Genomic DNA, 111,583 nt, shown 5'->3' on the forward strand with positions numbered 1-111,583 from the left:
ACCAATAGCTGCTTTTTTGAACCTCCACGTGTTTTCTAGAATCGCAGCCTGCATAGCTACAGCTCATTTCCAACATGGGAGGGTCACATCCAGGAGCTCAAACTGTGAAATGATGAGTAGAACCCTCAGGTGGTCCAGCTTTCTCCTTGTAGATGAAGATCAGCACAATGAAGCTGGCTAGTGTCTCCAGTTAAGCTAAGGAAAAGGTTTTAGCAGGTCAATAAGTAGCTGTCTGTTAGACAAACCTGGGGTGGAGATCTTTGTGGTGAAGAATGAATCATGAACTTGTGGACTGCCCGGTGTTCTTGTTTAAGAAAACAAACAATTTGTTGCCAACCTGGACAAACAGTGACTTTTTGATCAGGACTTGTTCTAAGCCAGTGATGACAGCATGTGTCATCTGGGGTCGTTATAAGAAGTTCTATATTCAGTTGATCTTTGTTCATACTCTGCCTACTCATCTGCTAGGCACAGACATGACAGTAAATGCTTTGTACCACTTCCCCCAGTATTGCACACAGCAGTGCCTGCACTGGCACTGGTGGCTTGCATGGTGTGTCCCAAGTCCAAACCATAGAAGCAATATTCTGCTGTTGACAGAGATGCCAGCAGGATTGCAAGGCTGGCTGCTGCTCTCCTGGCAAGCTCTTCTGGGTTCCTTGGTCTCTGTACAGCCCCGTCCTGACAGGCCAGTGGTGCCTCTCAGACACAAAGTGCTGTACAGGACAGGGGGACCCAAGGGGGACCAGAACTGTGGCCTCTGCTACTCTCCTTGGCCACACCCAGCCTGTGCCCTGAGCCACGCAGGGCAGAGCAAAGCCAGCCTCAGTAGCATTGGGGGCCACTCTTGTTCTCAGGCAGTGATTTCATGTGGACCAAAATACCCATGTTGTGCAATGCCAATGCCTACAGACAGCACAAGGAAAATGAGTTTACACACACTTTTTCTGTAGACTGATCACTGTGCCTTTGGGATGGATAAAGCTGCATTATAGGTCTGACCCAGCCTTGTAGCTGCTCCTAGCAGAGGGCAATGGAGCCATCAGTACCTGTTTTGTTTCCACTGACTTCTGAAGTTACTTGTGCCCTATGGAGAAGGAGCCCTTTGTGCAACTCCAGAGCTGATCATGGTAGGATGAGGCATTAATTTTGCTCTTTATCCCCAGGCAAAGTTTCTGCATGTGGGCAGAGAGCAGGCAGATTTGAGGAGTGCTCATCCCTCCTCAGGCCTGTGTGCTGGGATGCTCCTGCAGCCCTGTCACAGGGTGGTGTCACACACAGCTCTCCATCTCTGCCTGTCTATCCTAAGAAGATTCCCTGTCTTAGTACTGACTGTAAAAACTAGGAAACATTGGGGTTTTACAGCTTGGCAGACATGGAAACTGGAGCTTGACTGCTGTGCCATGAGGGGACAGCATGTCCTCCCTTTCACTGTTTAAAATAGGTGGATTTGAACACTATAATAGATTAGGCACTGTGGGTGTTTAAACTTTCAGGATGATTGATCACCTCTCAGAGAGAGGCAGATGGTATGGTGATGAGTTCCAGATCCTTTCAACTGAGCATCTCTGAGGAAAGTGCTGTGGACCAGGCTGGGGGGAGGCTGTTCTCAATTTAATTAAAGAAAAAACCAAACAAACCCAATAATGCAGGATTTAAAATTAAATCCTCTTAGCTCATAAACAATAACTCTAAAAATTTACTAGGTTTACATTTAACTGCCTGAGCCCCTCTAGTATGTGAGCCAGGTGAAAGGACCTTGGTTCCCAGCCCCAGGAAGGCTTTGGGAAGAAGGGGTTAGAGTGGGCTGGACATCACCCAAGTGCTGCTGCACGGCCCCTGAGGGGAGCCCAGGTCTCCTCCCAGCCACAGGGCCTGGCTCCTGGGCTCTGTCAAAAGCACTTGCATTAAATGCCACTGTTTGGATTGCCCTACTTAGAGACTTTTGATCCCTGGAGTAGAAATGTGCTTTCCAACCCACTTAAAATATTCCAGTGGCTATACTGGAACCATTAGTAACCCCATAACAGGGCTGATGCTCAGTGAGCTACCACTGATCTTCATCAGTGAAAAGCAATGAGCAACTAAGGAACAAAGCTCAGCAGCTTCCCCAGCATGCCCCAGTTCTCTGCTAACCTCAGTTCTCAGGGGAGGGGGAGGACTGATTAGAAAGAGTCATTTGCCTTCTTGCTTCCTGGCATAATTTTACCACTTCTCAGCATGTGTGCTGAGGACCAGAGGAGCCCCTTCCTCTGCAACAGGTTCCCCCAAGCATTCCCCAGGGCTCAGTGCAGAAACATTTGCCTCTATGTCAGGGGCTGCATCTCCATGTTCCTCTTGGTCCCCACCATTTGTTGGGGAGGCTGGGAAATCGCACATTGGCTTCAGTTCCCAAACCATTAACTGTATGGGCATTTGAGGAGCCAGTTAGTTTTTCGAAGGCAGTTTCTGGGCTTTAGGGTGATGTAAAGTTTCTTTGTAAGCCAGTTGGCAGCAGTGCCTGGGTAAAAGCCCATGCTGTGTCACTCTTCCTTGAAGTGCTCTCCCAGCTCTGTGCCTGTTTGGGCTGTCTGGCTTGACTTCTGCAATTAGTGAAAGGTTATTGTAGGTTTAAAATGTTGTCTGCTTTGGCAGTATCTGCAGTCCCTTAAGGCAAGAATGCCTGTTTATTGTTATAACACTGCCTAAGCACAACACAGAGAAGTCCCTGTAGAAAAGAGTATTTCAGTGAAGTAGATTTTCTTGTTGTTAAAAAAATGAAGCCTTGGCTGGCCTCTCAAACTTAAATGCCATTGGAAACTAATACTAAGTTTATTTTTTTCTCCATAAATCACGTCTCAGGGCTTTTGTTATTCTGCTCTCATCCTGCCCGCTGATAAGGAGCACTTAGCTGCTGTCTCAGATGCCCAGGGGTGAGCAGAGCTCCTGGAGCTGCTGGCAGGATTCCCAGGGCCTGAGTGATCTCCTGCTGCCGGGTGATCCATGGCCACCCCTGCCATGCCAGCAGCTCAGGGTGTGTGGCTGCCTTGCCAGGGCTGGTGGCTCCACCTCTGCCAGCACCTTGCATAGCTGTGCTGCCCGGGCCTGCTTGCAAAACAGAGTGTGCCAGCACCGTGTGAGGCTGGGAAAGGGGCTGGGAAATCACCAAATGGCTTTGCAGTGCTCCTGTGGCCTGCCACCCAGCCTGCTCACGGCACCTGGAGTGCCTGTCTCTGCTGGGTGGTCTGCTGGGAGCACTGCATCCCAGACCCTGGGGAGCAGCTCCTCTGGGACTCGGTCCTTTTAAGACTAAACACCCAGCCTCCAGATAAGCATCTCCAAAAGGAAGAATTTCTATTGTGGGATGGGCTTGCATATGAATTAAAATAAGCAAATGCCTTGAAATCTATTTTGGGCTGTTGTTCAGAGGAACTGGAGTATCCACTTCAGTATGACAATCCCTGCAGCCCTCAGCACAAGGCTAGGGATGGCTGGGAAGCGAGAGCCTGTCTGTCAAGCTGTTTCAAGGGTTTGAATACTTATGCATTTTTATAAGTCAGAGCAACATCATATATATGTATAAAATATATGGGTTGTTTGTGTTTTTCCCTCCAGCACTCATCTTTGAAGCTTTCCTGACACTCCACTATGGCTGTGCAGAGGAGGAGCCAGCCCAGCCTTCCTGTGTGCCTTTTCTTCACACACTTTGATGTGAAGATGCCGAATGACAGGAGAATTCAGTCCTCCTCCCACTGGTGCCCAGCTGGGTGCAGGCAGCAATCCTGCTGCTCAGAGTCCTGCTCAGACTCCTGCTCTGCTGGGCCCCAAAGCATTTGCTCAACCCTGGTTAAGCCAGGCAACTCTGGATCACTGTCATAATGTGGGATTAATACAGAGGACTTTCTCCAGCTCACTACAGGAGACACTGATGCATCATTCTGACCCATCCCTATTGTTAGCCAGCGGGGCAATGGCAGGTGAAAGGGAAATATCTGTAGGGGAATGCCTGCCAGCACAGCCTGTGCACTGCCTGCTGCCAGCAGCAGCTACTGAAGCTTTTCCAGTGATCTGGCACACCATGAACAGGAATGATTTCTGATTTCACTCCTGACCCACCCTGAACCCCTCCCTCCCCAATCCAGCATGCATAATTTAGCAAGAATAATGAGCCAGCTCATCATATCTGCTGTGATACACCAGCTGATGAAGTGGCAGCTAACAGCACATCCTGCATGAGCTGCAGGTTCAAGGTCTTGGCTTTTACTGACAGCTCCGAGGGTATTTATTTCAGTTTTCTCCTTGCATTTGATGTGAATTTCATGCTAATGAATTTCAACTCTCTTGATGTTCCTGTCAATATTCCAATTTTCACATTTTTGTCACTAAGGAGCAAATCAGGTCCCTAAAACTTCACAGGAGTTATGGTTTCAAAGCAATTGTTTGTTAGTACATTACTCAAGACTATTAAGAGAATAGTCATGGTATAGGTTTATCTTGCAGAAGGAAAAAAATCAGGCTTAAATATCTCTGTGTCCTTTATCTGCTATAGTTTCCCTTTTGGGCTCTGTAACCACTATGTGAGATTCTAATATCCTATAAAATTCATCTTTTTTGGTGGAAGAGATGAAATAACTGCATAAATTCTGAACTGTATTGGGGTTTTTTTTCCTGCCTTGTAAAATGGCAGCTGTGGGAATGATCTTTTTTGAGGATGAGGCTTTAATAGGAGTGTTTATTACACCAATATTTTTCCAAATGCATGAAGTGGAACTTACATTTAAATTATCATTTGATTAAAAGTGGGATTATGTGAGCTCACAGTAATGATCTTTCTATGAGGATAGTTTCTCTCTCAGGTCTCTGAACGAAAGCTGGGAGGAACCTTCCTGCCATTAGCAGGGTCACAGTGTTGTTGTATAGCTCCTATCATTTTGAAAGGGTCTTGGGACAATAGTTATTGGAAATACAGTGCTGATTCATGCCTGTAAAGCTGCAGTGTGCCCATTGCTCCTCCTTATGCTGGGCTGCAAAAATCCTTTTAGATTTTATTTTTTTCTTTGTAAAGGTGAGTCTGAATATTGTGATTTTTAAATACATGTTATTGAAGTTGAAATAATTTTAAACCTCTCCACCAGCACTCTGCTGGGCAGGAGGTCCCTGTATCCCTCTCCTTGACAAAGCCCCACCACTCCACTGCTTCCCCTGGGCTGTTTTAGGAACCTGCCTGCATTGTGCTGTTTTAGGAATCTGCCCACCTTTTCCCCCTTTTAGGCATGTGGTTTACCAGTACTGTGAAGCCTGTTGAGCCACTTGAACAAGGAGCAGCTGCTCTCCCTTCTTTGGCCTCTCTGGTCTCAGAGGTGTTGTTTGTGTCCAGGCTGTGTATAGATGCCATCTTCAGATCTTCTTCTCTGCCTGGGAAGACCCCATAGAAATATCCAGGTCTCTGGAACCTGCCCACTCAGCAATACAGGTGCCCTGTGTGCCCTAGGTTACTGAGCAGAGTTTCCCTGCTTTGTGCTGGGAATTGTGGGGTCCACTGGGCCTGAAACCCCATCAGGTACCTGTGTCCTGCACGTGTTTAATCATCCACAGGACCAGCTGGCATCTCCCAGGCAGCTGGGAGGGTGCACCCTTGCAGCTTGTCATCCACAGCTCACTGGCTTGTGCTAGGGATGGAGCTCGTGGCAAGCAGAGAAAGCTCCCTGGAAAGTTTTTGGCAGGTTATATCCTTTGGCAATTATGATTGTTCCATGGGCTTTGAAATAAGTCCATTTTGATACAAATATTAAGTTTGATTGGAGAACTAAACAAAATATTTTTGGAGTAGTTATGTCAGTGTTAAGCTGCTTTCCCATGCTAATACCTCCTAACTCCCCCAGCTACATATCCTTTGTCCAGAACCATACACAGGCTGTTGCACAACATCCTTGCTTAGTGCAGATGAGCTGTATTTTCTATGAGTTTTTACTGTCCCTGGCTGAAGCATGAGCATGCATGAGCTGGGGCTGAGCAGAAACCAACCTGGCAGGAGGCTGGGACAGCAGCAGGGTGGCTGTGGTGGCCCAGGAGGGGTGTGCTGGCCCTGCCTGTGGTCACTGCTCTGGGCACAGGGAGGGAGCTGTGCCTGGCAAAAGGAGCCAGTCTGGGCAAAGGTGCTCCTGCACACCCACAGCAGCTGATGGTGCAGTGGGAATCACTGGCAATGGTTTCCAATGTCAAAGTGACAGCTGGTGGCTTAGGCTGGGCATCAAGGAGAGCTCAGCAGGGAGGGGATGTCTCTGTGCCCTTGCCAGCTGACCACCAGCTCTTTGCAATGTCCCTTGGTGTGCCCTGGGGCTCTCAGGGTTAGCTGGCAGCAGCTGCAGTTCTCTCCCTGCTGCAGTAGCTGTTCTGGGGAGTCTGCTGTGCCATGCCTTCCCCTTCCTCCTCCCTGTGGGACACAGCCCAGCACCACAGCCTCCCTCCAGTCCTGAGCAGCAGCAGTCAGGAAATCAGAGGCTGGCAAGCTGCCATCCATTGGGGTTGTGATGCTGATGTGAACCTAATTGTCCTGATGCTTCTGGGCCAGTGATTTCCAGATTTAGCCTGGGGTATTCCCTGAATTCAGTCCTGTTCAGGGAGGTGCTTTTGCAGGCAGGCAGCAGGTTGTGCTCACAATAAGTCTGTGTGGAGCTGTCTGTTACTGAAATTATTTCCTCACTCAGCATAAAAGCTGTGAGCACATCAGAGGCAGCCCTAGGACCCCATGCAGACTGTGACCTTGGATGCCATTGGTAGTTTTGTTCTCCTGTAAATGCCATAAAGACTGAGGGGCACGGACAAAGTGCAGGATGATACCAAAATGCCCTGCCATCACCTCCATGGTGAAGCCTGGCACAGGCAGCAGGGCCTTGCTGTGCTTGCAGGAGAGCACAGCCTTGACACAGGGCTGGCCCCTTTCTCTGCTCGCTGCTGGGCTGCTTTCCTGCGGATTTTGAACATCCTTCAAGTTGGACAGAGCTGCCCTCTCTGCTCCAAAGCCCCCAGTTTGTCTCTGCCGGCTGCAGCCCCTGGTGATGCCAAGCACGGGCAGAGCTCCGGCAGCACAGATGGAAAATGCAGGAGGGAGTGAGCACGTGCTCTGTGCTCCCCTTCCCATCCCCAACACTGCAGTGCAGCTGCCAGCGCCGGACAGCAGCCAGACAGAGCCTGTGCCTCGGGACAGGCCCAGCCGAGTTTCCACGGGAGGCTCCAGCAGGCTCTCCTCCAGCTCCAGGCTCCACAGAGGCTCCTCAGCTCTCACTTCCCTTCCCAGGGTGTTGCTCAGGCACAGCCTCAACCCCGCAGTCAGAAATACAGTTCATATGCTCTGTGTATCTTGTTTCTTCCCACCGTCCTTCCCAGGGCTGGGATCACCAGCAGCAGGAGGCTCCCAGTGTTTCTCCTGGAGGGAGCGGGGTGTGTTCCTCCCCAGGTGCCATGGGCAGCTGCCAGACACTTCCAAAACTGTCTCTGTCTTTGGGGAGATTTGCAGTGGTGATGGCTCCTCTCAACCCCCTCATCCCAGCTGTTGTCCCTGTGATATGCTGTTTTCCTTTTCATCTCTGTATCCCTAACTTCCCCTCCTCAACCCCATGTCTCCCCATGTCTCACAGGGTGTCTCTCTGCAGTGGCACAGATCATGCTCCAACTGCAGCAGATACAGACATTGGAGGCTGCTGAGATCACCCTTCCATCATGTCAAAGCATTGCTCCACATCTGGATAAATTTCTGCCAGGTTTTCACTGTGTTAAAATAAAGATTTTTCCTTTTCCTTCCTTTTCATTAAAAACATTTCCATTAAATTCTTCCTGAAAAACTCAGCCTCAGGGAAACATCTAGCCTGGGGATGAACAAAATCTCAAGGTGATTGATTTCAGTTGTGCAGCTTCTACAGGCACCTGGAAAGGGGAAGTTTGGAGGCAGAAAGCAGGAGGCAGCTCTGGCTGAAGCTACCTGGGAGGCCTGAGAGCAGGGAGGGAGCAGCTGGCCAGGCACAGGGCCACCAGGCAGAGAATGCTGCCTGCATGCCAGCTTGGCTGCAACTTCATCAGGAACTAAAGCAGAATGCTTTATAAAGGGCAGGCCTTGTAACATGGCCCTGGTACTTAGCTAAGCAGAAGGGAACTGTGGGAGAGTGGCTCAGCTGGAATAGGGGTAGAGAGATACACATGAGACATGGTGTGACTGCTGCATGTCCCCGTCATGTCCCCATCATGTCCTCATCATGTCCACATCCTGGTGTATGCTGGTTGGTTGACTTGGGCTTGTTGTGCCTTAAAACTATGTAAACTGATAACTGACTAACAGCTTTAAAAGGCCGGTTTTTTGGCAGTAAAGAGCACTCCTCTGTACCTGCCTGGAGTCCCTGCATCGCTCATTATCACAACATTTAGCATATAGCACGGAGCTTGTAGTACCTTCTGAACGATTTCTTTAATACCAGGCCTGACTTGAAGTAGGTCAACTGAAAAATTAGTAAATTACACTTGCAAAAATTGCATTAGGAGCTGCGGTGGGCATAAATCTAACTGCCATTTAGCAGAGGTCATAACAAATTAGAAATTAAAGTTCCAGGTAGAAAAGTTTTCCAGGCTGTGGTTGGTGAAGCAGCCTCGGCCTCTGGGCTCTTTGCCTGCCCCAGTGTTGCTCTCCCACCTCACTTGGACAGCTCCAAGAGCAGCTCACAACAAAGCTTTGTGTATCAGACCTCCCTTCCTTTCTGCTTTTAAGATGAGATTATTCCATAAAACCTTATTGCTTTGTGCACACCTTATGAGAAAGATTAATGTAGGTACCTCTAGCAAAGGGACAAGGAGTGCAGACTCTTCTGAAAGCCAGAACCTGTAGCTTATGTCAATATGGTATTTGGGCACCACTGTGGTTTTGAAGTTGGAAGCCTTTGAAATCCTTCCAGCCTTGGTCACTGAAAAGCCAAACTCTCAAACTTTGAAATCCTGCTCTTTATAATGGAGGTGGGAAGGTATTCAGAGGAAATACAGTTTCAGCAATGAAACTGTAAGCTATTTTTTACTTTCTTTTTAGAGGAAAAAAGACAAAACACCCCAAGACCCCAACCTTTCAAAGCTATAATCTGAACATACCAAGCCAGAAATGCCAGCAAATCTGTTTCCTTAAGGGTATTCTTTAGTCACTAATTAACATTTTAAAGACCAAGTCTCCAAGAAAAGAAAAGCAGTTTAATATAAATATGTTGGGTGAGTTGAAATGACAAATACTTTGAAATACGCATTTTAAAAAAGTAATTAGTGTTTTCTTGTTCTCAGGCTTGTAGTTTCTGGGTCAAGCACCTTCAGACTGCAGAAAATCAATCTTTTTCCTCCTCTCCCTCTCCTCCCACCTAATTTGAACATTATTCTCTTTCCCCAGTGTGGTTCTTGTTCTGCTGTCTGCCAGGCATGCCTCCTCCTCCAAACAGAGACAAAACCTGCAATGTATTTAAAAATAAATGCTTGATATGCCCTGGCACCCAGGCACATCCCGCTCTTGGGTTCCTCCGGAGGGCAAGAAGCACTTGATTTTCTTTAAAACATAGTCAAGAAAATGCCTTTAAAAAGTGCCTGCCTCTGAACTCCTTTCCAGGTGCTTTTCCTGACAATATGCACTCTGAGATGCCCAGGCAGGGATGGTCCTGCAGCATGTGCTGCTGACACCAGTGAGATAAGCAAGTTTAAAGCACAGCCTGTCAGGGCTTGTCTGTGTTGTGCATATGCCACTAAGCACAGTCACTGGGAGGTCCTGACTATGGCCAAGGGCAGCTGGGAGGAAGGTTTTTAATTGCTGCCCAAGTCCATCTTATCTTACTTTCAGCAGAGGTAACAATGTCTAAGCCTGGAAAACTTCTGTTTAGCACCGTTGCTGCTGGAGCTTCTTCACACTTGCATGGTGACAAAATTCACCCTGGTACCCCAGCAGGGAATGTGAAACCCCCACCTTGCTTCATTACATCCTCTGGTACAGCACAACCACGCTTTAAAATGGTGAGAAGCTTCTTAGCTCTGCATCTCCCCCTCCCTTTCCCCAGCTGCTCTGTGGTGAGTTTGCCATCCTCCTTCTTGCTGCATCAATTTCTGACACAGGGGTGGGTGATGTGGAGTGATGCCTCCACTAAATTTCTGTTTCTAGTTGAGGAGGCATCCTGCACAATTGCATGGCACTGACCTATATCTTTAATTCTCCACAAAATCATGAAAATGAAAGATATAATAATTCTGCTTTAGGTTAAATTTTAAATGCAGGGAGGGAATTCGAGTTGTAGAAAGCCAGCAGTTTAATTTAAGATTTTTTATTAAATAGTATTTTGATATCTGCTCTTGTTCTTACGCCAAAACATGTATTTTGGGGCATAATTGTATAAACTACTGAGGGAAAGAAGGAAAAGGTAAGGCTGTGTCATGAGTCAGAAGTACCTCTGCATCCTCAGCAGCTCAAGTAGAAGCCAAGGCCTGACTGGCACTCCATTTCTGAGCAAACTCCACAAATTTGCAGTGGGACTGGAACAGAGGCACAGAGAGATGGGCATGAGCCTAGGGCTGCATTCCAAATCATGTACTGCTGCTGGGTTTTTATCCTTGCTTGCTTTTGGGGTTTTCAACCTCGTTAATGGAAAGAGCACTGAGGGTTATGGGTATGTAGGATCCTGGGAAGAAATAACCCCTCTGCCCAGGAGCTCTGCTGAGGCCAGAGCTGCAGGAGATGGCTTTGGCCAATTTATGGAGAGAGGAAAATGAATGGGAATATTCTCTGACATGCCAAGGCTTTCCACAGGAATCCTTTGTGGGTGTGGAGCTCTTTGGCAGAGCACAGAGAGCCTTCAATGCATACACATATCACAGCAGATGGCTGTGTCTGTGCATCCAAGGCACCTCTCACAGTCACTGCTGTGATGTGACTTTAAACTGATGCTTTTCGTGCTCCTGTGTTCTGGCATGGTGGGTCCTGCCTGTGTAACAGGAGAGGGTTGTCCTGGGAAAGAGCAAGAGAATGGGGAATGGAAAAGCATCTCTGTTTGAATACAGCAGAATACCTGTCTGGAAAGATAAGAGATTCTGCTGCAATCAGCATGGTCAGGCCTGTGTACCACTAACTGTCAAGCACAGGACCACAGTCTTCTGGTTTAATTTTGATTTTAGCATTTCAGACCCTGTCCCCTGCCTTTGGGCAGCATGGGCTGGCCTGGATAGCTCCCTTGGGAAAACACTGAACCTTTCCTTTAAACAGGGAGAAGGCAGGGTGGTGCAATGCTGATCAGTTTGGATAAGTACTAGTCTCTGTTTGCCTATTTTTCTTAGCAACCACCACTTGCAACTCATTCACCACTTCAAAGAGAGAGCAGAGACAGGCATGAAACCCTTGGGAGCACCTTTCCTTTTTGCTATGTGCAAGTTGCTAATTGTTATTATATATTTAGTCACTGGGATTGTACATAACCAGAAATCAGAGCCATGCAAAATCAGATTGATAGATACATTATCAGTAGCAAAATACATCCAGTATTTGGGTATGTGTTCTTTTTTTTGCACAGGTATTTCAACAGCAATTTATCCTCTTCAGTTACTCAGTATAACTGTAGTAGCAGAGGATAAAGTAATGGTTGTTAATGATGGGTAAATTACTGTCCAAGCTGGTGAATCCCATGTGGTTTTGTTACCTATTAAAGTTTATCTGTTGAATATTCCTCCACAGGGGACTGTGAGAGAACTGGCCCTTCTGATCCAGGTTACCAACAATCTTGTGCCTGAGCAGAGTCAGCTCTGCTTAAAATGTAACTTCTTCCATATGTCCCTTCCAGATGATCCAAAGGGAAGTGCTTACAGATGCCTGAGCTGAGGAGAACAGCAAGGGAAAGGGCATTACATGCGTCCCTCTCGTCAGGAAGCTCTGTCACACTGCCAAACCCCCAGAACGCTGGAGTTTCCAAACCCAGTGTCTCTGGCCCTCTAAATCAGCTCAGTGTGCCGTGCAGAAAAGCAGTCTGAGGGGCAGTGTCCTTGACACAGTGAGTACAGCTCGCTGGTTTCTAATTGAAAATAACAAACCAAATGTTCTGCATATGAGAGGAAACTCAAAACTCCACCAGACCTGCCACTGGTGGATGGGACCCCGTGTTGCTTTGGGCACTGTTCTCCCCTGGAGCTCCTTGCTGTCCCCCTCCCTTCCTGCATGTTGTCCTTGGGCTGCAGTAGGGCTGGGCATTTGTGTTCCAAGCCTTTCCCGACCCCATCCTGCACTGTTTTACTGCTGACCCTAATCCCCAGCACCAGGTGACTCAGCCCTTCTGTGGGGCTGCTCCTTCTGCCCCCTTCCCTCTCCCTGCCTGACCTCCCACACACTCAGATGTGCCTCACTGGTGCATTTTGATTTATGTGCCTCTCTGGAGTCAGAAGAAGAGTAAGCAGAAAAATAGCTGCTGTAAGAAGTTACCTGACTTGTCCTTTTCTGTGTGGCTTGGCTGCTGTCCCAGCTCACCAGAGCAGGCTCAGCAGTGCCCAAGCCTCCCAGGCTCTGGCATCTGGCTGGAGAGAGGTTTGCCTGTGGTAATGTGCTCAATGGCTCTCAGTCTAAGGACTGAAAAATGCAAAACACCCTGGAAAAACTGCAGGCCTTGGGTACTTAACTCTTTGGTGATCATGGAACAAGCAGCTAATAACTGTGAAAACTTGAATGTTTCCTTTTTTAATGCTGACTTAAGAGAGAAGTCAAATCTGACTTCCCCGCCTCATTTAGAAAAATCTGTGTAGACAACTTTCCTTATCTGGATAAGATGCAGCCATTTACTCCCCTCTTTTTGCTCTATTTCAGGTTAAATATCCTAGAATTTATAGATTTACAATTTGCTGGACTATAGAGTCAATTTTCAGGTCCTAGCAAGGATTAATCTGTGAAGACACTGTCCCATGGACATACTTTGAGGGAGAATTGCTGTGTTAGCTCGCAGAATCACGTGTTCTAGGTAAGCATCATTTGCAGTGAGATTTATTTCAGGTGACAGCATCTCCTGCCTGCAATATGAAAGACATCCACAGGCTTGTGGCACCAAGTAAAGGTGACAGAAAAGCTAAAAGATGGCCTAACCTCTCTACTGCTAATGTCTAACAACAAACTAGGGGATGGCTGGGGGGAATTGAGGCAGCATTTCTCCCCTGTGCATCCCTGGGCAGAGGTAGTGAGGACACCTGGAGCATGGGGGTTGTGTCAGAACTACAAACCTTGTGAGGATTTCCAGGTCCAATCAGCAACATGAATTCTGGTACATAATTTTTATGCCCCAAAAGATATAATAACATGTGCTAGAAAAGCACATTAGAAGTTACCAACCTATGTACAGGGTGTGCATTCTATGAACTGTAGTCTGTGTGAAAAGGCACAAGCTCCTCTGTGAACTTCAGCTGATCTTTGGTCCTTCCTCTAGCAATCAAATATATTGTTTAATTTTTTTGGACAGTACCCACATCACTGACGGGCACTTCATAAATACAACTAAATCCATCCTGGCAGGCTTCATCTCTAATTTTCCAATGTGGTTTTCTGTGTCAGATGAATACACTTTATCCTAACTGCTTTAGCAGCAGCACCCAGCATGATTCAGGTTTATTGTCCTATCAATCATACCTGCCATGCATTCAAACTAACCACCTCTGCTCTCTGGAGGGCTGTTCAGTGCTCCTGAGGCAGCAGGTGAGGTGCTTTAATCCCAGATTCCCATTATGAAGATGGTGCAATCAATCCATTTGACTTCTTAATGCCTCTATGTGGGTTTTTTTCCCCTCTGTGACTAGAAGTGACTCATTGCAACTTCCCTAAATTGCCCTGAGAAGCAGCCTGCTTATCTGGGATGCTTGTCCTCCTTCTGTTCATCTCAGAGGGTGAGTGATGGGTCAGTACCTGCCTAGCTTATCCTAAGTCTGGTTGTAGGGACAGGCAGTGCTGTGGAGCTGCTGTGCCCTCCCAGGAGATTGTCCTGGGCCAGCCTTGGCTCTGAGGAGCTGTTGGAAGAGATGCTGCAGTTGTGGTTGGTCTCTTGGTGCTCAGAGAGCCAAAGGAGAGAGCCAAATGTTTTACTGGTTTTGTGTTACTGTGTTCTCCTTTGCTCCCTGTGAATGCTCTCCTTTGGCAAGCAGGAATGTTCAGAAAAAAACATCTGGAGCTGCTGGGTGAGAAGAAAGCCATATCAGCAATTGATTTGAATGGGAATAACAGTTGTTGACGGGAGGTCAAGGCTATGGTACGTCATGTCTAAGAGTTGTTTATCTTCTATAGTTTTTTCAGAATGTTTCCTCACTGTTTTTTAAATGGAAAATCTGGGGGTGGTTCTTTCCTTTCTGCTTGTAATCTCTCAGTTTAGTTAAACCCACAAAAATGCTGAGAAAAATTGCTTAATCCCACAGAAGTCTGTCATCATCTCTCAGCTTGATATAAATTTTTGTTTGATTTTTGAGGAAACTGTTGTTTAAAGTGTTTTTTAGACCATGACAGATGATAGTATCTGTATGTGTTACGGAAAGTTATTTAATAAGTACAACTAACATATTGCAAAACTGATGTTCTGCATGTTCATCTTTTAGGCACAGGTCAAGGAAATGTCCAAGAGAGTCTGGCTCAGCAGGCTCTGTCCTGTGCTTGGCTAGCACAGGTTTCACCACACATCTCTCCTAGGACTACGTGTCTGTGAGGCTCTTGCTGTCTGTTACACCTTTATAAATCAAAGCTCCTGCTCTCAGTGCAAAGATCAGCTTCCAGGCCTCATGGCATTGATGCAGCCTGTTCCAGAGATGCTTACTCTGTTCTCCCTAGTTACTTCTCCTTTTACTCAAAGTGCATATTGTGTTCTGAGTGGTTGCAGGTGTGGCAATTACCTGTCTATGCACTTGGCAGGACAACATCCATAGCAGAACAAAACAGGTTTATAGATGTATAAAGGCCCTGGCTTCCAAGAAGAGTTGTTGGTAAGGACACATTTTTTGGCTAAAATGTCCATGATTCAGCATCCATCACTGATCTCTGGAATTCATCATCATACCTGCCAAACAGTCAAGGTTTTTCCAACCCACAAGTAAAAGTTTTTTCCCCAAGGTTTTTTTTTTCCATTCAAGTTTTTTTCATAAACTGCTGTTGTGTACAGAGTCTTTTAATTAGATCTTTCTTACAAGTCCATTAATTTATTAAAAAGACAGTCTGTACTAACTAAGCACCATATCCCTTTGCTTTAGCCTTCCATTCTTCCAAAACATCTGCTTTTAACCATGGCAGGGATTTGAGTTCAAGTCATCACCTAATCTAGAAATATGAGGTGACCTTGTCCATAGCACTTACATCCCTATGCCTGTACTTCAGACTCACAGCTGACACTGAACTGAACTTGCTATTGAGTTCCCTATCTAGCAGCCTGAAAACATCTGGTCTCTTGTGACCAAACTGAGTAAGAAGCAAAACTCAGGGTTTGTATTTTTGTTTTTTGGGTTTTTTTTGGTTGGTTGACTTGTTGGGTTTCTTTGTTTTGGTTGTTTTGTTTCGTTTTTTGTTTTGTTTACAAATTTTCATACAAATTCTGAGAAACTTCTGTACCTTTCATGTTCTGAATGTGGTCATGGACCTTCCTTTGTATAGCAAAATACCCATGTGCTTGTGTAATAGGTTTCCTGTGCTTTTCCCCAGTTGAAGCTCTGATGACAGTAAGGCAGTGTGGTGTGGTGTACCAGGCTGGAAAGACACTTCCTGACTGGAAAACCTGTGTCTCTTGGTGGCAGAGGCTGTACAGAACATTGAGCTGACTGGGAGGTTGCCCTCACTATCCCTCACTATTTCCTGAGACAAATATGTGGTTTTAGTAAAACATAATGTCTCCTTTTTTTTTTTTTTTTTTTTTTTTTTTTTTTTTTTTTTTTTGAGAAAGAAAAATCCAACACTTGATTTGGAGGAGCAGGGTAATTCAATTCAATTCTCTATCAAGGAAATCAGGAGGAGACATTTCCTCTGGGAAATGTTGATGAAATGCTGATACTTGTCTGGTTTTACAGCAGTGGCTGTGGGCCAGGCTGTGGCTCAGCCCCGGTAGCTGAGCAGTGCCCTGTGAGTGATTCACTGCCCCGGGGCAGGGGCTCTGCCAGGAGCTCCTCACTCTGCACTGGGGAGCAGATGAACCAATTTACAGCTGCTCATCTCAGCAGGTACATGTGCCTGATTCCCCACAAGGAAAGTGAGGAAGAACAACTTCTTAAGCCAAGAATGTTCTGAGCTCCCACGCTTCAAGGGAGGTTGCAAAACCATGACCTTTTATGTTCTGCTTTAGGGCAAAGCTAAATGGAGTTTTCACAAATGGGAAAACCCAGGGATTCTTGAACCATCACCCGTGGCCCACCTTAAGGTGTTATAAGTCAAGCTTAATGACACAGATACACAGTGGCCCTAGAGACAGCCAAAATATTTTCCAAGGGTTGCAACAGAAATGGCCAGGGCAGATTGTTCTTCTGTCATCAGCTCTGCCTCCAAGGAAGCACTGTGATTTTAAATGCAGAGAAAACACATGGGTTTGGAAGAGAGAACAGCTCAATATGTTGGCTAAGGACAGCAGCGCTCACAGCTCTGAATTCTCCTCTGCAGAGTATTCCCACCTTGCAGAGCATTATAGCACTGAGCTGTATTTAATCACCACCTCTGCCCCATGAACGTGGCCTTGGCTGGGGCTCCCAGATGGCTGCAGTCCCTGACTGTTCCCCTGCACTGTGGGGCTGCAGGGCTGGGCAATGGGGGCGTGGGGAAAGTGAGAAACAAGTGCTAACCTTGGGTTGGAAGAGTGTAGGAACCAGGATATCACTGACTTGCTTGGAAGGGTGTGGGATCCAGCAATGACATCCCACCTTGTTCTCTGTGTGACAGGGCTGCTGCTGGGCATTAGGTACAGACTGAGCTTTTCTGCCCAGTGCTGAAAGCAGGAAATGACTCTTCATTGTTTCCCTGTAGTTCTTCTGGGCTGCTGTTGTGTTGGCTGTGAGTGTTGAGAGGTTTCCTTGTGAGCTTTGCAGCACTGATGTATTCCAAAACAACCTCAAAGCTGTTTGCTACAGCTCCAGGGAGCTGGGTTACAGGATACATTTGAGTTATTTTGCCTTAATAGTAATCCTAGGCCTGGGTTATAAAAGATAACAAACTTGACATAGTGGGTAAAAAGAAGAGCCCAGCACCACCCCACTCATATTTCACTTGGAGGGATGAACAGAAATGAAGTTTTGCACAGCAAATGAAGTAAGTTTCCATACAGAGGGTTAACATCAAGTAGAAGCCCTACTGATTTCTCTTGAAAATTCCTCAGGAAGACCAGTTGCAGATAGCTCTTAAAACTAACTTCACTTACAGCATCTTACAAAATCGTGGGCTAGATGAGGAACATGTCCTTTTTGCCTGTATCATTCTGCCCTACTTCAGCTCCTTTCTCTTGCAAAGTCTGTCTTTTGCAGTATGTCTTACCTTTATCTAAGGGCTCCTCCTCAAATGTACATTGTTTCCACCCTAGTTATGTGTGGACAAAATCTTGTTCAACACAGCCTGAAAAAATGAGAATAAGAAAAGACTCATCTGAATAATTTCTGACCATTTGGGTTTTGGTTTTGCTTTGAGTTTCTTGAATTGAGTTAAAATAGTCCCAGCTTGTGCAAACTCTTGTGAAAAAAAATGCAGGCAGCATTAAATTTCACAGCTAGCCAATATCCACTACAAGGCTGATGGTGGTGATGATAAAATCCTGGCAGAAGCCAACACCAGCTGATTATTGGTGTTTGTTCAGTGGGTGCTGCTCCCTGCCCTGTGCAGTAAGAAATAACTCCCATGTGTCTTCCCAGTGGTGTCTGTCTCATCCAGGTGTAAAGCCAGGAAGCTGTGGGGCAAAAGCTGGGGCAAAAGGTTCTTCTGGGAGCTCTAGTGTCAGGGTCTGAGAGGCTGAGAATGAAACAAAAGATGAATCCACTGAGTCATCTGCCCTGGGAACTGCCTGTACATTCACTGGCTTCTGGAAATTGTTACAGCTGTTAATTTCCCAGGACTATCCCTCAGAGCAGTTCCTGTGCCATGACAGGAAAAGTTTGCTGTTGGTTTAGGCAGGAGATTAATTGCCTATATTTCTAATCAGCAGGGCCAGAGGTGTGACCAGGATGACCAGCCCATGGGCACCAGGGTCTGGGCACGTGGGCAGCACAGCAGGGATGGAGGTCATTCCCGATGGACACTGGTCTTTGTGGCACCTTCTTGGCAACCTGCATTTACCTGGTGTTGAGAAGGGAGAAATTCTACCCCCCACACCCTTCCTGACACTACATAAAGAACTGAAACTTCTGTCCTAATCAGTTTTTCGTGGGTTCCAGCTGCACCTCTGAGGGTGAGTGTTTGTCTTCAGGGCTGGAGCGATGGACTTCAGCCTGGGCTCACCCAAAGCTGTGCTCCTGGTAAGAGAACATGGATAAACTCCAAGGCTTTGTGCAACAAGGAGATCATTAGCAAGAAGGAAATGAAGGGAAAATTAAAACTCATGTTTTTAGGACAGATGAAAACTCTCTCTGTGATCCCAGACCCAGGGTTGGCTGTACCCTCACACTGAATAGGAGGAAGAAGGAATAATTTCCTCAGGTCTCTTTTTGTGCTTGTTAAATAATTAATATCTCTTTAGCTAAGTTTAAGCACTGGAAAATCCTGAGTTGCATTTAGGCCAAAGAAAACACATTTTTGCTATTAAAAGCACACTCTCATATTATCTCATCAGCCTATGAATTTCTTGCAGGCCACACTAAGGTTTGCAAAAGGGAGTTTCTCTCTTTTCCATGCATGCAACTATTTACTTGGCCAAAGATAAGGGGAAATTTCTGGACAACACCTGGAGAGTAATGTCCCATTGTGGGTATGGAGTGTAAAAAACCTCTCCTAGCTTATTGCAGCTTGTGACACCCTTGGGAGCAGCAGTACCCCCCAGACAGTACCAAGGGACCACCTGGGGGTCTGCAGATTCCTCCACCACTGGCCAGGGGTCATCTGGACCTGGTGCTGGGCATCCCCACAAAGTGTTGGAGCTGACAACAGGCAAGACAGATGCCACTGTGGGAAGGAGAGAACCACCCCAGTGTGAGAGGTAGGAAGGAAATCTACAGCTACGACCAATAACACAAGAGCAGCAATAAGGAAATAACTTGGCCAATAACTGACGTGTTCAGAATTAGAAAAATAGTGCAGCAACTTGATTTCCAAATGCTTTGGAATGGGTAGGAGCCTTGGTTCTCATTAGTCTTTCTGTCTGGGACTGGCACTTGGCATCCAAATCTGAAAGCTGTAGCTGGAGACTGGCCAGAGCAGGAGGGTGAGGCAGGTGGAGGCAGCTGAGCAGCCAGGCAGGAGAAGGGGAGGAAGGGCCTTCAGGTACACAAAGGAAACCTGAAGCCTCTCCATGGGGAGCAGCCTGTGCACAGGAATGATGCTGCCTCTCCACAGAAACCTTGGGAGATGGATGTAGTGGTGCAGGAGGGAAGGGGTGGGAGCTAATGCACTATGAAGGAAATTGGGCTGTGAAAACAAACTGTTAGGATTAGATTTTACTTGGTTTGAAGAAAATATTCCCATTCCGTCTACATTTCTGGTAAAAGCTGGATGGTCTGCAGGTTCTTCTGCAGCGGGTTGTGTTTACCAGCATCCTCCTGTCTCCTGTCTACTCTCACCTGTGTTTATGGCAGAAGAATAGAGCAATGCTAAGGAGAAATCCAACATTTAAAAGATGTGTCTCCAGGTCTCCTACTCCCAGGCCTCTGGTGGGAATATTTTCTAGGTTTTTCAGATGTACAGCTATTGCAGATAGCCCTTGATACCCTAGCTGTTAATTCAGCAGTCAAAATAGAGCTGCTCACTCCCCTCAGCCCCAGGAAAGTTGGCACAGAAAGTTCTCAGCATGGTGCTGGGGCTGGGAAGAAGCTATCCTTCTTTTGAGTGTTGTTTTCTCTTGCAGTATTTCAGCTGGGAACAGCCTTGACCTGCTATCCTAAACAAAGAGGTCCTGTGGTTTTGCAGCATCGCTGATGAAAAGCAAAGTCTGCATGGCATCCCTAGAGGGCTGAGGGAGCTGCAGCAGCAGTCAGAGCAGGTAAACCCAGATTTCCCCACTTCCACAGAGCACAGAGCTCATTACAGGAAAGGGCAGGGCAGAGGTGGGACCCTGCTGTGCTGCTGCACCCCACCCAGGCAGGAGCCCGGTGTCCCCTCAGGTCTGCTCCCCACTGGGCCCCCACAGCTCGCTGGTGACTGGCTGGGACAGCTCAGGGCCACTGCTGTGTGCTCCTGCCCCTGCTGCCCCGGGACTGTGGGCACAGCCCCTGTGGCACAGGGTTATTGTGGGGCTGAGGAGAGCTCTCCATAGCCTGTGTTGCCTGCTGAGCCTGCTGCTGTCAAGGAGGAATAAAGGGAGATGGTTCTTGCCCCCAGACACCCAACCTTTATCATTTTAGGGGGTTTTGCTTGACTAATGGAGCTGTTCCTGCCTTTATTCGTACAAGGTCAAACCGTTTGTTTTCATGAGGTATGCTAATGTAATCTATTTTTCCTTCTTCCTCAGCCATCTCTTAAAAAAAAATTCTTAGATGTTTGTTTGGGAAAGTGTTGTTAGATGTATTTTTATGTGACATATTTATGCACACTGTCGCTGATCTGAATTCAGATCAGTGATACTGCACTACAGCAATAACTGATAGGGTGTAATGTTTATAAACGTTGCTTTGAGATTTAAATTTAAGAGACAAGCATAGGAAATAGATCTTACCACGATACACTGTAACCAAATAGAGTCCCAATAAAGAGGAATAAAGAAAACAAATTTTATATCTGGGCATTTGCATTCTCCCAGATGCTGGGTACCATCTGCCAGGATGTTTTAGCTCTAAAGTAAGCTGCAGTTTATAACACCTATAAACCCAGTGATTTTTTCTCCTCTTCTCCTCTGCCCACAGTTTTGCAAGGGGAAGGATACACACAGTAGTAACTTGGGATGAAAATTTTCTGGGAAGGACTTTGGTGGGAGAGGAGGTTTGTATCTTCCAGAGCATTTGTATTTTGGATGCAACAAGGCTGCAAACTGTGGTTATTGTTTGGAAGAGATCCACATATGCGTGACAGGTACTTCTTTGCAGTTCATGTGTACTAATTACTCAATGTTTCATTTCCAACCTCATTGCTCCATGCTTGTTTCATCAAAAGGATGCATAGATTTCCTGGAATTTGAGACTTTACTGGAAAAAGGGGATAGTATTTACTGTAATATGGAGAAGTCTTATCTAGTTTTGGTTTTGTGCTGAATCCCAGGGATTCTGCACAAAGATGAGATTTATTAGAGGCTTGAATGCTCAGTTGTGTGCATTATTTCCATTGGATTGGGAGCAGATTCAAAACTGGAGAACTTGACATTCACATGGTCCAAGAACTGAAAAGTACAACTAGCACTGGGTTATTTTTTTCCCCTCTGAATTATGCTGACAGCAGCCATTACATTAAGGCTGAAAAGTTTATTTACTATATAAAGGCCATATTTTCCCTTCTTTTCCCAGCTTTCCTTGGCTTTCATTGCTTGGCAGTATCCCCTTAACCACTAACACCCAGAGGCGTGGTATTAAACTGGGATGAGAAATGAACATGCAGAAGAATATTGGAGATTTAAGTGAGGATGGTTCTAAGAAAACCAGTGGAAAATATGTTTACTCCAAGCATCTGTAGCACCTAATTGAAGCAGTGATATTTTCTGTAAGAACACAGGGAATATTTTTCTGCTTTTCTCTTTGGCTTTGAATTTCACTTTGAATTGATGTGATATAATCCATGGAATTATTTTCTCACAGCTGCAATGGAAACTCTCTGCCAATAGACAAGGATGTGTTAATCGGGGTGAAAAAGCTTACATTCAGTTAATCTTTGGTGCTTTCTGGAGTCTTTGTTTAGGTACTGTTGCTTCCTCTTAATTTATTGAAACCCAGTACACAGTAAACACTATTATTTTGAACTATTAATGTTGCTATAAATTTGAATGGTAGGAAAGGGTGGCAGATTGTGATCAAAAGGGAGCTGATCTACAGCTGCGTGTGAAATAATTGCTGATACTAAATGTGACAGGGACTGAAACCCATATTAGTGTGCCCATAAAGGATGATGTAGTGCTCCTGAGCCTGCAGTATTGGCATTGCCAAATGAATTCCTGTGGATCTAATTTAGGAGAACATAAAAGAACCCAGATCACCTTTAGGGCATCTGCAGGGGCTGCTGGTTGGTACTTGGTTGTGCATTTGTGTTGCTTTTCTCAGGCAGCTCTAATTGAAAGTCTGAGTCCCCCAGCAGTGGCCTTGCCAGGACTGGTGAGGGAGGGCAGCCTCCAGCTCCAGCAACCAGGATGGGGGACCAGCCACTGGTGCCAGCAGTGGTTCCTGGCTGAGGGAAGGCTCCTGGCACAGTGGCCTGGCCCTGGGAGAGGCTCTGGAGTGTGGGAAGGCTGTCAGAGCACTGACACCACTCCCTGAATACACCTCCCTGGCACTGTGCAGGTACTGGAGTTGTAATTAAATACAGCTACACCCTGTTCAGCGGTTTCAGCTCATTATGGTCCATCAGTGGTCTTGTGGTCCTCCAGTGCCATTCCAGAATAAAGAAAAGGCACTCTGTGTGTTTGATAGGAAGACATGGGCAGCAATGGCCTTTTCTTCTCTGTATCCTGCCTTTTTGAGACAATGGGGTTCTACAGCAACTATCTGTTCTAAAAGCTACAGATTTAAGCAACCAAATCTTTTTGTCTGTATTAATCTGTATTTGTATTGGTCACTAATCTCCCAGGAACAAAAGGCAGGTAAGCATTAGGAACAGTAAGCCCCTCCATGCACTCACTCTTCTCAGGGAGCCACAGCAGTCCCCAACAGGGCAGGGACTGCTCCAGCCTCAGCCCCTGTGGCAGCTGCATGGCCAGGAGGGCTCACCCACTGCTCAGGCATCTGCCAGCATTTCAGCCTTTGCTCCATTCTCTTGCCCCATGAGAAAACTCCTGCCAGAGCTGCCCAGGGCCCTGCTGACAGCCTGGTGCTTCACTTGTGTAACAACTGAGGCATGGACTGAGACTGGCAGGGAATCTGAATCACTTATTCAAAGAAATGAGCTGGTTTTATACACTTCTTCAAGGCACAGTGTTTCCTTACATGGCAATTCTCACTAAGTGACCTATCATACATTGCCACGTCAGCAACACGCGTTCCTAATGTCCTTCTGTGGGGTGATCATGTACTCTTCAGGCATCTGTCAGCTTCCTGCAGGCTCCTCTCCCATAGGGCTCTGTCCCTGACACCTCCTGCCCCCAAGGTCAGGTGGAGACAAGATGCTCAGTGCTGCCATGTGCTTCTGCAGGCAGGTCCCACAGCCTATAACTCAATTCTATCCTATCTCTTCCCACAATTCCCCCTTTTTTGTTTTACACAAACAAGAATCACGAAACAAAACACTCCCAACACTAGAACATGTTTGGTGCACCAACCCAAACCAAACAAGCTCCATTCATCCTGTTCCCTCAACTTCCCCGCGAGCTGATGAAGAAGCCAAGGTAACCAAGGTTTGTCAGACTACTCCTGCAGGTACCCATTATGGACTGGAATCTGTGGAACCACAAGTATGTGTGACCTTACATGGCAATTCTCACTACATGACCTGTCCCATGTTGCCACATCAGCAATATGTGTTCTAAATGTCCTGTGGGGTGATAATGGGCTATTCACCCATCTGTCAGCTTCCTGCAGGCTCCTCTCAGCAGGGCTCTGCCCCTGACACCCCCTGCCCCCAAGGCCAGGTGGAGACAAGCTGTTCTGTGCTGCCATGTGCTCCTCAGTGCTGCCTGTGCTGCTCTGTGCCACTGTGTGCTTCTGTGTGCCTCTCTCTGCTGCCATGGCATTCTGCAGGCATGTTCCACAGCCTGTAACTCAATTCTATCCCAACTCTTCCCACACACTTGGACTTGCCCGTGGTCATCAGGCAGGGCCAGGCCTGGACAGCTGCCCATGAGCCACCAGTGACTGCCCCAGCCACGTGCCAAAGGAGGGAGAATAGGTTTCCACACCTCATTCATCTGTCCAGCCCTCTGTTTCCTTGCCTGTTATCACATATGCTGAAACAGGAGCTGGTTCAAAAATGTACTTTTTAATTTTTTTCCAAAATACAGATTAACATTTCTCAGAGACCTTTGAAGATGTACATTCAACCAGATATATTTTAAAGTTCTTTTTAATCAGCACCAGAGTTCTCATTTGAGCCATATGGAGGAGCAGAGGAACAAACTGGAGCTGAGGAAGTGGGATGGGGTGGGTGACACACCAAACAGCCTCACCAGCAAGTCACACTCCTGCAGGTAAGGCCAAACAGGAGGATTTGCTGGGCACTGTAGTGCACATGGTCATAGCCAGCACAGCAGAGCATGAGAGTGGCTTCAGGGTGGCTGGCAAAAATAAATTTTCTCATTTAATCAACTGTATCATTTTGCAGGCATGTTTTGGAGAATGAACAGAATGAACAGAAGAGGCTACTGATGCAAATGTTCCCGAGACAGGGACTTCATCCTGCAAAAGGGTTATTGACAGCCCTGACTGAAAACAGCAGGGCAGTGTTTGGGCTGCACAAGCAAGGCCAGCAGTGGGCTTGGAGCAGAGGTAGTTTCATGAATGCATCTGTGGGGAAAAGGGCCAGAGTAGAAATGGCCCAGCTGCTGCAGGCACTGCACTGCCAGGCAGTGCCTGGCTTTCACAAGCCTCTGCAGAACAGCAGAAAGGTAGTACCTCCCTCATTAGGGGGACCACTCTCCAAACATTTCCTCTGGGAACAGTTGAAAGGGAAGCTAATGTCCCTTCCTGGACAAAGCTTTGCTCCTCTTGGCCACCTGTCAGCCTGACTGGTGGACATGATCTTGGGTGTGGAGTCCCATGTCCAGGAGGAGGTTGCTCCATCAAAGGCTCACAGCACTTCCCACAGCAGGAAGAGACAAGGGATTCCCTTTGCCATCTTAGAAGCTCCTCTAGCCCTGCCTGACTCCAAGTACAGAAAGAGCCTTGATTTTGCCACTCTTTTCCACCTCTCAGCCCTGTTGGGTTTTTTCTTCAGCAAGGTTATTCTGAGTGCAAACTGATGGGCTGAGAAGGGCAGAACTCTTGCCCAGCTCCCATGTATACCTGTGGGACCTGTGCCTCCTGCTCATGTCACCACGAGGCTGGATGCTGGAAGCTCCTGCTGGGTGACAGCTCTTTTGGGGGACAGGCTGGCCCTTCACAGCTCCACAAATATCAAAAAACTGACAGCGATTTCTCAAAATGTATTTTTACCTTTGCAAATTCTGTCAACCTTTGCTGATACCTTTTGCCTGGGCTGTGAAGGAAGTGCACAGTGTGGGGCACTAAAATAGAAAATATTTATTTAAAGAAGTCAAATGTTCTAATTTCTTCTCTCTTCTGGTGACTGTTAATTAATGGCAGTTCAGCTCCCTGCTGAAATAAGTGGAGTGGGATCGTGGGAGAGCTCTTTTTACACAGAAATATAAATATACATCACTTTAATTGTCACCCACTCATTTGCTTTTTAATGTGAACAAGGCTTCAGCAGGCTCCAAAGAGCATTGATTCCCATTCTCTGCCCTGGAGCAGCCCCAGTTAGGGACTCCAGCTTGTCCACAGGCAGGTTTTTAAGCAACTACAAGATCACTGCTCAAGGACTCAAGCAGCTCCTCCTGTGTCTATGGCTGTAGCCTGGAAAAAGGGTTCCATACTTGCAAAAGTGGCAAATTAGCAAAGGAAATACAGGAGCTTCCTGCTCTGCTCATTTCCTACAAGATATTACTGGATGCTAATAACCTCCCCAGCTCCTGTACAGCAACAACCATCACATGCTGTACTGGAAAGTGGTCAGGCTTTGGGTTCTTTCTTCCCCAAATCCACGGTGGTTTGTTTTTAGAAGGGGAAGAGGGGCTGCCCTGTATTTGAAGGTTTTTCAGGATCCTCTGCAGTGGCCTTATCCCATTGATACTAGTATCTGATGGAGAAGTGTCTGACTGATGCTGATAATTTCTGGAAGTCAGGTCCAAATACCCAAGTGCTACCTTGTATTGGAAAGGGGGTAGGACACGCCATCAGTATTGCTGATGGGCTCTCCAGAGCTATCAGGCCACATAGCTCTGCTTCCTTATGTTACTTCACATTAATACACAGATTTACCTTGAGTTTTTTGCAATTTACTGTCAGGGAAACAGAATAGTACTTCTTTCCTTCACCTTTGTGTTCGAGTGTAATCATCATCCTTAGCCATGTGCAGAGAGCTGCATCCTGGAGCTGTAATTGCACTGAGGACACACCATGATGCAAAATAATAACCCAATGCTAATGAGCTCCATGCATTCAGTCAGGATCAGATCTGCCATCCTCCTTCCCAATGAAATTACTGCTGGCCTGCTCATGCTGCTTTTCCAAGTGTACGCTAAGGTTTGCAATCAATTTGAGCAAGTCTCTGTTTTGATTCAAGTTGTCTTCTGATTTGTCCAACAAAGAAAGGCAAAGCCAGGACAGTAAAGCAGATATGAATCTGCAGGGCTCTCTTTAATTTTCAGTTTATCTGCAATTTAAGGGAGTAAACACAGCTATGCTAAAGATGCATAAATACAGCTTGGAGAGCCATTGAAATCTAGGTCAAGGCTTCAGCTCTGCCTGGGGATTTCATTACGTGACTCGGGGAGACTCTGTGCTGCTCCAGGAGCCAGGTGGAGGACAGTTCTGAGCCAGTAAAATGCAGGTAGCCTTCTGCATAATCAACAGCAGCTCCACTTCAGACTGGTGAACAGGTCACGTAGGCCATTGCTGAGCTGGAATTGCTGAATTATTGCTGAATCTTACTGGTCAGTCCTGGCAAAGGCCTTGGGCTCTCCAGCGGCTTCAGTCTTCAACTGTGCTCCAAGGAGCACTTCCAGCATTTGCCAGCAGTAACCAAATTGCCTTCCAGGTGCTTGGAGGGAGGGATGGAGCTGTCGATCTGATAGTTGTTAACAAAATACATGATTTTGGGGGGGGGGGGGGGGAAGAAAGGACTTGCATTGATACACATTCACTTGCTTTGCAATCCAAGTATATGACTGTTGCAGAACATGAATCTATTCCATATTTGAGACCCAGTCTGTGTTTGTGTTTTAAGTTAGCTTTCCAAGCAAAACATGTGAAAGGAGAACATTTAAACAGGAAGGGCTCACAGATTTTTTTTTTCCCTCATAAATTTCTGTAGGTCTTGTTGCTGCTAATTACTGGAGATCTCAGCACAAGAGCCCTTCTTTCTAGCAAACCAGCTTCTCACGTTTCCTGCCCTTCAGTTAATCAGTTATAATCTTCTCTCTGTTTGTTTATTTAACTACCACAAAGCTAATTGACTGTTTGTGACATGAGTCTGCCTGAGACTGGGAAAGCAGGGTTTGTCTGTGAGCACCCACAGCACAGACAGCGGGTGGGCTCTGGTAGTGCCCACCACTTCCACAGCAGCCTCGGGCTGTTCCAGGAGCTGGGACTGGCCTTGTCCCGCTGTGCCTGCCCGTGTGCCTCCCAGGGGGGCTGTTTTCCCCGGAGGAGGGGGGCTGGGGGGGCTGGCCAGCAGCCCAGCCTGTGCAGGTTGGGCACACACAGCTGCCAGGGCTGGTGAGATGTGGCTGTGCCCAGGCAAGGCAGAATCCCAGCTGGAGAGAGTGGGTTAGCATCAAGTAAGGCAGGGATGTGGATGGGAGCCACTGCAAGCCTGATCCTCTGATTCCTCCGGTGGGGCTAGAAAAGCAGATTAGAAAATAAAACATTGAGGATGTCTATAGAAATCTTTGTGTCTGTGTTAATGGAAGGAAGATGTTTGTGGTGGGAGAGTGGATTTGTATCCCCTCTAACTCCACTGTCCCTGTCCCCTCCCTGGCACAGACACAGCCCTTGGAGAAGCCAGGCACCCACTGGTCACTGTGAACAGGCAGCGCAGGAGAGCAGCTGCACCCACAGCTCCCCGTGCCCTGCAGAGTGCACAAGGTGCAGAGCAGCTCTCCTGGGTGTCAGGATTCTCTGCAGTGAGTGCTGTTCTCCTCACCCAGCCCCTCCTGTGCTCTCCACCCGAGTACCAGGCATGTGCCCCCAGCAGCAGCTGCCTTTGCACAAAGCCAGTCTGGGGGGCTTGGTGTCTCCAGGGCTCTGCTGGATCCTCTGAGCAAGATTAGGAGATGGCTCTTCTCAAAATCTGTGTTTAGTTGATTCTGAGGTTCTTTCGACCATGTGGGTTTTTGCCATCACCATGCAAGAGTAACTAAGCAGCGCTGATTTTAATGAGGTGGGGTTTTTTCATCCTTTAAAATGGGTCCCTAAATCACATCAGACTCTGTCCTCCTCATACATTTCTGTGATGTCACATGGCTACAGGCTCAAAGGATGTGGCCAGTGGAGAAATCTTCCTGCCTAAGGGGAAATCCTGAAAGGATGGGTCTGCTATAAGGTGTCTTAGTCATGCTCACTGTGCACATTATCACTACAAAAGAGACTTGTTTATTTTGGCCCCTGTGCTGCTCGGATTGTTCCAGCATGGGAGGAACAGGCTGTAGGGCAAAGACCCTTCAGAAGGTCCCACATGAGTTCCTTGTATGACAAAACTACCCTTTAAGCTCAAGCCATGAGGTAGGTGGCACTCTGGCTCTAAAATGACTCGAGGCATTATGCACAGTCCTATAAAAATGCAAAATGGAGCTGCTGTATTACCTCCTGTAGCTCAAGAGGTTTGGAGCAATTGGTTCATCATTTGCTATTGCTACCAAAAAAGCACTTCCCTGAAGCTGTGGCTGCCACATCTTTTGCAGCAGGCTCTTTATTTTTGTGCTTATCACATTGCAGTTTATTTCCGTGGCAACGACTATAATGTGATAATTTGCATCCATAATAACTTCTCTGTTACTAGAAAAGGTAAAACTGTGATGATCTTTTTGAAAAATTGATCTGGGCCCAACTGAAATCGCAAATTATAAAAAATAAATACTAAAAATTAAGTTGATTTCTAGGGCATTAAATCATGGCATATTGAGCTGAGCAGACGATTTTTCCTGTCTCACTGCTGTAATGAGGGGTGAGCCTGTGTAAGCCGGCTGGAGAGCTGAGGCTGCAGATGAGGGAACACACAAACACTCTCATTTGTGTTTTACTTCAGCTTTGACGTTGTTCTCTGTTTTCCCTTCCTCGAGGACTGTAATCACTCATGTACTGTTTTTCTTCACTCTGCTAAGTGATGCACAAATTGTTTCTACATTCCAGGTTAGTTTGTGACATCCCTCTCTTGTGTTTGCATGTGGATAATGAAGATGCTGCCCTGCTCATCAGGAAATGAGGAGCCTGCCTGCCTCCAGCCTCAGAGGAGTTGCATTGAGGGTGGTGGAATTGCTACAGGTCAGCACCAGCCCTGAACCAGGGTTTGCCCCCAGCACTGCAAAATCACTGTTCAGTGATTTTGTACATGTTTTATCTTTCACCTCTGTCCAAAATCTCAGTGCTGTCCTCCACTGAGAAGCTCAGGATGAAACATGGACTTTTCTGGGTGAGCACATTGATGAACTAAGGCCAGAATGCATTTCTCCTGGTTCAGATCCAAAACCAGCCACAGGATGTCTTTTCTAGTTCTGTCTCCTGTGGGTTTTGCTTGCTTTAAATTTGTTTAGAACACAGCTTTTTTTTTTTTTTTTTCATTTTCTTGCACGTACACATACACACACTCATGTTTAAATAAAAAAGAATCCTGCTTGTATGATGAGACACACCAACTGTCTTGATTCAAACAATCTTCTGTTTTGATAGGTTAATTAAATCTATTTTAGCTAAACACTTAGCAGAAGTCAGACTACTGGTAATATAAAGTGAGCTAAGTGTACTCTCCATATGCTTTGAGCAACCTGGTCTAATGAAAAGTGTCCCTGCCCAGGGCAGAGGGGTTGCAACTTAGGTGGTCTCTATGTCCCTTCCAACCCAGGCCACTCTGGGCTTTCCTGAGGAGCTTTCCTCCCTAAATTAGAGGTAAGAAAGCTGACACTAATAAAACAGAACAGGCTATCAGAGACCTGTTTGGCTGGTGTAGAAATGCCAGATAATACAGATTTTTTTCTACATATGTGGCTTCTTTACTGCTTTAATGCAGTATTTTCCATTAAGCAGTTCTATGCAGTACAACAAAAACAAACACACTTTGTCCTGATATCTAGCCTGTATTTCCCTTGGCAGATAAAGCTTGTGGCTATGTATAGATGATCTGCAATCTGATAATTAATGCATGGTCTTAATTAGAATAGAGTTCTGATGAATTGTCTCTCTTTTAAATGTTCTGCTTTTCCTGTTTCGTGATATTGCAGTTTCTTATCAACTGTTGGAGTCACCACATGACATGCGCTCCTTGTTGCTGTGTTTATTTTTTTGCTTCACATTCAGACTACTATCAGTATTGATTCTCAAGGTGGTTGTTTTCTTTCTAGAGACACATGCAGATTGAGCCACTTTCCATTTAATATTAACTGAAACTCACTGGAATATTATCACCTGCATGGCACCCAGAAGCCATCTGTGCCTAACACCTATAGTCCAAAGTGAGAGAGCATGCTTTTGACAGGATAAATATACACTGTGCAAATCCTTACAGGTCTGAATGAGAGCTGGGTGGGAAAAGCCACCCTCTCCCTAACACCAGGTGCAGGTCACATCCAATTTCAGCAGTGATTCACTCCCCAGCTAGTCTCATAAAGTCCACTCCTTATGCCCAGAGACAAATGATACTTTTATGGGCAAGGGTTATTGTTGGTAAGCCCTTTCTGGGTCAGTGTAAACCAACACCATAACCCCTCCTGGCTGACTCCCAGCTTCATGCAAGTTGGCAGATTCACTGCAGTGGTGATTTGGAGGGGACATGCTGGACTGGCCACACTGACAGAATTGGGAACTGGCTACAGAGCTGCACCTAAGCCAAATACCAAAATTCAGGAGTGCTGAACTCTACCCTTCGAGGGAAAGAGTGACAAATGCTTGCCAGAAAGGAATAAGCCTGGTCATCTGATGCTCTTCTGCTGAGAGATGACATCAATGCAAGCTCCCTGTTTGGGGTTCTGCTCCCTCTCAATGTAATGATGCTCTTGTGCTTAAAAGAAATCAGCACAGCATTAATTTCACTGTGTCTTAATTGTTCCTTTTCTGTTTTTCTACATTTATGGCTTCTTTACTGCTTTAATGCAGTATTTTCCATTAAGCAGCTCTGTGCAATACAACAAAAATAAACACACAGCAACGTGCGTAAGATTAAACTATTAAACTCACTCAAAGTATACAGTTCATAAATTAAAAGTGCTTATGCTCATACTTTATTATTGATTGCTGAGTTGATACAAGTAGAAGAACTTGCCCTTAGGAAACAAAACTCATGGTTCCTTAAAATTTTCTTTGTCAGGAAGCCAAAAAGACAACATTACATGGAAATGTCACCATTTGTTCTTGTCAAATGTAGTTTATTCAATTAGATATTTTATAACTCTACTGAGTTATACAAAGGAGGTTAATTTTTTTTTGTTTTTCTTCATACTATGCTTCTAATACACACAGAGATAAGTTAGCCTAGTAAAATATACAGTGTAATTTGGTAATGTGTTTATTGGATTCCAGTAAAAGACTATGAAAAATTATTCAAGATTTTTGCTTCTTCAACTGAAATTTTCTTTCTTGTCTCTCTTTTTGTTTGTTTTTCATTGTTTGGGGAGGGGGGGTAATAATCTTGCAAGTTTTTGTTTCCTGAAAATGCTTCAACAAAGAAATTTCTTGAAGCAGATTTGGGTTTTTCCCCTGTGCTAAAAAAGAAAGAAGCAGATTTGGGTTGGGTTTTTTTTCCCCTGAGTTAAGAAAGAAAGACTTCCTGAAGAGCAAGGTCATTAGATACACTCATGTTTTCAAAAATTTCTCTGGTTGTGAAACGTATCTGACATCTTGCAGAATGATCAATATAAGAAAAGCCTCAGTTTGCAGTAACTTACCATTTGAAACTTTCTTATAGAGAGTTCAGATCAGTTCTGGTTTTATGAATATGATTTAAACCAGCAAAAACATATTCCTTTTTCCTTGTGGAGTTAGTTTTCTGCCCAACTGGCAGCTGGAGCTCCACTCAGTTCCAAAGGCCAGATAAATATTACCACTGATGGAAGGAAGAGGGATGGGAGCATGCAGCCAGTGCCAGGGCAAGGAGAGGACCAGAGTGACACTGATTTTAGGTTCACTTACCCAGTGCCAGACTTGCAGCCAAAACAGCTGGGTAAAGCTCACAAGTTCTGCTGAGCTGGGACAGCACTACCATGCCTTGCCACAGATGTAAAGAAAAGGAGAAGCAAGGCTGTTCAGCAGACTTGGGGCTGAGAACCACACATGTGGCCCATGGCTGCTTCTTAAAACTCTTGCAAGCACTTTCACTATTGTCAATCTACAGGAGATTACTGGATTTCTTGAAAGAACCAACACCCTTCCTGGAAAAATTGCAACAGTTCAGAAAAGGTGAAAGTTGAGCACTGCCACCCTCTTCCTCTTGTGTAATTTGATTAGCTCATCCTCTGAGAGCAGGAGCTGCCATCCTCACTGTGCCAGGTTTAGGGCTTTTTCTCTCTTGTGTTGTACTGGGAACTGCTATCATGTTTGGACTCATTTGAGGACATAAAACCAACTGAGATTCAGCAAGCCACACAGACTGCAGCTAATTTTTGTTCTCTGTTAATTTACCTGCCTGTGGCTCTTTGTGCTGCCCAGGATATAATCACAGCTCGCTCTGGAGATGCTGGACATGTTTGTCTGGAGCTGGGCTGATGCTGCCTGATGGGCAGGAGCAGTGCCATCTGGGCTGTTCACTCCTGCCCATAGCAGGCACAGCTGCTGGGCTGGGAGATGGGCAGACCCCAGGGCCAAGGCTTCCCTTGGCTACTGCCTGCCCGAGTCTGAGGAGCTTTGGAGGGCTCTTCACAGCAGGTACAGCTTTGGCTGCCCTGACTGGAAAGGAATTAGTGGGGCTGACGTGCAGAAACCCTTCCATCAGCTTCCAGGCCAAACAAGGGAGCAGAAGTGCTGGAAATGATGGTGTGCTGTGGCACAGTTTGTGGAGTGGCCTCTGGGAGGGACGCTGCAGACAGACTGTGATGATTCAGAGTGGCCTGGAAGGTAAATCCCGTGTAACTAGGGGTGTAGATTCATTGAAAGCTTAATCCCATTGAAATGCAAACTGCTTCTGACAGAGGTGGCCTCCTCACATCCCACAAGTGCATTCCCACCCTCTCCCTCCTCTTGCCTCTGGGTATCCCCGAGCTGTAAGGTTGACTGTGTTGTTCATCCAGTACAAAGCAGATGATGTTCACTGTAAGGCTCAGTTTGTGTCATGCCATGACTATTCACACAAGAATCTTACCTAGTAACCCCCATCTAGTAGGGCTGATGGAGAAATGCTGCTCTGTTTGGTAGCCTTCACTTGGACTGGATTGCATAAAAAGAAACTGGACTGCACAGAAGTGAATAATGTTTAGGGCAGCTGGATCCAGCAGCTCAGGAGACTAAAAATCAGAAAACCATTGAAAGTTCCTCTTAGCTATTTCATGGAGGAAGCACACAAAACCTGTAGCCTTGCACCAAGCTCCTGTAAGCATGACTGCAAAATGAGGAGCCTTCTTTTGGAAATATCATTTGGAAGAAACCAGCCAGCCAAGGGTGGTTTGATGGGGCTTACTGATACATTTATACAGGTGAACAGTCTGGAGGCCAGGAAGGAGCTCTGGTTTCCAGATAAACACCCTCTCTCGCATTCACTTTATTATGGAGCACAGCTCCCTTCCATTTCCTTTACCATTCCTTGCTCCTGTTGCAGGACAGGGATGGGAAGGGTTGGAGAGGGGCTGGGGCTCAGTGCTCGCACAGCACTGCAAAGGAACACAACCTGAAATAAACACTCTTTCATCACTGCCCTTCTTATGCCTTCGATTTAAACACAGCTGCTCCATTCCAGGTGAAAACACTTCCCAGGTTTATCACCTCTGCTTTCTGGAAACAGACATTTGTTTTAGGAAACAAGTGGAAGAGCAGTATTCTGCCAAGGTAATTTCCCAGTTTCCAGCCATCTGTTGCACGGGGCCTCGCTTCCAGAGCACGAGATTGCTTTCTGTGGTGAGAAGCCTGTGGTGATTGCTTCTTCCAGTCTTTTCTGGTGAGTGTGCTTGCAGAGTGGTAACAAGTTATTGCAAAACTTCTGGGAGGAGCAGGAGGTCAGGGAAATTTTGGGAAGACATAGGTGGGAACTGAAAGTGAAAGACAGGAAAAGACTTCTTTAATCTGTGATACAAAAGCCAAACCAACCAACCAACCAACCAAAAAAAAAAAAAAAAAAGCCCAAACTAACCAAAACCAAAAACACCAAAAAAAAAAAAAAAAAAAAAAACCCACAAAACAAACAACAAACAAACAACACACACACACCCCAAAAAACAAACAAACAAACAACCCAAACAAAAACCTCGAAACCTCAGAGAAATCAGGACATAAAAGTGTGGATAAAAGCTGGAAAAATTTGGGAGTTCTTCTTGCTGCTTCTCCTACCCTGTCCTGCCCACTCTGCTCTCCCTGTGCTGGGTGGTGTTGTGCTGCTGCTCTACACTGTCCCTTGCAGTGCTGCTCCCACCGTGCTGCTCCTGGTGTGGCTCAGGGTGGAGCTGCAGGGGATGGTCTCTGGCACACACACAGCCAAAAACTGCCCAGCTGGGTGCCCACCTCAGGCAGGTGGGATGGGAGCCCCTTGCATTTCCAGAAGTGTCCTGCCTCCAGCCCAGCAGCAGGCACCCCAACCAATGCAAACACAGAAATCTGTGTGGTGTTAGAGGGGCTTCCCCATGCCAGGATGTTGTGGGTGAAAGTCAGATGATGAAGAGAGGTTTGGGGCTCTCTCAGTGCCCAGATAACACACCTCCCCAGGAAAGCCTGTGGGCTCTACAAGAGCTGCTCTGTTGCAGCTCAGGATGTGCAGCCTGGCCCTGCCCCTGCCCTCAGTGTCACAGCTCCATCCTGGGCTGCAAATGAGGCAATTCCCAGCCTCCCAGGGGGACAGTGAGGGGAGCAAGTCACTGGCACAGAGCACAAGTCCTGGCAGACCTGGAGAGAGCTGAACAGATACTCAGCAGTGCTGTACTCCAGACTGCACACTTAACAGTAACAGCCATTATCACACCAAGTAAATACATAAAAAATACATTACTTTAGCTGGCTTTACATAGTAATGTCCTGCATGTACCATCACTGAAGTCTTTAGTGAGTTCCTTCACCAGTAAATTCTGATCTTTTTTTATTATTATTTTTAATTCTGTACCATTCCAGAAATATCATCCTATTTCCCGCTGTCATACAAAGTGCCTGAGGCTGCGATTGAAAAATCTTATGAAAAGACTCATATTCTGTTTCTAATCGGATGTGTTTCTGTCTTTACAGTGCCTGCTAGTTTCTTTTCCCCTGCATGACATTTCTATTTTGATCTAACCTCTTCCTTTCCTCCCCCTGTTGCAGTGTCTCTGTCTCCATGGCCCATTTCTCCTTCACAAGTTGTTAATGTGAAAAAATTACACTGCCCCATACCTGGGCAGGTCAGATTCAAGCACTCCTGAATCACAGCTTCAGCCTGTGTTTACAGTGGCTAACAATGAAGAGTGTTTTTACAGTGAGTATAATGGTGTATTTGCACTGTAAGATAAACCTTAGATGTAAAAATCATTATTTATTTAATAGGAACATCAAAGAATACCACTGGAGAAGGGAATTTCAAAGTTTCCCAGAATAATCAGATTTCTGCTATTATGTGAGGGTTTTTTTTTCCTCCTGACTTGATAATAATGAGTAAGAAAAGTGTAGTTCTCAGAAATCATTTAAAGCATTACCAGATTGAGAAGGAAAAAAAAAAAAGATATTGTTTCCTTAGAAGCTAGAAATGTAGTAAGTGACAGGAGTGCACAGCTAATGAGAAAAAGAAGGGTCTGACTTGGAGCAGGCTGCAGCACTTCCGAAACCTGAGAAAGATTTTCCCCTAGGAAGGAGGAGAAGTACCATTGGGAAAGCTCGTTGTTTAATTTCCTACAGTACTCTCCTTAATTAAATGCATATTTAAATAAGCAGGAGCTCAGCAGCGGAAGTATCCTATAGCATCATTGTGCATTGTGCTCCATGGTACAGAAGCACCACTGAGGGCAGCCCTGTCCCCACCATTGCATATTCTAGGTAGACAGTGCCACAGAAAAGACATCCTTTGTGGATCTCCCCTTACAGATTTGTCTGAATCACTTTGTAAAGCCTCTGATGACTGACTGTGAAACAAGGCCCCAGTTGATTAAGAAACCGAATGGCTCGGCAGAAGAATGAGGTCCTCAGTTTAAATTCAGCCTGGTTTCCGTTTTCTTAGTCCCTTCCACGGCTCACAGAGAAATCCCTCACAATTTTTTAACCCTTTGCTCTGCCTAGCTGAGCCCTGGGAAGATGTGGGTCACCATGGCTTGCTGTGCTGGCAGTCCCTCTGTGCTGGGTCCCCATGAGCAGAGAGGAGGAACCAAGGGGAAAAGGCATCAGCAGTGAAGGAAGGCTCACACAAGAGGTACTTTTTCCCATTTTCATCATAGTACTTTCAAGTACTATCAAATACAAAAGTGTATTTTCCTTTGTCCTAAATACTGTATTAAAAGAAAAATCTGTTTCAAGTGGCCCAAAGTATATGACTAAAAGCTTTTCAGAGATAATAATCTGCAGGTGTGTTCCAGCCCTGGACAGTGATGGATCTGCTGCAGAGAGTCCTTCCAACAAAGAAAGGGGCTCCTTGTGGGATGTGAAACACAGCAGGAATGAAAAACTTGAAAGAATATTTATCTATGTACAGGTGACAAAGATTTTGTCAGTTTAATTTTAAAATCAATGCAGTCATTGTAATGATTTCTAATAGCAAGAAGCAAGACACTTACATCCCTTGTCATTGGGGCTGGTGAAGTCAGGACAGGGAATATAAGTGGGAGATTAGTTCAGGACAGGAGAGAAAGGCCAGTTTCAGAGTATAGATCCCACCAGATGGAATTTTAATGTGTCAGGAGGCGTAAAAAGGAGGCTTATCCTCAATGCAGTACAGTGCTTTTGAGAGAATAATACTAACAACAATAGCATACAGAGCTGTCATAAGGAAATTTTTTTTCTGGACCAGCTCCAAGAAACAAGGTCTGGACAAAAAAAAAAAAAAAAAAAAAAAAAAAAAAAAAAAAAAAAAAAGCCCTCCAATAACATGTGTGATAAATACAATACCTTACTAAACCTAGAAAGAGAAGTAGAAAGGCTGGAAAGAGCAGTATTGTGCATGACTTTTGTGGTATTTTTGTGGAAAACTGACTAACAAGCACATGATGTGCAGCTTGGTAGAGTGGGGGGAAAGTGCTGGGACAGAAACCTGAGTTTTCTGAGAAATTATTCTCACTGACATTAAAACAAACTCACTTCACACATTTGTAGGAGAAAAACTCAACTGCCAGATTTCTAATGAAGAGGTAGCCATGATCAAGCCATGAAAAGCCAAGAGGCATGGCAAAGGTTTTAAAAAATGGCAACATACTGAAGGAAGTCTATATGGAATATGTTGTCTCCAACTGCAATATTGAAACAGCTGTTGAATTTCAGGCTGAAAAAGCATAAAATATTGAGAACTGGTAAGCTCCAATTCTGAAATACTTGTGTGACAAGCAGAAAAGAAACTCATTAGGCAGCTGAAAATGTCACAGAACTAATTGTTTCATTTGCTAGCTAACCTCTGTTGCATGCACATCAAAAACCACTCATAAAGATGAGGAATATTTAACTATTTTAGGATCAGTAGTAGATTCTGTGACATCTGAGCATCTCCACGCTCCAAATTCTTGTTGTCTGGCACCACAGTAAAGAAATGTCACCATTCCCATTTTGCAGAAAGAGAGGTAGATGAAAGCAAATGAAGTGATGTCCTAAAGGTTGCACTGAGAGTTTGTTCACAGGTCAGGGGCTGAACCCAAGTCCCCAAAGAACCAGCTAAATCTCTGGCCATTGGAGGGGTTGTTTTTTCTGAGTTGTGAAATGGGTCATTGTTAATAATCCAGAGTTGTTATTCTTTTCTCCTTTGACAGATTTAAGGGTTTTCAGTGCCACCTCCTCATTCTGTTGTATTTTATATGGAGCATGCTCTGCATATTTGGTTGAAAGCCAAGTGTGCCTCAGTTCCCCATCTGCTCTTTTTATGTTGCCACTTATCTCCCATCCCACCTCTGCGTTGTCTCTTATAAATGTATCTCTAATCTCAAGCAGTGATTAGCAAACCCAGATACCAGTGTCACAGGGGGTGACTGCAACAGGAGTGCCCTCATGGTGTCCATAATGCCTCTGTGGAAAACTTGAGCAGCCCTAGGAACAGATCACTGGGTGTTTGAGATTATTTTCAAGAACCTTCACTAAGCATTCACCAGGAATAGGGAGACAGCTGTTAACACTCCAGAAATACCAAGTGAAGGTTTGAATGCCAATCCAGAAAAGGAGTTGAAAATATAGTAAATGATTTATCAAGGGCATATTGGAGAAGTGTGAATAGAAATGGTGCTGTCATTATGTATCTCAAAGTGCCTGATATTCAAATGACTGCTTAGAGATTTCCAGTCAGACACAGCAAAATCCATGATAATTGCCAGCATTAAGGGAGTCTATGCTAAGTGGGCACCAAAAGGCAAAATGTGAAGAGCCTGAGAACAAGGAGATTCGTTGAGGACAATAGAATTTGGCTGATTTGGTTTGTGAATTTTTTTAGTTGGTATTGGTTTTTTTGTTTGGGTTATTTTTAGGTTTGATTTGAATTTTTTTAAACATTCCAACAGAGATTGTTGTAAGAATTAAGAAGAAAATGGCATTTATCACCATCCCACTTGCTAGCAGTGGCAGTTCTCCCACTCTCTAGATCCAGAAAGGATGGAGAGAGGACCAAGGGTCTGGGGATGGAGCAGTGAGTGCAGGGCAGTGAATGTGGTGGGGACTGAAGGAAGAGTACCTGCTGCTTTTGTTTCCCCAAAACATTTCCGTTGGTGTCAGAGGCAGCTGGGAGGCAGCCAGTCATACCAAGGGAATAACAATCCAAATAATAGGAATTGGTAATAAAATATAAGGGATACTTGGCAAGAGGGTTGTACAAGAGAAGAAATGTTTTAGCCTTAGGTGTGAGGTGTGAATTGCTGAATGCAGGGTGTTCAGGAAAGATGGATGCAGCAGGATCAAAAGAGCCACTGGCACTGCTTGAGTGATCTGTAAATTCAGTTTTGTCTTCTTTGCTTGGAATTGTCTTTTAGCTTCTGCTGCTCTAGTACTGCACTGCTTTCACAGCATCTTAATAAAAGTAGGAGTCAGCTGTTCTGAGGGACCTGTGTGTCCCACCTGGGAGTGCAGCCCAAGTCCATCTGGTAGGTAGCTGGCCATGTGTGTGCACAGATGCCACTTCTGTGCACACAGTTACTGTGCCAGTGCCAAGAGATGTGGTGTGTGCAACAGGAAACTCAAAAATTGAGTCTTGAAGGTATGAGGGTCATTACCAGAGATGTAATGTACCTTGGATCTGTTTAATAATAGCATCTTAAAATGAGCCAATCCTAATGATCACAAAAAGAGACCAGCAAGGTTCTGTGCATCTTGAATACAGCATATAGATACTTGGCTCTGACTCTCTGTCTTTGATCTTGGGTAATTATCTCTATGCAAACTGGACTCTAAATGCTGCTGAACTGGAATTCAGTTGACTTGTGTTGCTCTGCAAGTGGGAACAGACCACTCCTGAAAGGTAAGAGACATCTGTGGTATTTGGTGGCTGCCTGGCACTGGTTCTATATGGGTGTGAAAGGCTGGGGTCAGACTTGCTGTATTTGACTGAAACACTCAGGCTTAATAAAAATGTCTTTGTTTTGCCTTTGAAAGGAAATAATATCCAGTAGGCAGTTCTCTGTTCTTGATGACAGTGAACACTATGTATAAATGATGTAATATTAGGTTGCTCAACAGTTAACATAGAGCAAAAGCTTATAAAAATTTGGTATGTGAAGATTTATTGAGAGAAACCATGGCAAGCTACCAGGAACTCTTCCGTGACAGAAATAGCCACCCTAAGAAAGCAAAGTCCAGAGCACCTCTGATGTCAGGGCTGTCCAGCCGTGATGGTGAGAAATAGTTTCTCTAGAAGCACTGGGAATCTGAAGTGCTCTTGGAAGAAATGGATGGATGTGAGACACTGGTGCTCTGAGCTCTCTCAAAGCTACTTTAGGCCCAATACCCAGCCTTTCTCTTACAAGTTACTAAAAGCAATGCTTTGATATGTCCCATTTATTTAACACAAATGGTGGTTCGGCCTGAACAAATACCAGTCACAAGGGACAGGCATAAAGGCACCAGGTAGGAACACTACCTTTGGTCTAGTGTATGAGACAAGTGGGATATTCCTCAGAAAAGCTGAATTTGCTTTGTGCAGTGCATTGCCATCTGGATTACTTTCCTGGACCTTCCTGATGATATGATTGCCAAAAATAGCTTCCTCTGGTGCCACAGGGCATGAGAATGATAACATAAGGCCAGAGCAACATAAGGTGTCTGACTCCTGTTGCTTCACACTCCATGCGCCTCTTACCCCTCCAGGCACAGTTAGAAGGATCCTCTGTGAGGGGACTTATCTGCAGTTATTTGAACCTGGGCAGATGTTTTACATGGCCCTCCGTGACCTCTGAAGCACAGAGTGCACCAAATGAACTGCAGATATTGGCTGTTTCATGGCATTGTTACTCAGGGGAGGCACATCCACGTTCTACTGCAGAAATACAGCTCTCAGTGCCAATGATCCAGGAATCATGAAGGTAGAAATCCATGTAGTTATGGTCTGAGTAAGTGACTCTGGAGATAAGCTGAAACGAGCCATCATTGCTGGGGTGCTCCTTTCTCCTCGAGCACTGACAGCTTTCCTGAGTGCTGTCATCCCAAGAGAGGTCACTGGGGCTACCACATCAATCATTTCTGAAGTGTTGTCAAGCCTGATGGGGCAAGAGCAAGCCTGAGCCAAGGATGCTGCTGCCTGTGTGGGAGCTTTCTTACTGAGCAGCTTATCCACTGGGCCCAAATGGTGCAACTGGAAAACAAAGCAGAAAAATCCTAGCTGACAAAAGTGGATGGAGGCAAGCCAAGATTAGAACAAAACAAAAGCTGCAAATAAAATATAGAACATCTCAGCCCGGTTTAAAAAAATAAATAAAGGATTCTTGCATGGCCAGGGTAGTCCATGCAATGATTGGCACAGAGAAGGCTTGGGAATTTGGTCCTTGATTTATGTCCCCTCTAATGACACTGAAACACAGTGGGGAAGGCAGAGCTATCAATCCAGCACAACAAAAATAGAAAAGTCATGTTTGTTTTCTTTTAGAAGGAGGAGATGTGGAACAGCCTCTGGTTCACTGTGTCCTCTCTTGGTTAAGGGCCTCTCTCTTTAACCTCTGATCTGCTGGGATATGTGTGTTTGGGGTGAAAAGGTGCTGACCCAGGGAAGACCCTGAGAGAGACCTCGGTGAGGTTTTCTGAGACTGGTCCATGAGCCCACCAACTTATATGTGGTTTCAGAGTGCAGACAGCACACAGAGCTTGGAGACTGGAACACACCCCCAGAACTGTTATGATAGCTGTGGAAATGACAGTCAGTGTCTGTGGAGCCACAGCAAGATGGATCACTGTGACAACATCCTCTGTTCAGGAAGGGATACTCTGGGTACTTGGGCACCAGCCAGAGGTTCAGACTTGGGAGGGAAATGTGCTCCACCAGAGCTGTTCAGCCCCACACGATGACTTCAGTGAGCCTAATTACTTCCAGGAGGAACCACTGGCTGGTGCAACCCTCCAGCCTCCCAACTTCTGGCATGGTGAAAGGTGACCAGCCTGGGACAGGCTGAGCATCTTCCCTTGCTTTCCTAGTGGTGCCAGGATGCATGGATGGGTGCATCTGTTGAAGCCACAGAAAGAGAAGGAGTTTGTGCTGGTGCAGCAGGGAAGGGACTGGCAGAGACAATCTTGCGTGTGGCAGGGGCTGGCCTTGGCCATCTGGACAGAGTTTGAGCTGGCACTGCCACCAAAAGGGACAGAAATAAATGAAGTGGGTTGGGAAGTTGTGGAGGATAACCACAGGGCAAGAGCATGGGCTGCATCTGTCCACAACACCCACACACCATGGGAATGGTGCTGCTGAGGCCTGGGAAACACTTCAGCATCCTGTGTGTCCCCCACTTCCTTTGTTTTTCCCTTGTGGCATCATTCCCTGCAAGCACTGACCTGAGCAGATGTAATCTATTTAAGCTTCAGTGTAGCTGTTTGTACTAAAGAAATGTCTTTTGTGATTAAAGGTGCTCGTTCTGTTACTGGGAGTTGTAAAAAAAAAAATTCTGAACCTTACCGTTTCTCTATTTTTCAGAACTGTCTCCCAGAGTGCTGCTGGGTTTTACCTTTTAATTACAAACAAACCAATCCCCAAATATAATTTATGTCATATGTTTTTATATATTCACCATGTATTGTAATATATTAAACCTTTCTTATAGACTGACTGATAGTGGGTAGTTGGTTTTTAGTCCTAAAGCACAGTAGAACCTAAAGCATTAGATTTGACCTCTTTTTTTTTTTTTTTTTTTGTTACATAAATACCACGCCTCTGAAGCAGACTGCTCTTGTACCTCAGAAAACTGAGACATTAATTCACAAATTAGTGTGGCATTATTAAAACAAACTCCACCCTCTTTTGAAAGAATGAGTTTGAATTGTGAACCATTCCGTCTACTTCTGCCCTGAGAAAGTGAAATGTTACCAACTTCAGAAACTTAAGAAATTGTTAGCTTGAACTCCAGCTCTAAGAAGGGGACACGGGAAAGGACCTTTCCCATCATCTCTTAAATTAATTCTTTAAGCTTTCAACCAGTTAATCCTGTCTTTATTGTTGTTGTAGCACAAACTGACTCAATGGGATGTCTGGACTGAACCATGGGCAAGACTCTCTCCTCCCAAGCAGAGAGGATTCCTGGAAGAAGCTCATGCTGGAATGAGGAAGGGAGTGGGCAAACCCAAGACCAATGAGGCATCAAATACACTAGAGGTGGTGAGTGGAGAAATAAATTGGTGAAAACAGAAAAAGAATGTTTATCCATATGATGGTAAGTGTTTTACACATATAAAACTTATATATCTATATCTATCTGTCTATATATATATATATATATATATAAAACCTCACCTTACCCAGAGTTGAGTTTTTAATTGCTAAGCCCTAGAGGCCTGGAAAGGTCACAAAAAAACATGACAGAAGGCACAGAAGATAAAGATCGTTAGCATGATTAGAGTTCAAGTGCAGGCAGGAAAATAAAGACCCCTGAAATATCTTGCTAAGAAATAACAGGGATTTTAACACAAGACTTGAAGTATATTTATTAGTGGAAAGGCAAAAACCCCTTTACTTTTAGCCAAAGACTGCCTGATCTCTGCACATTATTTTAGCAACACTCCCAAGGCAAGATTTCCTGTGTGTCACTTCAGCTTGCAAACTGAGAAGCTGCCTTTGTTTTGGGCAGAGGCAGGCTAATGTGAAATCTGAGATTTGGCTGAGGTGTCAGATCTGGCAGCCCTGTGAGGAGGGAAGACTGTGGCAACAGCAAGCTGAAGTCCCCTGTCTGGGGCGAGCCCTGGTGCAGGAAGTGCAGCCAGGTTGGCTGATGCAGGAGCAAGGGACATTTGCATCGTGCCCTGGCTGCTGCTGGGTTTCCTTCCTGCCTCAGTGGCCAGTGATCCCAGGCTGCAGCTGCTAATTACTTCAGAGGGTGGCTCGAACCTTTGGGGAATCACAGCCACAGCATTTCTCTTCTGGACCCTTCAGGTGTTTACTGCTGGCTGAGCAGCCCGTGGCTTGCTTTCTCCAACGGGCTCAGCAGCAGCCTGTGACACCCAAGCAGTCTGAAATCAAACCCTTGAACCTTGTTTGTCTCTACAGGCCTCTGATGGATAACAGCAATCAAAATTGATTTCATATTCTCGGGCTGCATATCAGAACTTATCCTCAGAGAATACAATGTACTTATTAACTCCAAAAGCCACTTCAATGGGTGGATAAAACAACACTCCAAACCAAAACCCTAAATTCCTAATCTGTAAATCTCTGGAGAGAATATTATCTTTTTATTGTTTCCCTATCAGTAAAATGCAGGAAATAGTCCTAAAAGCCTCGCCTCTACAACTTCCCATTATTTATCAAATCAAAAGTCCTTTCTTCCAGACTTTTTCGTTTACTCCTGCAGAAGGATTATGCAAACATGTTCTACAGTTCAGGATATGGAATAGAACAGATCCAAACTCTGTTCAATCAAATGCAAAGTGCCTTCCTGTGCTGCTGCTTCGGAGTGTGAGCTCTCAGAGAAGGCAATGCACTGAACTGTATTATGAACTGAGAGTATGAAAACATCCAGGTAGTCTTGGAAAAATGGTTAATCAGTAAGTATTCACTGGAGTTGGCAGGCAAGCACATTTTGCAAACGCTTGTTTCATAAATATTTATTTTAAAAATTGAATTTTGGGAGTTTTCAGACAGTGAAGAGAAACTTCAAGACTAAAATTCTTGTGCGTGTGACTTTTTTTTTTTTTCCTTTTTTTATATTCCTTACAACCTCTTTTCTTCTTTTTCATTTAGAAAGAACTAAAGAAACTAAAATCTACAAAAGCCAATCTCAGGCAGAATGCAGAGCCAGCGCCAGGTATCCAGAAGAATGAGTCAGTAATAAAGAAACCTACAGCTTGTAACCAAAATGCCTCGAGCTGTTTGCATTAAGTTATCTTGAATAAACTATGTGTTATGTATTTCCTGAAGAGCATGACGAAAAACTCACTGAGACCATGGATCTCCAAGTAGGTTATGGCTAAAAGCCTGACTAATGTTTTATGTGTCTTTTTGGTTCATATCCAAAAGGATGTTTGTTTGTTTTTACTCATTTCTTACTCATTAAAAAAACCCAAAAAACCAAAAAACCCAACCAACCCAGTGAACTTAAGTTGGGTTTACAATACAGGATTCATTTTTCATTTGTTAGAGGGCATTTCCTCTAGACTGTAGGCAAATTGTTTCCCGGCACAGAAAAATCTGTATTGATGTGGTCAAGATTTAAAATTTAGTAATGTACTTCCTCTACTGGGGTTGTTCTGAATTTCTTCAGTGCAGTGAATCATCCTGGTGGTGGAACCAAACTCAACTTACTTATGTTGAATGGCAAAAGAACAACAAAAACTTTCCCAAATTTGAAAATATCACTGAAAAAGAATAAAAGCACAACTGTCTTCAGCCATTATGGGCTGCCCTAATTTGAATCACATGGGAAAATGCTTTGTTAATGGCTTTCTTCTTTTGCTCTTCATTGGCAATAAACCAAGCCAAACCAAACCCTTTTCTTTGTTCTTTTCCTTTACGCATTGCCTTTCCATCTGGTTTTAGAAGTTAGTCCTGTGAGTTAGCAAAGATTTTGAAGTACTAGATATCTGGGGTAATTTCTACAGATTTCCTAAACAGCTGACCACTTTACCTCCATTAATGTTCTGTAAATGGGAATATTCCACTTCACCTCAGGAGGTTGTTGCTAGAAAATCTATTGATTGCTGTAAGATGCCCAGCTACCACGGGATTATTCAAGGCATATACATAGTTTGTATCTTTCCTTACAAGTGTGTGCTGTGTAGAGTTTAAGCTAATAACTCCCGATGATAATTTATGATGACGAATTCACTCTTAAGAGGAACAAATTTGAATAGATTTAAATACATACATGTAAAAGAAATATGTGCGGTCTGCCAGAACTCTTTGAAATATAAATGTGAGAATTCCTTTAGGTATAGTGCTGGAAGCCTTCACGTCAGAGCACATTGTCAGGTGCCAGGCAGAAGGAGCCAGCCAGACTGACTGATTTATTCAGCTTTCTGCTGGAAGACCCCAAAGACTGCAGCCCTCCATCACTCCCGGCCGTGGGGCAGGAGGTGGGATGAGCTCCATTAATGCCTCATTCAGCTTTTAAACCCAAGCAGAAGGTTTATTCCCGTGTGTTCTGGACCTACAGTCTTTTGTCTGCTTTTCTATACCAGCACCTCCATGCTTGATATTCATTTTATTCCCCTCCTCAGAGTATTATTTACAACTGAAGAGCAGAATGTTATAGGCTGAGCTGACAGGGCACTAAATATAGAAAGAGCAGGGCAGTTCCCCACTCTAATCATCTCCTTCTGCTTTTATGTAGATAGTAAATGATGGGCCACAGAGGGAATTGCCATTTGTCTCTAGGAAATACATGTCAAAGGAGTTTAAGCGCTACATCCTGCCCACACCGAGGGAAGTTAATTTAGGCTTGGCTCTTCCCAGCACTGAGGAGCTGCAGATGAGCTCTTCAGTCCTTCAGCCGAGTGCCATAGAGACCGCGCTTTTGAATGGGCTATTTACAATGGCAAATGGCACAATTTCTAGCCTGAAGGAACAGGCAAATTCCAGCCAAAAACCCGGTGCTATTCATTGACATCATCCTCCTGCCGGCCCGGTTGCCGACACCCGTCTGTCCATCTGTCCGTCTGTCCAGCCTGGGCGGCGGCCCCGCCTTGGCCCCCCCGGGGCCCGGGCCAGGCTCAGGCTGCCTTGGCTTTGTGTGTGCGCTGGGCTCCTTCCTCCGATTTGCCTCCCCCGAGCCAGCCGACTTGCCCGGCTTTTTTCCCTCTGCCAAGCCTGCTTTGCTCCCTCCTTTCAGGTCTGGAGCTGTTGTGCTGCCTGCTCTTTTAACAGCTGTCCAAGTGCGCAGGAGGAGTCGAACCAAGGCTAAAACCTCGCCAGCTCTGCTCACTTGGGCCCTACAACTTACACTCGGTGCGCAAAAGTTTAAGCAGCAGCTTCGTTTATGGGACTTAGCCCTAAATCCACACAAATCCAAGGTAATCTGGAAGCAGCTCGCTGCTGCTTTAATATCAGTGTGAGACAGCCTCAGCCCAGACAGGGGCTGAAGGAGCTGGGAGCTGTGTGCGTGCCTTGACAGAGAAACTGTGTGATCCAAAGGTTTCAAAATCTGCATAATGAAAACTGCCAGAAAGTTTAGTGCAGCAGTTCTGCTTTTCCCCGCGCAGAGCTACAGGGCACAGGTTAAGGCTCAGCTCCAAGAAGAGTGAGGTATTGCAATGCAAAGGAGCAGAGGAGATGCTGAGTACAAGGATATCAGTTAAACTTTCTGACCAGCCTAAGGGCTCTTCATGTATTTTATCCACTGGCTGACTAATGTAAAATACAAAAGTATTTTGCCTGGCAAGCCAGGAGCAGAACAGCAGTCTCCACCCTCCCAAAGGATGATTTAAACATGAAGCTACGATGCCGTGTTCTTCCTTTCCTTCTGCCTGCTCAAATGCATTTTTAATTCTTTAATGCAAAGTAGGAAGGCACCAAAACCTCTCTTTCTCCAGAAAAGCGTCAGATAGGGTGGACAGAGACTTCTCCTGGGAACACCAGCAACTCTCCTGCTGCCTTCATGGGAATTAAAATCGCACTCCCTGTGTTCTAAGTGACCACCTAACCCTGAGGTACATGTATGATGGGGTGCTACCTCCTCCCGAGCTGTGAGTTGGAGCACAGCACCAGGTACTGTGATGTTTTTCACCTAGGCAGTTTCAGCAGTGACCAGGGTCACCCAGTGAGCCAAACCAGCAGCCTGATTGTACAGGAGTGTGGGCAAAAGCAAAAGCTCAGGCTTAGTCCCCCAAAGAATACGATCTCTTCACGGTCCACTCTGGATATAGACATTCTTTGTGAAGTCACCATTCAGTAAGAATTCTCTTATACCCTTGTGAATGTACAAAATACAGATGATTATAGTAGTCTGTAAAACCCCAAAACTGGCTTTTTAGAACACACTGTTTACTTCAGTAATTATTTGCTCATTACAGGCAAAACATTTCAGAGTTGCTCCTCCTGAGGTGCTAAGGTCACCTGCTCTGGTGATTCTGTTGTAAGCCTGCTGTGTCCCAAGGCACCAATACTACCCACTTTAAACACTGCAGATGAACACAATGAAAGCCAATAAAAAATGGAAGAATTATTGATTGGAAATGTTTTCCTATTTCTGACACCAATGAAGGCAGCCTGCTCGTTTGCAGGGTGAAACAGAGTACAAACTTTTTAATCCTCAATCCCAAATTCACCTAAAAGATTTAGGGCCAAATATTCCTCTTATTTACACCAGTGTAAATTTAGGGAAATTTCATCCAACTTAATGTACTGCCAGGTGGTGGATTTTGCCTCAGATCTCATTATTTTTGGGTTTTTATTTATATTCAGCCACTGTGTGTATACACAGATACAAAGCAGTAATTTTTGCCAGCAATAAGAGAGTGGAGTTTGCTATATAAATCGGTATTTCTCAGTCAATATGTTGCAACCCCTGAAGGGGTTATAAAAACCATCTGGGGGCTTGTAAAGAACTGAAAATTTTATAACAATCTAAAGCAAAGAAAATGTCATTTCTTCTGCTCTCCATAGAGCAGCACCATTCTCTTGGCAACCTGTCAAAACCATACATGAAACAATAAATTCTTTAGGCTTATCACTTTTACCATTTTTTTTAACTTTAGCTTTATATGACATGGATGGGAAGTGGGAAGTTTCTCTTTTTTTTTCCTTTTTATGTAGGATTTTCTATCTGAACTGCTTGAGAAATGTTGCTTTCAAATTTTTGGCCTCAAAAGGCAGTAAATTTCTTTGAGGGCCTCCGCCTTGGTCTTCTCCTAACCTGCTTGTTAAAACTACAGCCTATTTTGTCAAGCTTAGGCTTGTTTGTGTTGGAGCCAGTTTTTCTATTTCACTGTGACTTTCTGCCTGTCAGTTTCCTCTTTCAGCCTAAATCACACAGGGAAACATCAACATTTCCCTTTGTGGGAAGAGATGTTTTGCATCAAGTGGAAAAAATGGATGAGATTTCCTGTATCCTCATTAGCAACGTGGTGTACGGTTTGAAATCTGCCCTTTCTAAGGTGAGATACCATCTGAAGAACCTCTCTGCTTTTAAGTCTAGCCTCACAGCACATACAACTTGTCAGTGAATTTTGCTTTCATGTACACATCTTTCATCTCTGTGCATAGGTACTTATCGATGAAATTAATTCTAGTAGCAACCAAGTATCTCCCACCTAAAGGAATCAGAGAATAAATTCAGAAAAAAAGGCTTATTGTTGTTTTTTTCTCCCGACCAGGATGAGATGCCTCATACAAGGACTGGGAAGGCAGCAGAGCTGGTGGGGCTCTGAGACTCTGAGCGGGGTAGGGGGAAAAGGAGGGGATGGCAGTGCTCCCCTTTTGGCAGCTGTTTGGTTGGGTGGGCAAATCTCAGGCAGCTTCACCTCAAACTCCCCTTGATTTCAGCTATTTTTGCCTCGTTTCCACAAATTAGTTCTTGATGCAAAGTACTAAGTAGGTGTGGTGCCTCACTCTTTCCAAAAAGCCTGACTTGTTAACTGTTTAGTGGGCACAGATTTGATCACTTAAACCACTTGCTAAGGAGAAGGAGCAGTGATTTCTTGCCTGGGTGGGAGGTGGTTGCCCACAGCCAGGAACTGAATGAGCTGTGGGCTATGTGGTAACAACTAAGGGGAGGAACTGCACTTCTGGCTTTTACTCCTTAGCTCCAGTTTCACTGGACTGGAACTGTGCTCTCCAAACTGGGTGGAATCAAAACTTGGACAATTTTATGTCATTTGCTTGGAACACAGCTTCCTTTTCCCTGTCCCTTTTCTACTGGAGACAGACTACAAACTCTGCACATGCAGAGCCTGGGTTCAGATCCAAGCTGAGGGCGTTTGGGGCCTTGGCTCTTGGCTTAGGTCTTCAGGCTCTCAAACTAGCACCAGGATTCCTGCTCCAAGTTCTTAGTTCAGCTAGCTGCTCAGGGTCTAGCTCTTCTGCTACCTTTCCATAAGCCAAATTATACCAAAATGTTCTTAAAATCACTCAGTGGTATTTTCCCATGTGGTTTTCAGGATGCTGAGTAGTCGGGCAGGAGATCTGACATGGTCTACACAGCTTTCTGCCTTCATGCCTGTGAGAAAATGGATACCCAAGGGTTATCTCTGCTATTATTAATAAAAATCACGCAAAAGGTGGCTGTTGGGCATTTTTGTGGTTGTTTTGGTTTTTTAATTACTCTCTATTCTCAATTCAGAAATGAATCTGCATAGAAACTATGGTATAAAAGATTTTGGGAAAAGAAGCTACATTTTAATTCAAATTTAAAAATCGAGCTGGTTAGTAAATAGCCTAACAAATGTCTACCTCAGCTGGTGTTGCCCATGAAGAAACCATTCCTGGACAGCCCAGCCTTCAGCCACCAGCACCTTATTTTGGCCTAATTCCCTGTGCCCTGGCCGAGGTGAGCTCCCTGTCTCTGTGCCCTGCCTTGCTGTGCCACCTCTCTCATCCATCTTTCCATTTATTTTGGCTTTGCTCAGGCACGGGGCCCCTGCACTGGGAGAGCCACCTTGATGGACACAAGGCTCCCCACCCTAAAGACCAGCAGCAGCTGCCACTGCTCATGCCAGGAGATGAGTTGTTTTGATTTTTTATCCAGAGAAGTCCAAACTCCTGAGGGAAGAAATGTGGTTTATTGCATACTCATCCTGTTTCTTCAAAGCTGAACTGTGCCATGCATGAAAAATTCTTTGGAAACTGGGAGCAGGAACGATGACTTAACAAGGCAGTGCTGTCCACTGCTCACCAACACACTGCTGGCTTTTCTGAAGTTGTCAGCACTGTTCTTGTACAAAGAGTGGAAATTCCTTCTTGTGCTTTGTCAGTCAAGGAGTCCGGGGCTGTCAGTCGGTGTTACAGTTAACATGTGTTTTCCCAGGTTTACACTTCTCTGCCACACTGCCCTGTGCCTGTGCTGTTACACTGGAGCCACAACTTCCCTCCTGAGATCCCTCCCGTTGTTTGTGCAGATGAAAACCCCAGTGCCATACAGGGGATGGAGGTCCCGGGCTGAGGCATCTCCTCATCCCTTGGTGAGGACGTGGGAGCAGTGGGGAGCTCACGGGGAGGTCTGGCTGCTGTGGGGAAGTGTCCCTTGGCCCAAATCCTCCAACCTCCCCCCAGGCCACTGCCGTGAAGGGGCCGCACGGAGTTGGCCTCGGTGGTCTCTGTCCCCTCACCATCCGGGCAGGACATCCGGGCCTCGCCTCGCCCCGTGGGCACCTCCAGCGCTGCCTCGGCTTCCCCTTCTCCCCGACACGGCTGAGCCAGCGGGGCTGGGGAGGATCCCCCGGGCGATGGGTCCGGGCTGACGGCCCGCCCGGCACACAGAGCTCAGCCCGAGCCGAACCCCGAGCCTCGCCCCGCTCGGCTCCGGGCCGGGCAGCGCTGCCCTGGGCGGGCCCGCGGCGCTGGGCGAGGGGCGGGCGGGCGGGCGGGGCGGCCGCGGGCTCTATAAAGGCCGGGCGGCGCCCGTGAGCTCCGGCCGAGCCGTGCGGGGCTGTGGGGCAGCGGCGGCCGCGGGCGGAGAGCAGCGGGAGGTGAGCGGGGCCGCCGGGCGCCGTGCGGGCGGATGGGGCCGGAACGGAGAGACGGGCGGGAGGGAGGGAGAGAGGGGAGCGCGGCACCGGGCGGAGGAACCGGGGAACCCAAAGTTTGGCTGCGGACAGCCCGGGGGCCGCGGGGTCGCTCCGGCGGCTCCCCGGGGTGCGCTGCTGTTACCTGCGCTCACAAGTGTCCCGGCACCGGGTGCGTGGGCGCTGTGCCGGGAGAGAGGCTGCTGGCGCGCTGAGTTTCTTCCTCTGCGTGCTGGCTTTTTGGGAGCGGGGAGGGTTCTCCCCCCAAGAGAAGCGGGTTTGAGGCTCGCAGCCCGCGGGTCGCAGCATCGCCAGCGCGGAGCGGGAGGCGCTTCGCTCCCGGTGCGGGAGAGGCGGCACAGCCCGGGCACCGGCTGCGCTGGGAGGGCTCGGAGACTGGAAGTTGCTCGCTTTCATTCGTGTCTCTTGTCTGCTCTGAGAGGGAGCTTGGCGGTGGTGTGCTAAATAAAAGTAATAAATCACAATTCGCTTAGTAACTGAAATTTTCTTGGCATTTCGGATGACAGAGTAACGGGGGAGAAGCAATTATTACGGTCATTGGCCTTTGGGGAGTAAGGGGTGATGTTCCGAAACTGTAACGGGGCTTGGATAGGGCTGGTGGCATCACGTTGTGTGCTGGAGCGGAGAACTGGTGAGCCAAAACCGACCTCACTTTGGAATGATACGGGAGCGGCTTCGTGTGTCGCGTTCTGGGAGGATTTGGAAATGCAGAGTCCTTTGTCTCTTGGTAAAACTGGTGCTTGATATTTTGGCTCAGTTTTGTGCAATGTTGGAGGATCTTAACAGGAAAATACCTTTGGAGAAACCATTATACTGACAGATAGGTGTTAAGATGTCAAATTTCCCATAAAACTAGGGAATATCTGTTTAGGGATTAGAAGCCTTAGTATAATTTATTTCTCTCCCCCTTTCTCACGCCTGTACATGATTCTGAACATGGTTTGGCTTTAGTGGTTGTAATCACATTCTTGGGCAACTTCCTGAAAAAGAAACCTGATAGAATGTTTTTTTTTTTCACTGCACTAAAAAATTACTTCTTCTTCCTTCACTTTCACTGGTGTGAACATTTAATAGTGTCTTGTCCCCAGCTTGCCATGGGAATTCATTCGAAGCCTGATTTCCTAGGGACTATTCACAAAACGTCCGTAGGTGTAAGCAGCTGTGCTGCCGTGGAGCTTCAGAGAGGCTGCAGACATCCTTGAGGAAAGTGAAAAGCAGCTGCACGCCTGCTGAGTGCTCAGATGAGTCTTTGGAGCGTGAGGAGAAGACCAATGCAAATAAAAAGGCAGAATTATTAAGTAGATTAATTCAGCTGCATATAAGATGTATTAGGTTGGAGATCTAGCATTTTGTGGGGTGTGATTAAACTCATGAGAATAGCAGCTGTTTGGCACAGGAGCAAACTTTGAGTGATGAATGCTAGTCCACAGCTTTTTACTATTACAGATGAGGTGTGTGTCAGACAACCTATAAGCAAATTGAGTCAAGTGCTCCTGAGCTGCTGGAAAGCAGCTTCACTGGGTATTGCTGTTTTATGTGCTCCCCAGGTATGAGGATGGTAGAAGAACTCTTTTTTGCTTTGATTGATGATATGGCCATCACTATAGTCACACATATATTTATATCTATATATAGCTCTATGTATCTCATGTGGGAGGCAATAAAAACTCATGTCAGAACAAAAAAGAAAACAGAAACCCGCAGTGGATTTTGTCTCAAGGTGTATACAGAAGTGTTGAAGCTTCTGTTTGGTGTTGTCATTGACAACCAGGAGAATAGCAACTCTTGGTGGCATGTGGAGACTTTTAGCCTGGGTGTCTAAATCACACAGGCAGAAACGTGTTCCTGACCTAGAGTTCCTTACCAGCATGTGTTAGGCAGAAAAATGTCAAGCAGGGAGCCCAGTAAGTTGCACCAGGTATTTTTAGACTAAATCAAAGAGAATGTGGCTGTATAAATACTGAAAAATAACCACCTCCCCTTACTCTAGGAGTTACAATGGATATGTATATAAATTACATGTATCCACAGCAAGGGATCAGTTCAGAGGGAGCTCTGGGTAGAGATTTGTGGTGGTGGGCACAGCATCTACCTGGTTTGTGCAGCTGGTTGTGGCTTTAGATTCTTGATAGGAACTACTGTGCTCATTCTTGAAAAAGCTGAGGCTTGGTGGAAGGTTTTTCTTGGAAGCTGGGATTAGGGTTGTCTGGCTGCTTGAATTGCTTAATCACAAGCATGCATGAAAGAGCATGCTTTTGTAATACTAATTATGGGGAAATTAATTCTAATCATCAAAACATTTCCAGTCAACTTGTTTTAACTGAATTCTGCAATTCTCTAGGGTCTAAGGTTTTATACATGAGAAGACAGGGAAAAGAGGGTAATCATCACTAATCTGTAAAGTGTTACTAGATACAGTCATCTTTACGTGCCTCTGGGCACCTTCCCAGTCACCTGTGGCATAGCTAACAAATCATGTTTGACAGCAAAGTGCTGGCCTGTAAGAACCTTGTAATTCAGTGCGCCTATACTAGCCATAAACATCTTTTGACTAAGTATAGTGATATAAAGAATTGCCTCTTTTTGGCTTTGAAGAGCAGGTAATGGTAGCATGGAGTAGTCAGTTACCTACATATAAATCGAAAGTATCAGTGTAAATGTAAAGATTCAGTGTAAGCTAGGGAACTATGAGAATATAAGAAGGTTTTTTTATTATTAAAGTAGATAGCCTTTTTGTGTAAAAACTAGAAAGCTGAGTATGTGCAACCATGTGCATGTTCAAGTGTGTCTCCTCTGTGATGGTTAAAGTGGTGGGAGGGGAGCAAAAAGAGGTGGTAGCATTCTGCAGCTGGACCTACACAAACCTCTAGGCTGGCATGCTATGGGGGGAAAAAAGCTGTCCTATGTTCTGCTTGTTCCTGTCTCTTTAGAGATAGACTCTAGTTCATACTTCTGTGAATAGTTCTGCAAGCAGAGCTGAGGTCTCTGCTGAAGTGAGAGCCAGTAATCATGGACTGGAAAAGTATGGGGCAATTTTAGTAGCAATGCTAGTATAAGCCATAGGTTCTTGAGCTGCTTATCATGGCCTTGAAATACACTTAAGTGCTAACTGAAATGCTTTCTAAATCCATTAGCACCTCTCCTTGAGCAGTGTCTGGAAAAACATGCGTTTTGGCAGTGGCTGTATCTGTTCTGTGGTCTGGTGTTCACCTTTAATGTACAGAAAGGTGTTTTTTTCCCCTTATTTTCAGGCTGAAATCAGAAGTTTCCTTATGCTGGGTTCCGATAATTGTGCCACAAAGCAGTTTAAGTATGAAAGCATATTCATCTTGTGGAATTATCTCCCTGTGTGAAGTGTCAGAATTGCTGACCATGCTCAGCCATGTGGTGTAAAGTGTGGGCTGCTGTTTTCATCCTGGGCTTTAGAAACAGCAGCCTGAAATTCTCTTCAGCATTATGGGACCATGAAAGCTGATGGCCAGTGAGTGCTGAACTGAAGAAGCCTGTTCAAGCCTGTGTATGTCTAGTGACTTTGGCATGCAGGTAGGTAGGTTTGTGAGAAATATGAGCTGCCAAGAGACTGTAAACCACAACAGTAAATCCCCCTGGAGTCTCCAGAAGCACTAGTGAGAAATGCTAGTACATTCTAGCTCTTAGTTTGGCTGATGATGGGGATATGAATTTATGTTCATCAGCTACGTAGCTTTGACCAAGCCTGTTTTTTTACTGAAATGCTTTCTGTATTATTTAACAACTTGCTCTTTAAGTTTCTGTTCTTGCAGAAGGGCATGTTGAGGTATTAGTGATGTTTGTCACTGCTTCTGAGATGGTTCTGTCATCTGATGTGAGCTGTAAGCTTCTGCTGGCCTGAGGCTGAATGGGGTTTGAGGTTTCTTGTTTGAATTAGGAGAGGGGCAGTTTCCCATTGGCTCTGACAGGTTACAGGGACAAAACCAAGAAGAGAACTGAACATAGCTAATTTTTCATCTTCAATTTTGTTATTCTGTAACTTTACATCCCTAAGCAATCTAAGAAATGCTATGTAGAAGTTGGTGCATTATTTGTTAGCTGTATGTCTCCATCTTGCTCTATACCCTCCTCTTCCAGAAAGAGTTGTTCATGTAGCTTTCTCAGCAGTTAAACAAGCTGAGGCCTCCAGCTGCTCTGGCAGCTCTATTGAAGAGGTTGCTTTCCCAGCTAATTGCCTACTTCCTCTGCAGAGGTTCGTCATCTGCATTACAGAAATAGTGATGGACTCTGTGGAGGCTCAGCCAACGCAGCTCACAACTCAGCCTACAAACTCTCAAGCTGAACTGGATCAGACAATTTAATATACCAGGTCACGACCTGCTCTTGGGAGAATTCTTGTGCATAGTTCATACTCAGTCGTCCCATTTTTTACTGTGGAAATTTCAGTCTTGCCTTCCCAGAAACCTGTAGTAAAGCCAGTGAGATCAGTCAGAAGTGAGGTCAGTTTAACAAAAAGTCTTTTCTTAAATACAGGTCATTAACTAGCTGGTAATTCTCTTATTAACTGGTTAATGTAAGTCTTCTTGCAGATGACTGAGGGGGTGTCTACATGAGCACGCAGATGGGGTTCCTAGCACAAGGCTTCATTCCTGCATCCTTACAGCATCTGGGACTTCTGATGCTCTTGTGGTTGGCTAGTTCTGCTTCTGGAGCTTTCTGGGGGAAAAAGATGAATATAAATAAGTGTCTGTGCTGTAAAGAGAAATGTGAATGTCCTTATCTTTCTTGGGTAACCTTCAAGCTAGGGCTGGAATGGCTGAGAAAAAGCCACTAAAAACTAGTATCTCATGTTCCTGTGAGCTTAGGTGTGTTTCAGTGATGCTGTCCTGGATACAGAAAGTCAATACACATTTTTCATCCTAAATGTTAGTAACTTGGCTACATTGCACTTTAAGGGTTATATTTGTTATCTAGTTTTTCAGATAAGGTTCCTAAATTAGATTGCAAATAGGAAGTGGTTGATTGCTGATGTTGTACAGTGTGATTAATAAATAAATGGCGAGTCACCTATTGCTCTGCAGATCTCCAGCCACAAGTCCAGTAATGGTTACAACAGTGTTCCTCATCTCTCCCGGTACTTTGTCATTTGGTAGCATTCCCTATGTACAAATGCCTAAAGTATCAGGTTTTGGCTATCAATGAGTTTGTGTAAGTGCAAGTTTTTATAAATGTCCTTGTTATGAACAGAGAATAATGAAGTACCAATTCATTTTTATAATGAAATGACTGTATTGACTGTATGTAACTTTAGAGAACTGCCAACACTGTTACTGCTGTAGTCTTTCCTCTTGAAGGATGAGGGATAAGTAAAAACTTACAATAATGCAAGTAATTCAATATTACTTGTATTATTTTAAGTGAGTTTTTTAAAAGTCCTCTTGGAAAATTGTTTCCCCATCTTCTGTTACCAGTTGGGCATCTCTAAACGCAGCATGCATTTGCTTTAGTTGGATGTTGTGTGGCTGTTAGATCCTGCCACCTCTCTTGGCTTCCCAGGAGTAATAAAGATGTTAATAATGGAAAAATAGTATGGCTCCATAGAAAGCCTAATTTTCAGTTTTGCTTTAAACCTTGACAGTACCATAGTATGTGGAGTGATGGGAGTTGTTCTTTGTAGCATTGTATAGTAGGAAATATAAGTGCCTCTTTTGTAGAGTAACCTAAACCTAAAAGTGAAATCAGAAGGCAAACAGTCGTCTCTCTTCCACTCTGCAGCAACTCACATGCCTTGTTAAAGCTCTGAAACATTAGCTCTTGGCTTAAGGACTCTGTTCTATACCTTTAGTGTTCTTTATTTCTTACACAGGTTTTTTCTTTGCTTGACATTTCTTTAAGTCCAAGTGTTACAGATATTGGTGTCTTAACCCTTCTGAAGGAGAGTGTGTCCTGAAAGATCTTGGCATTCATTCTTTTCCAATCACAGTTCCCAAGTGGCCATGGAGCCATCTCCACACATCTATTTCTATTCTCCCAGGCTGGTAGGTGGAAGAGGCAGGGTGTGTGTCACTGGCCAGCAGATTAAAAATGACTTGGGAAAAGAAGAACCAGATTTGTTTGCACTGCAAGAATGTAGTGGCCTGAGAGTCTGAGAATCTATCAGATGGCACCAAGAGACTTGCAACAAGTGAAAATGAGTAAGGGTACTGGGTTTCCCTTTAATATTTTTTTAAGGAAGAAAAGATGGTAAAATCCTAAAGCAGAGGTGGGACTTAGGGTGAAGGTGGTGGTGAGGTACCTGATATGACACCAGCCATTGTTAGTCCAGCACCCTTTGGACTGTTGACTTCATAAATCTGTTCTTACACAGCCTGTTGCCAAAGAATTAATACCCTGTACCTTGTTAGTGGGGCCTTGCAATGCTGTAGGCTTGCCTTTGGCTCCTAACAAGCCTGTGGTTGCATGGTGAGCATTGTTAATCTACAATAAATGTGGGCACTGGGGTTCCATGAGGCCTTTCTTGCTCAAAAAACCTCAAAACCTAAGAGTGAGTTTAGGCAAATGCTGTGATTGTTGAACCCCTGTTCCCTCTACTGGGGTGAGTCCAGAGTAGTGTATAGCCTCCCCACTGTGTTGTGAAACGCTGCTGTGCTCCCTCTTTTGGGGAAACTGGTTCTGCAGCATTAGTCTTGATGAGCTGACTGTTCCATGCTTGTTTCTTCATTATGTTAAAATACCCCCACTGCATAAAGAACTTAAGATCAATCAAACCACTTCTTTAATAAAGGGATACTAGTAAATTAAAAACATAATTCTCCTTAATCGTTCTCATACCCTAAGACTTGACACTAGATCTTGGAGAATTCTGTGGAAACTACTTTAAATACAGGAACAAATAATGCCTAGAAACTTTAGGAATTGTAGTTGAGCCTAAAGTAACAAGAGAACACATAAAATTTGAAAATTATGATAGAATTGTGCAATACCATAATTGTCTCCATAAGCCCTCTGCCCTGTCAACTGTATTTGCTTCATAAAGCAGAGCTAAATTTTAAATCATGTAGAAATGAGGGATGGAAGTAAAAGCAAATTATACATAAATGCCTATCTATGTTCTTGAAACTCTGAATAGTGCCTCTGTGGTTGTTGTACAGTCACAACTCAGCGGTGAAGTAAAAAACTCTGGTCAGCTTTGCATGCTGTGAAATTGGTCTTTCTAATTAACCACCATGAGCCACCACCAAATGCTGTAGAAGATAGATGTTGGTGAGAAAAATTAGTCTGGCTTGTGAACTGTAGACCCTGGTCATGAGGCTACAGATAGTTTGAAATGGAGCTTGTCTCTTTGCACTTTGTGCTGAACAGAAACTCCCAGAAACTGGTGGTGGTCAGGACTCTTCATAAAGAAGCACTGAACTCCAGCTTCCTGCTCATGTGGGAGCAGTGCTTGGACAGAGATGGTTCCTATGTGCGACCAGCTGGTTTTACAAGCTGGTGCTCTGCAGGGAAATTCCCACTTGGCAGGGGAGGCTGGTTGGACACAGCTGAACAAGCTTTCCAGAATGCACTTAAGACCTGAGAGAAATAGGAATAGCAGAGAAAGAATTATGGTTAGGAGAAGAAATCTTCAGAACCAGTACCATGCTTTTTGCATTCATGTGCAGTGCTGGCTGTTGTGCCTGAAGTCAGAGCAATGTATTAAGATGTAAAATTTTTTCTTTAAAAAACCCATCACTTCCAGCTTATCTCTGTGTACAAGTTGTTTGTATCTTGTTGGTGGTAACTTTCTCCTCTTCAGAGCACTGTGAGTGCTGAGCTGTTTAAACCCTAGCAATCATCCTTTCTTGGAAACGCTCTGCATATACTGAACTTTCCAGGTATTGAGTAATAATGGAAGGAGTTCTTAGATGAAAAGGGAGAGCCAACATTCAGGATGTACCAGAAAATGTGGAAGGAAGATGACACATTTCCCAGATCTGTCATGTGGAAGAGGCCAGAACTTCAGCAGGCTGAACTCAGGTTCAGGATGAGGAGAGGGTATTGAAGCTGAAGGCTTTGGTATGTAAGAAACTTAGGCAGAAGGGGAGTCAGACACACCTGTGAGGTGGGGGGAGGTGTGCCAAGAGGCTGGAGTGTTTTATCATGCTGCTAAGCAGGCACCAGCTGAAAAACAAGACCCAGCATATGACCTCCCCACTGCAACCAGAGTGGTTTCCTTGCTTGGGAGAAACAATTGCTGTGTGTTCAGCCAGCTCCTTTAATGACTGTTAACAAGTTTGGTTGAGTATTTATTCAGTCCTGCTGAAGAGAGTTGGTTAAATGCCTGAAGTGAAACTGCTTTCTTTCAGCTCATATGTCAATTGAAATAAGACTTTTAAATTAGTAGCCCAGATGACAGTGGCATAGAAACATCAACATCTCAGACTTGGAGAGAACCCTGAATATTTGTTCCAGGCTGACTTTCTCTGGTCACACAGGCTGCCCAGTGCCTGCCACGTGGGCCCAGGGGATCTGAGGTTTTTGGCTTAATACAGTGAGACCAGCAATGCTGTGAGACTGCTCTTCAATTTTAGTCCCTTTAGCTGTGCTTGCAGCTGTTTGGTTGCAGCTGTTTACAGAAGTGCTGTCTGGTGTCTAAACTTCCCTATGCTTGGTATGTCTTTAAAGAAATTACAGAATCAATCTCTCAACTGCAAGAAGGAGCCTTTTGGATTATAGATTATTGCTGTTTAAGTCAGGCTTCAAAATAAACACTTGGAGGTGTATCATAGTGCAGTCATTACAGATATCTAAAAATCTATGTACAGGTCATTATTTCATCCTCAATCACTGCAAAGTGTTCTTCAGCTTCTCTGGGACAGACCTTTTCTCCAACTTGGATATTAAATATGGATATTTTTTCTAATCATGTTTTTGCCTCTGATCTTGAACCAAACTAATTTCTCTTCTTCCTCTTGGGAAGACTGCAGCAGCTTGGTTTGGCTCTCTGAAAATGAAGTCCTTCCTAAGCTAGTTTTTTTGCTGTAGGAGGATCTTCATTGTTAGCAGTTTTTTGTGCCTGGGGCTGAAGATATGACTTTTCCCTGCTCCACCAATTGCTTTTCTAGACACAGATTAAACAGTCTGTATTAATACAACTTTGCTTTTGTAACAAGCATTCTATAAATGCAGGCTGAAAGCATCATGCCCACTTTGTTAAAATAACTACTTCCATGATAATTTCATCCAAAAATTTTAAACTAGGTATTATGGAGATGATCTGAATAGCTGAGCCTGGTGAGAGTTGAGTATCCTGCCCAGTGTGGTGTTTGCAACACCAGCATGAAGCTGAACTCATCCCAAGGTTGGTAGACTGAAGACTTTTCATCATCTGTCATGGAACAACAGAGAACCATCAGTGCACATAGGATGTGCTCTGCCTTACCCAGAGCTCTGTGCCTGGCTGGAAAAGTTGTCTAAAAGTTCTTTTGTGGCTTAGGCTAGGCTCTGCAGTTAGTTATAATAGAGTTATAAGTGGTACTTCAGTGAGATGTACAGGATTTGGGGTGGTGCTGTTCAGTGAGGCACGGGGAGTGGAGTTCTCAGTGTGCTTGCAGTGGAAGTGGCATCTCTCATGTGGATGAATGTGTGACACTGATCTGTTTTGCTCAGAAACTCTAGCATTAGGGTTAAGAACTGGATTTGCATAACAAATTGCAATGTATGATAACACTGGCTACGTTTCTTTGGGTTAGTAACAGTATTTCTATTGCATGTTGAGAAGTTTAAATTGTGGATGTTGTCCTTCCTGTAAGTGCTCAGTCTAAGAAGTGGGCAGCCTACCCTAAGGAGGGACTTTTTTTTCGATCCAACATCTTGCAAAAGCCTACATTTATGTAAATGAATTCGCCTATACACTTTCCTCCTTCTCAGTTAACTTTGTAAAAAATATAAAGGTCATAGGCAAAGAAATGCCTAGCTTGTATTTTTGTTTGGTTTGCTGAAGAATTAGATTCAGATTTAACTATCACTAAGTTTTTAGCTTCAGTGTTATGAAAGCTTGTTGAAAGCTTGTTGATATTCTGTATAGCAGGTCAGCTGTTTTCCATCCTACACATCATACATCCTTTTGGATTTCTTCTCCCAGCACTGTGCTTAAGCTGTTTCTTTCAGGATACGCAAATGCACTTCTTGGTACTGAACTGCATACAAGTTGAATTTACTGAAATCCATGATGGAAACTTCAGTTTACAGGGACACCACTTTGTCTCAAATATCCAATTATCTCCCCGGTTACCTGTTTAAGTTATGCAGTGGCCATAGCAGGGCCAAGCCAAGAAGTGACTGCTCCGTAACTTGTGATCAAAAGTGGTTTTACTCTTTTTCCATGCTCAGAGCACTGCATGACTGTATTTCACTTACTGAATAGGTGTCTGCTAGAGGTTGTGCTCCAAAACAGGGACCGACCCATGGTCTTAATGGTGTGTCAGGAGAGAGAGGTTAGGCAAATATGGAGAATTCTGGGGAAACCAGATGCAGGAGGTAATCAATTGAAAAAAAAATCCCCCAAAATTCTGCAGCAGTGGCCTTAGGAGCAGAGTTGGATTGTTTTGACAAGGCTTCACATGTCATCAGGAAAATGCAAGGCTGTCATGCTGAGTCTGTCAGGGAGTGACACCAGTGAAGTAGAAAACTTGGAGGTGTGCAATATATTCTGGGAAAGGCAAGGAGAGAAATGTCTGTCTTCAGCTAGGCTTGTGCAGATGAAGTAGGTAAATGAAATGAAACATTGTATTTGATTTCAAAGTGTCACTCCTGTCTCTGCCCTCCTAGTATGCTTCTTGCCATATAATGTGTCAAGGGTAGATTGCCCTCAAAATAGCCCGGTTTCCTCTGGTTCGCTGTCAGGATCAGGTGGAGCTGCCTTGGTCAAAAGCCTGGTTTTCAAATTGCAGCTCAAACTGTGCTGTGTGGTTGTCATCTGGTACTGTCCATCACTATGTGGGACAGGCTGTATTGCACCAACATGAACCGTTGCTTGTTTCTAAGTGCATCTAGTAAGACTTGGTAATAGTTTTAGGGCCTTGAAGTTTCTTTTTGCCAAGATACTAGGTTGAGATATAAGTCTGCTTAGTATTGAGATTAAGAATTTGTTTAAACTACCCCTTGGACTTCCAGGTTGGAGAGAAGAGATGCTCACCAAACCACCAAAGAAAACCCTAAAAGCTAGCCCTAAACGTAGCTTTTCTTGGAGTGCTTCCTGCAAAACAGCAGTATCAGTGTGGAGCTGCTGTCTGTGAAAGGAGGAGTCCTTGCCCTGAAGATCAAAACTAGATGTTTCAGATGGTTTGTGTTAGTATCAAAGAACACTGAAGAATATTCCTTAACAATTTAATTTTTTTTTTAAAGTGCAAGTTTACTTTCCCTTTCAGGGTGCTGGCTCTCTCCCCCATGACATTTTCTTGCTGTAGCTGGTGGTGAGGGGTGCAGGACAAACCTAGGAGTGACTCATGTAACCTGCCTCAGGGGGTCACAAACCCTGTCTGTGGTGATTGAGTTTTGCTCCTGCAGGTCACAGCTGCAGCTAGCCCAGGCCAGTCTAAATTTCGGACCAAGCTTGAATAGTTGCAGTAGATGGCTGATATGAAGCTTCTTTGGAAGGAATTGCACTTCCGACAGGAAGGAAGTGACTTCAGATATCCTTGGAGGATTAGTAGGTTGTTGGAAAAGACTTAATTATTGAGTGGGCTGTTACCCCATTTTGTAGGACAGTGTTTTCACTTTTTCTTGCACAACTTAAATCAGTCCAGCAAGTTCCTCTGGTCAGAAGTATAGTAAAGTTGGGTTTGGGGGAGAAGGATGTCTAAACTCCTGCATTATTGCATTTTCAGCATTTGGTTTATTCTGCAGTGACAAATTTCGACAAAGCCAACTTTGTCCCCTCAAATGGTGTAGAAGAAAGTGGAAATGCTGTATTTGTGGCTTTCAAGTGTTTTAGCACAGTTAAAGTACATGCTATTAAAAGATGATTAAACAAATCTGTACAAACACCAGCTGGCTTTCTGGTAGTCAAGTGCTCCAGCATGGTTTGAACTCACAGCGTAGGTAGGCTGGCGATAGCACAGCTCCTTGGGGTGCGTGGGAGGAGGCTGGGAATGACAAGGCTGTGGCTCTGCTGGGCCCCAGCACCCTGGGGTGCTGCACCTAGAAGAGCAAGTGTGCCAGGCTTGCTGCATAGGGGGCTCCAGGGCAGCAGAGACCTGTTTTTTGCATTTGTTATGCAGATAACACTTCATTCAGTGTACACCTCCTGCAGCCTTTGTGCTGAAGTCAGCTCGGTGAGGGAACAGGCTCCTGGCTGGTCTGGAAGAGGAAGTCAGGGCTGTCAACTGTGCAAATGAAATGTATTAAAAATGTTGTGAACAGGGAACATAATTCAGGGAAATTGGAGATTATTGCATGTTTCTCTAAGTATCTCTTTGCCCTCACAAAAAGAGTTGAATGCAGTTTCATGAGGAGGAAATACAGCCCCATAGTTACAGTGCTCAGCATTTGACATTTGGGCTTGGCTCTCTATAATCAGTTGCTGATGGGTCCTGAACAAAATGCTGCTGCTGCTTGTGGTTCAGTTTTTGGGAGCTCATGGGTAATGATACTGAATTCTGTCAGGTGTTAGACCTGCAGATGAAGATACACCCATTTTGAATGTTAACTTCATTCTGTATTCATTAGATGCTCAATTTTCATAAACGGAAAGGTACAGGTTAAAATCCACGTTCAACATTTGCATTTTAAAATCTAAAATTTTCCTCTACATTCCTATTATTGAGAATGGCAATTATGCAGCTAACTCTTATTGTTCCAGGCAGGTGTAAATTCCCACAACAGAAGGTCTGTTTGCATATATATATGTGCTTCTGTTCATTGCAGAAAATGATCTATGAGGTGTACTGTGCATCACATACTAGTGGGTGAGCACCATACCACAACACTTCTCAGCACTCCTTTACCATCAAGGGCAATCTGAATAGAGTGCCAAGGCTCACTTAGCTGAAACACAAAACTATCTGAACTTGGGTGTGGTGGGAGATAGTCTCCTGTCTTGGTGGCTTTTGTCCTTTATAGAGGCACTGATATCTAGCTATGTCATGATTATCACTGCATCTGGAAAGCCCTAGATTTAAAATCCTGGCAGTGGTAAGTAAAACACAGGTGTGAGTCCCATCGCCAGAGCTCTGAATTGTGTGGCACATGTGCAAGGCTTGCCTGCTCTTTAGTTAAAAAAGAACTTATGTTAAAAATGCTGTACTTGTGAAAGCTGACTTAACTTTCCTCTCTTGTTTTCTTACAGGTATCTCCAACCAAGAATCATGAACTGGCAGTTTTCACTCCTCTTTGTTCTTGGGACTTTAATGTCTGTATGTTCCCAGTTCAGTTTTTATCCTCTGGAGGAGCTTAGCTCTGACGTTGGAATCCAGGTCTTCAATCAAATAGTGAAAGCTAAGCCTCAGGACAATGTTGTTGTTTCTCCTCATGGGATTGCATCAGTGCTGGGGGTGTTGCAGCTGGGAGCTGATGGGAAGACAAAGAAGCAGCTGACAACTATGATGAGATACAGTGTGAATGGTCAGTGATCCTAAGGTGGTTTTGGGTGTATTTTGTCAGACTGTTCATGATGTATGAGATGGCTTTCAAAGTGTGGTAGATTGCATCATGCATCAATTAACTCTGTTTACTAAAGCACAAAATGGACATGCTTGAAGTTAATTGGCAATTTGAGCGTGGGCATGTACATATACCCAAACTGGCTTATAAGCAGCTTGGTTAATGACTTCAGGGCCCTGGCTAGAGCTGCCTTTGTCCTTGCCAAATTGGTATTCCAGAACAGGGTGGATGGTGGTCCAATGCTAGCTCTGCTCAGGAAGGTGGCAGTACTACATTTCAGGCTGTACTCAACAACCTTTAATATGCCACTCCTTAGATAACAGGGCAAGAGGATATTTCTTGGCACCTCACTGAAAGCAGTGCAAACTAACCATACAGTTGATAGTTTCACTTTGCTCTTCAGTTTTGTTTGTGTGTTTCTGCTGTCACAATCCCTGTATGTGTAGTTCCTGTAGTATCCTCTTCTTGAAATAGCCATTTCTGCTTGCCTGTGCCTGACACTGCATGCATCCGTGTTCGTATTCCTCTGCCAGTGTCTGCCCCTCCAGAGGGAGTAGGCTGAAGATTCTTACTGCTTTAATTTGCATGCTATTTTTGTGAGTGTTTGCCAGCAAGACTTTAACATCTTAGTGCCAGCATTCTGCCTTACTTCCAAGAATAGAAAACCCTCCAGGAGGTAAGTGTACATTTAAATCTTGAGCAGTATTGTCATATAACATGTTGTCATGCAACATGTTGTCCTGTCTTCATTTGCTTTGCTGTTTTGATCCTGGATTTAAAGTACAACAAAATGATTTGACACCTTAACATCTGAAAGATGTAGATTGAAATCTCTTCATGGGATAATCAGCTCTAAGGAACATTTGAATGCTCAAAATCTAAGTACTTGCAAAAACGTTAAAGCATTATATCAACTGGTTTTATTTGGCCTTCAGACTTCCTAATCCTGTGAGACACAGAGGTTCTCAAACACCTTTGAAGGTAGCCACTACCTGGTTAGAGACTTGTTATGTCCTTGCACAAGTTTCCCCTGCTCTTGTTCATGACTACCTTAAAGTCCTTTGGCAACTGTAGCAACTGCTGCTTTGGAAAGGTAATAGTTGAAAAGTATTTAATTTGTCTTTAGCTGTCTTTTAATGCAATTTAGCAGCTGGAAGCAAAGAGGAGAGCCAGCATCATGAGACCAGCCAGCTCTCCCCGGACCACCAGCAAGTGCTCCGTGGACCACCAGTGGTCCACAGAATACAGTTTGAGAACCTCTGTTATGGTATGTTCTCAAAAAGAATTTGCCCATAATATTGGAGAGTGAACATGTAGAGATTCATACCAGTGGTGCTGTTAAAGCATTTGTGATACATGAAACAGCAAAGCCATCTGAGGCTTTTTCTTACATGCAGCTGAGAGAATAACTCTGAACTAATTTATTCCTTTCATATCTCTTGTTTGTCTATGAGAAAGTAGCCAGGAAATGTTTCTGTCTAAAGAAATGTTTCTGGCTAAATTGTATTGGGAAACAGAGGAAACCCATTAATAACAGCCACCCAGGGATGCTGTTTGATACAGTGGCTGAACATGAAGCTGCCTGCCTGGCAGTGTGTAGACAAGCACTCCTTGGTAAGGTGTAACACGGGAGAACTGGCTGTGGTGAACATAGCAGTTCTGTGCTGCCATATGCTCTCCTTCTCACACAGTGAAGGAGCTAGCAAGCACTTCGTACAATCTGCTTTCAAGTCCCAAAGATCTTGACTAAGCACTGGAACCTACTACTTTCCCTTTCCCTTTTATTAGAGGCAAGCTCATGTGTTAAGAGATTAACTCCTGCTTGTAGCTGATTTAGGCCCAGACTTAGTCTTGAAGGAAACTAAAGCTCAACATGGAAGTTTATAATAAAGATCTTGATGGCTTCCTTTTTTCTGCAGTAAATGGAAAGAAAGAAAACATTTTTTGTTTTACATTCTGAGGCTCAAGACCAATTGTTATGCAAATTCTGCAGAGCTCAGAGTGAGCAGGCTGACCCTTTGACTTTTTGTCGTTGTCACAGAACTGACAAGTGGCCTGGCTTATAGGATATGAAATATTTTTGGAACAGTGTGTTCTGTGGAAGAGCATGACTTGTAGCTCTACACAAATATTTGAACCTCAGTATAATCCAAAGCACTGTCTGTAACACTCTGAGCAGACAGCTAGAGGTACAACAGGCATCATAGTGGAGGTTCATGTTTTTGCTGAGAACCAGTGGTGTTATGCAGATGAGACATCAGAAATGGGTATTTTGGAAGTCCTTTCAGGATGCTTGCTTTGGTCTTCTTTTTCTAGTCCAGCACTTAATGTCTGCCTCATGTCACTAATAGTTGCATATAAAGTAACTGTTGATTAATCAAGGTATTCTAAATTAAACTTGCTGTTTTTCCAACTAGGAGTTGGTAAAGCCTTAAAGAAGATAAACAGGCTGATAGTCTCAAAAAAGAATAAGGACATTGTAACAATTGCCAATGCAGTGTTTGCAAAGAGTGGCTTTAAAATGGAAGTGCCTTTTGTTACAAGGAACAAAGAGGTGTTTCAGTGCAATGTCAAGAGTGTGGACTTCGAGGACCCAAATGCAGCATGTGATTCCATCAACCAATGGGTGAAAAATGAAACAAGGGGTGAGTATTGATGAGTCCCTTTGTGCATGGCAGGGTAGTGTCTGAGACCACCAATTCAGATGGAAATACTGGAGAAAGATAGGGAGGTAGAGAAAGCTCTGTTCTGCAGCTCAGAATTGTCTTTTAGCTGGGATTTGTGTGATGTTTTAGAGCTGGTGGGTCAGGAACCAGCAGTCTTGTTGCCCCAGCAGATGTGCCTGTGTGGTGGCCTGGAGGGATGTGCTTGGGCTGTGTGTCCATCCATCCATGGGATCAGAGCAGCTTTCACTCTTGCTTGCATTCATGTAACTGGTGAGCAGTCCAAGCACAGTTGTCTGGGGTCCATGCTTTCTCAAACATAGATGCTTTCAGGCAACTCAGATGTTTTACTCTGTAAATCAGACTTACAGAAAGCTATAGGATAGTTCAGCTTTTGTTCTGACTGCCCTAAACTGTCCTAAGATATGACCTTATTCTCAGGACTCACGTTTAGTGGAGGATTCTTAACTAACCCTGGCTTGACAGAACTCCTGCTTCAAGCCTCTTGAACCAATTGTCAAGCTTACATATGCTAAAGCCAGAGACCAAGTTTTGCACCCAGTCTGGATGAACTATGTGTTTGATACTTTTTGGAGCTAAAACAAGTCCCTCCTGGATGTGAGGAGTGTGTTAATGATGTTGGATGTGGTATTTGTGAAATGAGGCTGACAAATTCTTTCTCGACCACATCACCAGTTTTGCATAGCAATGTTGTAAGCAGTGTGTGAATGGGGAGGTGTTTCACCTGAAACTATTCCACCTATTCCACATAGTCTTAGATCTGCTTTCATGCTGGAAAGGGTTGAGCCTTGTTAGTTGTTAAACCACCAGGCTATCAGTTAGCGAGATGTTTATTTCTAGTTATCCCAAAAGTTTGCTTTTTGACAGAGAATGCCATTGATTTTATGAGTTATAAATATATTGCCCCATGAGGAGCTGGCACACTTATGGGTCAAGGGACCTAAAGTAATAAATGCATCCGATTATTCAAAAAGTTGGTCAGTGTTTCAAGTGCAAATACTCAAGAATTCCTTTATTTCTTCTAGGTATGATTGATCAGGTTGTAGCTCCAGATGATATTGAAGGTAGTTTGACCAGACTCGTTTTAGTGAATGCTGTGTATTTCAAGGGCTTATGGAAATCAAGATTTCGACCTGAAAATACGAAGAAACGCCCATTTTATGGAGCTGATGGGAAGACCTACCAAGTTCCTATGCTGTCCCAGCTGTCCATCTTCCGCTGTGGTAAGCTCAATGACTCCAACTACCACCAACAGTGGATGTAGAATTTGCTCTTTCCTTTCAAACTGAAACAAGAGCTTGCTGTGCATGTGGTGTTTAATAGTACTACTTCTTGTAGCTGAATTAGATGGATTGTGTTGCAGAAGTGTCTCCTGCTGCTCAGGCATGGGCAGGTACTTAACCGTTGCCTTAAGGTTGGATACTTTGTCAAGCATTGTCTTATCCTTTGCCTTCAAAAGGGGAAGTCTGAAGTACCCAAATTGAGAAATTTGCATGTTAGTTAAGCTTCACAGTGAGAAAGAAAAGTGTGTGTTTATGAGGGCTGAGAATAAAGGAAAGCTGCCAACAGGTAGAATGGTAGAGGTTTATCTGATGGTGAGCTGTATATGAAAGATTGGAGTAGGATCAGTTTATATTTTTCTGCAGATAGAGAAATGGGACTTGCACAGTCTCAAGTCCTATGGGAGCCAGAGGAGCTGGCTTAGAATGTTGGCTATATCTCCTGAGGTGTGAAACTGCTCTTCAGACTGAGTCACAAGTGAAAAGAAGTTCAGCAGGTTCTGCCAGACTTCCATCAGAGACTCTCAGAGCTGACACCAGCATCTTGATGTGACTGACAGTGTACTTCAGAGCTCCAGTTTGCAGCCTTATGGGGATTTTAGTGGTCAAAGTAAGATGGATGCTCTGATTAAAATCTTGTGTTGCATCCTTCTAAGAAGTGCTGCCTGGAAGTTATTTCCATGTGTGCTGAATACAGTCTGAGAAATAGGCCTGAGAATACAGCTTGCTATAAATTTAAAAGCAAGACACACTGTGCTTTTAAATGCCTAGTTTTACTGTCAGTAGTGCTCAACTAATATTAGTAGACTTATGCTAAACAGCTGTGACTCTGTCCCAAACCAGTATATTAGAGCAGATGTAATGTAATACTTTAAGTGCTGAAAGTGTGAGCTGGGGGAGGTGGGAAAGCCTACTGCAGTATATACTAATTTTGGAGTTTCAAAGATGTTAATAACTTAAGGTGGGGCTTAGCAAGACTATTATCTTAAAGGGTTTTGACTTCTGATGCTGGTTATAATATCCATTATGTTGGCCTATGTTTAAGCTAAAGAAACTATTAAGGCTAAAAGGGAACAAAAATACTGCTGAGTTACTCATTTGCTGAGGACTCATTTGAGTTTTTGTATCTGGATTTTCTAAAACAGGGCTTCTATTTCATCCATGCTTGCAATAGGGTCTTTAAAAGTTTAAATATCTTAAGTATCTTCAATCCCATCAGCTGACTGAAGCTAAGCTCCCCTTCTGCCTCAGTAATGATAGTAGCATGTAGCAAATCAGGGAAGCAGCACTTACCTGTTGGACAGTTTGCCTTGTGTGACTGCCCTGGAGCTGACTTCTGCAACCAGTGTTAGATCTGTAGGCTCCAGTCTGACAACCACTGCCATAATAAAAGGAATTGTGAAACAGCCAACTTCGACATGGTTCCTGCAAAGCAGAGGTGCAGTACTGCCAGTTTTGTAGCAGTATGAGTTTAGGGCAGGTTTCATGACTCTTGGCAATAGGATTAAATTTGTAATGAAGCTGTTGATTTTCAGCTTGGGCTGACAAGTACAGATTTAGATGAAGAAAAGGGAAAGATAATAAGATCTTGCTGCTATCCTAAAACCTTGCCTGAAATACTGTCTGTAGTTAAACTGACAAATTTTAACTTGAAACTACTATAAAAAGCATTTGCTTCCCAGCCACATGCCAGAAATCTCACAGTAAGCAAAGGGAGCTTGGAGGAGGAGAGGGTTACTCAAAGACAGTCTTGCTGTAACTTGGATGCCTTGTTATCTCCCTCCATCTCAGCTAATTGGCCTCTTGCACTGCCTCGAAGTGGCTGCTTTCCACTATCTCAAAAGACTTCAGATTGCTTCCTAATCAGATCCTTATTAAGCAAGAAAATTAAGCAAATGCAACAGACTACTTCAGACAGGAACCAGGAGGTCCTCCAATAACTCTTGAAGGAACAAGCTTGTCTGCAAAATCTCTTCAGTTTGGAAAGATAGTCTGCTGCTATTTCTTGCCTTTTTTTTTTTTTTTTTTTTTTTTTTTTTTTTTTTTTTTTTTTTAAATTCTGAGTTTGCAGTTGGTTCTGGTACAGCTGAGATCTGAGGCAGAGTTCCAGCTAATTCACAGACCTGGTCACTTCTAACATAGCTGGCTTGCTACTCTGGGCTGGTGAGATTTGTCTGGGAAACAGTATGTATGTTAAATGAGTATTTTCTCCATGGTATCATCTGGTCTGTGTTTTATGTCATACTAGCATCCATACAGAGCCCGGCAGGAAGTCTGGGACTTGAGTTGGTTTTGTGATGTAGGCAAAGCTTTACTAACAGACCCTTCTAGCAGTAGTTGTCTTAAGGTAGAGATTTAAGGCTTTTTGGGCTGTGGGTCACTAATTTGTTTGAGCTTGTTTATTTCTATTTTTTTAGGCACTACAAGTACCCCGAATGAGCTGTGGTACAACATCATTGAGCTGCCATACCACGGGGAAATGATCAGCATGTTGATTGCACTGCCCACTGAAAGCACAACACCACTCTCTGCTATCATCCCCCACATCAGCACAAAAACAATAGGCAGCTGGATGACAACCATGGTAGCAAAAAGAGTGCAGGTTATTTTACCAAAGTAAGTACTTATATAATCCATTCCTTCTTCAGGGAGTATTTGGAGGGTTATTTATATGTATCTCATCTGATACAGGAGAAGGAGTACTTCAGGTGACTTTCCTGCATAATACCGATGTATTCTTTTTTTTGTTCCAATCAGATTCACAGCAGAAGCAGAAACAGACTTAAAGGAACCTCTGCAAGCACTTGGTATTACAGATATGTTTGACCAGTCAAAAGCAAACTTTGCAAAAATAACAAGTAAGTTATTTTTATTTTGTTTTAATTCATGGTGGTCCTTCATAGTTTCTAGCTCTGAATAAAGTGCTGCTTTACCAGTGCAGTTTTCTGCTTTCTCTTGGCTAAGTGTTGCCATGACATTGGAGCTGGTTTTATGTTGTAGCCAGCCAGGCATGACTGCTTGCTTCTGTTCAGCATTGCAGTGGCTTTTTTTCTTCCTTATCTTAGATTACAGCAGTAAATCATGCTGGTCAGCTTCTTAAGATTTGATACTGCAATCTGAGGGTCTCGAGCATTGTCTGAAATCTTTGGCAGGACTTAAAGAATACCATACCTTAGTCTGTAGCAAATACTGCAACTACAGTGTGTAACCTCCCTGAAGTATGTGTTTAGTGACTTTTTCTCGAGCTGTAAGAAAGCATGTGTGAAAAACAGTCACACTTTAAAGGACTGAACTAACTCAGAGCTGAAAATATTGGTATCTGAAAATGGGGTATAAACACTTTTGAACTCATGGCTGTAAAATGTCATCTTATTTCTCTTCTCTGCTTTCACTAAAATCTTGATTAGCTTCTATAGAACTGTCTAACCAAAAAGTTTACCTTGTGCTGGCTTAATTTGGAAACAAATTCCTGTGTTTCATTTGAAAGTAAGGTATGTTGCTAAGTGCTTTTTTTTCCACAGATATTGAGACACATGGGAGTGTAACTTAAATTCAGATAGCAAATTTTTTCAGGTTTTTTTAAATTAAAGCTAAAAATGCATGTGAGCACTTCTAACTTAAACCATCCATAGAAAAACTTAGTGGGGAGGAAGGAGGAGTAAGTTAGGTTATTCCCTATTTTTGTAATTACTCACTTAGTGGCTGTGTTCAAAGGTATTGTTCTGCACTGCAGCTTTGGGATTCCAGCAGGGTTGTAGCAGCTTTTAGTATTCTGAGCCATACTGACAAAACTGCTAAACTACTTCAGGACTCTCTCAATGAGTTTTACTGAAGGTGCTGTTCTCCTTGGGTCTTTCAGGAACAGAAGGTCTTCATGTATCTAATGTTCTGCAAAAGACAAAAATTGAAGTTAGTGAAGATGGAACCAAAGCTTCTGCAGCAACAAGTAAGCAATTGTACTAATAACTGTCAGACTTGGGAAAACGCCATAGAAGGCTATGGCACCAGGCAAAGATAGCCCACTAGGAGATCGCTGCAGCAATATGCTCAGACTGAGATCAGTTAATGGGTTTTATGTAATTTTTCAGAAAAATCTCAACTTCCAGTGTTGATCACTGTAAAAAATACTAACAGGCTTTCTTCTAGAGGAGTGTCTTCTCATAGTTTAGACTTTATATCAGACCACTGATAGCATGTTCTGGCTATCCAGGTTCCAAAGAGGAGTAAGATCTACAGCCTTTGGGTGACAACCCAAGACTTCCAGCTCTTTCTGAGTCTTAAATGCTTCCAATAAGAATATCATGTGATCTCTGTGGCTTTAAATGTCCAAGTTAGGTAGGTTTTAGGCATTTGTCTGCACCTATTCAAGCCTCTATATATATACACATGCATATATATATCTACAAGGAAACTTTACTTTGATAGAGTATATAATGCATTATGGTGCTTGATTTGTCTCACTCTAAACCTTTTTTTTTTTTTTTTGCAAGCTGCGATTTTAATAGCCAGGTCATCTCCTCCTTGGTTCATAGTAGACAGACCATTTGTATTTTTCATCCGGCACAATCCTACAGGTAAGCAGCATCTGTAAGTACTTTTTTGGCTCAGAAGTTGAGTATCAGCCATGTAATAGTGACAAAAGAAGTCTGGAACTACTGAATAACTATTTTAAAAAATTCCTGCAAGTGCATTTTTGTGCCTTTAATTTTAGATTATTTTATTGGGAATACAATTTGGAAAAGGGAAAAAAGAACATTTTGGCTGTCAAGTTAACAGAAACAAGCATAGCAGGTTTGTGAGTATAAAAGAAAAGCCTTTACTAGTCATAGTTCCACTGAGTGCAGGGGAAACAACTCTTTACTGATAGTGAATTGGTGAATAGGACCCAGCTTTCTGGACAATCTGGTAGTGAGGGCCAAGGCAGATTTGGGGGCCGAGGATCTGGGGTGCTGCTCCAGCCTGCTCTGAACGTGAGTGGTCCAATATAGTGCTCACGGCTTCTCTGTACTATGGGCTGACTCTGCAAGAACTGCCCTTCTTGCAGTGATGTGTATGATCAGTGTGGCTTTAGTGGGGAACAAGGAGCTGCTGCCAGCACTGGGGGAAAAGCTGGCAGCAGGCCCCATCCCAAGGTTCCACAGAGCATCAACAGGGCTGTGTGTCTCTAGAAATAGGAGCTGGCCACCTATCCAAACATGCACTGGGCTCACAGACTTGAGAGAGGCTGCACAAGACTGATGAGGTGGCTTGGGTGTGCTCTGTGGACTTAGTGGTTTCATGGAAAAGTTTAACTCTATTTACAGACTATGGTAATCCTTGTTTTTGTTTCATCCCTCAGGTACAATCTTGTTTATGGGACAAATAAACAAACCTTGAATGTGGCAAAGACTTTCTTCAAGAAGTAAACAGGCACACCCCTGTTCTGTTAAATATTTTGTACACTACTCTTTGACTTCACTCAAGAACTAGTTTTAACCACTGACTAGGTTTTGAAACAGGAGTCGACATAGTTCTGGCTTTGTGGGGAAAATACAGATTGAAAACTACAGTATCTCTTCAAAATGTCTAAAAGATTCTCTAAACTACTGAATGGTTACCTATGCTAACAGCTTCTGAGCTTTTTCTGTATCTACTAAGAATTTTATGTATGGCTTTTCGTGAGAGGATTTTAACAAAGAATGATAAATGTTTCTATTAATGTTGGTTTCTTCTTGTGTGTGGAAAAGGTTTAATTTTATAGATACCACCTATCAAGATTACTTTTGGTTTTTGAGTATCTTGGTACCTGGATATTCTTGGTAGAAATAGAATAAAAGTTCTAGCAGTTTTTATATAGTGCATGTATCACTGAGAGTTTTAAAACTAATGTGGTGTTCAATACACATCGCATTGTCCTGTCTCATTGTAATGTAAACTTGTCATTGCTAGTATACACTTTCTATTGGATTTAAATTTTATATTTGTTTTTGTACAAAGGAAAAAAATAAAAACTGCATTATGAACAGTCAATGTTGTGGATTGTGCATGTGCTGATAGATGTTGGGGTCCAGAGCCCTGTGTAATTGAGATTTACTTTTAAGAGTGAAAGGACCTGAAAATGGCCCCATGAGGGTATCTCAATGCACTGTTGGGGCCTTTCTTCCTGTTCCCTGTGGTGCAGTTTATATGCACATGAGCATATCTCTTCATGCCCCTTGCAGGACTTTCCTGGGTGCAAAACTTTTCAAAAGATAAGCAGTAGATCCCTTTGGCTTGTCACAAATGATTCTTTGTTGTGCTGCTTCTGTGGCAGCTGAGGGATTTGGGAGGTTAAGGTAAATCTTTGGCAGCTCTGAAGGGCGCACTCACAGGGAGAAGAGGCTGCTGCTCTCAGGGGAGAAATTCCTGCACCCTCAGTCCTGGTGGAAGTAGGTGACTGTAGCATGTATCCATAAAGGTGAGGGTGAATGAGTGTTGAGCCTCTTGATCAGGTAAGAAAACAGAAGAGAAAATGCTTCATGCTGAAAATACCCAAATGTGTTGTGCATGGCCAGTCCAAACCCCAGGCTGAGAGCTGATAATGCTGCCAGATATTGAGCCAATGTGCTTGCTTCTCTTCCTGCTTGAGTTGAACACTGCAATCATCAAGAAGAATAAATCTGTAGGTGTTTTATGGGATGTGTTAGCTGCCTACACCCAATCCATGTAAGCTGGGAAAAGGGATGCTCCTGCTGCATGCTGAGAGCTAGGTCTCCTGCAACAGGTGAATGGAGAAACTAGCATGGCCTCATTGTCTTCCTGTCTTGTTGAAGAGAAAGTGAACCTTGCAGGTGGGGAAGGAAAAAAGAAACTCAAAAGCAATAACCAAAAAAAACTAAATATGGGGATCATGTAACTAAAGGTTCTGGTGCTGAGCAGGAGAGCTCTCCTGGCTAACCTGGCCACACTTGCCTTCAGTTCCTTGTATCTCATGGAGGAAAGGAGTACAAGTAACAGAATAGTTACTGAGTTGTAAACAATTACAATGACATTTGCATTGCATCTCTCTTGGATATGGTTTGTCCTGCAAGAATAGAAAAATGTTGCCTCACAGAAACTGCAGAGCCAGGACCTGAGCTGGACTTAATTCACACACATATTGTATTCTTTTTTTTGACTGCTAGGATGCAAGATGTCATCTTTGGGCTCTGGAGCAGTGCAGGATTGTATTTCAGAGTAACAGCTGATGTTTTGATATCAAAATAAAATTGCAAAATGAGAACTAATTTTCCAGTTGCTTCTATTTAATGTTTGTGTTAAGAATTCAAGTATTACAGGGTTGGTATTGAAACTGAGCTCCCTTAGGGCTTACACAGAGCAGCAGTGTCTGCTCTGGGCAGCAAGCAGGTTTGGGATTAGGTTTGGGCAAGAAAAGAAATACAGTGACATAAGCTTTCAGGTTTGCCTTAGGATAGTTTCTGTGTAAACAACTGTAAGTCCCTTCTCTTAGTCCTGAAATAATTTGCAAAAGAAGATGATTGCTTTAGGGCATGAACAGTGAGTAACTGGGTAATTTTTTTTTTCCCAAAAGTGGACAGTGAAGAGGGTGGTTTGGCAAAGGTGAATGGGATTATTTAGCCTGCTGGAGCCAGGACTACCTGCCCAAACTGAGTTCTGAGTAAACTGAGGAGGAATGCCACACACAGAGGCTACTCTTGGTGAGCTTCAGTCTTCTGCAGTACCAGGGTGAAATGTGTCACCACTCCAAAAAAAGGGGAATTCAGCTCTGCCGACCACTCCTAAGCAGCACTTCTTTTCAGTGATGGAAAAGAAAATTCAAAAGCATGTTTGAATTAAGATATTGATGGTATTTGCCTATATAAACTAGGTAGAGGAGCTTGAGGTGAAGGGAAATTAGTTAAAAGCCTTGGAAGGTGAGGGTTAGGTTAGCTGCTAAAAACTTCCTCTTTAGTAGTGCTGTAAAACCACTGTGCTCTTCTATCCTGGGAGCTGATTAATATCAAATTTCCAGTCCTGTTTGACAGAGTAATGAGTTGTGTGATGTTTTAGCATTAAGGCAGTGTTTACAGTAGTCTATTAACCCTTAGTGTAGCAGTCTGTTAGCTGCTCTTGAAAGGCTTTGGGGAATCTGATTGCAGTTAGTAGGGGTTGAATGTTAAATTTTTTCAAAGTCATTGTCTCTAGGGTTGTCAAGTCTAAGATGAATGCTTGTGTTGCTTGGTTCAGCCTATTCCTCCTTTACTCCCAACTGCTTCACACTTGAACTTTGTCATCCTGGCAAAGCTGAGATTGTTTTCGGCCCCTGAGCCCTTCCATGTTTGAGGGTCAGAGGGTTGGGAAAGGACCATCCTCAAAGAAGAACAGAGACCATGAATGTGTGGAGCTTAACTTTTTGTAATGATGGATGGGTAACTTCAAGGAGAAGTTGCAGAATTGCTGCTCAGATGGTCTCATTGTCTGCTGTTCCTGGCTGCTTTCTATAGATTCAGTCTTTCAAAGTACAAATAACACATCCTTTGTAAACGTTTCTGAGATAGAAAGCCTTGAGAGACTGATTGCTCTTCAGCACTAAGACTGAAGCTCTGGGCAGGGAATGGCTGTGGAAAATGCTTGTGATTATAGTTGCTTTAGCCTAGAAAATAAGTGGGGAGAAAGAGTTTGGTAAACCTTGCCATACATTTCCTGAGCCTGGTATGCATTGCAGAAAGTAGTTAGTCATGAAGTAATTAACAGGTAAAATAGCAGGCTATTAATCTGCCAAACAACGTTTTAACTCTGTTTTTCGAACTTCAGAGAGCTCTGAAAAGGCTGGTTTTCTTTTACAACTTCCACATTTCATTAGCACTTGATTTAAAATACTGTTTGCTGGACAGAGTGGAGAGTGTAGGGAAGGACCAGTTCCTCAGCCTGTGTAAAGGGATAACTGCTGTTCACCCTTTGGCATCACAGCACATTCCTTGCTGGCAGCCGCCTTCTGACAACAACCTCTCCCTTAAAAACATGGCTGCATTGCCTCCCAGCAGCAACGTGGCTTAATAAAGATGAAAAAGGGCAAGAAGTTCAAATATCTCTTTTGTAAGCAACATTTTAAAAACTCTCTCATGCTTCAAAGAAAGTAAAAGCCCTTTAGCTTTGCCACCAGTTTAAACTGTGTGCATCTATTAGTAGTAATAATAGCAATACCTGCAGTGGTTGAAACTTGTCTAACACTAATAATTTAATCATTACTGTGGTGCCGAGAATCTGTGATGGTCTTGTACTGGATGTGGCACCCGGGAGATCAGCCCCTATCAAAGTCTGTAGGGGAACCTAAAGGTAAAAGCTGCAGTTGCCCTCCTCCCCAAGAGAGTGGTGCTGGTGACAGAGTGCATTTGCCTTTCTCTTTTTGGCTGCTTGCTGCTATGGCAGGTGGGCACTGTTCACTTAGTGGATGACACTTTTCTGTGCTGCTGCTGGAGTAGTGATGGGTGTGTATTGCCAGCTCACAGCAGGATGGCCAACTCAGCGCTGGGCTATCCTCTCTTCAGATTGTGTCAAGTTCCCAGGGATGCTAATTTTTGCTTTCAAGGCCATGGTGAGGACAACTCATACAGACTGGAAGAAAGATTGGTCCCTGTCTGGGATACATGTGCCATGCACTGTGCATTAACACGGTGTCATTTCCATTCCAACGTGCTGCCAATGCACAATCAACCCTGATCCAAGGATTATCTTCCCCAAGCCTTTTTGTGTTGCTAAGTCCACGGCATCTGCCTTGAATGTTGGATCTGGATGCCTAATGCACCATGCTCCCTGTAATTAAGTGTATAAGGTCCTGAAGGGTGTTTGTGCAATAGAGGGAGTGAATCAGATGATTTTTCTTTCGGGCACTGAGCACCTGGAGCCTGTGGCCATCAGTTAATTACACTGGCTGTGAGCCACCCTGTCCTAGACAGAAGGGCTGGGATTAACTCCTTGGATCACAGGCAGCATTTTTTTCACTTCCAGACTAATACGTGCTGGCTGGTTTGGGATCAGAACAGGTGGTGGAGAAGGGGGAAGGCAGGACTGTATCTTTTGCTGTATCTGACCAACCTGGGCTCTTCTCCCTCCCTGAAATGGCTGAGGTGAAGACACTGGCCTGTTCAAGGCTTTGGTGGCAGCTGTGTGCCCGTGGGAAGTGCAGTCCTGTGTCACCTCTGGCCCTTCCTGGCCCTGGTCCGGGCTGGCTGCCCTTGTCCCCAGCGGCAGTGGGGCCTTGGGGGGACAGGACACTGTCAGTCCCTCTGAGACCCAGTGACACCCTCAGGGCTGCACCTCGGGCTTAAAACCAGCCCCTAAACCAAAACAACAACAACAAAGTCTTCAACCAAAGGGAAGCCCCCCAAACCCCTCTAAATCCATTCTGAGGCAAAATGATGGCATTTGAACAGGTGGTGGTGGTTTTTTTTTTTTTTTTTTTTTTTTTTTTTTTTTTTTCCTGTTGGTAGCTCTTAGCAGTGTCGCTTAAGCACCAGAGCCAAGCAGAGGGGCTGACCAGGTGACTTTCCTGCCTGCCTGGCCTCTGCACCAGGCGGGGATTCAGCAGGAGGCTCCTCATGTCCTCCTGTCCCCATATTCCCCAGTTCCATATCCTATTTCCCCGTGTTCCCCTCTCCTCCTGTCTCCACGTCCTCCTGCCTCCCTGTCCCCCTCTCCCGGTATCCCGTCACTATATCCTGCTCTCCGCGTCCCCATCACCCCGTACCTTCTTGTCTGGCTCTCCCCCTGCCCCACATCTTCCTGTCTCTGTCCCCATGTTCTGCTGTCCCCCTGTCCCCACATCCCTCTGTCCCCGTGTCCCGGCGGGTCTGTCCCTCATCCGCGGCCGCAGCGCCCCCTGGCGGCCCTGTGGGCACGGCGCAGTCGGTGCCGGTCCCTCAGCCCGTGCCTGTCCCTCAGCCGGTGCCTGTCCCTCAGCTGGTGCCTGTCCCTCAGCCCGGTGCCGATCCCTCAGCCCGGTGCCAATCCCTCAGCCCGGTGCCGGTCCCTCAGCCCGGTGCCAATCCCTCAGCCCGGTGCCTGTCCCTCAGCCGGTGCCGGTCCCTCAGCCGATCCCTCAGCCCGGTGCCAATCCCTCAGCCGGTGCCGGTCCCTCAGCCGGTCCCTCAGCGGATCCCTCAGCCGGCCTCCCGACCTGGGGCGCGGCGGGGCCCTGGTGCGGCAGCAGGAAACACCCGGGATCTGCATATCCCCGGCTCCTGAGGGATCCCCACCCAGGGGACGGGAGAGCGGGTAAAAAGCTGTCCTTCCAAGCCGAAACGCCACCAGGCGTCTCTAGCCAAGGTCAGCAGGGTGATGAGTAGCAGATGATGAGGCCGGAGAGAATTGTCTCTTGTGATGAGAAAGGAAGGTTAAAAAAAGCTCATAACCACTAGTCATCAAATAAAGTTTTTTGATAGTAGTTTTTGAAAACATTTCGTGGTGGATGTGCTATCCTAGAGCTGCATGCTCATCCAGAATCCCTGCTGTGAGGCCTCTGTATGTGGAGAACACTGTCCTCCCCTCTTCAGGCACAGAGCCAAAGTCACTTCTGATGACTGGCAGGAGCTAAGCAGGTCAGGCTTAAAAAGCAGAGAAATAAGTGTGTACAAGTCTGAATAATAACCAGAGCACTGGGCAACAAGGTGCCTTTTGCTGTCTGCTCGGATCACAAATTATCATTCTGACTACGGGTATGTCCACTGGGCCAAGCACTGCATTGCTATTCACAAGCACAGGGAAACCTTGAACAGCAAACGTGGTCAAGGCCTGAAATATTGTGTTTGAAGGATTTTAGATCCAGCTATGCCAGGTGTTTTGCTTAAATGGTCATTGCCTATTGTCTTGACTGAGATGATTTCTTAGGCCAGACCTGCAGTAATACTCCTGTCTTCAGTGACCAAGTCATTCTGGAAATGCAGAGGAAAAATAAGCAAGCAGGGAGAAACTGAGGGAAAACAAAGTGTATTTAACCACCTGTATCTTTAAAGCTTCAAGCTGGGCCCATTCTTCCTGTGTCTGTTTCCTTTGCTGTAGAGCCAATCTCCCTCACTGGCTTTCTCAGCTACAAAATTCCTCTCTTGGACAGGTAAGGGGAAAGATAATTGCTGTCTGCTGCCCTCCCCAGGATCCTGGGGAAGCGTCATTCATCCTCCCTGATTGCAGGAGTGTGACATGGAATGCAACAGTTTACCTAATGGTACAATCCCCAGCACCCTGCTCCAGGAGGTTTGTCTGCACCTCATCTTCGAGCTCATCTCTTTGGGCTCGGCTCTGTCTGGGACATCCAGAGCACGAATAGCTTCACCCAGCTCCCAGTGAGGCTTCTCAGTTAAGCTCAGTGTATGTCGGCTATATCCAAACGCTGATGTACAGCTATGAGACCAAAACCCAAACTTCGAGGAGAGGAATTCTGCTGTTGGTTTCCCAGCTACGTGGCCAACATTCCCATGCAGTGGACACAGAGAAAATAACAGCATAATCCAGCTGCTTAAGAACTTATAGGATGAAGGATTACAGCTGCTTTAAGAGACAGAAAGAAGCTAATGTATTTCCTGTGACTACACATCCTGCCTCTCAGCCCATATCCCTCCGTTAATTACTCCAGGGGGAACAGCCTTTCCTTTGCTGCCCTGCGGTGGCCCCACGCCATCGGGGATGGGCAGCGAGCTGGGCTCCTTGAGCTTCAACTTTTCCTGGACAGAGCCCATGGGACAGCACAGCCAGCCCCGCGGCCCGGGACACAGAAACCCGTGTTTGGGCCCGGGGACACCGGTGGGGACACCGGGGGGGACATCGGAGGGGACAATGGAGGGGACACCGGAGGGGACAGCAGAGGGCACACCGGGGGGACATCGGAGGGGACACTGGAGGGGACACCAGGGGGGACATCGGAGGGGACAGCGGGGGGGACACCGGAGGGGACACGTCCCCCGTCCCGGGCAGGCGGCCGGAGCCCCCATGGTCAGATTGAGTTCTCCGCTCTTCTGTGAAATACGGCCCCTGCGGCTCTGCTATTCCAAGGCATACGGCCGGCGGCGGCCCGGCCCGCCCGTGACGCCATCGGCGCGCGGTGGGGTTGCGCCGCTACTCGGGACAGCTCGGCCCGGCGGGCGGCGCCGCTACTCGCAGCGTTACGGGCCATGGCCGCCGAGATCCACTCGCGGCCGCAGAGCCGCCGGCCCGTCCTGCTCAGCAAGGTCGAGGGGCACCAGGACGCCGTGAGCGCCGCGCTCCTCATCCCCAAGGAGGACGGCGTCATCACGGCCGGCGAGGACAGGTGACCCGGGGCCCGCTCCCCGCCGGGCAGGGCAGGGCCGGGCCGGGCCGCGGGGCTGGGGAGGGAGCCGGGGCAGCGGGGGCTGCTGAGGGCGATCCGTGTGTGCGCCGTGCCTTGGCCGGGCGGCGAGCGGGGACTCCGGGCTGCGGCCGTAAGGAGATCCACGGTCCCGGGGAGGAAGATGCCGTCAGCTGTGAGGGAGGATCGGCTCGGCCCGGCCGGTGCGGGGCGCGGGGCTGACACTTCCCCACCGGCGGGGAGAGAGACGCTGCTGTGCGCCGTGCGCGCTGTCCGGCCCCTGCGGAGCGGCTGGGAAGGCGCGGCTCGTCCTGTGTGTGAATGGGTCCTGCGGAGGTTATGAGCAGAACCAGGAGTGAGGGAATATGTTTGCCTCGGCCTTCCGCTCTGCTGGCTGAAGCACTGGCAGTGTGTCACCGCTTCCCCGCCTGTCGGGAGAGCTGGAGCTCCCCGAGCTGCTCCGGCCGGAGCGAGCCCGTTCTGGTGGCAGCTCGGTGTGCAGTCCCAAACCCGCTTCCCTCCGGCTGAAGCCGCTCAGGGAGTGAGTTGGCAGGTCTGATGAGCTGCTGAGCGCGGCGCTTTCTGCTTGGAAGGGAAGGTGTCTTCAGAGTGTAACCCTGGTTCTCGGCACTGGCTCCCGTGTCCTGTGAACCCTCTGCCACAGAAGTCGGTGGTGTCGTTTAGCAAACAGATGAACTTCCATGAAGGGAAAGTGGAAATGAGGAAGCAGGTGGTACAGAGGGCTGTGGCCAGGAGAGCAGTGAGGGGTCTGCAGCGTACAGCGAGAGATGTAATTTCACCCGTGCTGTGTGGAAAGTGACTCTTAAATGTGAAGAGGGATGGGAGATGCTTCTTAAGAAACTGTGGCCCCGTGTGAAAGAACAGTGTTAAAAGTGCAAAAGTCTTTGAGGTGTAGCTTGGTGCAGGGATAATTTTAATGTTATACTATAAAACTTTTAAAACTAAATTTGCATTAATATTTGCATGAATTTCTGTTTGAAGAGCTTGACCTTGTGAGAAATAGGAGGGTATGAGTGCTGAAAATCAGCAGAGCAACGGTGTTATCTGAACTGGGTTTTCTGGCATTTATTTTTAGGTCAAAAAGTGCAAACAGATCGACTGTCTAGTTGGTTTGTATCGTCCCTTCCTGTGGAGATGGCTTTGTGCAGTACATGTTGGATAACAGCTTTTGGATGGGAATTTCCTTTCCTTCCAGTCACTTAAGTATCATTGTTTGTGTTTGTGTTCAGTTTGCTTCGATGGGCTTCCTGAAGGAGACAGGAGGAAATAGTAATTTTTGAGACTCCATATCAGAGTTCAACCCTCACAGCGTTTCATGGCTTGCAGAGGCTTCCCTATGGCAGACAGTGTCAGTGTTTAAACTCAAGGTCTAATGCCAAAGGTTAAGCAGTCTGCATGCTTAGACTGCTGATAAGAGTGAGGATGGAGCTGCATCTTTATCTGGGCAGGTTTTGATGTCAGATACAGACCTGTGCCAGGAGAGCAGAGGCCACCACCCACCTTTGGTATGTGTAATTTCCAAGTGAGTCTGTGGACTCGTGGCTGGATTTGTCACCCGCCTTACTGTGAGAAATTACTTAAATCTTTAAACTTTCAGAAACTGTGGCACTGTATTACCTCTAATCTGGGATACCTCCTACAGTACATCAGAGCTTTCACCTGCAGTTCAACATGTTGTCAAACAGTGCTCCCCTGTTTGTTCACTACGAGTGGGGTGTAGGTGTTAATACTGCGTAACTGATGATGCTGCTGGCAGCAAAGTGCAGAGTACAAGGAGCAAAAGAGCTGCTGTGTGTACTGAGAGCAGGGCTAAAGTATTTTTTATTACATCTTAATGCAGCTAAGGCTGTCAAGTATTTCAAAATAATCAGCCAGAGGAATGTGTTTACAAGTTGGGTAGTGAGGAAAACATTGGTGCACAAACATTCCCTGTGAATGCTGTAGATTATTCTCGTTAGAACTACTCATTGTAGTTATTTCTATTTTAAATTATATTTCCTAGAATAAAAAGTAATGGTTTTATTTTTTTTCAGATGATGCAAAAAAATTTGGCGTAGATCTGTGAATGCCAACAAAATTCTACTCCTTTTTTTTTTTTTTTTTTTTTTTTTTTTTTTTTTTTTTTTTTGTAAGTTTTAAAGATGAAAAAAGAAGCACGAGTACCTGCAGGAGACAAAGAGTTAATTTTCCCAATCGGATTTTTCAGCAGGACACTTGCCATCTGTGAAGCTTTCTCAGAACTTATCTAGAAAGGATGATTAACTCCGTGTCCCTGTTGGCATCTTGTCTGACCCTGGCTGCAAGACAATGTTGGGAATTGTTGCAGAGTGTCCCTCAGCAGACAAATAGCTAAGGCAAGGGGAGTGTTTCCCAGCTGCAGCTGGGAATGCTGAGGGATGATAAGCTGTGTACAAGACCCTAAAGATGAAAGTAATGTATTTACTACAGGCTAACAGGAGCTCTGCAGTCACTGGCACATTTCAGTGCTGGTGTTAGGTGACTGACTGTGGGTAGCTGCTTAAAGTACAGTATTAGCTTTTGTTGTGTTTTTGCTTATGAAACTTAAATATTAGTCAAAACATGTTTTAATTTTTGCAGAAATTTGTTAAAAACTATCAGCTGTTTGAGCTTCCATTGCAATGTGATTAAACCAGGTTCCTAATGCTGTTTTGGGAACAAGGTCAATAACAGTGTAAATATTTTTGATTTAGTTAAACTACCAAAAAGAGGCAGGATTCTGTTCTTGCTAGGAAAACAACTGTCAGTGGTTGATTTGGGGTAGGAAAGCAGTTGTTGTTGGTTTGAAGGAGTTGGGAACAGGGCTGGTGCAGCAGCGCTGGTATTGTAACAAGTTTGGATTTGGGTGTTGGTCTTTCATCACCTCTCCCTCCCTGGCCCCTGTGCTGTTGGCTTTCAGGGGGCAGCTTGTGTAGCAGGAGCACAAACACTGTTGGAACACAGCATTGTCTCTGCTCTCAAACACCAGGTTTTTTCTCCAACACTGTTGGGTGCTTACTCTGTAAATGAAACAGCAATTGAGAACAATAAAAACCCTTAGAAATTGGTAAGGCCACAGTCAGTGTTGCTTGAAGATTGTTTTTGAGTGTCTTTCTTTATATTACATTAAAAAATCCTGTGCCAAAAGCCCTTTGAATTGTGCTTCTGTAAATGTGCATGGTGTCCAGCTGAAAGCAGCTTCTGGTTCAATACTGAATTTTAGGGAAATTTGGAGGTAATTTTTAATCTTTTTTTTAAAAGTTTTGCTTCCTCCTGCCACTCTCAGAGACCCGAGTCTAGAATTTAAAAAGTCTGTCGCTATTTCTGGTGCTCCTTAATGAGTTTTCAGCATTTTACTTAGTGAGTAAAAACCATACCGAGACTGCTGTCAAACAACTCTGTGTCCTTCTAGACCCTCAGCAGGGAATACTTAAGGAGAAGTGAGTGTTAGGCAGCTCTTCTCAGGTACTGAGCACAGGATTCTTCATTAAGTAACCACCAAGTTTTGAGGAAAGTGATAAAGACTCTAAGGCAGTTGTCACAACAAAGCAATTGTGTGGTTGAAGGAGATTGTGGGGGCAGCATTACTGGGGGAGTTCTCTAGTCCTTTAAGAACTAGTATTTCACAAATTAATTTGTCCTAACAAAAGGAGATGCATCACAAAAACAAGTCTGCAAGAGAGAATCGGGGAGAAGTGGCATTTTGGCACAGATCACTTGCTGACTACTGTGGAACGATCTCTTCAAATTTTGCTCAGTCAGAGCTTTATATAATTAGATATAAAGCTGTCTGACAGCTTATCTTTGCAAGCATGAGGTGAGCAGAGTCTAAACCTTACTTAAACCAAAATAAGAAGCTTTTAGGAGTTAATTTTCCTAACTCTTGAAGCTATTTGCTTAGACTCTTGACTTCACTAAGGGGCTGTGCTGGTGATGATCAACACAAAAGTTATACTTCCATTAAATAACTTCTTAGAAAAAAATGCTTCCTTTTCTGTACTTCAATATAATTAACCGCAATACTGAGAGGAAGCTAAGTCTGCTTTTGAAAAAGCAATGCATGATTTTGATCACCATGATAACTTATATTGTAATTTTTAAAAATAAAAAATAATTACATGACTTTGCCTAGAAGTGAAAGAGTCGATTTAGTAAAAGCCACCATCTGAGATGTTCAGAACAGTTTGAGCATGATGGAGTTGCTTTTAAAAGCAAGTTAAAAAGCTGATAAAGGTGCACAGGTGCTAACCTGCGCTATTAGGTTTGCATCATTAGAATGACTTGAAAACATTGTTTTTCCCATGTTCTGTGATACCAAGAAATAGCAACTGCTCTTCTGAAGAGGTGACCTACTGACATAAGGCAGGCTGTTGATTATTGTAAAGAGGAAGTGATAGCTTTTGAGACAGTCTTAATGCAAAATATTTAGTGGACTGGACTAATGTCCATCTGCCTCTGAACTGGTAAAAAAGTAACTTGATTTAAAAGCTGAAAATCATTGTTTTGGGACAGTGTATGCTCAGCTGTATTGCTTTTAAGTTTTTGAAGAGTACATTAAGGGTGGGCATTGTCTGCTTTATTTTTGAGTGGTGTTTTAAAGAAAAGCCTTTAAATGGATTGCAAAATTAGAATGTTAGTTGTATCTTCAGCAGTAAAAGTTCTGAAAAGTTTTGCATGTGGTGCAAGACACTGGTCCCCTCCTGTGCTCTTTTTGTTAAGCACTTTAGTGTCAATCCTACATGATGTTTAACTAATTAGTCCCCCATATTTTTCTAGAGAATTCTAAATACCAGAACTTCTATTAGTTAACAGTAAACAGAACAGCACAGTGAAGCCTCTTGACAGTGTTTCCAGGTACATATATTTACAAATCATTTAGGAATGAGGAAGTTGGATTTAAACAGTAACAGAAAGACAAACAATGATCTGGAGAGGAAATCTCAAGAGGACTTAAATCAACCTTAACGCTGTCTGCACGTGTGCTCTTAACTTCTTGGTGTAGAGTCCCTCGGATGTGTCTGTTGTAGGAATGTTTTTAATTGATGAGAGCTTTCCACTTCCTTGCTGATACTCTTCTATCCCTCCTCCCAGGATCTGACAGTCATCAGAGTAGTATAATGCTAAATGTTCTCAAATATTCTCTCACTTATCCTTTCCTTCCAAGAGGTGATTCTGAAAGGTTGCAAACTGAAGCCAATTTTATAAAGAATCTTAGCATGCTGCCCAAGTCATCTTGTCAGCTTTTCAGTTTCTGTTTGACTGGCTCATCAATCCTGGTCATATTTAGGGCAGAGAAGCAATGCAAACCAACAGCAACTGATGTTGCTCGTCCTTTCCATTCCTACATGAGGGATTAGAGGCATGGCTTAGAGGAAATAATACTGAATTAGATATGCTGTCCTCCATGGATTCTTAATATTTGGGGATGAAGATGTCAGTAATGTGCTGGTCTAGAAGATGAGCTGCTTCTGTTATTAATATTCAGTATCTGGCTTGCTGAAGGGTGAGTTACACAGAGATGCTATAAAAATTAAAAAGTTTGGACTTCCATAATGAAATGAATTGCAATTTTTTTTTAATGTATCAAGACACTTAATCTGCTATAAACAAACTGGTTTGCTCTGCCAAAGATGGAAAGTTTCTGCAATTTGACTTATATCAACCAGAACCAAGAAGGAAGTAAAGGGATGCAATTTGTAGCAATTCTGAGGGGAGCTGAAATAGTATTTCCATTTCATACTTACTGAAACTCCGTGTATAAATAGTTTTGAAGAAAACTTTTCCAAATCCAAGGGTGCCTATTCTTTGTGCTAGTATTGTTATGTTAGAGCAGTATTTGAGTACTGTTACCTCTGTTATGTTGTTCCTCTATTATGTTTGAGTAGCACAAAAGCTAAGGGGAGTGAGGCTGATCCATGAGTAAATTCAGATGCCAGGGATGGTGCACTTACAGCTGCTTCTCCCTGCTCTTCCCCTGACACAGGACAATCCGAGTATGGCTGAAGAGGGACAGTGGGCAGTACTGGCCCAGCATCTATCACACCATGGCATGTAAGTACAGTAGGGAACTGGTAAGTGGTGGCCAGGCATACTATGGGTTTTGTACCTGTGTTGTGTGTATGAATACCTCCTTCTCATTTCCCCAAGGGCTGGATTCCCTCAGTGATCTTGATTTTGGGAGCTTTGCAGCAAATCTAGCTCAGACTTTGATTTGAAACTAGCTGCATGGTGGGTGAGATCTGTGGCAGTGTTCTGTCAGAACTACATCCTCAACCTGGTAAATCATTGTGGATCTGCAGCTGGACATGCCTCAAATGATGGCAAATAATTTGTCTGCCAACTAAGTGAGCTTTTCTAACCACTAGCTGAAAGTTGAGACATAAGAGTACTCTCAGCTTTCCAAGGTGTGCATTTTTCTCTTCTAGGGCTGCATTTGAGATCATTTTAGTGAGCTCAAGTTCTTAAGTGTAACCAGCTGTTGCTGTTAGCTCAGCTTTCAGCCTGTGTAAAATTCCTCTTGCTGAGTTGCACCTTGTGGCAGGAAATCATGTTTGCATATGGTTCCTGTTGGTATATCTGAGTTACAGTAGTCATGTTCCTGTCCTCAGCTTCACACATGGGAATTGAACTGTCTTTCCAAGGGATGCTAGCTATGCAGACTAGTTTCTATCAAACTACTTAAACAGGTTTTGTCCTGAGTGAAAGAATTGACTTTTATTAAAGTCATGTGTATCCTAATACCTCTATTTAAATACTGTAATGTGCTTGCTTTTTTGACAGCACCATGTTCTGCCATGGCTTATCATCATGACAGCAGACGGATATTTGTTGGCCAGGATAATGGAGCTATCATGGTAAATTGCTGTGACTTTTCTTCTGAATGTAGGTTAGAATTGCTCAGATTGTCCATGTGTTGCTGGCAGCTGATAGTCTGTTTTCTTTCCATTCATCGTGGAATGCAGCTACTGCTAAATGGCTGAGCTTCTTGGCAGTTCAGCTGAGATATATGTGGGAGGACTGCAAGGCAAAGGTTCTTCTGGCTAGATGTGAGCCAGGTAGCTTCCTGAAGCCCTGGAGCCATTAGTGCAGCAGTGGACCCAATTACATTTTGCCAAGGAGTTGTTTTGAGGGGAGTACAGTAAGCTGGGCAGAGTGCCATGGTGGTGCTCCAACAGGGGGTTTGAACTGCAGTTGGTTTGCCCCTGGCCAGGAGTATGGATCTGTCTGTATCCTGCCATGCGCACATCTATGGATGTGCTTGCTGCAGATCTTTTTATGTTGTAGAAATTTCAACACTTGCTCTAAAATTATAAGAGGCTGTGTTCGTCTCTTGCTGGGAATCCTTTCTTCCCTCTTTCTCAACTTTTTCTGTAATTGCTGTCCCTGTCTTGGAGAGCATACACTTGGCAGAACAGAAACTGGGTTTTATTTTTGCCCTCTTGGTAAAGGAGGGGAATCTTGTGACTCTCAGATGGTTTAATGGTTTCCTTTCTTTATGAAAATAAGGTCAAAATAAGAACTGCCCCATGAGGAGCCTGGGTACTGCATGAGTGTCATAAAGAGTGATTCTACAGATAACTGCTACGAATAGCCTACAAAGAGCTGTGTAGAATTCTAGTGATAACTACTGGAAAATTCAAGTTGAGACTTCTAAAATTTCTTTAAGTCTAATGGATCAAATAGAGAACACTGTCACTTAAACCTGTCCATTGTGAAGTCACAAACATGGAAATCCTAAGTACTGTAAGATACAGTTTTCTTTACTCCTGCTGGGGACAAATGGGATCTTATCCCTTCCTATAATCTCCCTTCAGCAAACTCAATTCTGAAAGGATGTTCCCTGTTGAAAATTCAGTTCACTTAACACCTTAATTTACAGTTGGTATTTCAGTGTGCTTTGCTCCAGCCTCAGAAGCTGCTTGGTTTTTGTGGGATATACTGCTGGTATGCACATTTTGGCCTGTGAGGTTGCTGCTTCTTTTTGAGTATCAGTGTTGTTTATGTCACTGTGGTATTTTCTAACAATTTCACTTTACTTTTAGGAGTTTCATATTTCTGAAGACTTTAATAAGATGAACTTTGTGAAGACCTATCCAGGTAAACTGTAAACCACTATCGACACTAACATTTGTGTAAAGGGGAGATATCTACAATGCTTGGGAAGCTGGACGCAGTCACAGATTAATCAAATCCAGATATGCTTTAACTCTGACCTTATAGTGGTCACTTAGTTGGGGGATAAGTGCCATAAGAAAAGTGATTTGTCAGACAGCTTAGTCCAAGTTGTAGTCATTATCATTAAGTTCTCTAAATCTTTAGTCTGCAAGTGTAGTGAACCAGAACTAGAGAGCTCAGGTTTTGCTCTTCAGCCGGAGTAGTTGTACTACATGACTGGTGTAAGAGCTTTCTAAAGGCGCATTTTTGGTATTTGCTGTTTCTGTCCTTCTTGTAATCAATGGGCTTGGTTACTCCTAGCTCAAGGTAAGAGTCCTTATCTTTTCTGTCATTCTAGGAGATCAACAAGGATGAAAACGAGCTTCCAAAATGTGGGAAACAGAGTTTGTGGGATTGTTGTAATATTTATAGACATACCGGTTTCAGCATTTGTCTACACATCCTTTAGAGAAATACAAAACTCAGTTGTTGGTTAAAATTGGAATATTAATGTGAAAGGCCTGAAGGAAGCTCTTAAAGACTGCAGATTATCTATCAAAACAAAGTGCAGTTTGTCTTGTGACTCCCTGACACTGATAGAAGCAACATTCTTGCTTGGGAGAGAAAGACCTTGTTCTTAAAGCAACAAAATCTCCCTTTGTCCTAAGGGAGATGATTTGACAATTAATCAAGGGAAGTACTTGCATCTTGGGGGGCAGGGGAGGCTTCTTTCTAAAGGAGCCCCAAACCAGGACACACGTGTGACTTCTTGCTTAGGGGCAGCATTCTCAGCAAAGCTGGGTGGGATTTGGTTGCTGTCACAGGAAGCAGTTTGAATGCCATGGACTAGATATCCTTTCAAGTGCTTAGGATTATGAATGTGAGCATAGCTCTCTGGGGTTAGGAAAAGATGCATTTAATAAAGCAATTCAAGTTTTTATATGTGTTGCATTACTCCTCAGTAGTCCTGAGCTAACTAGAAGCTGAGGGTTTGCCTGTTCCTCAATCTTGGGTATCTGGGCTGATCTCAGCCTCTCTCTCTGGGAGAAAGGCTTTCAGCAGCTGACTGATGGGTTTAGTTCACTTGAGCTATTCAGAAGGCAAATCCTAAACAGAACTACGGGAACCTTTTCATCCAGCCTAGATGCAAGTATAATATAATGATTAAAGATTTCTCTGGGGCATTGCCTGGATATTGTCTTCAATCTCTGTCTGTCTGAATTAGAATGGAAGTACACAGCCCTTTGATTTTTGGGGAAGAATAGCCAGAATCTTTTTCTCCTCACAGCTCACCAGAATCGGGTGTCTGCTATTACTTTCTGCCTGGCATCAGAGTGGCTCATCAGCACAGGTCATGACAAGTGTATCAGCTGGATGTGTACCAGGAGTGGGAGCATGCTGGGGAGACATTACTTCACCTCTTGGGCTTCATGTCTACAGTATCCTTTAAAGAATGATTGCTACCCTGAAGCTGGAACAGTACTTTGTTCCTTTACCTCAATTTGTTCCCAACTTTCCATGTGTAAAAACTAGAGTGACATCTCTTGAAAGTCTGCTAACCCTTATTGTCATTAAAAGTTCAATACCTTTATTTCTGTTAGTGGTTATTAGATAGCAGAAGAGACCACAAGCTGCAGAAATCCCAGTCTGTATTAGTTCCTAATTTTGAGGTGTCTGTCTGTAGCATCTTGTGGCAGTGACTGTATCTATAGCCTGGCTCCTAAATTTCCTGGGCAAGTCACTTGTTCAACAGATGCCACTGTGCCTCTGAGTCCTTCTAGAGCATAAAACATCATGAAAACCCTTTGGACTGCTTTAATTTTTCTGTCTTTGCTCAAGTTAATCTTTTCTATCTTTAAGCTACCAGGTACATTGAAACATTATTCACCAGTAGTAATTTGTCTGTGTACGATTTGCTTTCTGTAACCTACATTTAACTGCAGCATTTGCAGCTTAGGTACTCTGGTTGTCTGTTCAGCTGTAAGTGCTTCAAGGCATTCTTTACCCTATGTAAAAGACTTACAAACCCAGTAACTTGAAAGGTAGTTCACGTATCAAAGCTTTTGAAAGCACGTTAAATACTTGAAATTCTAAAACTATTCTTTAGCTTTTGTTAATGGTGACAGTTTAGATGTTTAGTAATTGAAGGTATTGGTTGCTGTATGAGGTTAATGGCAATAATCTTTTAGAAGTAGCAAGATTCAAAAGCTGAAACAGGTCAACAATATCTCTTAAAGACATGAAGCCCTCTGTAGAGTGGCTCTATACCTGCGTCCTGGTAAGAAGCTGAGAGGAAAGCTCAGTTGCCAGCTGCATGCCTGGCCTTCTGAGGCCTGCCATCTGTGCAGACCCTGCCTTACTGACTGTAGAACTGTCAGGTTTCTACTGCTGTACTGCTGCTCTTCTTTAGAGTCCAGGAGAGTTTTGTCCCACTAAACATTCCATGTGCAGCTCCACTCAGCTGAATGCAGCACAGAATAGATTACAGCTGGTTTGTGTGTTGGAGACCAGCTCAGAGCAGTCTGGTGAGCAATCTGAGCCTCACTGAATTCAGTGGCTTCTATAGCTAATGCTATTGCAAATAATGGGAAGTTTATTATTAAAATGGAGAAAAGAATATGACCTTTTGTATCAATATAAAAATAAATTTCCACTGAAGAACTTGACATTTGAAAATCCATTGTAATTGATCTGCCTTTGGCCTTGTGTTTGGAAGAACCAGCTTGCTGGTGTGTGTACTAGGTCCTTGGTCTCCCTGTGGGGAAGGAAGTTGTTTGTTAATGATCCTATGTGTAAGCTTCTGAAAAACACAGCAGAGTGCCTATTCTTTACTGGATTAGTGGGGATAAGGCAAGCCCGAACATCCACGATGAAGAAAAGATCACATGTTCAGGGAGTTAGAGGATTTGTTGAAAGTAAATTGTTTATCTCAAGATCCTGAAGGCTTAAGAGATTTTGGAATGTAATCAGATGGCAAAGCCTCTGTGTTTTCACTTAGGGTGGTGGGCATTTTGGTAAATGGTCTTTTTAAAGTTAGCCTTTTCTGTTGGATACCAGAGGCTACTTTTCTAGCTGCTGCCTGTGTTTTTGTGGGGTTCCAAGAGGACACCTAAGTTTATACACTGCTCTTGGGTAATGTGGTGTCAGCTGCATGGGTCTTCTGTTGCTTTTGCTTATATTCTGAATAAGAAAAGTTATTCTAAAAGCAGCAAATTATCTAGTTCCATTGACTTGCCATGTTTTGGTTTCTGGAGTTCATAGTTGCATCGTGGCAAAAACCGAGTATGAGAACAGTTACAAGGTGTAGTGCTTTTACCCAATGTGTCACCTTGTTAATGGATCCCATGTTAGGATGTGGTGTGGAGTTTATGTCAGTGTTGACTGACAGAATCCTTTCTGACATTAGTTGAGTTTTCAATACCACACTCAAGGACCTGCGTTGGTAAACTGGGAATTCCAGAGAAGAGGACAAGAAAGGAGACAATCTCACCTTGGCAGTAGCTAGAACATTGAGAGTGTACTTTCGCTGTAAGGTGAACTTGCTGTGGAGGGTCAGCATCCTTGTATCTTGGTTGTCCTCTCCTAGGGATATCAACTACTGACATGCTAGAAAATGAAGGGTTTATTGGAGAAGATACTAGGTAAGACTGAATCCGCCCAGTGTCCATGAGGTGCTATTAATGGTTGCAGAGAGCTCTGCACTGCAATAAATAGTCTGATGAGTTTTGGCATCTTGTAGACAAGCATGAGTGTTTTCTGTAAATATCTGCTAGAAATAGCCTGAAGCTACTTGGCTTGCCTTAAACTAGGGCATGGATTATCTCATAGCTTTCTCCAGTGGCTTTCTAAAACTCTTCTCTCTTACTTTCTATGCATTTTTACTTGCACATGTAGGGAAGTGTGATGAGAAGGAGGGAATCAAAAAGGTTTATTAACAGTCTCCAACCACTTTAGAAGTAATTATGTAAATATTTATGTGGTGTATTAAAATGTTCTTTTCCAATTCTTTTAGAGTCTCTAGCCGACTGTTTCAGTCACATAAAATACTCTTCGAAGAAATGAAGTTTCTCCTTGACTGGTGTTCAGATATGATCATGAAACTCAGCATGCATTTGTTGGTGATTATTCTGGACAGATCACTCTTCTGAAGCTTGAGCAGAATACCTGCTCAGTTATCACAACCCTCAAAGGGCATGAAGGTAAAGTAACTCTTTGTCTTAAAGCCACTTGTCCCAGGTACGGTACCTCTTTGTAAGTTGGGGTGAGATGTTCAGTTGCATATCTGCCTCTTAAGGGTAGATACTGGATGAAAAAGCAGTCCAGGGCAGTGGTTATCATAAGCTGTTGAAAGCTGTACTTGACTTCCTGTTAAAGAACAAGCACATTCTTACTGAAGGGAAATTTTAGCCTTACAAAACATCTACAGGTATTTTTATTATAGATGAAAAATACAAGTAAACATATGCATTCAGTTAAACACAAGTTATCCACTAGATGGCCACCTTTAAAAGCTTTAGTCTCCTTAACATTGGAGAAACTGCCTAGTCTGAGGCAAATGTCTCATCTTCTATAGTATAGCTGAAGTCCTTATAGCAGATGTAGAATCAAGTGCTCCCTGACATTATATAGATCCAGTCTGCTGCAATGAGCAAGGCAAGAATGCAAATCACAGAATAATGTGCTGCTTAATAATATGCTGAGAAAAATAAACAAGACAGTGCCTTTTCCCATGTGGTACTGGCAACTTTCAAATCAGCTGACAATTTGCATGTGGGTAGGGATGAACTACTGGGTCATGAGTCTGACCCACTGGAAAAGGCTGCCTTGTTTAACAGCTGAAAGTATAGAGTAGGCTTTGTTAAAGCTGGGTGGACTCCTGATCTAGAGATGACTGTAAAATGATACAGATGGTTTTGAATGCAGGAGGCAAGTTGAGATTTTCAAGTGATAAATGTCTCTTCTGCTTTCAAGGAGAATTTCTGTTCAGAGCAAAATAATTCTCTTGGCCCCAGAGACTCCTTTGCCTCTCTATACTTTTGCTCTGGTCTGTGTTCGAATGCAACTTCTTGGTAGATGTTGCAGTTAGTCTGAAAGCAGGATGTGTGTGTGGCTCTTGTAATGTGTCTTCTGTCTCGAGTTGTGATGGGCTTCCAAGAACCAACTTCAGCAGTGCTGTCCACACAGCAGCCAACTTTGGCTCATATATTTCCAGATGGGGACTGTGAGCCTTAAAATAAGACTTGGACTAGCATAAAAGATGATTTTAACTGGTATAGTACTAGTTGTTTCATCTTTTTTCCTTTTTTTTTAAAGCAAATGAGATTATGTGTAACCTTTTTTCCTCCACCATATTTGTGTAATATTGTCAAGATATAGTAACTAAACTTAAATGGCATCTAATTCTCCTCTGAGGGCAGTTGTGTTTGACAGACTTCAGAAGTCTGATTTCATCTTGTTTGCTTTCTAGCTCTTGCTCTGTGTGACTTCATAAGCAAGCAGTGTTTGCTTTGCAGTTTAAATGGTTTCAAAGTTTGTTCTCAGTTTCCAGAATTCACCATGTGTAACAGCCTGCTTTGTGTAATGCTGAGATAATATTCAAATTTAATGCCTTTTTGGTGCACATGCTATTTCCAAATGGGTCAGCTTGAAAACAGCATAGCCCTAAAGGAGGCAAGAAAACCAAAACAAAACTCTTTTGCTTTAGAGCATTGGAAAGAACTAATTTGGGCTCTAATTACCATTCTTCATCTTGGTTTCGGACTAACAAGGTTTTTGATGACAGCCGAGCAAGGGAAGGATCTCTGCAAAGGAATAAAATATCCCAACTTGACAGCTATAGGTGGCATGAGTAACAAAATTATTCCTTTAGTCTCCTGGTTACCGTGGGTATGGGTTTCATATAAGGCTGCTACTGTCAGATGACTCATTTCTTTCTATCCCTAATTCACAGTCATACTTGGCCTTCTGAAATCTGGTTTTGTAATCTAGTGAGTCCTGGCAGATTTGCTAACAGCAGTGAAGTTTTCACTTTGTTTCTTAGTCCAACTATTTTAAGGTTGTAAATGGTTATGTGAGGGAGTTGCTTTACCTGAGAATACTGTGACCTCTGCTGCAACCACTGACCAAGCACTGTTGCAGATGCTGGTTTCTGTTTGGCAAATGTTTGTACTTCTATCTTCCAAAGCTCACATAGCAGCCTGGGAACTCTTAAAATCACCTACCTAAATACAAGGGGCAGAACTCAGAGTTTCTGGCTTATGCTATATCTATCTTCTAAAGGACATCTGTTCTATTGTCCAGTACTCCTTGCCTCTCTGTCAGGACTGCACTTTGCTGTTGGATGCTGCTTCCTCTGCCTTAAGGCTTTCAGTGTGTTACTGGAGTAAGGCAGTACCGCAGGTTTCCCTTCAATGCTCCAGGAGGGCATCACTGTGTTGGGAGCCAGTCCTTTACATCTAACTGCAGAATATTCTTTCCTAGGGAGCATTACTTCCCTGTGGTGGGATCCTGTCCAAAGGCTGCTCTTCTCAGGTGCCTCTGACCACAGCATTATCATGTGGGATATTGGTGGAAGGAAGGGGCGAACGCTGCTGCTCCAGGGACACCAGTATGTAACGGAGTCTTGTTTCTCATACATGTCCTGTAATGAACACAGTCTCCCAGGAAGACTAAATAGCCTGGCAAGATACTTCAATCGTTGTGAATAATGGAGAAAATTACTCTTTGCAGAACCCTGAGTAGTTTGAAGGGGAAGAAGGATAATCAGTACTAGGAAAGCCTTACTGATTAATCTTTTTTCTTACTCATGTTTAATATATTATTACCATGGTTTAGAAGTAACACAGAAGTAGTTTATAGAAAGAGGTGGGTAAAAATCATTAATCATCTGGTTTGGCCTTTTAGTAAAAATTGCCTATGTCTTTATTGTAAATACTGCACTGAGTTACCTGTGGGAGGAGGGCTAGAACCTTTATGTATAAGCATGTTCATGTACACCTATAAAATAAGCTTCAGTATCTTCCTGTTCTCTCTGTCTTTCTATCAGAAGTGATAACAGATTGGCTGAATTACAGGGATAGTCTCTCAACTTCAGAAAACGTTATGTCTCCCCTCCTCTGAAGTTGAGGTAGTTGTCTGTCACAATCAGCTCTTAACTTTTAGAGACCCCCCACTAGCTGCCATTTTTAAATGTAGGGCTTCAATTCAGTCTGTCAGGCAATTCACAAGGGAAGGTATATTCTACTTAGAAATGCACTGGCACTAGAGATCTTGTATATATTTAAAGATATTTGTATAGTGTGTTCTCCTCTTGTCTAATTCCATAGATGCCTCCATCCACTTTTGATCAAGACAGATAGCCTTAGCCCTAGAACTCTTGTTAAATCCTGAGGATTTAGTTTTATGGATGAAGAATTAATAATAGAATCTTGGTTACAGAAAAGTAACTGAAGTCAGTGACTGGAGGACTTTATACTGCTGTTACTACTGCCTTATGTGTCATGGTGAAGACTTGTAACAGTTTAGGTTCTCTTTGTACTGAATGGGAAGGTAAATTTTTCCGAGAAGCAGAATGACTTCTTAATTCAATGTAGATGTTGCAAAGCAGTTTGATGCTACTCAGATTTTTCATTTCATTTCTTAGGGCAGACTTTTATTTTGCCATTACTTTCTTTAGGATTAAATAGTCTTATTGGTGAATGTATACTTTGCTTTGCAGCTACAGCCTGAATTACTGTGATTTGTTAGCAAAAGTGGAGCCTCTGTCTGCTGCTTAGTTGCATCTTGAAACAAATATTTCTCTTTATTTTTCCAGTTGTCTCTGTTTTGATAAGTGGCTCTCCTTGCCAACACGGAAGAGTATTTGCACAGGCACTCTGAGCCAGTTGACACTCAGTTCACCATCAGGGCTTACTGCCAGCAAATGTTAACATGGAACTGTACTGGTATTCTGGTCAGGCCTGTAAGAGCACTCTCAGCAACATCCTGGGCAGTGCTCAGGTGACTGCATCTGTTCACTCATCCTCATAGCTCTGCTTAGGGGATTTAACAAACTGGAAATCACTTCTTGGCTTCCTCAGTAGCTTTATTTACAAGGATAAATCAGTGTTTGCTGGGAAAGCAAGCTTTGTTTAAATGCCTGTGGGTAAATAGTGTGTGCTTTGTTGGCAGTGACAAGGTGCAGGCTATCTGCTACATCCAGCTGACACGGCAGCTGGTGTCCTGTTCAGCTGATGGGGGAATTGCTGTTTGGAACATGGATATCAGCCGAGAAGAGGTGAGTTCATCTCAGAGGTCAAGGATATTTTTTTTTCCATTTTCAGAGACTAATGTGACTTTCCTTAGTCAGATTTGCAGGTTGCTTTTCCTATGTTGTCTGGCATTTCAAAGCTTATTGAAACCTATTCTATTCTAGTGGCTGTTCATGCTGCATTGTAGTAAATGGGTTCACAGGACAGGAAAAGTGCAGGAGATACTTGGGACTACTTTGAGTTTATCTCAAAGAGACAACAGGTTCACTGGAATGGCTGTGGCCTTTGCTTTTGGAACAATCAAAAGCAGTCAAAGAAACCAATGGACTGTGCTTCAATAGTCTTGAAAAAGGTTCTCAACTTGTGTGAAAGCAGGTAAAGAAGTGAGAGGTAGATTTTGAGATACAATTCAGAAAGCAGAGGTTCAGTCCCCAGGCAACATTTTTTGTAAAGATCTCAGTACACAGCAGTTGACCTGGCCGTACACTTTCTTTCTGCTTCAGTTCATATCCATGGTGGTGCAACTGAGAATACTCTTGTTTTCTTACTGTACGCAATGTAAGTGAATTGAAAAAAAAAATGCTTTGTTGTTCCAAGTTTCCTCTTGTGAAGTTTCAGGGAGACTTCCTCATGAGATGTATAAATTGCATAGAATATACAGTTCAAATTCAAGTCTATGTACTAAAAATATTTTGCCTCTCTATCTCTTACAGGGATATTCTCAGTTAAAGTATCTGAGAGAGCTGAAATGTGTAAAAGTTCTATTTTCATTTGGCCTAGTCCATTTATGGCAAAAGAAATGTGTGGGTGGGAGAAGGAATGCTTAACGAACATGTGGGCAGGATGGAAAATGCAGATGAGTTCCTAATTATTTCAAACTGCAATCCCATGAAAGTAGAAAAGATAATTACTCACAGAATTTACTTCTGGACAGCCCCTTTCTTAGAGGGGATTACTGCCTCATAGCTTCTACAATTTGGACTACACTGGTCCTTAAAAGCCATCCAGACAACCAGAGCATCAGTCTTTAAATGCCTGCAGCAGGTTTAGTAACTTAGATGTTTGAATGAGTTTTCTTATTAAGGCAGTAAAATAACATACTCCTGTAGGCTTAAAAGGTGTAGGAGGTGTGTAGGTAACCAATAACTGTATTCTTGGGTTTGGGGTTTTTGTGCTAAACTTTCTTTGTACTATGCTCTAAGCAATTTATTGTTGTCTTGTTGACATGTCCAGAACCAGGGCATCTTTCCAAGTAAAACTTTACTTTGAGTTCTTAAAACAAACTTCCGTGATTGCTGTATGAGGGAGAACTATTCTGATTGCTTACATCTCCTGCTCTTTTGTAGGCTCCTCAATGGCTAGAAAGTGATTCCTGTCAGAAGTGTGAACAGCCTTTCTTCTGGAATATAAAGCAAATGTGGGACACAAAGACAATAGGGTTGAGACAGGTGAGATGCCTGATTTCAGTGCTTAGCTGTACTTCAGAATTTGAGCAAAATGTAAACAAAAGACCACTAAGGCTGGTAGATCTTTTCAACTCTTGGTATTTTTGCTGCTTTGAAGTGAGGTATATTGAGAAGTTACATCTTCTTGGCACTGCTAACACATTTCCAAATTCTGTGAAAGTGCTGCATCAAACTTCTGTCACAGGTCAAAGCAGGCTGTGCTAGGAGTGCTCTGTTGGATTTCTCTGAATGTTCCCATGCTTTGGAACTATGGACAGCTAATCCTCAAGTGTTGTGTAAAATGGCAAACTTAACTGAGCATGTAGATGCTCAATCCAGTGAAGCACTAATGGCCCTGTTCTTACTGCACCAGAATGTGAAAGCTTTCCAGGTAGTTTTCTTTAAGAAAGGACTGGACAGGCACCAACAGTCACCTGTTTCTGGCTTCCTTAGACTGGAAGTTTTTAGCTGGGTTGCTTTTTCAACCCTCTTTTTCCCCTTCTCCCAGAAGGAGCTTGCGGGAGAAGAGGATATACACAGAAAGTATGGAGATAAATCCATTAATGATCCAAACAACTGTTCAGAACTCCAGAGATGTTAGTCTTTGGTTGAAGAAACAGAGCATTTCCTAACAGGTTGCTTTCTAACAGGTCACAAAACAGAAGCTTTGATGTTTTTGTTGTTCAGTGGACACTTGGTATGGTGGTCAAGTGACATAGTGTAGTGATTTATTTGTTTATTTTCTTCTTCCTTCATGAAGCATCATTGCAGAAAATGTGGGCAAGCAGTGTGTGGCAAGTGCAGCACCAAACGGTCGAGCTACCCAATCATGGGATTTGAGTTCCAGGTCCGTGTCTGTGACTCCTGTTTCGAGTCCATCAAGGATGAAGAGTGAGTATTAGGGAGTAATAAATTGTAGTAACACTGCTGATGTGCAGAAATCCTTGGGCTTGCTCCACATGCACACACAGTGCTACAGAACACACCGAGCTGACTCTCTGCTATTATGCCTTGGGGACTGAAAGCACTGTGATGGCAGAGATCTCCATCTGCCTCTGCAAGCACATTTGGATCAGATGTGGGATTACGACATTTTTGTCCTTGGTAGTTCTTCTTTTTCAGGAGCTCATATCTAGACTTGAGATATATTTGTCTCAATATTCCAATATAGTTAAAAGCTATTGATTGCACTTAAAATTGCTAAGTGGGTGCCAGGCTATACATTACAGCTTCCAGGATGTATATGTATTAGTTCATATACACTTTTCAAAAACTTTGGTAATATTCTTCAGAGCTCAACATTATTTTCCTCATGTAAGGAAATCAGGTTATACATCATTTGCTGTCTCATTAAACTTACCTTAGAAATGAAGGAATCCCTTTTCTCTTGATATGAACGGAGTAGTCAAATGTGAAAATTTTAGGAGTGTTTAGGGTTTCTTGTTGTGTTGTTGGGGCTTTTTGTTTGCTTGGGGTTGGTTTTTTTGAAAAGTGGGATGCTGTGCCCTAGTTGGCTTCTGTAGACAGCAGGAGGAAAATGTACCTGAGCTTGACTTTGTTAGCCAAGAGTAGAAGTATTTGCTAGTTCAGTGTCCCACTCTGCTCTAGTATTATTAACAGTCAGGCTGCAGAAGGCCAGGAAATGTCACACTTGTACAGCTCCACAAGCAGTGCCTTAGCATGACTTGCTGATTTAATTCTGTCCCCTCTAATATGGTACTGCAGCTCTTGGAATTGACTTATTAGTACTTGAGCAACTTAATTTTCTTTTAAGTTTATTTGCACTGCTGTAATGATGCCATGAAGCTTCATCTGATGGCTGGCTTTCATTTCAATTGTTCTTGTGCAGTCGTACTTCCTTGGCAACCTTTCATGAAGGAAAACACAACATTTCACACATGTCCATGGACATCTCCAGAGGGTTAATGGTGACCTGTGGGAGCGACCGGATTGTGAAGGTATTGCTGCATCTCTTTCCTGCATTTCTAAGAGATATTTAATAGAGGGTTCATTTTTGTATACTCTTTCTTTCTTTCTGACAACTATTGCTATAAGGTATCTATTGTGGGAAGAAGGAATAGTATTTGCTAGGCTGTTCTTCTGCAGCTAAATGAGGAAATGACTTGTAACTCCACTGTATGGAGTGCAGCTGTTGGATCTGTTACTGTTGTGTCTCTGAACAAACACAGCAGGCGTGGGCAGCAGGAGAATCTGCCAGCAGCCTTAAAGGCACAGAGCTGAGGAAATGTGCGGGTTCCTTTGCTCTGGGCTCCATGGCCACTGAAAGCCCTTGTTATGAGACAGTGACATGGAGCTCAGACTGATACAGAACCTTGCTGTGCCTGAACTCTACATTCACCATGTGTGTCAGAACTGAGACACTGCCATTCTGTCCTTGTTTTGTTCTAAGCATGTTTGTGACAAACTGCATAGTACTTCTTAAAACAGACTTACACAGAAGACTTCTGAGCCCCAAATTTGGCTTTTGGTTTGTAAGGCTGGTGTAACTCTATGAGATTTTGCTCAAGCATAGATTAAAAAGGAGTTGTTACTTTGTGTCCAGGGATGTCTTTGTTTGCTTCTATGCCTCTTGCAGAAAGACCTGTGAGTCTGACACTAGTGCTGTGTAATTCTCCACAATTCTCTTGCAGATCTGGGACATGACGCCAGTAGTTGGCTGCAGCCTTGCCACTGGCTTCTCTTCCCGCTGATCTCCTCCGTGGCAGGTTCATGCACCTTATGTACAGCAATATCCACTGAACAAATGGAATCCTCCTCAGAATATTACTGCAAACACTGGTTGCTTGATTCTCCTCCTGCTGCTGTTCCAGGAAGGACAGTCACCCTTGTAGAGCACAGCTTTTCTGTTGGGCTCCCCGGGAATCTCCGTGGTGCTGAAGTGCGGTTCTGCAGCCTCTCCGACTGACATAAACGGTTTATCTGCAATACGATACCTGGATGGAAGGACCTGTTGTCTCTCAGTTTACATATGTGGTGTTAACAATGTGCTATCTCTGCTGATATATCTTGTACAGATACCTTGTAGCTAAAACATTACCAGAGTAAAATGAGTGTAGTAAATTCAGTTTGTGCAAATAGTAAAATAACTTATTCTCTCTTCCAAAAAGCAGTTCTGTTGAAATGTTTTTGAGCAGTCACTGTCTAAATTGTCTCCAAAAGGTATGTTGGTTATTCCTATGGAAGGAGGAGATAGTTTAAACTGGAAGGTAGCTTCTTTCAGATGAGATAGTAAGAGAATCTTAGATCACACAGGATCCTTTATTGGCTTTTTTGTAGTGTTCGTCTTCAAGTTCAGTTGTTAGTGAAATCACTTTTGTGGAAGAGCTGTTCTGTGTAGGTAACTGGTGAGTCTGCAAACAATCCTGGGGTTTTTATGTAGTGTTTTAGCATAGCTGATAAACTTCTGTACTTATGAAAACATGCAGCCCACCTACTTTAAAAACTGGCCATAGGTATGAGCCATGTACTTTGACAACTATAGTGCTGTTAGAGTGGAAACCTAAACAAATCTGCCTTGTTACAAGGACCAGTTAAGAAAAAATGGCCAGCTAGATTTTAGAGATTTTTTTCTGTGGAGAAGCTGATGTTCTTTAATGTTAGGGAACCTGTCTCTGCTAAAGTACAGCATAAATTCAAATGCTGTCTTGATGTTGCTTAAAACAGATAAATACTGAGCAATAATTACTGAGGTACAGAACAGCTGCTTTTTCCCTGCACCTAGGAGTGTTAATTCTGAGGTATCTATATTGATCCTTTCCTGTCTCAAAGCTGAGAACTATGAAGAAGAGCTGTGAGGCTTTTATGACTGTGCAGTTGGCACATAAAGGAAATAACTAGTGAGAGATACTGTCAGTAAACGGGTTTGTCAGTTGAGTGAATCTCCTACATTTGAACACTTTAAAGGAGAATTTCTTTTTGTAACTTTGGAAGCTAAGGTGATATGTCACAGAGTTTAAGCTTGGAGCTGTTAAGATTTTTCTGAAAACAGATGCAATATGTGTGAGGACAAAAAAGGGTAGGTCAACTGGCCTGGAATAGGTGGTGTTACACAATTATCAAAGGTAACATGCTCTTTCTGGCAGAAGAGTTGAGGGTTAGACTGTCTACTTACAGCAACAGTCAAGTGGTGCTATGAGTGTTAGTGAATTCAAGTCCTAGGTGTGTAACTTGACACTAATAATCTGCATTGGACCATGCTGTAGGCTGAAATAGATTAAGATCATTAATATGTCATAATTCACTTGCATTTTAAGCCAAAAATCTGATAGTCTCCAAAGGGCATTAGAATCCAGAATATGATAGTTACTGTTACTTTGTCTGCTTTTTCATGGGCCTTCTCTGGAAGTTTTGTGAAGAGTTTGTTTGCTAGCCTTATTGGGCCACTGAAGAATAAACAAAACCATCTTTTGTGGGGATCCCAAAACTTGTCTTGCCTTCAATACAGGATTTAGCACCTGTCACACTGATTTGATTCAACTCTGGCTACATGCTGTATATCTTAGGTTTTTTGGGAAGGTTTATTTCTAAGCTGTTGAGAGAAAATCAGCTTGCACTGGAAGAGCAGTTGCAGCTTTATGCTCTAAGGCCTTCACTTTTCTAAACTAGGAAAGGAAGTGTTGCAGGGGTGAATAAGCTCTGATAATTCTCTGCATTCAGTTTCAGACTTGGTTCTGTCTGGTTCTGGAAGAGGACAGAAGCCTTCTTCCTTGCAGCATGTAAGGCAGAACATGAATTACAGTGCCAGAAATGTTTAAATGTTTAATATCTCACTGTAATAGATTAGGAGGATCTAGGGTGTGGGTTAAGCTGGGAGATTAACGTAGATGTGCAATGAGTACCATATTTTTCAACCCAGGCATTCTGAAACCTATACCCATGATGCTGAGGTGGGACTCCTCTGCAGTTAGCACTCCAGAACTCAGCGTTTTTAGTTCTCATTACTCAGTGTGCCCCTTCTCAGCACGCAGCTCCCCCCTCCCTTCCTTGTGAATACTTCCTCTGCTTCTTTACATTATGTTTTTGCCACTAGATAATATATTCTCTACTGCCTAAGGAATCTATTTTCTATAATTGATATACTTAGAGATAGTATTGGTTCAGATATAATGACAATTAAGGCCACTAAATCATTAGTCTTTTAAGTGTACTCTTGGTGTTGAATGAGTAATGCTCACAAACCACTAAAGAGAGAGTAGTTTTGTTTATAAACAACTATTTTGAAGGCACACACTCTCTCATGAAACTGAAAAAACTTCAACTATGTCAGCTCAAGTGTGCAATTACAGAGAAGCCTTGATTTGAAGCATTACAGATCTCGCTTGTGTAACCTCTTCCTTTGGGGCAGGGAAGGGGAGCAAAGGGTACTAATATGTGCTAATTCCTTCCCAGTTGTATTTCTGTACCCTGCATAGTTAAGAGAATCTAGATAAATCTGTTCTTTGCTCCTCCTTGTCTGTTTTTTAAAATTTTGATTACATGTACAATAAAATATTTCTTGATATTCACTTAGTCTATTTGGATGATCAATCTTTTTTTTCCATCCTGTGAAAGCACAATCTGCATTTTGTGCTCTGGCTCTTCCTTTCCATGCCCCATGTACAAAGTGTAGGTTCCTGGGAAAGCTTTGTGGGTGTGTTGTATTGGAACTGAATGAGCTGCAACAGGTCAAAGGTTCACAATGAACCCGTGAGCTGAGAGATGAGCAGCTGCTGTGTGATCCCAGTGTAACCCTATCCTGTCTTCTGCTTGCCAGCTCATACAGACATCTTCTCTGGTTCATCTGGCTCCCCCTCAGAGCTCTGCAAAGGTTCTTGTCTACAGAGCACCACAGGATCCTTTCCTGAGATGCCTTGGGCCTGTCTGAGGTGCCAAAGAAATGCTAATTTTGCTGGATGGGGTGAGCACAGCCTACAATATAATATATACAGAAGACACAAACTGCAGCCACACAAGATGGTTGCACTTGTTTCATGATACTTTCTCACAGAGAAAGCATGGAGATGAAGCATCCTTATCCCTCACACTTGCTTACAGCCTTCACAGGCTCAAATACAGCACTGGCTGGCTTTGTAACACTTGGAATGTCTGAATGTTGGCTGATGAGTATGTTGTGTAGCTTACTGCTTCCTTAGAGTATTTGAGTGCCAGAGAGGGAATCTGGAAGAGCTTGACAAACTTGCCACCTTTGAATGAGGGCTGAAGAGCCTGTGTGGTATATCACAGGTTTTGTTGTTGTTGATTTTTTTTTTCCTATATAACATGATATGTCTCATTTTGAACAGCTTAAACTTCTCACCTTTCCCAAGGCAAATTCCTGTGTTTTCTAGTTCCAACAAAAACTGACTGGAAAAAATGAAGCTGATGCTGATCTGTAGTCAGAAAAGCCTATTTAGATGTCTCTGCAGACTATCTTATGTTTTGAATAAGACGTGCACTCTAGTTAAAGCTGAAGATGCTGGAGAATTGAAAATGGTGTCCTTGTAGTGAAAGCACAACAACAGATGTATTGGTTTTCTAACTGAGAATGCACAGTTGGTCGCTTCTCAAATTCCTGATGTTGAAAACTTTACTTAGATTTCAGATAGCTGTGCCAGGTCTTAGTACCTGTGGTGTTGAGTTTACTCATTGAGGAGATTTAGAATACACTAGATGCAGGAAAGGGACAGATTTTTTTTGTGTTGATGAGATTCACTACTACAGAGTTCAGAAGGAAAGCTCTCTAAGGTTTTTTTATCTCTGTTGACCAAGTCCTCAGTGCTGAATGACCTGACTAACTGTGAAATGCCGTGATCAAACGCTACAGGAAATGATGAATTCTTGCCAGCCTAACATTAAAAAACTGACTTTGTCATCACTATTTTAGAGGGAGTTTCAATGTGGCCTTTGAAGGCTTTCAAAAGGCAAGGATCAAGAATCTCTTAAGTGACTGTTATCAAGTGATCCTTTAAAGCTTTCTGTCCCTTTGGAAGATATTAAGGGCATGGGCTCTAGGTAGCTGTGTAGTCTGCTCAGTTTTTAATATGCAAAAGCTAATTGTTGAACAGATTCAAAGACAGCATTACTTGTTTTATTATTCTGGCAACAGAAGTATCAAAATAATATCAGTAATAAAATCTATACAATTTTTTCCATAAAATAAAATATCAAATAACTGAAATATGTGGGGTCATTAGAAATTTTACTTTCTGCTTCTATGCATGACCCTTTTCCTCTCAACATGTCAGCAGCTCCAAGTTGCTGTAACTACCTGCTGTCTGGCTCACATTTGTACCCAGGGTCTCTGACAAGTTTTAGTGTATAATCTGCTTGCACAAAGAAATAGAAGCAGATTCTTTGACTTACTCTTGATGTATTATATTAATGTTGGTGGTATTGACTGGCTTGTCTGCAGAAAATTTGGTACATTCATTCCTAAATTGCTTTGTATCATAAAGATGTTATAGGTAGTGGAGGTACCTTTTTTTTTCTCTTTACTTTGTTTATAGAAATACACATTAGGGTTTAATTTGCTCTTAGCTTTTCTACTCTAGCTGTCTGTCAAGTAAAGAAGATACTATGCCTTGCACTATCTGTACTGAGGTCTTTCTGAAGCCTATTTCCAGCTGCTCTCAAAATCTACATGTGTCTATCTGTCAAAACTCTTTAAGTTTTCATGAGCTCAAGTGCACCTGTGCAGCTGGTCAAGAGTGGGCAGTGCTTGCCTGTACTCCTTGATGGCATTGCTGCTAAGCCATGGCTGGGTGTCAGTTCTAGTGCTGTCCTTTGTCTTTTCCCTGCTCTCATTCATCTCTTTCTTTCTTCCATAGTATGTGGCTCCTTCTCCAAGTTTCCTCCACAGCAGCACATCCTTATTGGAGTTTGGCTCCCTGAGACAGGAAATAGCAGCTCTTGAAGCACAACTGCCCTGCTCACCCGAGCCTCCTGATCTCTTGCAGTGGCTGAATGAAGGTCGGTCGAGGCAGCAGATGTGAAAGGTGAGTGTGGTTTGGGAAACAACCCACTTTCTTTTCCTCAGTTAAAAGGCTCCATCCCATTAGGCACCCATAGCAGTGCAGCCATTACTTGGTGATTGGCAGAGAAGGTGTGGAATAAACAGAACTGTCAAGAGTCACAGTTTGGAGAATGCCAGGGTGATTTCTGCAGGGGTAGAAAATTGCATGTGTCTAAATGGTGTTTGTGGGACACTCAATTTAAAACTTGAACTCACAGGCATTAACTGATAGAAACAAGGCTGTAAATTGTGTTCATTACAGTTATTTTATGGAGAAGAAATGCTGGGAATATCAGCATGCTCACAAGCAGTGAGGGGTGCTTTAGTCCTCATACTCCAAAGCAGCAGTTCCCTGTTTTATGGTATGGATAAACCAACTGAGCACTCTGCTCTTTCAGGAGCATGGGCTGCCTGGCAGTAGGGGAGCCTGAATGGGTTCAGATTTCACAACCAGGATGGAAAGAGGAAAACCATGAAAGAAACTGAGTGAAGGTGTACAGGACAAAGAACTGCCACTGTGGTTAAGGCTTATAGATCTGTGATTTTGGGGAGATAAGAAAGGATGCTGTGGGTGTAATAGCTGTTAATCCAACTGAACACAAGAGGGCTACAAGTACACATTTTCTCTGGATTGAAATAGTGCTCGATGGAGCTTAGGTAATGCCTGTGTACCTTTTGGCCTGCTTTTAATTTTATACAACTGGGAAATGAAATAAAATGTTACTTGACACCCTTTAAGTGCTTGTGTACACCTATCACTTCAGTACAGGCTATGATGATTTGGATTGATATTTTTAACTCTTTTCTAGTACTTTAAACTACTTAAATGTTGGGACTACTTACTGAACATGTTGCTGCTGATAAGATACCAGCATCTGTAGCACAGATACATAATTTGGTATGTGCTCTAGTGATATGAGTACTTTGTTCTGCACTTAAATTGTGGAGAATCCAGATTGTGTGAGCAAATAAGGAAAAGGGAACATAGGAAAAACAGTGTGGAAAACTACAAGTCCTGCCTAGTAACCAAATGCAAGTTTTAGGTTGCTTCTCTATTAATCAAAAGTGCAATTAAAAGCTACCTCCTGCAGCTGAATTTAAATTGGGCTTTTAAAGTTTATTTTTTTCTTTCCACCACAGACCTAGTATCAAGTGGTAAAAAACATGCACAGCAGGTCTCCTATAAAATCACCAAGTGGAGTGTTCATCAGCCTCAACTCCTTGGTTTACACAGGGCAACTTACCTGAAGCAGACTGTGAGCTCAGTTCAGGTGCTGAAAAACAACACCAAAGCATTTTCTGGCTAGAATCAGAGTAAGTGTTCAGTGTTCTGTCTTATTTGTTGTGATGTCAGTGTCAGTGAAAAGGCTTCTTTGTGCAATAAAAGGTGGTTTGGGTTTGGTTGTTTTTTTTTTTTTCAGAAGGAAAGCTTGTGCAGCTTTGTTTAGAAGGAGGTGAGAATGTTAGATTTTGTTCATTCCCTACTGTTCTTTAGACAGTAGTTTCTCTCTTAACTGAAGCTGACAGGATTTGTTTCTCTTAAAATGCACAGAAAAATAACTTCCCAATTAATTATAAATTATTGCTGAATATATGTCTTTACTTATATGGTTCAAGATTAGCTTCTGAAATGCACAAAGGCTGCAGAGATTAGGAGGACCCAAGACAAAGCCTGTTGCAGGCTTAGGCATCTGACATTTTAGCAATGACTTCTTTTCACATAAATAATGCCCAGATCCATCAAAACTGATACTTAGGAGCTAGGGAAGTTTTTTCATCGGGTGTAGGCACACAAGACTCATTGAATCCACTGTAACTCCTGGTGTGAATGTTTTCTACTTCTGAATATGACAGGCTGCTAGGAGAGTGGAATATAAGCAGAGGATAAAATATGCCACAGCAGTAAAAAGCTCCTTGCCTCTCTTAAAAGCCTGTTTCAAAGAACTCATAAGAAAGAAAATGTTCATACTTCTTCCATGCAGAAAAGGAAGCCAAAAAATAAGGGTCTCAAAACTGCCTTTTGCAGCAGTTTTGAGTTAGAGAAATAAATATGCATTACTTTGCAAACATTCATGTTCAAGTTAACTAACTGGGCCTAAGGGAAGCAGTTCATGGTGTGGCATTTAACTGATATAAGTTCACCCCATTGGTTCACCTGGCACAACTGTGTGCCCCAGCTGCCTCCCCCTGCTCCCACTGCTGAGTGACACTAATGGCTCAAACTTCTCAGCTAGGAACTACTGATGGTTATCTTTATCAGAAAATTATGCAGCTACACTGCTAGTGGTAGAGAGGCGGGGAGGGGAGAATTCCAAGTCCTTACAATGGCTAGTTGGGCAGTCATTAAGTGCAGCCTGGCTTTCTGAGCTGGAAAGCATCTAATTTAGGCATGATCCTATATCTGCAGGCTTGTTTTTGCAGGGCTTCGCTCTGCAAGCTTCCAAGATTGGCCATAATGGGCTGACTTCTGCTACTGCTCTTAATGTTCACTCTATGCATGTTGTGTTTGCTGCTGCTGCTGCAAACATTTTTCTGACTACTTGCAAAAACACACAAGCAGCAGGCTGGTTCTCTTGAGTTTGTGGCCTAATTAGGTGAGGTCTTTGCATAGAAAAGTAAAATTATTGGGAAACAGTTGTTAGGCAAAAAAATACTATTGTCCATCACCTGAGTAAATTACACAGGTGGGGAGTGAGGAGTATGTTAATCCCTTAATTTTAAATTCCTTTTGGAGATGAAAGTATTGATGCCTCACATCAGTAGCACAGCTGCACCATGTCCCCATTCTTGTGTGTTAGGCAAATCCAATTTTGAGTGTTCTCTGAGACGTGGCTTTCCCAGAGCTGCAGTGCTATCTGTGAACACTCCCTGTTCACCAAGGGAGTGGTTGGGGTCTAAGTGCATAGTCAGCCCTCTGTTGTTCTGCACAGCCCACAGCAGGTAGAGCTGGGGGGTGCAAGGGACAGGGATATGGACATGGTTGTGAGGAAGGCTGATGTTTATCTCTTGAGAGAGGCAGTGTGGGTACTGTGGCACTTTGTGTGGGTCTTTCAGAGAATCTGGTAAAAGGTT

The 111,583-nt window shown here is 44.0% G+C and overlaps 2 protein-coding genes across 2 annotated transcripts; both read left to right on the forward strand.

Annotated features, from left to right (window-relative positions):
* Positions 1–51,664: 51,664 nt before the first annotated feature.
* On the forward strand, positions 51,665–75,367 carry SERPINE2 (serpin family E member 2). Its single transcript, XM_083869027.1, has 9 exons — positions 51,665–51,726; positions 65,081–65,355; positions 67,812–68,039; positions 69,104–69,301; positions 71,776–71,974; positions 72,116–72,216; positions 73,218–73,304; positions 73,849–73,932; positions 74,697–75,367. Exons 2-9 carry the CDS (start codon positions 65,100–65,102, stop codon positions 74,732–74,734), a joined length of 1,191 nt encoding a protein of 396 aa, XP_083725153.1. The 5' UTR covers positions 51,665–51,726; positions 65,081–65,099; the 3' UTR covers positions 74,735–75,367.
* Positions 75,368–82,469: 7,102 nt separating this feature from the next.
* WDFY1 (WD repeat and FYVE domain containing 1) lies at positions 82,470–106,025 on the forward strand. The gene is made up of 12 exons (XM_083868580.1): positions 82,470–82,616; positions 88,636–88,703; positions 89,433–89,506; positions 90,695–90,749; positions 92,095–92,245; positions 94,893–95,005; positions 97,287–97,413; positions 98,976–99,081; positions 100,402–100,503; positions 101,261–101,391; positions 102,350–102,458; positions 103,152–106,025. Exons 1-12 carry the CDS (start codon positions 82,480–82,482, stop codon positions 103,209–103,211), a joined length of 1,233 nt encoding a protein of 410 aa, XP_083724706.1. The 5' UTR covers positions 82,470–82,479; the 3' UTR covers positions 103,212–106,025.
* Positions 106,026–111,583: the final 5,558 nt, after the last annotated feature.

This window comes from Zosterops lateralis (genome assembly GCF_965231275.1).
Source record: "Zosterops lateralis genome assembly, chromosome: 10".
In the NCBI taxonomy this organism is placed as follows: domain Eukaryota; kingdom Metazoa; phylum Chordata; class Aves; order Passeriformes; family Zosteropidae; genus Zosterops; species Zosterops lateralis.

What these genes read in the sequence shown, in the direction of transcription:
- WDFY1 (XM_083868580.1), top strand. Translation starts at nt 82,480, where the DNA reads ATGGCCGCCGAGATCCACTCGCGGCCGCAGAGCCGCCGGCCCGTCCTG. An exon ending in CTTTGTGAAGACCTATCCAG is followed by an intron (nt 90,750 to 92,094) that starts GTAAACTGTAAA and finishes TTCTCCTCACAG; the next exon opens with CTCACCAGAATCGGGTGTCT. An exon ending in AGACAATAGGGTTGAGACAG is followed by an intron (nt 100,504 to 101,260) that starts GTGAGATGCCTG and finishes TCCTTCATGAAG; the next exon opens with CATCATTGCAGAAAATGTGG.
- SERPINE2 (XM_083869027.1), top strand. Translation starts at nt 65,100, where the DNA reads ATGAACTGGCAGTTTTCACTCCTCTTTGTTCTTGGGACTTTAATGTCT. An exon ending in GGTGAAAAATGAAACAAGGG is followed by an intron (nt 68,040 to 69,103) that starts GTGAGTATTGAT and finishes TATTTCTTCTAG; the next exon opens with GTATGATTGATCAGGTTGTA. An exon ending in CATCCGGCACAATCCTACAG is followed by an intron (nt 73,933 to 74,696) that starts GTAAGCAGCATC and finishes TTCATCCCTCAG; the next exon opens with GTACAATCTTGTTTATGGGA.